The 104,888-nt window shown below is 38.2% G+C and overlaps 1 protein-coding gene across 3 annotated transcripts; it reads right to left on the bottom strand.

Annotated features, from left to right (window-relative positions):
- Positions 1-17,088: 17,088 nt before the first annotated feature.
- Positions 17,089-101,625, bottom strand: XRCC5 (X-ray repair cross complementing 5; the record flags this gene model as incomplete). Of its 3 annotated transcripts, XM_081261320.1 has the most annotated exons (22): positions 101,531-101,590; positions 100,364-100,651; positions 98,178-98,291; positions 95,113-95,296; positions 94,139-94,187; positions 93,428-93,550; positions 89,388-89,579; positions 86,478-86,592; positions 85,147-85,285; positions 81,768-81,880; positions 77,605-77,667; positions 75,584-75,721; positions 74,563-74,653; positions 71,399-71,532; positions 64,488-64,684; positions 56,513-56,606; positions 54,872-54,941; positions 30,867-30,976; positions 29,073-29,169; positions 26,783-26,850; positions 18,465-18,539; positions 17,089-17,331 (listed from the first exon to the last, which is right to left on the bottom strand). In XM_081261320.1, the coding sequence occupies exons 3-22, from the start codon at positions 98,271-98,273 to the stop codon at positions 17,317-17,319; spliced, it is 2,163 nt and encodes a 720-aa protein (XP_081117446.1). In that variant the 5' UTR covers positions 98,274-98,291; positions 100,364-100,651; positions 101,531-101,590. The 3 variants fall into 3 exon arrangements, with proteins under 3 accessions (XP_081117446.1, XP_081117445.1, XP_081117444.1); XM_081261319.1 differs by lacking the exon at positions 100,364-100,651 and having other exon boundaries at positions 101,531-101,625; XM_081261318.1 differs by lacking the exons at positions 17,089-17,331; positions 100,364-100,651 and having other exon boundaries at positions 18,432-18,539; positions 101,531-101,625.
- Positions 101,626-104,888: the final 3,263 nt, after the last annotated feature.

Genomic DNA, 104,888 nt, shown 5'->3' with positions numbered 1-104,888 from the left:
TGTCTGAACTCAATCTGGCTTTCATCTCTCACTATTTGCATAACTTGGAAAAGTTGCCTGGTCTCCCCATGTCTCATTTCCCCAAATGGGAATACTAAGATATATAAGGTTCTTGTTTGGGTTCCTTGCTATCAACTTGGAAAACAGGTAAACCAAATTTTCAACAGGTCACCCACTTAAGCTATTGGAGCTACAACATCTAGGAAAATTGGCACTCGATTTCTTTCTTGGTACCATTGCCACAGAGTGCTAACTCTGAGAAAGACTCCTTTCTGATTTCATGGTAGGGATTAAGTTAGTGTACTACTTTTCAGCAAAAGTAAATATTCATGATGATATAGCACCAGGAAATAAGCCCAACAAAATGGTCCCTGTCCATTGCTCAATAAACAGGGGGATGTGTCCCACAGAGAACAGCATCATCATCAAGCTTTTCACAATGAGGAGGCCCAGGGCTTCTCCTTGCATCGACACATGTCAAGTGGGCAGCCTGGCTCTATATCCATTACTCCCTTGTGACTCAGGCTGCAGCAAGAGATGGGGCACTGTGCAAAAGTGCCCTCCTCCCCATAAACTGTGAAAGAAGAAAAGTGGCATAATACTCTATAGAAGAAAACTCAAATGCCAACTAAAAAGCAGGATTGAATTGGCACGGTAGGGACAAGGCCAGGTGGACACGAGAGGATACTTGGAGTGATCCAGAGGGCAGGTTGTGGTTGTGGTTTCCAGCAGCCTGCAGACATGAAAGGGACAGGGGCTGAAAAGACTAACATCTGGGCCCCAGGCTGCTCTGTGCCATGGATCAGCTGAATTGCCTTAGGCAAGCTTTTCTCCCTGCTCGTCCTCAGACTCCTCCTCAGTCAAAGAGAGAACTGGACTGAATCTTCCCACAGTCCCTGCTAACCATGACCCTCTGTGGCTATTCTGTAGCCTGCCTCATATTTGAGTGACCATGCTCATTACATGTCCTGTCAGTCCCAGTGCTGTTAGAGGTACATGCAATCCCCAGTACAAGAACTTCAGCTATGAAAAGATCCAGGGTCCTGTTCCAGGCACAGTTTAGGCTATCAGACCCAAATTGGGCTCAATAAAAAGCTTTTGATTTATAGGTATAGCTTCCATGTTGTGTACTTCACAACGATGTATTTGTTCATCTGTTCTTTCACTAATTCAACATTTATAGCACAATGCTGGCATTGAGGAGAACAAACCAGACAACCCAAGAACATAAAATCCAGTAATTCATCCATAATGCATGAACCTTGACCTGAAAATTGGTAGGTCAAAGCATCCTAACAGGTTCCTGCTTTAGAATACACACCATGGCTTACCCTGTGTCACCTTAACTTCATTAGTCAGGTGGGTGCAAGGAGTACCAATAAGCCAGGGCATTTCCAGCATCCTATAAGGCACCATGTATCAAGACATCTTCCTCTAAGGGCTGTGGGTGTAGCTCAGTGGTAGATCACCTATCTAACCTGAGCAAGGCCCTGGGTTTAATATCCAGCACTGAAAAGGAGTGATGGTGGTGAGGAGGCTGCTTCCTCCAATCTGAGCCACAATCTGATTCCACACCACCCTTCCCTTTTCAAGACTAGAAGTTCAGAAATCAGATCTCCCCGAAACTGCACAGATCCTGGGCTCTGGCATCAGGAGAATCTCTTCTTTTCCCAAAAGCCTAAATGGCCTCCCCTGATGGAGCCTGATAATAAATGAGTTCATTACCTTGGCTGCTGGGGCTCATGACAGCCCATCTGCTGGCATGATTAATTAAAACCAAGACTGGCTATGGAGGTGCCATCTCAGAGCCTGAAAGCAATTAATCGGAGCATCTTCCAGATCATCATTTCTGCTGGATCCTAGAGAGATCCATGCCAGAGAGAGGAAGCTCTCCATAGTTGATCCCATTGCTTCTCCCTCTTTTATATTCCCTGCAGAGTCTCCTTCCCCAGGAAAGTTCACCTGTAAAGTAGAGGCAGGTGGTGAGGACTACATCCTTAAATTCTCTAAGGACAGGGAAACATTTACGTAAAGGAGGATTTTCTTTCTCCCATAAGCAGGGAGCGTTGGGATTTGAAAGAGGGTTTCACCCTCTTTTCTTGACCCTGGATTCAGGCAGTGAACTCCCCACTTTCCATCTCTGCATGTCAAGGTTCTCCAGAAAAACAGAACCAGTAGGACACGAGCACATACATGCAGGTGTGCTTGACAGATGCTCTTTGACTTAGAATGGGGTCATACTTTGATAAACCCATCATAAGTTGAAAATATCAAACTGAAAATGCACTTAATAGCCTATGCTATGGTTAGGATTAGTGTTCCCTAAAGATCCATGTGTTAAAGGCTTGGTCATCAGTCTGTGGTGCTATTGGAAGGTGGTAGAACCTTTAAGAGGTAAGTCCTAGTGGCAGGGATTAGGTCACTAAGGGTGTGACCTTAAAAGGGATACTGGAACTCCATCCCCTTCTTTCTTTGCTTCCGGGCCATCATGAGGTGAGCAGCTTTTCCCACCACACTCTGCTAAAATGTTCTGCATTACCATAGGCCCAAAAGCAACTGGCCAAACCACCATGAATTAAAACCTTCAAAACTGTAAGCCAAAATAAACATTTCTTCTTTTTAAGTTGGTGATTTCAGGTATCTTGTTATGTAATGTAAAGCTGACTAACACACCTGTCAAGCATCATAGCTTAGCAACACAGCACGCTGTAGATTATCAACTGTGTACCCACGATCATGTGGCTGACTTGGAGCTATGGCTCACGGCCACTGCCCAGCATTGAGTCAGTACTGTACTAAATATCACTAGAAGCACCATTTTGAGTGAACAAACACTGCTTTCACACCATTGTAAGGTTGAAAAGTTGCAAGTTGAACCATTTTGAGTTGGGGACCCACTTAATAAACTGAAGAGACTCATTGGAATTGGCTCATACAATCATGGAGGCTGAGAAATCCCATGTTCTGCTATTTGTAAGCTGGAGAATCAGGAAAGCCAGCAGTGCAATTCTCCTAAGTCCTGAGAGCCAGGAATGCTGATGTTCAAGGACCAGAGAGGATAGATGTTGTAGCTACAATAGGTGAGAGAACAAATTCACCACCCCCCAACTTGTTGTACTCTCCTGGCCCTTAATGGGTTGAATGATGCCCATCATACTAGAAGGCAGAATTTCTTTACTTAGTCTACCAATTCAAATGCTAATCTCTTCCAGAAACATCCTCACAGACATACCCGGAAATAATCTTAACCAGCAATCTGGACATCCCTCAGTCAAGTTGTTGCATAAAACTTATCATCAGTCTCGCTGTGGAGACATTCCTGTCTGTCCTGTCAGTAGCTTCAGAGTCAGGAGGTAAGACCTCAGGCCCATGCAGAGCCATTCAGCCCAAGATACCAGAAGCCCTGTGTTGGGGGATATTAAGTGCTTTCCTGGCCATAAAAAAAGGCTGCTACTTGGGTTCCCAACTGGCTATGGTCATGGCCAAGCTTCATGCTTACCTCTGTGGTCAGAATCTAGTGAAAGTCTCACATGGAGAACAAACCCTGACATCTCTTAGAAGGCAGAGAAGCACCACATTTCTTTTTTGTGCAGTCCACAAGGCCTGGGGGACATCAGAATATGACCCCAATATGAGCTTCTCACTTGAATGAAGTCTCAGTAAATGACTAGGTGCTTCTTCATACTCTTGCACCCTACAAAGGCTGCCAAGCTTGCCTTGGTTTATGGAAATTGTGTCTGTTTCTATATCACCTCTTGCCCCATGTCTTGAATGTGATCCCCAAAGTCCATGTGTTAGAAACTTAATCCACAAAGCAACAGTGATGAGGTGAGATGATAAGAGCTAAGTCATGGGGACACTGCCTTCATGAATAGGTTGTCATTCTCATGGGAGTGGGTGCATTACTGTAAGAGTCCAACATACACATAGAGGATAAGTGGCCCCTGTCCCCCTCGTGTGTTCTCACCATGTGATGACTTCAACCATGTCATAATGCAGCCAGAAGGTCCTCACCAGATATAACCACTAGACTTTGGATGTCCCAGCCCTCTGAACAGTGAGCAAAATAAACTTTTATTGTTTATAAATCACCCAGTCTGTGGTACTATAATAGCACAAAATGGACTAAGTACCTTTTTTAAAATGGTCAGAGGGGGATGGTTCTTTTTAGAAAAGGCTTTAAGTCTTCTACAAAAGACATTTATACTAACACATTAGACCACTCCTCTCTTCTGTATTCTCAACCTTACCCCTTATTGGAGTTAACATGATTTCACCATATCAACTCTAGGAAGAAAATAGGGTGCAGGGTGCTTCCTCTGACAGGGGTTGCCAGTGAGACTCACAACCCACTGGAATAAAGATGGAGATGTCAGATTGAGTAGGATCTTGAATTATATGCTCTAGCAGGCCTCTGTGCTCTTTGGCACAAGGAAGTGAACAAGAAATGGCTCAGAGATAAAGAGTGGGAGAAGTCAGGCTGAGGGAGTACTACTGCACAGTACAACTCAGAGAGGAGATGGCAAGCAGGAACTTGGGGTCATCCTGTGGGATACTTTGACTTACTAAGAGATGGCTTGAGAGTTCAACTTCAAGGGAAAGCACAGGAAGGATCCAGAGTCCAAATGCCTCCATGCTATACAGGAAGGAGCACCTAGACAGACTCTGCCATTCTCAGTCCACACACATTTAGATATACAAATTGCCAAGAAACAACAGGATGTGGTTCACAACTTGGATATGCATGGAGTCAGCTGGGGATCTTAAACACTGCTGCTACCTGTGTCCTGGGTGTCAGGAGTCATCAAAGCCTTCCAGGCGATTCCAAGGTGCAACAAAGTCTAGGTGACACAAGGGTCTGCAGCCCTGCCTGGAACTTCCCAATAGCCAGCCTCTGTGATTCTTACCTTACTTTTCCCAAAGTGTGGGGTTGGGGGATAGGAGCCCAGAGCTGGCCAGGATAAGGTGCAGGGTGCTCAGTAAATGCTCTTGGTGCACAAGGGTGGGGCCAGTGCACCTGCAGCCCTGGGAATATAATGCCTTGTTTGTTTCCTCTTCCTGAGGGACCTAGGCAAAGATGACAGAGGCAAGAACTTCACAGGAGGAGGATGCAGAAAACAGGCAGAGAAAAATCGTAAGCACTTTCCTTAAAAAAGGGAGGTCAGAGAGGGACATGGCTGAGGCAGGAGGGGGCCAGGTGTCAACAAAGTAGTGAGCAGGGCAAGAAAGTTGCTCTGAAAGAGAGGAGAGACTGGGGGACAAGCTAACCCAACCTGACAGGTACACTGTGGGGACTTATGGGCACATGCCCTTCACAATGAGCTACTTCCCCCACAAGGATCCCAGAACCCAAGAGTTGCAGGGAGAGATAGATTCCCATTCCTGAGTAGCTGTCAGGCCGTGTTGAGTCTCCATTCCTTGGAGACTGCCCTGGTTTGGACCCTCAGCCTCTACATGGCTCTCGTGTCCTGCCTCTTCAAAGCCTTCCTATCCTATGTGTGTCCTGCTGTCAGCATAACCTGGCTTATGCGCCCATCTGACTGCTTTATTTTTTTACAAACAGGGGTTCTCCCATGATAACCACCCCACCCTCTCTCTAATCCAACCTTTCTCATAGCACCTCACCTTCAGGTAAATCACACCACTTACCCTTTCCCGAGCCTGTCATGACATCTGCTGGGTCCTCTATTGAAATGGCCTCCCCCTCTCTCCTGAATCAAATTATTGTTTCATTCACAGTCGTCTTAACTGCTACCAGCTCAGAAAGCATCCCAGTTATTAAGACTGAAATTAATCTCTTCAGTGCTTCTGAAACTCTTCTCAAGTCTTCTTCACGACCTTCTCTCACTGTAGATTCTGGTTATTTGTGAACTTCCCCCAAACAATGTATGTTTTTCAAACTCAAATCCTCTGGAGTGCCCAGTAGGGTTTTGGATATAGCAGATACTCAATACATGATTATTAAGTTGAATTTAATAGAATGGGAATGGGTAGGCATAGAGACCTGCTTGTGGGGCAGATGAATTATTAAAAGAGGCATTCCTTTCTGCCACTCTGGTTAAGATCCCTGTAGCCCACATAATACCCATAAGGACAAACATAAAAGGTCAGGGTCATAACCACTAGAACCCAATAATACACTGGCCACTAGATCTCTTTCTTCATAACAGACTAGAATTCGTGAATAAAAGGACACAGAGGCACAGGCATATCAATATAACAGCTGACATTTACAGGACACTTGCAGTTTATTTCATAATCACATTCTCAATAAATGCAGACAGATTATTTCCTCACAAGTTAGCAGTCTGATCTCTTCCACCCACATAAGATGGGCAAATGTTCACCATTTCACACAGCAAGAACACCGAATACATAAACATACACACTTCTTATATTTATAGGAAGGGACTAAAACCATTTAGCCCCAAGTTTCAGGTACTATTGTTCCCCAAAGAAGGCCTGCTTGTTGTGTGTGTCCCCTTTTCCTCCCCCAACCCCCCATACACCACACCATGCAGATCTTTGCTCCACATAGTTATTCTCTGCAGTCATAATAACCAGTCTCCATTGCTATTATGGGTTGACTTGCCTTCCCCGCAAAAGCTATGTTGAAGTCCCAACCTCCTTAGAATGTGACCTTATTAAGAAATAGGGTCTTTGACGATAGATTTAGTTAAGATAAGATCACATTGGAGTAGGGTTGGTTCCTAATACAATATGACCGATGTCTTGTAAGAAGATGCCCTTCGAAACAAATACAGTGGTTGAGGAAGGGAATGTGTGCATGTGTGCTGGGCACAGGAATCATGTTTTTTGGTGGAATGACAGTGTAGACGTGTGCTAGAGGGTTTCAGTTCATGCATACACATGTATTTTCCTACTCGCACATTTACATGTCTGTGTGCACTCTCTCATTACACACTTCAGTATTAAAACTACAAATGTTCTCTCTGCTCCAGCTATTAATTAGAACCACATACCTCCCCTGCCTCCCTTTGCCAGTGCGTGGATGGCAGTGTGGTGATAAAGATTTCATCAGGATACTAATCAAAGTGGCTCATAAAAGGCATCTAACCCAACACCATTGGAGGATACAGGACCAGGGAGGGAGTTGGAAAGAGGGGAGGGAAATCTTTAAACAGAGGAGCCAGTTGAATGGACACATTGTGATTGACAGACCAAGATCCCAAGCCTTAAAACATAAAACTCCTCCCATCTAGAACTCAAGTTTTTAGTTCTTTTCTCTTAGAAAGCTTCCCATTCTTCTGCTTCCAACATCCAGAGAGGAAGCTGTCCACTTTGTAGAAGAAAATGAATTGCTTATTTGAGAAATGCACTGGATCCCAGAGCAAGTTGTAGAAAACGCTGGGCTTATCTGAGTGTTGCTTTTTAATGGCTGATCTATATGAGGCGAGGGTATCTATTCTTAGAAGGCAGAGTAAAGCATTTTAAAGTCAGACAGGTGCTTGTATACTAAAAGTCTAAATATAGCCTTGGGGAGGCCAATAACAATGGGAAATATTCACTGGGAACTCACTAAGCAATTTATGTTGCACTTACCAAGCATTCTGTGGTTCATCCTCATTTCATCCTGCAGTCCTAGAAGTTGACATAAACCCTATTTGACAGTTCTAGAAACTGAGGTCAAGAATGATTGAGTAACTTGGTCAAGGCCACACAGCCAAGATATGCTACAGGCAGTGTTATCAGTATGCTTTCCAATAGTATAATGAAACACCTGAGGCAGCCTACTTTATAAAGAGGTTTGCTTTGGTTTTGGATACACAAAGTCTAGGGGCTGCATCTGGTCACGGTCTTCTTGTCGGCAGAGTCCTGAGTTGACACAGAGCATCACGTAGTGAGAACGTAGTGAGACAGGGAATATGTGAGTGTGTATGTCTGGTCTCCCTTGTTATTACAAGGCTGCCAGGACTCAGCCATGGCAGCTCTACCGTTATGATATTATCTAATCCTAATCACTTCCTGAAGGTTCCACCTCCACATACCAGTAAGTTTCCATTTTCTTAACACCTTGCAGTGGGAATTAAGCTGCCAAATGACTGCAGGGGAACAACCATATCTGAGCTACAGCAGGTAGGATTTGATCAGGTTGGTCTCATAGTCATATGTGGTGGCACTATAAAAAGCAGACAAATAGGAAAAGAACAGAAATGGAAAAAGTATTGTGAAATCAACAAGTAACTCTGACGCTCTGGATTAAAGAACTAAAATTCCATGTCTATACTCCTCCCTTCCCCTCAGGTCCCACAGTTGCCACAGATAGGCCAGCTGGAGGCCCTTGGTGATGGGTGGAAGGAACAGCTCCACGTTCTCAAAGCATTCACCTAAATTCTGGTATAGGGACAGCTAAAAATGTGTAGAAGGGACCTGGTATGCCTTCTCTGGTTCCTTCAGGGAGGCTTGTGCCTTACAACAGATGGTGGGAATTATTCCAGCTCCATTTCTGCAGAATCTCTGGCAATGACACAAGATGTGAGGAAAAGACAGGTGGAGCAGGAGGGTTGGGAGAGACTGAAGTTTCTGATACTGGCACACTACATGGGAAGTGTTACTTCAATGAACAGACTATAAACCTCAAACAAACCTCACAATTACTATATATGCAGCAGAACTGGCATCTAGAAGGTTGACGTCACTTCTGAGTTTACAAAGTACTGTGGTTTGAATATGTCCCCCAACATTTGTGTGTTGGGAACTGAATCCTCAATGCAACAGTATGGAGAGGTGGGGCTTTGAGAGGTAATCAGTTCATGAGAACTCTGCCCTCAGAGTGCATTAATTCTGTTATCTCATGAGTAGGATAGTTATGAGAGATCTGGTTTCTGACAAGAGAAGAGTTAGCTCCTTTTTTCCTCTCTCTGATAAAAGCATGAGTTCAGTCTCCTTCCCTCCCTCTCTTCCTCTTCCACATTTTGCCATGGATGTCTCCAGAAAGCCCTAACCATAAGCAGGTTCCTCTGCTTTGGACTTCTGAGGCTCTAGAGCTGTAATAAACAAATCTCTTCCTTATAAATTACCCACTCTTGGGTGTTCTGTTCGAGCAGCACAAAACTGACCAAGACACATAATATATGAACAATTGGCTGTCAAGCCATCAGCTGGCTAATCCAGTATCCATCTTGCTTCACTTCTCCCTTAACTGGAATAAATATTGGTCTTTTCACTTTCCCAGCCTCCCTCGCAGCAAGATTGGGCATGACAAACTGCTGCCCAAAAAGTCTGTTAAATCAGGACCACTGGTAGGACTGCTATTCTTCCAGCCACAGCTGGTGCTGCCCTATCTACATTCTTTCCTTTTTCGAAAGAGAACAAGATGACGGAAGGGTCAAACAAACTGCCAAGTCTCCACCTTACCGGGCCATGGAATCATCAGCAGCTGCCTAGGCCAGACTTCTTACAATGTTTAAAAATAAGGCATTATTAAACAAGAAATACACCTTTCATTTAAGCCAACATTGGTTTGCATTTCTATTAGTCATAGCCAAAAAACTTTTGATAGATCTTATTGCAAAGTTCACATGTGCCCCACTGTGCCATGTTACCAGCAAGACCAGTAAGAGCTAGGAAACTTTACTTCATCCCTTCTAAGAACATATTTTGTGCTACTTTATCATTTAAAAAATCAGGATGCAAATTAAAATGGCTGTCAGCTTTTTTCCTTAGCATAATTAATGGTATTGTGGATTTGAAGAAATTACACTAAAAGGATTCTGTGAAATGGACTGCCAGAAGTATCCAGGTTCTGGATTTTCCAAAGATCATGCTGTCCTCACACTGCTTATTTGCCTGTGTCAAGTGATGGGGGGTGGTGGTGAGGAGAGATAATAAGATATGAGTCTTTATCTAGGGAGAAGAGTCCACAGATCTTTTTAAATAAACACAAGCCCTAGCAAACCTCCTGCTGCTAGAGAACAGGATTCCTTTGAAATGGAAACTTAAGGTCATTTGTACCAAAATGAGCAAAAGTTTCTTTCAAATTATCTTTGGAGTTTATGATAAGTCCTTTAGTTATATGTAGTAGTCTCTAACTTTTGAGAATGTATTTGATGTTTGAAAACAGCAAAAAGTCACCAACCTCTGTTCAAACCTTGTGAATAATGATCAAAACAAGGCATATGGTTTGCTTTAAAAGGAAGACTAAAACAAGGGCATTGCCTACCAAGACCTCTTTGAAGAACATCTAGAACTCTAGCTTTTGTGTCTTTTTAAAGTCCTTCGCCTCCCAGCAGCTTTTTAATTTTTCAAAAAAACCTCTTATTTGGCTGGGCACGGTGGTACACGTCTATAATCCCAGAGGCTCAGGAGGCTGAGGCAGGAGAATTGTGAGTTCAAAGCTAGCTTCAGCAAAAGCAAGTCACTAAGCAACTGAGCAAGACCCTGTCTCTAGATAAAAATACTTAATAGGGTAGGGATGTGCCTTAGTGATCAAGTGCCCTTGAGTTCAATCCCTGGTATGCAAAAACAAACAAACAAACAAAACCCCCCAACTTTTATTTGGTACTGGGGATTGAAGTCAGGAGTGCTACATGCCCAGCCATTTTTATTAGCCTTGACAAGTTGCTAAGGCTTGCCTTAAACTTGTGATCTTACTGCCTCAGCATCCTGAGTAGCTGGGATTACAGGATGTGCCACCATACTCAGTTCCTCATGAACTTTAGAAGACCTACAAATGGAGTGTTCCTAGCAGCAGCCAGAGGCCCCTTTGTCCTATGTCTTTTCCCTGCCTCCTTCAGACAAAAATGGGGGAAGACTCTGCCTGTCTCAGTTCTGTCCATTTGATGAAAATGTAAAAAAAAAGTCAGGAGTGGACTGGTATTTTTATGACTTTGCATAGATCTCATTCCTCAGCTTTTTATCAGGCCCAGAACAGACTCCAATTTTCTCTAATATGGGTCCATTCTCACCTAGAAGTGGCGGCAAACCACTTCATCTCATGGCAAACATTGGGACTCAGGTCACAGGAATTCAGTGTTGACAAAGATGGTTCTTAAGTGTTGCTAAGGCTGCAGAAAAGACAGAATACACTTAGGAAACTTTCTGCTGGCTTCCTCCAACCCTTCTCAGACATTCCGGGTGGGGCTAGGGTATTATACCATCTGGCTTCAGGAATCTCAGACTCTCATACCCACTCCATTGGCCAACATCTATCAATACAAACTGATAAGAAATAAAGCATGTTTTTTAACCTTTACCCTTACTAGAGCAGAGATAAAGTCATGCATACATTATATAAGATTGCCTAGATTTGCCAGGGATTTACTATGTCTGTCCCTCTGTCTCTGGGCAGGGCTATGTCTACCTGGAATGAAAGACTACCAGAGAAAGGAAAGAGAAAATACCTTTCCTGTTTTCAAAACCACCAGAGGTGATCCCTCAGTAGGCAAGTGTCTTAACACTACTACCAGACTAGGGGCTGGGATGTGAGGGTGGGATGGGGCAGTGCATTAATACTACGCACAGCAACCTTGAAATAAACAGCAAAGGTGATGTGGCCATGTGATATACATGCAGTCCTTAGATATTGTATTTCATCCTGCTCCAGTCTGAGTTCACTTAAATTCAAACTAAGAGCTTGGAATGCAAACTTAAAAGTTCTGAGCATAGACAAATGTCTCATATGCTACCTTTTGTGCTTTCCTGGATAAGTTGTTTACCTTCAGTTACTTTCAAGAACGGAGTACATTTTTGTTCGTAATTATAAATGGGGAGTCACACAGATGTTCGATTTTGGCTGTAGGTGAAAGTACAGGGATCTCGAATTTAAACCTCTATGCAGGAGAGTACACAGCCATTTACATTTGTCTGATTTCAGGTTTAGAAGCAAGGCATGCACACAATTCAGAGATGAATGGACTCCCCCTGGGCAGTCTGTTTTTACCCTTAGTCTCCTTGAAACAAGTCACAGTCCACAGTACTGATATGCATCCCCTACAATAACCAACTCCAAACACACTAGTAAGAAATGGGTGTTACACTGAACATTCAGTGGGGAGATGGACATTCACTTTCACCATACCCAGGACAAATGAAGAAAAGAATGCCCACAAACATCTGATCTTCCTTGTTCCCCAGTTACCCATGCAGCTGTCCCATCACTCTTCTCTTCTCACCCACCTCCTTGTCTACAATCCTGCCCTGATTTATAATATAACCTTCATCAATACTCTGGTTGGAAACCAGCCAGAACAGCAGGGCCACCACCTCCTCCTTCCAGCTCTGCAGGGTCCCATCTTCCTTCTACACTCCTTGTTGTATATACCACCATTCCATCTTCCAAATACCAAGTGTTTACCCAACAAAAATGCACCAGTTCTTAAGGAGAGAATTCTATGCAAAATAAGTTTTATTTCCCATTTATTTTCCATCCCTGTTAGCCAATAGACTATATGCTGTTAATCCTAACAATAACCTTGTGAGGGTGGTTACAATTCCCAGCATGCTAAGAAGGTAACAGGGAGAAACTTATAGAAATCTGGATACTCACACATGCCAATACCATAGTGTGTCTATCAGAGCCCTGTTAGTAGCCCCCTGCCCCACAATACTGCAGTGCAAATGTAGGTAGGTCTGGGCTCTGAGTTGCAGCTGAGGCATATCTGGGTGGCTCCCTTTACATCCAGGCAGCAGCTGTTCTCATTATCCATGCACCTTCTGCAAAGTCATCTTCAAATCCCCTTTGAGAAGATACTGTCTTCTCTGAGTCCACCGTGTCCACAGATGAAATGCAAGAAATTTCATTATTTGTTGTTTACACAGGTTAAGGAACTTGCTGGGGCCATGCAGCTGTTAAGTGTTACTGACAATGAGAGTTAACAAACAAAGGAGTATCTAACATCCAGGTGACACTTTGAAGCACTCTGCTATTATGCCTCTCTAAACAGGTCTCTGGTCCTGGGTTACATTTAGATGGAGAAAAGAGGCATTTCTTCCCCCATTCCAAAATGACTTCAGGAAGCCAACAATAACAGGGGTTAGCAACTCTACTTCTGATAGGTGGATGGGCCTATGTAGAGATGAGGTATGGGGTGGGGGTAGCCCCTTCTGCACACCCCCTGCTACTATTCCCCTGCCTGCTACAGAGAGGACTATACATATGAGTAGAGCCTGGGCCACATTAGGGTATACATGTGTCAAAGACCATACGTATTTCCACTTTCTGCTCCATGCTGCCACCCAGGCAAGAAAGCCAGGCCTACTCCATCTGAGTAGGCCCAGTGAGAATCCTTTGCTCTGTTGGTAGCCAGTTGGTGGTAAGGTCTGGATGAATGAGGCAGACAACAAATCTACACCATTAGCTGTAACCTGGCTGCTCCAAAGAACTTTAAGACAAGTGAATATGAAAGCAGTATGATAATTTCCATTTTGTTGTTTGTTCCTTGCATATTTAGTTCAAGAGTTACCAGCAGAGGGGCAAGGCAATAAAGGCAAGCATTGAGCCATTCCTTGGGCTCTGTTGTGATATTTACAATATGATCGACACACAGGGTTTTATAGACCATACAATCTATAATCCACACCAGGACACTTAGAGTGAAAGAGAGCATATCAACCATGCCAGGACAATTTCCTGGTAAGCAGGAATGTATGGTCACCCTGTCAAAACCATCAGAACCTGCCCTGAATCCTAACCTAGTACCTCTGATCACACCGATAGGTTCTCTTTTATTTAATAAGTAGATAAGAAAACCTAAGTCCAATAGCAATAGGTAATAAGGGAAATTAGCATTGGAATACTCAAGGTATTAAAAAATTCCACATATCCTGCCCATGCCTTCCGTTTGGAGTATTCATAAAACCACCTAATTTGTGGAAAGCACCTTAGAGTTTATAGAGCACTTTCATAGGCCTGCTTCAGCTTAATAATCCTCTGAGGCAGGAAATAGGTCCACCATCTTTTTCTTTTCTTTTTTTTTAGTTGTTGACAGAACTTTGTTTTTATTTATTTGTACATGGTGCTAAGAATGGAATCCAGTGCCTCTCTCATGCTAGGCAAGTGCTCTCTGCTGAGCCACAACCCCAGCCCCTCTGTCCAGCATCTTGACACAGGCCACGCAGCAAGCAAAAGAGGCATGACTCAAGCCTGAAATCTGGGCTGGCCTCATATTCTCTCCTCTAACCACATTATGTTCCCTAATGCCATCTACTCTGATAGGCCAGTAGCTTGTGTTCTGAACCTAGACTACCTGTTAGAGAACAATGTGAAATGAGGCCCAAGGGAGATAGTGGGCCAGACACAATCACAATTGCCTGAATCACAATTGCTGCAAAGGCAGTCATTAGCACACATTCAAGACAGAAGCACAGATCTATGTCCATTTATTTTTTAAACCATCCTAGATCTGGTAAAGAAAACTGCCAAACCCCAACATGGTTTTCTGAAGAATTTTCTAAGATCTAAATTTTAACTTTAATTAGTAAAGGATTAAAAATCCAGCATTTAAATAGTAGCTTTTTTTTTTTTTCATTTTTCTCTTTTTTAAATAGAGATGGGGTCTCACAGTGTTGTCTAGATCCTGAACTCGTAGGCTCAAGTGATTCTTTAGCCTCAGTCTTCTGAGTGGCTGGAACTATAGGTATGTGCCATGGAGCACAGCAAAACAGTGGTTCTTAATAGGAGGCAGCTCATATCCTTAGGGGCATTAGGAAATGCAGAGGGGAGGGGTATTTTTGCATTAAGATTGGGAGGTGAGTTGCCTTTTTCTAACTGTGCCTCCTAAATCAATAAATTTCAATGACATTTCTATGTGACAAAGACTAGAATCAGTGGATTCCAATTCACATACAAGCCTAGCATTTGCCAGACTATTGGGCTTCTGAGGACTAGCCTGTGGCTGATGGATGAGGACACAGTGCTTGCTGCTCTCCAAGGCTCTTTTTTTTTTTTTTTTTTTTTAAAGAGAGAGAGAGAGAGAGAGAGAGAGAGAGAGAGAGAGAGAGAGAGAGAGAGAGAGAGAATTTTTAATATTTTTTATTTTTTAGTTCTCGGCGGACACAACATCTTTGTTGGTATGTGGTGCTGAGAATCGAACCCAGGCCGCACGCATGCCAGGCGAGCGTGCTACCGCTTGAGCCACATCCCCAGCCCCTCTCCAAGGCTCTTAAGATGTCAGCAGAACATGTAGAAGTTCTGTAGGTCTGCAAGCTCCTGTCAGGGAAAAGGGACCTTGATGTGTTCATCTAAAACACAAGGTTCCTACTCCTATCGGTGTACTATGATGAAGTCTGCACAGCACATATATTGTAACTGTAGGAAAAGGATTTGGAAATTACATGGCTAATTTAGTCCTGTCTCTCCCTAGCCTATAAAAACTCCTTTCTTCCTATTGTATACAATCTCAACCAAAAAACATTCGAAGATCTAAAGGACTAACTTGATTCACACTTTTCCTGGTTTGACAGAAGAACTGATGTTTCCAAGAGGTAATTCCCCATACTGCCAAAGACAGAAGGTGCTTAGGGGCCATACTTACTGAGCAGATTCATACTGCCAGGAGAATCTGATGAGAATGTAAATTTAGAGATTAAGTTTTCACTCTCTGTGATTCAAGAATGCTTCAGTTTTGTCCAAATCACAAACATCCTTTAGGTTTTAGCTATCCATATGTCATCATCCCTCACTGGGATAGCTTCAGATGGACATCTATACATCAAGTTTGACTCAAGTGTGCAGAGTATCACAAGGGGATGGTCCTAGAGATACTCCTTCTCCTCAGTAGAATGAATGACGTTACATCTTGGAGATCCATTTTCAATCAGTGAACAAAGGGGCTTTAATTCTCAGCACAGCACTGAAGATGTTATGTATGTATGTATGTGTGTGTGTATTTATGGACAATTAGTTAATTAGTAGTGATCCACAGAGGAATGAGTCATTTATGCCTTTAACAATGCATTTTCAAAATGAAGTCTATCCATGACCATTTAATTGGGCTTCATGATATGAGGTGGGAGGGAAAGGGAGAGAAAAGGAAAATTGCATGGAAATGGAAGGAGACCCTCATTGTTACACAAAATTACATATAAGAGGTTGTGAGGGGAATGGGGAAAAAAACAAGGAGAGAAATGAATTGTAGTAGATGGGGTAGAGAGAGGAGATGGGAGGGGAGGGGAGGGGGGATAATAGAGGATAGTAAAGGTAGCAGAATACAGCAGTCACTAATATGGCATCATGTAAAAATGTGGATGTGTAACCGATGTGATTCTGCAATCTGTAACTGGGGTAAAAATGGGAGTTCATAACCCACTTGAATCTTATGTATGAAATATGATATGTCAAGAGCTTTGTAATATTTTGAACAACCAATAAAAAATTAAAAAAAAAAAGAAGTTCATGATACCAAAGAAGGAGGAGTAAGAATGTCAGGAAGGAATGACATTCCTTTTTCTTTCATATTTTCTTGTTTCAGGAAAGGAAATATTATCAAGAGAAAATGAAAGTTGACTTAAGTAGAAATGGGAGAGATTGAGAAAGTAAAGTGTTTTTATACAACAAAACCTTCTCTGTTTGACACCCATAAGTAGAGAACAATGAATGGGATGATAACCTAACTCCTGGCTGTGAATTTCTTAGCGGTTTTTTTTTTTTTTTCCTTCCCCCAAGGTTCACTGATATGATAGAGGTTGGGCCAAAAGTAGGCCTTTTCTTCAGGAGAACACCACGGTTTTCTAGTTTAAGATGCTAATTCAAGGAAACTATGTTCCCTTCCCACCTTGCTTATGGAAAACTGCCTATTCACAGAGCCAAAGTAATGTGGTGATTAAAAAGGCTCAACTAAAAAGAGAAATGGGTCAGTCCTTCCCTGTGATTTTCCTATCTCAGCACTTGCTGGTAGGGAGCAAACATCATTGCTCAATCTGCACATCATGACTGTTACTGGAGGGAGCAGACTGGAAAGAAGTGGGACTCACCAGTGATCATCCCTGGTTCCAGAGGAGATGCTAATCATTTCATGAGTAATCCTCACCAATACACCAGGTCTGGAAGAATCTATTTTCCTGAAACTTCAAAGTATGTGTGTAATAGACTAAGAAGAATAAATCACAAAAGAAATAATATGCCAAACAAAAAGTAAGAATGCCTCTTTATAAACTTTGCATAAGGTCTAAATTATCTCTTACAACATGTATGCATGTGTTCACGCTATAGAGATGGAGGGGAATTAACTTCCAAGTAACCTGTTGAAATGATCTCCACAGCTTCGGGTTCCCCTGAACGGCTTCCAGGTTGTTGTATTTAGAGTCTCCAGCACTATGAAGATGGCAGCTCTCTTAGAGTCCCCAAACATCCATGACCTACATCATGTCCAGCTGTAAACAAAAATGACATATTAAGAAGGGAACCAGGCTGGACGTGTGCTGCATGCCTGTCTGCCTGTCATCCCAGTGGCTTGGAAGACTAAGGCAGGAGGATCACAAGTTCAGAGCTAGCCTCAGCAACTTAGCGAGGCCCTAAGCAACTCAGTGAGACCCTGTCTCAAAATAAAAAATAAAAATGGGCTGGGGATGTGGCTCAGTGATGAAGCACCCCTGGATTCAATCCTTGCCCCCACCTCCATCCCCAAAAACCTGTCACTGATGCTCTGGCAAAACAGAGTTTAATGAAAACTATGTGATTCTGCAATCTGTATGCAGGGTAAAAATGGGAGTTCATAACCCACTTGAATCAAATGCATGAAATATGATATATCAAGAGCTATGTAATGTTTTGAACAACTAATAATAAAAATAAAAAAAAAAGAAAACTACATTGGTTAGACACGCATGGACTTGAACACTTATTCACTACTAACTACTTTAGGAGTTAAATACCAAATCATTCCTCATTTCAGTATTAAGAACTTCTCACAAAAAGGATGAAAGCAAAGTGTGCAGCTTTTGCTGGACAGTTATTGTGTGAGGTTTAAAGAGAAAAAGTTTCTAAACCTGAACGATGGATGTAAATTCCAATATTTATACAGTTTTCCAGGTATCCACAGCATGGTGTAATAAGGTGCAGTAATCCTCAAATGCCTATTAGTCTATTTTGTTTATGTTAAGTTAATTGAGAACATTTAAGAAGTAGGTTTCTTAAAGGCTGTTCTTATTTGTCAACCCACACAAATTGCATGTTGTATTACTTATTTTTGGTTAAGAGCAATTTCAGTAAATTATAACATTTTGCTACTAAGAAAATAGCCTCCCCAGCTCGTTCTAGCCCTTCAAATAAGAGAATTAATTTGAATGAACAATGTAGTTAAAATCACAGAACATAGGAATTTCCATTATGAAATCACCTATCTGATTAAATTTATAATGGCAATAAATAACAGTGTAGAGAACTTCTGATATATTAGAAATTAAAACACAAATAAGAAACAAGTCTATGATAAGCAGCTTTTGTGGCTGAATTTACAGCTTAATTTCATTCTTTAGAACACCTGGTATATATTGAAAGCACTTACCAAATCATCTACATCACCACCTTCTTCAAACATGGCTGCTTTGTCTTCATGTGGTTTTTCTTTGGGGGCCAGAAACTGTGAATAGAAAATCAGTCATGTTACTACAGTGACATTTTTGCCTCTTTTGATGAAGCGAACAGTTTGCTAACATTCCACAGGCAAACCTAAGGAAGGCTTGCTTAGTAAAGTCCCATTGCAAATGGTCTTTAAAAATCAAACAAACAAACAACAACAACCAAAACACACACACACACACACACACACACACACACACACACACACACACACACATATCTTGGCATATTCTTCCTTTGGCTCTGGACAAGAGCACCAATTTTGAGGTTTAATAGTCCATACTAACTAGTTAGTAGAGAAAGGTCTAATGAAGAGGGAGGATTTGTCAGGGCTTATCAGGATGGTGAATCTGGGGAGGCTCCCATATCAGCATGATGGACACGAATACCTCACTTGATATTTCACATCTGTTTCCACAAGTAAGCTGGCAAGATAAGATTAAGAAAATAAGCACCCCTAAACAGTGTGTCTTGACTTAAATAAAAAAAAAAAATGAGTGAACTTGAGAGGCTGCTTAATCCCTTTTATGGAAGTCCTTCCATTTGCTAGACATTGTCAGAAAACAGGCAGATAAAAAATGGATGAGAAAACTTCTGTTTGGCATCAGTGTTTTAGATCTGGAACTTCTCAAAGGCAGACACAGAAAAGCAAAGGCCCTAAAGCCAGGTCTGTAAGGATCAAAGGATGATACTGAGAATTTTAAAAAGTTGTGAGTGCCCTAAAAAATCATTTGAATATCTTTTTTCTATCATGTCCCTCCAAGACATAATGGTAGGGTGTCTTTTCAAACTTCATGCATGTGGCAACTGCCTCCAAGAGCCAAGTTCTACCAATGCCTATCTATCCTGAGAATGTGACCTTTACCTGGGAGCACAAACCAGCCTATAGGAATGAGCATTTTAAAGGGGGTAATGAAAGGTAGACTATGTCTCTCTGTCAGCATTCCCTAAGTCAGCCAGAGTGCAGTGGAGCACACTTGTGTTGGAGCCTTTTGGCTTAATGCTGCTTTCCTGCAGCTGCCTCCACTCAGGCAAATGTTGTTATACATGTTATCAACATGAAAAAATGGCAAGAACTGCTTTTCGTATACATTCCTGTTATTGTTATGGTACACTGGACATGATAAAGGTCTCTGAAACCTAAGACCTATAAATAAACTATATCTCTTTTAACAAATTATAAATCAAAGTCATTCACTAATTAGGTTGCATGCAGCAAATCTCAGGAAGCAAGCTCTGCCCATCTTTCCATTTCTGAAGCATAGAAACTCACACACAATTAACATAATGGTAACAGCAAAGGCTGTTTCTACATAGCTGGGCATTGCCTTGACACAGATGTGGCCAGGTTAACTTGACCTCTCCCCTGGACTTTTTTGCTTCACTATTCATGAACCTTCATTTTGACTGAGAGATTAATTCTTTTAAGGACACATATGGATTTTTTTCCATAGTCTTTTGTTGACCCTAAACTGAACTATGTGCAGGGCTGGGAATCAATGCTATGACACGCAGAAAATCCTTGCAATGGGGGCAGACACTCTGGAAGAGAAATGTAATGCAGCTGCTGTATCATTAATTCAATTTATTGTGGGTGATTATTAATAGAGATATCTGAGAACCAAGTATAGATCAATAAGAAATTCATACATTTATTGCACATGAGTTTCCAAATTAATCTTTATAGTTCTCCTGATTATTGTCACTATTAAAAATTGTATCCTGCTTTCCCTACTCATTGTAATCAACCATTGCATGGATTTCCCTATATTAGAAATATATGGCTAATGAATAAGTCTCATCCAGTTAGGGTGAGGGCTGGGGATGTGTAGCTCAATGGTAGAGCAGATGTCTAGCATGAATGAGGACCTGGGCTCAATACTCAGTACAAAAACAAAACAAAACAAAACAAAAAAAAAAAACATGTTGAACACATAGGGTGAACAGAGTAAAAGGCAGAGCTGTGTCCTGTCATAGCCTTCTGTGGGACCAAAGAACTAGCATATCCAAAACAAATGACAAACTCCATGCGCTCAGTTGCACAACAGTCCACTACATCTTTTACATTAGTAAACTGAAACATTATAGGTATTTACAGATGAATATAGAAAATTCTTGATGTTTTTTGGCATTCAGCCTCCAAAAGTTGCAATTCCCATTCCTTCCTCACCTGAAAATCCTCTTTTAGAGTGAAATTAAAGGATAAATTAAGATAGGCCTGTCCGCACAGTGTGACCATGGTATATATAATCGAACACAATGGCACATGTCTGAGGATAGGCCAACTTCCTAGGAAGAGAGGAGCAGCAGCATAAAAACCCTTTCATTTCCATCAAGTGATAAACATCTGCAGCTGATTTCCCTGACAGATCTGCCTCACATTTCTGCACAGCAAATTATGGCTAAAAGCTGAGCAGCCATCCATTATGTTCCCAAGGCCCTGGGCAAAGCTGATCTCTTATACACAGCGCTCTTCCTCATCAGAGTTTTTAATGGCAAGTAATTTCCAGGCTAAGCAGTGACAGGGAAGCTAGAGGAAGCTATAGACAGAGCAGAGAATTCAAGGACTGGTTTGCTTTCTCAATAAAAGGAACCATTCTCTGAATGCAGCAGAAAAGGGTAGGAGTCAAGTTTCTTCTTTTCTCCTGTCCTTTTCCTCTGCAGAATGCTGAGAAAGGAGAGAATAAGTAGAAAGGACACTTGTGTGACACATTCCCCATTCCTCAGCCATCATCCACGTGGTGTTGCCACAAAGAGCCTCTTACCTAGAGATCTTTATGAGATGAATAAACTACTACTTTTATTCATTGTGTACTGAAAATGTAATCCTGGCTACAAGCAGAGAAATGGAATCAATAATCTCTAACAATCAGCTTGTGCTCAGACCCCTACCAACGCCCAAATTTAAAACACCTGGCTTCCATCAGGCTGATTCCAACACTATCAGGTGACCCCAGATGTATAAAAAAGCATCAAAATGAACAAGTTTGCCTAAAATGCCATAAATTTAGGTTTCATTAATGTCATATGTAGCTTATTTTATGCAATAATAGCAATAGACTGAATCAGAAAAATCCTCTACCCTGGTGTGTAGAACACAACCACAATCTCGGCCCTTCAGGAGCACTTGAAAACTTTGGGACCACTTCATAACTAATTTTCTTCAAAAATAAAAAGGAAATACTACTGTTCACCCTATTTACCTTATGGTGTTGTGGTGAACCTCAGAAGAAATAAAGAGCAAAAATTCTTTGTGGAAGTTTAAGTTTTATGTTCTAATTATTTGGAATATACCTAATATACAACCACCAAGCAATATATAAGAATATCTAGCATATCTTTATTCATGATTTCTAAAGTTTGGAAATAATCAAATGCCCATCATCAAGGTAATCAATGAATAAATTGCAGTATAATCGTTAAAAGGGATACTACATAGTTATAATACAGAATGAGTAATTACAACATCAGTGAACCATTAGGCATGATTCCAATGATACGAAAGTCAAGAACAGGCAAAACTCTTCTCAAGTGACAGAAGTGAGTACTGGTTACTTGGGGGATACAAGGGCTCTGACTGAGGAAGCCCTGGGGAGCCTTTTGGGTGGTGGGCACACAGGTATATGAATGCGTAAGAGTTCATCAACTTGTATACCATATGATGTGTTCAATTACTATACATGTTTCATCTTCATAAAAAAAATTTAAAATGTTTATCTTAAAAGTCTCAAGCTTTAAACAAATATTAGGTAACACTCTGATATGCATTGCTGCTTTTCTTATACTAGCATACTGAAAAACCACACCAGAGATTTAGGAAATCAGAAAAGAGCAAAGGTAAATGTCACAGGGTCCAACAGGGGCCAGTAGTTAGAGATTCTTAAACCATCTTAGAATCCTTTGCAAGGCTTTGGTGATCTCTTATACATTCATCTGCACGAAACTGGGTGTACTCTTGAAAGAGGGAGCACTGAGTATCTCTTCTCTAAACAGATGTGACTGGTGGAGGCATGGAGAGGTGAAGCCATGGTGTGGAGGGAGGGTGGCTAGAGCAGGAGTCCAGGGGGTCTTGGTTCTGGTCAGTTCTGCTAGTCATTAGCTTGCTGTGAGACACTGAGTTATTCAACTTCACCTTTCTGGATGGTATTAGAGAAAAAACCAGATCACTAAACTAAGTATCTATGATATTAAGATAGAAAACTGATCAAATAAAGGATAGATGAGACTGTTAAAAGGAAAACAAGTGCTAAAAATGTCCCCCACCCCCAAAAGCTTGAATCTAATATTTAGATACAGCTCAGCCTCTTGGATTCCTCAAGGCTGTGGGGATAAATCCTCTTTCTCCTGTTCTTAACATGGAATAAGATGACAGGAGACCAGGGGTCAGTCCTAGAAAGAGATTCCCAGTCAGTCACTTACTTTGAGATCTTGGAAACCCTGCTTTACCTTTCTTGCCTATGAGAGCGCCAGGAAGTGAGACCAACATGATGGATCAAGGCACTCAGGACTACACAAAGACTTTAAATGCTAACATTTAAACATCAAATGCTAAGGGAATGTCTAACACTACCATCTAGAAACAGAAAAGGTTAAATGAAAGAATTGACAGGTTATAATGACAATAAAAATGGGCTCCAGAGATGGGTAATATGTAGGTTTCAAAGTGAAATGAAAGTTACTGAGAAACTTTTGACTACCTAAATTTATGGAAGAATATTCTATGTCTGCAGTAGGGCTAACTTACCTGTTTCTCAAAAGAATCACAAAATTCATATATTTTAAAAATACACTAGAAGAAAATGGCTCTCTTTAAGGTGTTGTACAAGTGCAAAGTTATAATTTAATTTCCACCTAAAAAGGACAACCTTAGATAATTATTTCCTTTCAAATAACACTTAATAGCAAGAATATAACAGCTTGCTAACTTTTAATAACTTATGGTAACTATATTAAAAGAATAAGGAAAACAGGGACTACTGCATTTTATAGATTATTTGTAAGACTTAAATCTATCTAGGAATGAAGGTCCAGTGCAGTGCACAGGGACCAGAATTTTAATCTTCTTGCTGCCTCTGAGTGCTCATAGTGTAACCCCATTTAAACTTTGTAGAATTTGGTTTCCCAGTGATAACAGGACGGTATTCTGCTCCTGCCAATTCGTAGCAGATCACTATATGAGGATCACAGAGACTGTACTGGACACTTGGTTCTGAAGATACATACAAAAAAAAATTTCTTCCCCCCAGTGCTAGGGATTAAACCCAGGGCTTTGCGCACACTAGGCAAGCACACTACCTCTGAGCTACATCCCAGACATATGCAAAATTTTATTACCATCTCTTTCCATCATTATCTAGATACAATGTGAATATGTTTTAAGTAAACATCACATAATGTGAATGCTTTTTTTTAGAAGTCAAATGTTATATAAACATTTGGTATAAATATTTAATTGACTGAAGCATCCATAAGTGTGAAAAAAAGAAAATGGCATTTTCTAGATGTGCATCTGTAAGGTTAACGTGCAAATTTAATTTCATTTTTTTTTTAAAGAGAGAGAGAGAGAGAGAGTGAGAGTAAGAGAGAGAGAGAGAGAGAGAGAGAGAGAGAGAGAGAGAGAGAGAGAGAGAGAGAATTTTTAATATTTATTTTTTAGTTCTCGGCGGACACAACATCTTTGTTGGTATGTGGTGCTGAGGATCGAACCCGGGCCACACGCATGTCAGGCGAGCGCGCTACCACTTGAGCCACATCCCCAGCCCCCCAAATTTAATTTCAGATGCTACAAAACAATGTACATCAAAGTGCCTAGCACAGAGGTGGTGCTCAATACATTTCAGTTGAATTTCCTACTTTCTTATCTGCCAAAACTGTGAAGTTTTGCTGGCAGTAACAAAAGTGTACTTAGTGTACCTTGACTAGAAATTGCTCCAAAAGGAAGAAGATGCAAGACAAAGCCAGGTATCCCATGCTGGGAGAAGAGATTCTCTTCACGTTTTTTATTAAGTTTTCTCTATTCAAAGATAGTGACATTACCAGAGTTGTCTTAAACTGCAACTGAAGTCAGTTCTGGTGATATTAGAATCAACTAAGGATACCACCTTATACCTAGCAATTAACTGAAATTTTTCTCTATAGCTCAATTATCAGACTCTGTGTCCTTAAATTCCAAAGAAGATATCACATTTGCAATATAGAACAAGCCTCACACAATTTAAAAATGCATTATCCCTTTCTAGATTTCTTTCCTCTCTAATATTCAGGATTCAATGAGCTGTGACACTTGGTTAAGATGCACGGCTAGGAGGGAGCATTACCTTTTCTAGATCAGTGCTCCCCACTTCCTCCAAAGATTGTAATGTGTTCAATTCTCACTTGGGATGACAGATTTTTGTAAAGCAATAATGACTAAAATTAAATTGTATGTCTTGACGTATTTTACTTGTTTAGCAAAAACCTTCACTATACATAAGGACTAACATTATGTGTCAACTTGGCTAAGTTACAGTGCCCTGCTGTTCCATGAAACACTACTTACTCTAGATATTTCTGTGAAGGTATTTTGTAAATGAGTTTACCACTTATAATCAACTAACATCATTTTCAATACATTCAATAACTGACGGGTCTCATCCTGTCAGCTGAAGGCTTTAAGAGAAAAAAACCAGGTTTCCCAAAAAAGAATTCTGTTAAGACTAACAAAGAAGCCTTGTCTGAGTTTCAAGCCTGTCAGCTTATCTTATACATTTTGGACTTGCTAGACCCCACAATCACATGAGCCAATTCCTTAAAGTCAATCAATCAATCAAGTGAGGGAGGTGTGTGTGTATGTGTGTGTGTTTTCTTTGGTTCTATTTCTCTGGAAAATTCTGACTGACAAATTCTACTACAGTCCAAGGGGAAAATAAAAGCGTAATATTGTATAAACTGACAAATAAAAATAAAGCCAAACTGTTACCTGACATACCCAAACTCTTGGTACTCCCTACTGACTGTGGAAGAGGGAATAGACACCGCGAACCCCTCTGAGACAACAGTCAGCTCCTAAGAGTATGTGTCTAAAATTCTAGAAATATACTCCCTGAAAGTAGAGACCATATCTGTTCTTTAAGAAAAACTTTTGCCAGGCTCAGTACTGATTAAAAACTCTTGTATATGCTGATTAACTTGTCTCCCAGACAATATGGTTTCTGTCAGATGCCTTTGTATAGTTGAAAGTTGGAGGCATTTTCCATTTAGCCTGAATTGAGACCTATGGTGAACTTGCTCCTGCCATTCCCTTGATACATTCCTATCTGCTGGCCCCAGGTCAAACTCTCTCTCAGAATATACAATTATTTTTTTGAGTCTCCACTGCCACCCTATGCTCCCTTGTACCCAATGTTTGAGCTTCTACAGAGGGCAGAGGGCTGTCAGCATGCAGCACAGGGCCTAGCGCATAGCAGAAGGTTTGTCAGGGCGGTTGCCAGGCACTGTGCTAGCAGGACTGGATCCATTAGTGACGGTAACTAAAACTAAATGCTATAAACTATGTTTTTGAGCTATTGAATCTAATTCCATTAAAATTTCATCACAACCTTGAGGTACAATGAAGGATCAGTGAACTAAATAGCCATGTGTATTGTGACTCACAGCTGACTCTTGACTCAAAGCTCATACATCAGACAGGGAGGCCTTGTCCTAACAATTGTGTTAATCTTCTACTGAAAGAGACCTTTACTGAAAATAGCTGGATGTCCCTTATGCTAGAATAGTTTTTTTTCTACCCATGCACATTCATCTGAGAGACTTTAAAAATTCAAACAAACCATGCCCAGCACCCATCTCAAATAAACAGAATAGAATCTCTGGGGTGATTCTGATTTTTAATCAGCATTAAAAAAAAAAAAAAAGTTCCCCAGGTGACTAAATGTGTGGCCAGCGTGGGAAATCACTGGGCTAGTGGACTTTATAGCCTTTTGCCAGGGTCTAGGCTAAACCTGGCATGTACTAGGAAGGTCAGAAGCTCTAGGACTACTTAAGCTGGGACTACAGGTGAGTTCCAGAAATACAACTGAGGTCTGTGGAAAACTGAGTGGATTATGTTTCCCACAAGTATGCTGCAGTTGAAGCAATTTGCTTGTTGGCTGAATAAAGAACGAGTGCCCTACTTCAGGCACCTTAAAATTTAACTTCTTAAGGACATCTAGGAAAATAATGTCCACCACAATGATTCATCTAATACAGGGAATTCTTTCTTAATACCTTTTTGGCTTCCTCAGCTGTGACAGAACTTCCAGAGGCTTCATCTTTGGTGATCAGAGTGATTCCATCTAAAAAGTAATTCACAGAGTAAACTTCAAATACAAACAGTTAATCCTAATCTCACTTTCCTTTCCATCACCTCCTCCCACCTTTGCTCTGGAGACTTAAAAATATAAAGATGCTCTGTCCTAAGAAAAAAACCCATAAAACTAAAATGGCAATGAATAAACATCTTTCATTTCATCTCACACTATCCTTTCTCTTATTTTTGCTAGTATAGTAAGAAACAAAGGCCACTTGTGCAGTTCTACCCATTCTATGAAGGCTTTCTTAGTCAACTTCAGAAAGAGACAGCACTCCCTTTTAGAATTCTTAGATCACTTTTTAACCCTTGGAAATCACTCTTCATATTTTGTGTAACTATTTGCATGTTTATCTGTCCTTCCTCAAGGGCAGGGAATAGGTACTATTCATCTTTTTATTCCCCTCCACATAGTACATACAAGAAGCTCAATAAATAAATGTTTGAATAAGTGTATTCTTTTGTCCAAATCCATCAGTACTCAATGGTAGACTGTGTAAATATTTTGAATTAAGCAGTGTGACTGGCTATTGATGAAATGACCAGAGCACTAGATCAGGAGGTAACACACTGTTACAACTGGTGTCTTTGTCATTTAACATAGCATAGTGCATCAATTTTAGCTCAGTGAAGGCAAACGACAGAAAATCTACCCTTTAATGTTCTCTTCTTCCTAAGATTCTTTCCTATCTCAAGTGGCTGATGCATGATACTCATAGAAAAACACATGCATTTTTAACATTCATTTGTACCTAGAAAAGGCACAGGTTGTATGTATTCTCTAAGCAGCATATAAGCTCCCAGAAAATAAGGATCTTGTGCATATACTGCAAGTTTGCTTTCAGCAAATAGTATGTTTTAGGCATTCATAAATACCCACACCAACTTCCTCTTTCATCTACTGGGATAGCTTTGGTGGCAAAAAAAAGTGATTTGAGTAAGTCCCATTCACCATGCATCCTAATTGCTTTTGCTCACCAGTGTAGAGGTTAAAGGGTTGAAAAATTAACTGTCAAGTAACACTGCCTAGGATGAAATGCCGCCTGTTACAAGGTGGATAGATAGGTGTGTAACCCCATCCAGAATTTACACCAAAAAACAGATGGAGACTAATTTTTGCCTCTTGATTTATAAGTGAAAGTTTCATACAATCTCTTAAATTTATTTTCATATGTATTTTTAATAAATAATATACTTGAGTTCTGAAAGAAAACTGGGTCATGTTTTCAAAAACAGGAAAAAGGCATGAAGAAAATCAAATATCAAGTGTAACATTGGAAGAACATGTGTTCATTTCTCTCTGGGTTTAGTTTGTAGTGGTTGCTATGAATAAGTGAGGAAATGAGTGGCTTTAGTACATGAAGATGTGGGGCTGCTGACTTGGGAAGCCCAAGAATGTGGTAATGAAAGGTAGCAGGGAGGCAAAATGTGGGTAAGTCAGTCCAAGTGCAGTGGACCAAAGAGAATGGAAATAGCCTAAGAATATGAGAAGGGGGCAATGTTTTTCCGCACAGTAGCTTCAGTGAACAAACAGAAAGGCACAATCTTAGAAATGGGTCATGCTGCACAGAGTGTAACATCCACTTGGTATTTATCAACTCTGTATTGATGCTTATTAAAGGGGACTTTGAGTTCAATGAATCCTGGGGCATTTCTCAAAGCCAAATGGGAAGTCTATCAGGTCCCACCGGGCATGAAGACACATATCTGTAAGCCCAGCAACTCTGGAGGCTGAGGCAGGAAGAGGCTCTCAAGTTTGAGACAGTCTGGGCAATTTTTCTAGACCCCGTCTTGAACTAAAATGAAAGGCTGGGGATGTAGCTCACTGGGAGGGAGAGTGTTTCCCTAGCATGTTTGAGGCTCTGGGCTTGATCCCCAGTACCACAAAAGAAGAAGGAAGAGAGAGAGTGGGAGGGGGGGCGGGCAGGCATTTTACTAGTTAAAAATGTGGGTGAGCACATTACTAAAGAAAACTACTTTCAAGATTCACTTGGGGGGAGGGGGAGAGAGAGAGAGAGAGAGAGAGAGAGAGAGAGAGAGAGAGAGAGTGTGTGTGTGTGTGTGTGTGTGTGTGTGTGTGTTTGTCAGTCACCAGGTTTCCCCACCTAGGAGATCATGCAATATAATTTATGTTTAGAAGTTGTATGGATATGCAGCAGCATCAATATCTAGAGGGGGAAATAACCCAAAAAACAAAGAACTCCTTACCCTGCACAACAATGTCCCAGAAATGATTTAACTGTTTAACTTCCACTTTCTCTCGAAGGGATTTCATGAAACTGTTGAAGTGCTGTTCTTCTGAAAACTGTGGGGGCAAAATCCATCATCTTCAGACCAAGGTACAACAGATTTTGAATCCACCATATTTATTTATTTATTTTAAAAGTTCTTGTAAGGTAGATGGAAGCTGGCAATTCAAGTTGAGCTTTATTCGTTGAAAACCAGAAATCCTTCCACCTACGCAAGGAACCAACCTTCCCAGAGCCACATAGCTTTTTTGGTACCTAAAACTTTGTTTTTAACTAAATACAAAAAATATCAAACAAAAGAGAATAATTCATTATTCAATGGATGCTCATATACTGATCACTCAGCTTCAGTAATTATTACTTAACCATCTGCTTCATCTAGACCCTACCTTCATCTCCCATAACACTTGGATTGTTTTGAAGCACATTTCAGTTTTATTACTTAATTTATACATATTTCAGCATGCAATATGAAAATTATTTATTTTTTCTAATAAAACATATTCATTTGCTACTCTGCATCTCATAACAATTATTAATTCCTTAAGAGAAGCAAAATTTAAAATTAATATATTTTCTTAATTTTACAGTTAAATATAGGTCTTCATTAATACTGACTGACCAGTCTCTAAAGTTTATTTTGCTCCTTTTCCATCTTTTTAAAATTAATTAACTAATTAATTTTTTTTTTTTTTTTTTTTTTTTTTTTTGTGGTGCCAAGGACCAAGCCCAGGGCCTTACTCATGCTAGGCAAATGCTCAACCACTGACCTACTCTTCTTTTTCCTGTTTTAAGAAACCCAGTGACCCAGTGCATGTGGTGACAACAGCATGCCGAAGTGCTATTAGAAGCTCCCTTTACCTGGGGTAATACTTATTAAAAAACAACACATTTTACTCTCTTTTCATCTAATGAAATCTTTCTCTACCCAAGTAAATTATCTTTACTTGGTCTTGTCTTGACTCTACTTCCCCAAATTTTGTATTCTGTAGGGTATTCGGGTCATTTGCTTCTGAATCTTTTACTTTAATCCAGTTTTAAGGATTTTCTCATTTTCTTGCCATTTTTTTGTAAACACCTAAAATAATTCCAGTGCTAATTTTTTCATTCATTCAGCAAATATTTAATAAGCACTCACACAAGAACATATATTACATCTGTACCTTCTCTAAAAACATACTTTCTAATTTAAACTTGCTCACCTCTTGCCTAGAGGTATAGAGGCCTATAAATAATTTGGAAGATTTTTAGAAGTGTTTTCTAAAAATTTCTAATAAAACAAACAAAAACCCTACACAAAGGTGGGTGTGTTGAGTTTATTATTATTATTATTTGGTGTTCTTTTTTCCCCTGGCATTTAGATTCCTACTTCTGTCTTTGTAAAATCTTCTTCAATAATCACACCAATACATGTTTTTCATCAATTTTCCTAAAGTAATTAGCCCATTCTTCACAATAATGACAGAACTATCAGATATTACAATGTAAATTTCCTGGTGCACCTGAGCAGAACACAAAGCTAGAGCTTAAGTAGCATAAAAAGCTCACTTCAAGGGATAAGCATCCACCCATCTACATTAATTCCTCCTCAGAAATGACAATGGTCACTCCCACTTCTCTTGGCCCACAACTGCTATTCGTAGTGAGAATGATTATTTCCAAAGGCCAGGCTTATTGATGGGATGCTGGTTTTCTCTTCCCCATGATGGCTGCCAATAGCTTGGGCAGAGAAGATAGGTGAGAAGAAAGATACCTGAATGGCTTCTTCCCGGAAGGCTTTGATGCAGTCCATGCTCTTCATAAAATATGGTGTTTCGTTAGTATCCAAAAACTGTTCAATGTGACTTATTAGCTGATGACATGCTAGAACATAAGAAAATAAATTTATTTTCATAGATGTGAGTGATGCTTGTTAGATTAAGCACCTTTGGGTGTGCCAAGAAGGATGAGGTTCACAGAGCTCCTGATCAGTATGCACAACAGCCAGATTTCTTTTGGGGAGACATGAGATGCAAAATTCTCATTTCAAAAATCTACATATGAGAAATGTGGTTTTGTCAAAAATAAACTAATTTCTATTCCTTTTGAAATGTCAAACATTAGGTTGGGGTAGTTATTTTAATCATACTGTTGTTGCTTTTTATCTTCCCCCCAAAATTTAGGGGCCATTTGGGCAATTCAAAACTACCTTTCCTAAATATTCATAGAAAACAGGTTGTCAAGTTCCTCCCCTAATGCCACTCAAGATAACTATCAAGCAGTGCCAGGCAGTGAAAAGTCATGAGACAGAAACACCCATCTTTTGTCAATCCCAGATTAAATTACAAGGAACAGTCCCAGTGTCACCATAACATCCTGTTAGAATGAGAACCTGTTACTATTATCTTATGCCTTAGCTGGGCCTGAATATCCTCCCTGTTGCTCAGCACTCCACAAGCTATGAATACTTAATAAACAATATCTATCAGTAAGCAATGTCATAAATGCTACAGAAAGAGGAAATACATCAATGTCATCATTTCTAAGGTGGATTGCAACTTGAGCCTGCCTCACAAAGAAACAAAAATTGTTAAGTGTGGGGGGGGAAAAGCAGTGGAAAATAGTAATGTGGAGGTCATCTCAGGGAACTAAATTTGCTAGTACATCAAAATTGGCCCTTAAGATTTATGTTGAATACCAAACCAAGGAGATAACAAACACTCATGGCCTAAAGGCTCACTCTCCCTTGTCTCCTGAAATCATTTACTTGCCAGCTACTTCACAATTTATGCTGAATGGTCAAGATATTCTAATACTGCCATATCTTTTTCAAATCACAGTCTCATTTGAGCATTTTAGTAGTTAAAAATGTGGGTGAGCACATTACTAAAGCAAACTACTTTCAAGATTCACCTGAAAAGGCGCAAGGCCTCTAACTCTGAATCAGTGACCTGAACACTGTTCAATGCCTTGTGACAGACAGGAAATCGGTGCCATCTACTTATTTCCTGAGGACCTTTTAACATTTGGAGAGGATTAAGAAACTGGACGAAACATTTTCGAATATAGCAATTTTGCTGCAAGGGAAAAATATCCCCAATAACCACTTCATTTCTTCTACCAACTAGGAGATTATGATCTCCATTATAATAAAGCCTCTAACAAATTTGAGAGATTAAAGAAACAGTGTACTGCAATTTCAGAAATCTTTACCAATGTCTCCTCCAGCAGTGAATTAATATCCAACTACAATTCAAAGGAGAGGAAAAAAATGTTCAAATAGTGTTTTTAAATAAGGTAAATAATACAACTCTGATTAGTCAGCAGAGCAGAATACCATCAATAAGGAGCTCAAAGCAAATAGAAGCTATTTACCCTTTTCCAGCTTAGAAAGTCAAAATACAGAAATGTTCAAGATTCTTACTTACCTTCTCAGATAGATTAATATAAAGTTAACTTCAAGTTATATCTAGGTACAAATAGGCACCTTTGTGGGCCAAGAGACTCCAAGTCTCCCATTTCTTTTTAAACGAGAATGAAGAATTTTAGGAAGATTTTTTTTTTTTGAGGAAAAAAGTCTTTAATATTTAACAAAATGCAAAATAAAGTACCTAAATTACAAAACATAAATTCCTTTGGTTCAGTGATCACACCACTATTTTTACCTTCCAAATGGCTATAGGCTTCATATCCTTAAACTGAACTCAGAGTGCCCTGTCACACTAGAAGAGGTCATGCCAAAACCATCATGTACCCCACTGTTTGGTGAAAATGCTGGCAACTTACATGGGGTAGGCAAAAGGAGGAGTGGGTTGATCTGAAGATAAAAAGGAGACTCTACACATGCAGAACAAGTCAGTGGGCAGGAACTTTTTGCTGGGTCACTATGATATGTATGAATTACATCCCTGTACATGCTACATGAGGCTAACTCCCTTGGTACAATCACACATAAATACAATCCAGTGACCCTGAGCATTCCCAGGGAAAACAAAAGAAAAATACAGAGAAGAGGAGAGAGAAAGGATGGTAGCAAGCAGCACATTACAGAAGACCAGGGAACATCTAGTCTAAACCCTGTTTTACAGATGGGGAAAATGAGACCTAGAAGTACAGTGTCTTGCCAAGATTCACAATTTATGGCAGTATCAGAACTCCATGCTTTCTTTTAACATGAACAAAAAGAGAACAAGATGGACAAGAAATTCATAGACCCACTAAAGCAAAGGAGAGACCCAGAGTTCTCCTTCCACTTCTGCCATCTTTAGGGAAAGTGTCTATGAGGTCTTAGGACCTTCCTCGGTGCCTCCTGAATGCTAAAAAAAAAGTAGGTGTCTTCAGTGAGTTTTCAAGATTCCTGTGGCTCTGGAACAGAAGGATCTAAAGAAAAAGAGCCAGGCCACCTAATCAGGACAGATGATAATGGCCTCCAACTTGTTCCCAAATTAAGACCTAAAACAGTCACAATAAGCTCAAAATAGAAATTTAGTCATCTCTGAAACACACACCATCACCTAATGGGTGGGCAGAAAGAAGAGTCACAGAGTTGAAATCTGTTCCCTTTATGGGCTGAGCACAGTGGTGTACATCTATAATCCTAGCAGTGTGAGAGGCTGAGGCAGGAGGGTCTCAAGTTCAAGGCCAGCCTGGGCAACTCAATGAGAACCTATCTCAAAATTTAAAAAATTAAAAGGGCTAGGGATGTAACTTGGTGATAAGAGTATCCCTGGGTTCAAACCTCAGTACTAAAAAACAAAACAAAAACCAAACAACAAAACATTTGCTTGACTTAGTGATCGTTTTCATTAGCTTATCCTAGTAAATATTTATTGTGTAACTGCTGGGTTGCTCGCAACTAAAACACTGAGGGGTCACTCCAGAGGAACTGGGCTAACTGGGCCACGTGAAATAACCACACAAGAGACACAAATACCTTTTTCTTTGGGGGTGCTGTGACAGCTCCTCTGACCTTAAGGGTCTGGGGAGAGGGAGAGGGAGAAGGAGAGGGGGAGGGGGGAGGGAGGGAGGGAGGGAGGGAGGGAGGGAGAGAGAGAGAGAGAGAGAGAGAGAGAGAGAGAGAGAGAGAGAGTGTGTGTGTGTGTGTGTGTGTGTGTGTGTGTGTGTGTACCTGCTAACCCCTTTTATTGAGGAGAAGCTATTCAAATGAGGTAAGGGGTCAGGTTTCAGGGGGCTGAATCTAACTTGACTGACATCTGGATAGGCCACACTCAAGGGAAGAGTAAGAGAAGGGGACACACAAAGGGCACTTCCATGGAACATTCTATCCCACACAGGGCAAGGGGTAGTATTATAAAGAAACAGGTAAGCATAGCTCCACCCATGGGGATGTAGGAAGGCACGCCCATGCCTATGCACGAAGACACAGTCGCTGGCACCCTAGAAGACCAGGGCTATCCAGATCACAGCCAGATGCCACACCAGTCAGCAGAGGAGTCAGACATAGTCATGTGCTAGTTGGGCCTCCCACATGTAACTACTATGTATCAGACCTTATGCTATGTTCTGTGGGAGGCACAATTAAGTCCTTTGAGGAGTTTAGTACTAGGGAATATAACGCATGTACCCAAAAATACTAACAATAAGGTAAATATAAAATGGAGTATGAGTATTACAAAACATTTGAATTGGACTGAAAATATTTTTTTTCATATTGGTTTAAATGTTTAAAATTCTTTATACAAAGTGTCACAAATCAACATGACTTTTAAGCTGGGTAATAAAAAACAGAATATGACTATCATCCAGCAAGGGGGTGGAAAAAAAAAGAGCCTAAGTATGAAGAATAGGATTAGGAAAGCAGAGGGTTTATGCTGAATGGTCAAGATATTCTAATACTGCCATATCTTTTTCAAATCACAAATCACAAATGCAAATGGCCCAGTATCTGAAGAAAAGGCAGAAGTGAGCATTAGACAGAAAAAGGTTGGAAGGAAGAAGTTCTAGGGGGAGAGAATAATATACGTAAGGGTCCTGAGGCAAGATATAGTTTGGCTCCTTTGAAAGTATGAAGAAAAGGGGATTCAAGACCAATCCTTTATGTACTACACAACCGAGAGGTTGGAGAGAGGAATGGGAGCTGAAAGAGGAGGCTAAGAAGGAACCGTCAGCAACACAGAAAACCAGAACATTTTATCAGCTCCTAAAAGAAAAGAGTTACCAGGTGTGTCCAAATTTTTACAAAAAGACTATGAGAAAAGAAATGAAAAGAGCACAAGAGATTAAGGGAAGGAAAATAGGGAGTCCTTTGGCCCAGGAGTCCATGAAGCAACTAGAGAAGTACTCAAGTGCTTTGCAAAAAGTTACAGCTTCCTGATCCATTTCATCCTAAAATATGACAGAACACACACACACACCAACTTACAAAAAAAATATTCAAAAGAGACTAAAATAAGCAAAGCCAAAAATCCATTTGCAAAAATATGATAAAGGAGGCATATAAAGAAAAATAAGTGGACATCTCAATGCCCAGGTTCTACTTAAGAACCAAAGTCCTCATGTATCTATGGGCCTGTTTGGATTTAGGTTTTCTTTTTACATGTCAGACTGTTCTGTTTTTTCCTCAGCAGGTCTGAAACAAAAGGCAGATAAATACATTCAAACTTACAATAAATCCAGTGAATACAAAGACCAGATTTTGCCCTTGTAGGCAAGTTAGATGGCCAGTGTATCTGGCTCATGATTCTAAATTCTGTCCCTCCACCTGAATTATTCTCTGGTTCACTGACTATAATGAATCATATAACACCAGGGAAAACCTGTGATGAATGATGCTTTATATACTGAATATTAGAATGATATGTGGACAAGAGACTTCCCTCCAAAGTTTGGAAGCACTTCCCATTTCCTTGTCATTTTTAATAAAAATAAAATGCAGAAATGGCTGACAAAAATAATATTTTACTTTGGCTGAATTACGCTTTTGACTCCTCTGTCATCCCCTGCCCCCCATAAAGGAAATGCTGATCACCAGGGTACATTTCTCTGCTTTGACTGCAATTGTAGGCTAAAGAATGGCCTGTCAGTCTTCATAGTCCCAATTATAATCATAAATCATAGCCCCAATTACAATTCACCAAAATGTTCTTCAGAATTAGTCAGTGACTCAATAATACTCATTAGTAGCTAATATAAAAAATGGCCACTGGAAGAACCATTCATCTTTGCATACTAAGTCAGGCAAAGGGCTGCCATTTATTTCAAAGAATACTTCACAAATGTCTGTTCCAGATTTTGAGGTTTTAGATATGAGCATTAACGAGTACAGCATATAACGAGTACAGATGTTGATACGCAAAATTATTCTCAACACACTAATACTTTAGGGTCATATTCCAGAGGTTATCTAGATTCAAAAGTATCATATAACAGAAAAATGGCAGAATTTTCTTGTTTAACTGAAATAACTGTTCTCTCTCTCTACAGAAAACATTCACTACCATTTCAAAGTCCTACAAAATGGACCACATTCCTTCTTGGTGCATGGTTAAGAGGGCCAAAACACCCAGGGCTATGGGCTTGTCTGTCTCTGATTTATATCTGCTCAATATCTCTGTTCTCTACAAAGATGTTTCCAATAAAAGTCAAAGGAAGTCATCTATTGTGGGTTTTTTCATTTATGTGATAAGAGACAAAAAAGTAATAGGTTTACTCATCTGCCACACATTATATGTGAAGGATGGTTAAAGGAATCTCAACTGATTTGCTGAACCCATCATTCAGGATGTTACCTCAATTTAATTCTTCTCACTATCTCAATGCCTCATATGAATTTTGCTTATTGAAAAGATGTACATTTTGCAGCTGTCAGCAATGAAATCATTTTTGAATGTTAAGAACAGATTCATATACTCAATTACAATGGTATCTTTACAAAACAAAATTAAAAGACAACAATAAAAATCAAGCATTTAAATCAAATAAGTATAAGGTCAGGCCACTCATTATTATTAAGAGAATAAAAAGGAGTAATATTCATCAGCAAATAAAACTCTAGGCAAGTAGTCCAGTCTGCTACCAATTAAATCCACATGTAAATTACAATTAGTTTTAAGCTAGAAACTTAAAAGGAACATTTGCCTGATAAGAAAAGGAGTCTAAGGTTTTAATACAGGCAACTAAAACAGAAAGAGATCACAAACAGGCTTCCCTATGTCCCTTTAGGGATATAAATTGGCCATTGTGGGTAGAGGCTATGGAGTTTATCAGTCAGGTCCAATGAGAAGAGCAGCAATTGCTCTACACATTTAACATGGGAAATTTGATGAAGGCAATTGTTATTCTGTGATGAAGAGCTGTAAAGCCAAACGAGGATGCTGTAACCCTGAGATCAACAACAGCAAGAGGACTGAGCACCCTATGAATGTGGGCAAAAGAGAAGAGGGTACATAACTACAGCCCAGGGACCTGTCTTACAGTAGGCAAAGTCATGGAAGACCAGAGATACTGCCCAACACAGAAAGAGTGCAGATACCCAGGCTTCTTTCTCCACCCCTCTCTCCCCCACAATCACCCACTAGGAATCTCCCATTGACTGAAATCAGCAGGGAGCCTTTAGACTTGAGAGCCTGAGAAAGAGAGCCTGCAGGGGCAGGGCCATCCCACCCATCCTTCCCCCAGATTGGGATACATAAAGGAAGGGTGAGGAGTAGATCTAAGGGACACCTGAAACAGGGTGTTATTAGGAACTCACAAAAGGAAACTCTTTTAATGAACTGGATATTTCTAAGAGACAGAATTAACTAGGCATAATTTAATTTAAATATTAAGGGAAGATAAAACTTATAGGGCTATTTTTCCAGTGAGGTGGGAAAAAATGAAATTCAATTCAGTTATTTAAAAGGTTCACAAGCATATTTTAAAACTTTTTCCAGTCATTTAAATTTTTCAAAGTTGTATTTCTGCAAAAACAGAATTATGTATAAAATATAATTGAGGGCTGGGGATGTGGCTCAAGCGGTAGCACGCTCGCCTGGCATGCATGCGGCCCAGGTTCGATCCTCAGCACCACATACCAACAAAGATGTTGTGTCCACCGAGAACTAAAAAATAAATATTAAAAATTCTCTCTCTCTCTCTCTCTCTCTCTCTCTCACTCTCTCTTTAAAAAAAAAAAAAATATATATATATATAATTGAAACATCTTTAGAGCTGCATACATTTCTCTTTCTTTCAAGTTTGACATGGTAAAACACAGCAAATGGTTGCCATATAACCATGTGGACCATGACAATAAATAAGAGGCACTGCAGATAACTGAGCATCTCCATGGTACTCACATCCTCTCACAGAGATCAAATGCATTTCTGAATATTTAAGTACAAAAAGAAGGCATCCTAAATATTTTTCCTCTAAATGACAAAAGATATACTAACTTAATTATCCTTCTGCTGTCTTCCAAGAGTTCAAATCTAAGTCTCCAGGAAGAGTATGCCTTGGATGGCACTGCTCCTTGCTCTGGTATTCCTGTTTTTAGTTCTTGCAATCTTTAATGAAATATTCTTATTGGAGAAAAAGGTATCACTGGATGGAAACAAAGGAAACTGAGAACTATGCAAAAAAGCATAAGCTTTACAAGCCTGACAATGACCTTCAAAAGCTGTCTTCTCCTAAAGCATATGGACTGTGAAGTAGACAGCTCTGCCCTGTTCTTTGCCTTTCTTGTCCTGCCCCCTCTCAGAAAATGTTCTGGTAGACATTTTGCCCCACAGTCCCTTGCCTAGCAGAAGTGCCCTGCCTTCCTCCTAAGAATAGGAAAGGTCAGTAGATATGACACAGAGAATACCAGAGTCATAATATTATGCATGATCAGTGGCATAGGAAATTGAACTAAGGTATATAAAGTGCTGACCACCTCAATTGTACAGACGCAGCCCTGGGTTTTTATTATTATTATTATTATTTTTCTTTCCAATAACTAAAAAACTCAATTAAAATCTCACCATTTAAGCTCCACAAGTTCTGTCACAGCCCATTTTTTCATGCTTAACGATTTTCTCATTAAATGCAGTAATTTCTTACAAATTGCACTAATAAAACTAAGTCCTGCTGGGTGTTTTCCCCCCCTTTTAAATGCTGCCTTTTCATTGATGTGTTAAATTAAAACCCCAGGCACAAAGAGCAGAGTAAATGCAAAGTCTTTATTGTCAGAAGCCACTCCTGCAGACTCTGAGGTCTCTCTTGTTTTATTTTTGTTTTCTGTTTTTGAACTGTGAGTCCTACTTTGTAGCCACAGGAAGAATAAAGTTCTCTTGGCCTTAGCTTACTTAACAGTTGTGAGAGCTAAGGAGAAACTAGAAAAAGGACATCCAGTTAGCCCACTGGCTACAGGTCACTTTATGTAAGAGAACATATGACATACCATTTTTATTCTGGGTGAAAACTATTTCTCATCTTAAATAGTTTGGGCAGAAGATTAGATCTGTTCTCAGGTCAGGTGGCAAATTTTAAGTTTCACTGCCAAACAGGTGGATTGCATGATATTCTAGAGTAATTTTTTATTAAAAACATGAAGTTTAAACAAAGACCCACTGAATATGTCTCACATCAATTAATATTTACAGGAAATATAGTGGTTAAATACAGGACAAAGAACATCCATTCTCTAGTGTAACAAATTTTCTCTAATTTCAGAAAGAATAAAGTACAAAATCAATACAAGCTAATTAATATAAGAAAGAAACTAAAGGAAGACATTAAATGGGGAAGTTGTTTCTTTGGCTCATTTATGGAATATATATGCCATGTTTATGCATACTCCTGAAAGATTGTGTTGGGGGTAGGGGAGGGGACAAGGGGTAAAGAGGGCAGGGAAAGGGTTCCCATAATTTTCCAAGGTCCTGGAATTGTAAAACTTGGGAAAGCTTACTAAAGTAAAAACTAATACGGAAGAGTGAAGAACTTTACCAATCTCAACTTGATTTGGCTTCACACCTGAATAGATGTCATCAAAGTAATGCAGAAAGTAAGCAGAAGGAACCAAGCAGCCATAGTAACAGCATAGGCAAGTGGAAATAGTCTGGAATAGGAGACCAATCTAGCAATGGGCTTCAATTAAAATTTGGTAATTGAATGGAACTGAAATTCTTGTATCAGTTGAAGAGATACAGTGAATGATGAGTCAGACTCCTCACAAAGGAGAGAAACAGGCAGCCACTGGCTGAATGTGTTTTTGTTGGATGCTAGAGGGGAAGGCAGTATTTAATAATGCATTAAGAAGTTGAGTCATTTAATTACCAGAAATTTTGGAACCACCATATTCTACATGGTTAATTCTTCTAAAAACTGATACCCTGTGTTTATATGCTACCTGTACTTAAAGAGTCCTTGTTTCCACATTTTAATAGTTTCTCTCTATTCTTTTATGGTTTTATTTTTTAAAAAGTTATAATACTAAAGTTCAAAACAGAAATGCTAGGTCTTTACTTCTTTAGTGGGGCTGACTCAAAAATGAATCCAGGGCTGGGGATGTGGCTCAAGCGGTAGCGCGCTCGCCTGACATGCGTGCGGCCCGGGTTTGATCCTCAGCACCACATACAAACAAAGATGTTGTGTCCGCCAAAAACTAAAAAAAAAAAAAATAAATATTAAAATTCTCTCTCTCTCTCTCTCTCTCTCTCTCTCTCTCTCTCTCCTGTCTCTCTCTCTCTCTCTTAAAAAAAAAATGAATCCAAAGAACCACAGAAGTAATTCTGCTGTAATTTAAAAATTCAAATTCTTGTTACTTCCAAGCACTGCTTTGTTAAAGTTAATAATGAAAACAAAGTATTACTAGTGTGCAACAGAGACCATAAAAACAGTTGGAGGTCATTTTGTCTCCCTGACAATGGACCAGCAACAGTATCTATGCCCAGTTATTGGTACCCAAAGATATACTGGTTTTCAAATCATAGGCATCTCTTCAGAGTGGAGTCTGCCAGTGAGTGAGAGATAAAAATGACATTTTTTAATGTGAAGAGAATACCATGAGCAACCATATAGAGGGAGGAAAGCCAGTACCATGGGGCATTAACAGGAATACAGTTTAGTTTGAACACAGGCTTCACAGAGGAGACTTATACAAGAATGAGCTAGGAGTGGCAAGATGGGACCAGACTGGGGAAAACCTTAAAGGGATTTCAAAGACAAGGGCAGTGATTAAGAAGGACTGACCCACAATCAAATGTATATGCTAAGAATCTAGCATATACAATGGTGAAATAAGGAAAGCTTAAATTAGCATAGTGATTATTAGGATGGGAGGGATGAGACAGATCCAAGATAACTGATTTAGAAATGATTAGCAAATATAAGAGATTTAAAATGGATACAAGATGGTCAGAAAAGTTCACCAAAAGTAATTTCAAGGGGCAAAACAGAAAAAGCAACAAAACAAAACCCCATTTTGGGGGAATGTCCCATTTAGCATACTGAGCAACAGGGTCATTACTTAGCATGTTGCCTCATTTGAATGTTTTCTGGGCCCTCTCTTGTCCAGCCCTTTATTGCCAAGGTTATGCCAACCTCCTATTGCATGAATATATCCTCAAACTTGTCACTCATCTTCATCTATACTCATATACTCTGCCTTCCTTCCTACACACTGTGCAGCTAAGTCACCCCTGACACCTGTGCCCTAGATCCCATACCTCTCGCATATTGAAGGATCTCGTCCAATCCCATGCCTTTAGAGACCATCAACATTATGACTTCTCCCAGAAGTACTTACGTCCAGATTTTTATAACCAACCTAATATGTCTTTCCCTTTTTGGTTAGTGGCCATTCCTTCCAGTTGCTCAGACTAAATACTAGGGAGTCATCCTTGATCCCTTTCTTTCTTCTACACCCTACATTTACATGATAGCAAAACTGTCAACTGTATTTTCAAAACATATCAAGAATTTGACCTCTCACCGTAGAAGAACCTCCCTCATTGGGGTATTATTAATACAGTAGTAGCCTTCTAACTCATCTGCCTATTTCCAACTTGCCCTTTCTCAATGCAGCATAATACACACACACAAAAACAAGTCAGTCAAATCATCCTCCACTCAGAACACTTCAATGGTTTCCCATTTCACTCACAGTACAAGCTGAAGGTCTAGGAGGCTCTGTGTGGTATGTGCACAGCACTTCTCTAATCTTACCTCCTACTTGTTTCCTGCAGACACTGACTGGCCTCTCTGATGGGGAGCCAAGCACATCCTGCTTAGGGGAACATGTTACTCTCCCTGTTCTCCCCACAGAGATTCACTGTGCTTACCCCCACCTTCCTCAACTCTCTGTTCAAATGATGCCTCAACAGTGAGGCCTTTCCTTATTCTCTTACATGAAATCACAAGCCCATCTCACTCCAGTATTCTCTGCCCCACCATCCTATTTGAGTTTTTCTCTATAGGGATGACAAGGGTTGAATAGTATTCTCCCCAAATTCTTGTCCTTTCTGGAAACTCAGAATATGATTTTATTTGAAGTAGGGTCCTTGTAGATGTAATCAAGTTAAGATAAAATCATTAGGGTGGGTCTTAACTTAATAAGACTGTCCTCTTTATAAAGAAGTAGGAAACTTGGGACACAGACATGTGGGGAGAACTCCACATTAAGATCCAGAGAGTTTGGAATACTGCTATCTACAGGCCAAGGAATGCCAAAGATTGCTCACTGTTGTCAAAGCCACAAGACAGTCACTGAACATCTCTTTCAGAGTCATCAGAAGGAACCGACGTGATGAACATTGTTTGGGGACTTCTGGTCTCAAGAACTGTGACAGAATAAACCTGTGTTGTTTTAAACCACTCAGCTTGTGTTACTGTTACATTTAACACATACCAGTATTTTCTTATTTATTTACTGTGTATGTCTTGCCATGACTGACTCATAGAAGGCTTTCAATAAATATTTGCTGAATGGATGAACAAACAGTCTAGGCCTCACAGGCTCGCTTCTCTAAAAGCCTATGGAAACATGTCTCTCGTTGTTCCTTCAATTTAAACATATTTACTGCTATCACTTAGGGTAGTGGACTGTCTAGAACTTTTTTCCTCCAATTCTCCCTTAATTTTAGAGATAGAAATGGTTACAATAAAGGTCTGTGGAAAGAGGAGAAACAAAAAGAGCAATAGGCTATGTAACAGACTATATGCAGATGTGTGGAAATGAACATGTCAACATGATTATGAGCCTGCACACATCTTAGTTTGTTGTCGCTGCTTAGTAAGTATGACAGCCTCATCTCATCTTCTTGTAAGTCCTTTTTCTTCTCTTAGATAAAGCTGCTAGATCCCACTGAGCTTGAGGGTTCCTCCTAAAAGTACTGCCTATGACTGTTACTTACTGCCCCATTTATTATACCCTAAAAAACCAAACCATCTTGATCACAATGTAGAGCATTAATAAGCATTAAGAGGGTTATTCCCATGAAGACAGTGAGAAAGCAATATAGAAAATGTGGGAATGAGTAATTTTAAAGGGAGGAGGACAATGCAGAAGGACATGTCCACTTTTTTACTTCATATATTTACTATACTACTCCTGCATTTTCCCCCCAATGAGTATGTATTTATTTTTTAACTAGGGAAAGCCTAAGGAGCAATTAAATCATCTTAAAACACATGCTGGGTATTGTGGTACATGCCTATAATCCCAGTGGCTTAGAAGTTATTACAAGTTCAAAGCCTTAGCAATTTAGTGAGGGCCTAAGTGTAAGGGTCCGGCGAACGTCGGAGGAAGAGACCACCAAGAGACCGACTCATGCAACAGCAAAAGGGGGTTTATTGAGGATCCAATCCAGCACGCTGGAGCTCCAGGCTCACTCAAGATGGGAGAGCAGCCAAGAGCCCCGAGCAGGGGTTGAGCAGTGCTTAAGTACACTTTTTTAGGGAGGGCAGGGACTTTACATACATCAGAGTCTCCTTTAACAAATCACCATACACCGCGGGAAAATCAAACAATTCTCAAACATGATTAGTACATTCATTGGTGGGAACAGGTCAGGTGGGGATAATAGGTCAGTCCTAAGGAGGGGGGTACATTCAAACTGATTGGTTTGGGCCCTGAGGTGCCTATGTGCCAAGCTGCACAGGGTCCAGGTTGTTAAACAACTAAGTGGGCAGTACCAGGCATTGTCTTAACTGCCTCAGGAATTTCAGGTTCTGTGTGCAGTTCAGAAACTTTACAATACCTAGTCCTTTACATTTTAACTCAGGCTTTGCAGCTTAGAAGAGCTTTACCCTTTCATAAGCAATGTAGCAAGACACTGTCTCAAAGAGACAAAATCTTCTTAAAACATGTAAAGATACTGTCATAGAAATAATTTTCTATTTCCATTTGAGTTATAAATGGAAAGACATTTTTCATGGGCTGGCATTTACTGATGGTGACACAGAATACTTCTATGTCATTGATTCTTTTATTTCTTTTTTGTCTTATTCTTTCTGTGCTATATACTTCATTCTTTGTTTATTACTCATATACTTAAAGAAAAGTGGTTAAAAGAACCTTAGAAAACACTATATTCCATCTATTGCCCTCTTTTGAACCAGATGTACTACAAGCAAATCTTATCTTTGGTCTGTGAATTCTACCCTCCTTATAATCTCATACTTTTAAAAGTTCAATGAATAAGTCTCATTGACTTTGACAGTCAATCTTAGAGTAATAAGAAATAGGACTATGTTACAATTACAGAGGAGCAAGAACTTCCAGAATGCTTTTGCATTATAGGTTGGCTACAGGTAGCATCACATATTTCAACAACCTAAAAGGATTTTGAAAATTTTCACATAAAGAAATAATATCTGAAAAGACAGATATATTTAACTTGATTTAAGCATTACACGTGTACCAAAATATCAGATGAGATCCCATTGTAATGGTTAATTTGAACTGTCAACTTGATTTTAAAATAAATTTAAAAGTTTATTAGAAGAAAAAAGAAATGGGGCAAATTATGGGATAATTCAATCTGAAGTTACTCCATAGGTATTTTTTTCTTGGCATAGGACACAAATAATGAATTGAACAAAATAAACAAGTTGTGAAAAATGGCACAAAGAACCAAATGAAAGGAAGGAATAAACAATCTATAAATTTTCTAAATCTGTAAACATTGGTCTAAGACTTGATATACTAAAATACTTACTGTCACTTAAATTGCCTTTAATTTCTCACAACTAATGAACTTTGGGCTTTAACAAATTGCTGAAATCTGTTATTTATTTATTTTTTTTTGTATCGAGTAAGCTTACCATTTACAAATATGAAAGAATTCTTCCCACAAAGCAGAAGATTCTAAAAAACAAACATGAACTTGTGATACCTGTAGCTAAGTTTATTTTTCTTAAAACTTCAATACCAGAAGACTTTTATTTAAAATACCTTCTAGTATCTGAACTGACAATGTTTATCTTTTTGGTACCCTGAAGAAATTCATTTGGGTCTCTTGACCCATGCTAGGTGGATAGCTTTCAATACTCAAAACTGGAATTTATGCCTGGAATACAGGGTTGATTTAAAAATTGCAAATCAATTAACATAACATACTATATTAACAGAATAAAAACCATGTGATCATCTCAACAGATGCAGAAAATGCATCTGACAAAACAACTAATTAGAATCAAACTGCCAACCAACTAGGAATGGATTGAAATTTCCTCAAACTGACAAAAGAAATCTAGGAAAGAACTAATATCATACTGATGGTAAAAGACAAAATATTCCCCATAAGATCAAGAGCAAGCCAAGAATGTTCACTCTTATTGTTTCTATTCGACACTGAATTGGACAAATAATAATCAAACAAGATATTCAAGGCATGCAAGGCATGCAAGTCAGAAATGAAGAAGTAAAACTATTTTTACTTGGAGACAATATGATCATGTATGTAAAAAACACATCTCTCAGTAGTGTGTAAAAAACTAATAAACTAATAAACAACTTTAATAAGGTTGCAGGACAGAAGATCAATCAACAACCCAAGCCAGGCACAGTGGTACACACCTACAATCCCAGTTACATGGGACTCTGAAACAAGAGGGTCACAAGTTCGAGGCTAGCCTGGGCCACTTAATGAGAGAACCTGTCTCAAAAAAAAAAAAAAAGGGCTGGGGATATACCTCAGTGGCATCCCTGGGTTCAATCCCCAATATATTAAAAAAAGGAATTATATTTCTATATTCTAATAACAAAAAATCCAAAACAAACAAAATACTTGGCAATAAATTTAACAGAAGTGTGTGGCTCATACAGTAAAAACTAGCACATACCCATTATTCCCTGTCTCAAAATAAAAACCAAAAAGGACTGGGAACATATTCAGTGTTAGAGCATCCCTGGCTTCAACCCCCAGTATTGCCAAACAAACAAACAAAACACATAAATAAATACCATTTAAATAAACGGAGAAACATTCCATGTTCATGAATCAGAAACTCAACATTGATGTCAATCCTCTCCCTTAATTATTCTATATATTTAATGCAATACCTAGCAAAATATCAGCAGGCTTTTTTCTGTAAATTAAATCTGACCCTAAAATTTACATGGAAATACAAAAGACCAAAACAGCCGAAACTAACTATAAAAGAGAACAAAGTTGGAAGATTTTAAAACTTGGGATAGTCAAAATAATCAAAATAGTGTACTAATGAAAGATATGTAAATCAATGTAACAGAACTGAAGAATACAGAAATAAAATGCTTAAATTTACAGTCAATTGATTCAAAAAAAATTGCCAAGGCAATTCAATGGAACATTCAATTAACCACAGGTAAAATAACGAACACAGACCCTTACCTTTTAACTGTTCACAAAAATTAACTAAAACTAGATCTAAATAAAGGAACTAAAACTTTTGGAAGTAAACCCAGGAGAAAAATCTTCATGATTTGGCTCAGGCAAAAATTTCTAACATAAGACACCAACACAACATTCCACGAAAGGGGAAAAAAAAGATAAACTGCACTTAATAAAAATTGAGACCATCACATTCAAAACACGCTATTTAAAAAGAGAGAGAGAAGAGAGAGAAGCTACAGACTGGCAGAAAATATTTGCAAACCATATATCTGAAAGGGACTTGTATCCAAAATAGATACAGAACTCTCTACATCTCTTCCTTTCAAAAAAATGATCAAAAGACTTGAATCCAGAGGCTTGGCTCAGAGGTAGAGTGCTTATCTCACAGGTGTGGGGCACTATGTTAGATCCTTAGCACCACAAAACAAAACAAACAAACAAAAAATAAACCGAAGGTATTGTGTCCAACTACAACTAAAAATACATATATAAAAAACAATTTGAATCTATATTTCACCTATAAGGATGTGACTGGCTAATAAGTACATAAAAATGACCAATATTTTTAGTTTTCAAAAAACTGTAAATTAAAATCACAATGATATACCAAAATATAGCCACTTTTAGTTAGTTTCAGCTAGTCATAACTGAAAAGACTTGATTTTACTAGCATTATCAAACTGATGAAGAAACATATTTGGGACCCTCATATGTTGCTGGTGGGGATGAAAATAAAAAACTTTTGAAGTTTGACTAGTTTAGAAAAGTTAAACATAAACTTCCCATATGGCCCAGCAATTCCACACCTACCCAGTGAAAACAGAAACACACAAAAACCCTTACATGTAAATGTTCACAGAACCACTATTTGTAAAATACTCCAAAATGTAAACAATTCAAATGGCCATCGACTGGTAAATGAATAAATAAAATATGCCACATTCATACAGCAAAATATAATTCTGACATAAAAAGAAAATGGTAGAAGCAAAAATTGACTATCAACAGACTGGGAATGTTTTGGGGGTAAAGAAAACATTCTTTAATTGGATTGTGGTGGTGTCTCTACAACAACTATAAATTTACAAAAGATCACCAACATTTCTTACAAGTACACTACATAATAGAAAATTTTACTTCAATAAAGTTGTAAAAAAACTGGTAATAAGTACAATTTATCTATGAGATTTGTGGAGATATGCCATAGATACTAGACGTTTCTATTACAGAATAATTATAAAAGCTTGGACAGCAAATTTTACTCTTAATGTGCAAGAAAATACTAGAGGATTCAAGGGTAAAGAAATTATAAAAAAGATTAAAAGACAGTTCTTATTCAAAAAATGCTTCTAAGACAGAGAGAGAGAGAGAGAGAGAGAGAGAGAGAGAGAGAGAGAGAGAACAATTTTTTCTTCTATTTCCAAAGACACCTAGGCTAACAATATTCTTAATCCCTGCTGAAACTGCATTCTTTATCCGAATGAAACTCTTTTCCTTCTCTTCTGGCCAGAGAAGCAAGCATGGCTGCTGCTGCTGCTGCTTCTTTTTTTAAAGTTTTATGCAGATATGCATGGACCTATAAGACGGGACTAACTGTACCAAATTACACTTGCCACTTCTTTCTGCATCAGCATATTTTTGGCCTTGGGCTTGCAATTTGAAAGGACAGGGCCCAAACACTTTTATTACATTTAAGTGAGACTCCAAGCTGTTTCCAGGATCCTCTTAACACATTTCAGCTGATTGGTGCCTATTTTAACAAAAGCCTAACATCCTTTCCAAAAATCTTAATTGGTTAAGAGCTTCTGCTGCTTGCCATAAGCAGTCACTTTAAGTCATTGATTAAAGCAGTTTGCACATCAGCACAATCTGAAATCAGTTTCCTTTTTCAACCAGCTGGGCTTAAGAAGCAATCTTGAAGACAGCCCAATTCAAGGAAAACCAAGTGCACTGCCCTGCATGATAATGATCTACCATGCAAGGAAGAATCACAGAATTTATAGGAGATAGAAAAAAAAAAAACCAAAGTAAGTACTTCAACTGCTTTCTGCCTTACAAATAATATTCACGCGCAGTGACTGCAAAGGTCAACTCCAACAGCAAGCTGTATGGAATATCCATTTCTTCTGAGCACCCGTGAACTCTGCATCTCAAGAGAGCTGCCTGTGAACAAGGGCTACACTGATGGCAGGGGTCAATACAAGCCAATGGCTCAGTAAGTAAAATGCCAGCTTGCATGGATCTGGGCTCTGATGCAGAAAATGTGTTCTTAAGAGCCATGTTTTCAGCCAGAGGGAAAGATAACTTTTCAATTTGTAACATAAAAGAAGAAAAATTAGTCAGCAAGTTTAAGGGAAGTTACTTTACTACATAGCTGGACTTCAGTCACCCACATGGAAGATGACTAAGACCCTAAGGACCACTGATGTGTCTTTACCATGTCAAATACTAACACACCCTCTCAGCAGATATCCTCTCGGATTCTAAACAGACTGATTTTTATTTTATTTATTTTTATCAAGACAGCTTGTCTTGATAAAAGGCATAAAATAATCCTGGATCATTAAGTTCTGGGATTTAACAATTTAAAATGAGTCAAAAAGGAAGCCAGTGAAGAACAAATGAAAATATATGAAGTACAGACTAAACCTCTTTCATGACTAGATGCATTGGTACTCTTTGGGGAAAGAACTAAGTATTCCAAACTGTTATTAAAAACAAAACAAAACAACAACAACAAAAACACTTTCATAAGTTAAAGATGTTTAAAATTTTAAAATTTTAGTCACCACTGTATTTAGTATCTTTCTTTTAAGATATTCAAGTTATTTGACAGAACTAATTTTTGCTTTTAACTGACTAGATCTGTGCATATAGACAGAGGCCACATTTTTAATCTTTGTGTAGACAGAGCTATGAAAAATTACATAATTCACACCCAAGATTACATAAATCAGGGTCAATTACAAAAATAAAACACACACACACACACACACACACACACAGAGGAAATTTTTCCTAGAGAACAATGATCAAGGATCCCATTTAGGGCTTGACTCAGCAGAAAATTGCATACTCCACGTGAATAAACTGTTGTGCAAATAGGATAGTGTCGCTACATCGTTTAAAACAAAGATCTATTTGGTTTTATTTACTTATTTATTTGTATATGACAGTGGAATGCATTACAATTCTTATTATATAGAGAAAGCACAAATTTTCCTATCTCTGGTTGTATACATAGTATATTCACACACATTCGTGCCTTCATACCTGTACTTTGGATAATAATGATCACATATTCCACCATCATTAATAACTCCATGTCCCCTCATTTCCCCTTCAAACCCTCTGCCCTATCTAGAGTTCGTCTATTCCTCCCATGCTCCCTCTCCCTATCCCACTATGAATCAGCCTCCTTATATCAAAGAAAACATTTAGCATTTGGTTTTTGGGGATTAGCTAACTTCACTTAACATCATCTTCTCTAACTCCATCCATTTACCTGCAAATGCCATGATTTTATTCTCTTTTATTGCTGAGTAATATTCCATTGTGTATATATGCTACATTTTTTAATCCATTCATCTATTGAAAGACATCTAGGTTGGTTCCACAGTTTAGCTATTGTGAATTGTGCTGCTATAAATACTGATGTGGCTGTGTCCCTGTAGTATGCTGTTTTTAAGTCCTTTGGGTATAGACCAAGGAGAGGGATAGCTGGGTCAAATGGTGGTTCCATTCCCCAATTTTCCAAGAAATCTCCATATTTGGTTTTAATATAATATCATCACAATTGTACCCCATTTTTACTTCTGCTGGAAAACTTTGGAAAAGTGAATTTTAAGAAATATCTTTTAAAGTTAAAATAATGTTTGTGATGATGAAAATAAGAAAAGGTGAAAAAGTAAGGCAAAAAGACTCAGGGATAAGATATGATCCAAAATGAATGGAAAGAAAAACTAGAGAAATTAGGTGCCTCAGCAGCCATAAAAGAAATGGATACAATCTTCTAATCAAAGGAACAGGTACACACTGTACACAGATCCAATGTTAAGTGGCAGCTGTTTGGGAATCTGTAGCATTTCTACTTAGAATGTATTCCCAGGTTTTTGATTTTTTGTTTTTAAACAAGTCATACTCTTGTGAATTCAATTTAGTGGAATGGAGTTCTACTACCCTGTCACTATGCAGAAGCCTAATATAGACCCTATAATCTAAATGGCAAAAACAAGGGACATGAAAGAGAATCATCTCATTATAAAATTAGTTACATCCCATCCTATTAGCTGTCTCCATATATCCATCTTTTCTGACAGGCTCTGAGAGCCTGTTTCTGTCACACAAGGAACATTCTAGCTATTTTCATAATTGTCCCACACTCAATGGAATTTATAAATTCAGACATATTTCAATCACGCAGGAACTGCATGAAAGATTGAAGCAATGTGGCTTTGCTTTCTCCAATTTGCTATCTTTTGACCATTTTAGCACTCTTCCTAAGTAGAGTAGGGAAGGGGCAAACAGTTGGAAATCCATAGTGTTCCTCCTCAACAGCTTTACTGATGAGCTGGGTGGGGGAGCATATTCAAACAAGTGGACAGACTACACCAGAGGAGGCTCTGAGAAGTCTATATAAACCATGACCATGGATAACAGACCATAGACGAAGGTATAATGCACTTATGAATAGCGTGCATAGGGAAACAACCCTACATTCACAACTGATAGATGACTGTACTTAGAGCCATGGTCTCTATTGAAACTATGGTGGCAGAATGACAGGGCACATAGGAGAAAAGAAGGAAAGGCACAAGCAGAAGAAGGGTACCTAACAGAGCTTTCAAGACAGCTCACAGAAACACCAGTGGCCAGGAAGAACACATCTCCTGGGATTTAGTGTGAATTATCTCCTCTCCACCAGTAAGGTTAGAACAAGAAACATTCACATTGAAAACCAGAAGATACGAAAATGTATAGCTTCCCACTGTAGACTGCTGATATTGGAAAACGGTATCACCATACTCTTGGTGTGACTATTCTATAATTAGGCCTGACAGAAGATATTTCCAATGAAATGGCCTAGTTCTACCACTGGGTAAAACAATCTTACCAACTACCTACTGTTGAGCATACTTTTGGCAACTAAATCAAAAGGCAGACTGGAGAAAAGGAAAGGGCTTCCCTTCCCCTTCCTAGACAGAGGCCTCTCACAGGGATAAAGGACATCACTACCTTAAAGGCTGCTTAACATTTCTAGGGAGTGCTCTTTGGTGGGAAAGGGAAGTGGGTCTTGGCTCATAAAGGGCCTTACTAAAGAGATGCCCAAGCAGAAGAACAAGCAATGAGGAGACAAAATTTCCGGAGCTGGAAGCAAGAGAGGGAAGGATAAAAGAGAAGCCTAGTGCGAACCACAGAGCAGAACTAGTGGCTAATAAGCAGGTAGTCCTATTTTCTGACAGCTCGGAGGGAAGTCTGGTTTTGTGATGTCATTGGAAAGCTCTGATTCACCAAGCCCTCGAATGAGGTACAGAGGGATATCCACTGTTACAACACTAGCAATGTGCTAGGACTCAAAAGTCAAATTCAACATGAAAGGGCAGTCTACTCATAAAAAGTTCTATCCATAGGCACAAGGTTTCAGATACATGACCTTATCATGATTTGTTTAAAAGCATAGAAAAAGAAGTTGTTAGGAAATGTTAGGAAATGTGGCTAAGCAGAGAAATCCAGTATGTTAAAGAGACATGTGTTTGAATCCCGGTGTGGTTTGGGAAAAGTCTATTTCTGTCATTCTTAGTGTTTCCATTGTTAAAATGGAGATAATACTACCTATGTAACCTATAGGCCGTCTAGTCCACTTACCCTTATTATATTTACAAGACTGCTACAAATCCCCAGTTCCCTGGCCTGGGAGAAACCATGTTTTCCTAAGATTGTGTAAAGTTCCAGGAATTTACTCTCTCATGGTATCTTCAAACTCTGATCTCCTGTGTTCTCAGGTGTATTTTCTGCTCTGCCTGAAGTAATTCCAGAAACCATGCTGCCACTTCACCAACAAAGTACACCAACTCAGCATCCCTAGAGTTTTCCTGACACTGGTTATTTGTGAGGACTTGGGGACATGCTGTGGAAGGCTGTGCCCATGTATTAAACTCTCACTTCCTTTGGCTCCTTCTTACCTCTTTGCCTCACTCCTCTTCTTCTGAACCAGCTCCAGGTTTTCTACTTCTGAGTCAGAGGCACTTATCTTTCCTCTAAAGCTCTAGAACTGCCTGGTCACCAAGCCTGGGAACAAAGACCCATTCTCTCCCCTAAGCACCATTCAAAGTATTTTCCCAGTACAAATCATACTCTCCTTTGGAAAATTCTGACACCAGCTATTAAAGCTCTAACATTTTCTCTGCTTCCTCACTTAACTGCAGGATTGCTCCCCAGAGTAAATGAAACAAAGAATATAATATAAAGCTAGCACAATGTCTTGCACATAGTAGACACAAAATAACCAGAGTGCACTATAACCACTTAATGGTGATCACAGCCAGATTTAATCCCTGAAAAGATCATGCATAAAACAACCCGGGAGACCAACTGCTTCCAAAGGGAGGACACCAGACTTGGCAAGGTCCTTGAAATTAAAAGCTAAGAAGCTCTCAATCTTTCTTCAGAAACACAATAATCATGATAGATAACAGGTCCACTGACTTGTCTGCCATATTCTAAATAGTCACAACATGCAAAAAAACAGACTATAACACAGGTTTCACACTATGAAAGTCTATCATGATCACCTCAAATTACATAAGAGGGAAATTCTACTTTCACCAGTCCTCCTGGAAAACTGTCACTTAGATTGTAAATTTCCCTTTTCTGTTTAGATTAAGTTTTATTTTATGTTAAACCCCAAAGCTTTTCTCCTGAATGGCAACTCGTGGCAGGACAAAAGGTCTTTCATCTAAAAACACCAAACATACATAGCCCAATTAAGACTGCAGATGATGATGAAGCTGGTCTTCCTGGGAAATTCTCATGGGCTTGGCCTTTGGTGTTCTTGCCATTAGGACTTGGCCTGGTAGACTGCTTGCTTTCTTTGAGGCCCAACTAGTTATGATTGCCTTTGAGCAACAGCATAGTAGGTCCAGTCATTTTGCCAGATTACTAAACTGCAAGTAGTAAGGTGCCTTAGACCTAAGTTAGGTAGTAGTGTTAACAGGCATTAAAAGATCAGTTTTACCTCTAAAATGTCACCATGCTGGAAGAGAAGTTCTGTGCACATGTGAACATACATATACACCCAAAAGGCAGCTCAAAAAGAGGCCTGACCCTGGGCATCCAAAATGAAGGTAATATACTGTATACAAACACAAACCTGCAGGATTACCGACTGCCAGATGCAACTCTTCAAATGGCATATGAATAGGAACCTGAACACAATCCAGTGAATAAACATTGGTCCCAGACCCTCCATCTGTCTCTGAAGGCTATACTGATATTAGCCCCAGTCTAAATGAAATTCTAGGTTATATCTGATAAGAAAAATGTGAGGATGTGGTCAGTTTGAGAAGAATCAAATCTAGGGGCAGCAGCAAGGTATTTCTAGGACTACAATAATGGGGACTAAACTCAAGACTGAAACAAGAACTGTATCTCTAAAAACAGGAAGAAAGGATCCAAGCTCACAAGACCTCAAAGAACTTCAATGAAGTGAAACTAAAATTCCATGGTCTGGTCCCAAGTTTCCTTAACAAGGAGACCTATAAATTAGTTCTCTTTGGAGACAGAATTGTGCTGTATTTTCCTCCACATGCTCATAATGCTGCCTTAGTGAGCCCCTAATAATGAACAATTGCAAAGACCTGCCAATAAAGACAAAAGCAGCATAAAACATTACAACAAAAAGCAACAGCTATTAATCTAGATCTTAAATCCATTATCTTAATTATGTAGCTTCTCTTGAATGCCAACCTGATGGCAAGGCACTCACCTTCCTCAAAGCTGGCATTCTTCTGTCTCACTAGAGCACGGAAGTTTTCAACAGGATTCACACTTCCAACCTGAAACAGACCCACAGACAATGAACCTACAAGTCTCTTCTCTTTTTGGCAGCATCTCAGGCAACACCAGATGGTTTCATGTAATAATTTTTTTTTTTTTTTGAGAGAGAGAGAGAGAGAATTTTTAATATTTATTTCTTTTTAGTTTTCGGTGGACACAACATCTTTATTTTATTTTTATGTGGTGCTGAGGATTGAACCCAGCGCCCTGCACATGCCAGACAAGCACGCTACTGCTTGAGCCACATCCCCAGCCCAATAAATGTGTTCTTAAAGACAAAGAGGAGGCTTTTTCTATCATTTTCATTCCTAGGGCATTGTTATAAGCTAGCAGATTCAAGTGGTCACACAGCTGCCCAAATCTTTTCACTCATGTTTCTTTATGCAAGTTGACTTGTTTCTAGAGGGTCATCAGAAACAAGCCAAGCTTGAGGGCTTTATGTGGTATAGGTACTGCCTGTACATACTAAAACTTAACCAATAAGGAAAGGGAGGATGCTCTAGTATAAGTTCACAGTATTTGCTCCACTACAATAATATAAGAAATATCAGCTTAATGCTTGATTCACTTAACTGCCCCTTCGGGAGGACTGTTGTTGGTCATTTAGCATTAAAGTTTTGGCAGAACACACAAATATGTCCAAGCTGAACATGTCCTCAAAAAAGTAAAAGCAGATCATGTATAAAGTCTACAGTGCTAGGAGAGAAAGTTTCAAAGATGCAACTCTCTGCCAAAATTAATGATACCTTCTAACTGTATCTTTAATTTGCTGGTCCCAACCTTAATGGTCCACATGGGAGAAAGCAATGGAGTTCCTATTTGCGCTGGGACACTTTAGTACAAAATGTACTACTATCTCCAGTTTGCTTTGGAATAGTACATAGAAAAGCTCTCAAAACAAATAAGTATACTATAAAAGTATACAAATTAAATCTAAATCACTTTTCAGACACCCGATTTTTCTGAGAGCATTTCTGTTTGAGGCAGACATAAAGGCAAGCCATGATGCTGAATATCCCTTTTAGTGTAATTTGCTAGTAAAGGGCAAGTTTTAACATCCATTGAATTAAAATAATGCAACTTTAAAAAAGGTGATATTTTCAAGTTTCAAAAATCTTCTCATTAAATAAAGCTCTCAAGTGTCAAAAAATACTTGGTTTGGGAAAATCCTAAACTTCTGAATCCTGTTTTGAAGTTGGGTATTAGATAAGAAATAGGAAAGTTATACTAACTTAAAATTTTATGTACTTGGAGAGTAAGACTGATAACTTTTACCCCACTTACCCCATTTTGACTAAATGGAAAGTTGCAAAATGAAGGCAACAAGAAAAAAATCTGCATAAAATGTGCTACCACTGAGGTGTTCTACGCCTACATATTATTTGGAGCTCTATATATTATACAATTGTATAGTTAACTCTTTACTTAAAGGAAGAAAGGAAGAAGTATGGAATAGGTCTCTACAGTACACAGAAAAAGAGTGGCATTAACTGACCAATGAAACTTGATGTCATCTGTTCAAGTCCCTACCTTCCTGAAAAGGGTAGAACACTAACAAGGCTCTGCTTACCTTTGTGATATTGACTTCAGCCAGGCCAGAAACACTGAAGTGGGCTTCCCCTTCCTCAGTCTTATATTTTTTAGCAGTGGGACCCTCTTCATGGCTAGAAAAGAAAAGAAAAAAAAATGGTTTACTTTCCCCCTTAAAACAAAACAAAATACAAAAAGCAGAAGCTTTGATATGAAAAGTGTAACTTATTTTCCAAGCATTAAAAACAGCCACAGCATGTAATTCTTCCTCATGAACAGCCCTCCTCCCACTCCCAGCCACAGGGCCCCTGGGAGCCCAACCCGGAGAAGTTCTGGCTTTGATTTACAGTAGTACAAGATCATAATAAGCAGTTGTATCACAAAGTCCTCGGAGAAGTTAAAACTGCAAGTACAGGGGATAGAAACTTACATTTAAAAAAGAAAACCATCTACCCTTCAGACATCATTTGCTAGCGTCTGTCTTGAAACCAAAAGCTAATAGCTTTCCATGTTCACAGAAGAAGATGGGTCCCATAACCCAACTTCTCATCATGTGTGATAACTTTATAAGTTTCTACTTACAACTACCAAAACTTACTAGACAATCTTTAAATACACAAGAGATTTGTAAAGAAGTCCTGAACTTAAAAAAAAAATTGCAAAAAACCCTTTTGATTTGTTCTTTTATAAACCTAATTCTGTTTTGTATGGTGTGATAACCAAGTCCAACAGCATCTGTGTACTAAGGGAAAGATGAGTCCAAGAAAGTACATACATTTTCCCTCAAGTAACATGCTGGTTTTAATAACCTGTTTTAAAATCAAGAGGAGGTCAGGTTAATTGCAAAGAAGAAAATGAAAGCCAAAGACTCTGCCCATTTGCTGCGGAATGTAAAGGTATAAAGAATTTCCTCACAGAGAAATAATCAGGGTAAGGCAGCCACTGAGAAATGGTTGAGCCGATGCAGTGGTGTATGCCTGTAATCCCAGCAGCTCAGGAAGCTAAATCAGGAGGATCACAAGTTCAAAGCTGGCCTCAGCAACTTAGCAAGGCCCTAAGCATCTTACTGAGACCCTGTTTCTAGTTAATATATGAATGGGCTGGGGATGAGGCACAGTGGTTAAGCGCCCATGAGTTTAATCCCTCTACCAAAAAAAAAAAAAAAAAAAAAAGCTTGAGTGACATCAGTTATTAAGAAATTAATAACTATGACCTAGTATTTCCTTTCTTAAAACTTATTTAAACTGACAAATGATTATTATACATGTATAACATGATGTTTTGAAATATGTATACACTGTAGAATGGCCACATCAAGCTAATTAACACACATTACCCACACAGTTATCCATGTTTTCTGTGGTAAGACCAGTTAAAATGTACTCTCAGTGATTTTTCAAGACTAGTATCTAAATGTATTGCTTTTTTTTCTTTTTTGGTGTGGTTCAAGGCCTCAGCCTTCAGACAATGATCTTTACAGAGGTGGCTATCTTAAAAATGAAGCCAAAAAAAAAAAAAAAAAAAAAGAAGTAATGGCAAAATCTGGCTTCCACGACAGTATTTCAGTAACAAATCTCCTTTTACATGTAGGCAACAACAACAAAATCATTACAGCCATATGTATGCGAATTAAAACTTGCATTACTTGACATCTTTTCCATTCACTACTGACCTTTTCCCTCTGAGAAGCAGAGAAGAGGTGACCAGAAAAGGAAACAAAGGCTGTCTTTCAGACCCCTTTTCTTGAAAGTAGAAGGAAAAAAACCAAATACACAAAACCTTTATGGCAAAAATGGAATAAAAATGCACAAACTAAGGAAGAATGAAATTCCATTGGGTGTTGAGTATTTTAGGGAAAAAAAGGTCATTGGACTGGAAAGAAATTCAGTAGCAGAGCACTTGCCTAGAATGTGCAAGGCCAGGTTCAGTCCCAGGCACAACAACAACAATAACAACAAAAAGTCAGAGCCAGTTATGCAACTATTTCAGTTAACCTTTGCCAGTTCTTCCCAGGAGACAGACAGGACTTTTGGAAATCTAAAGACAAAAGACTGGATTGCAGTCTCAGTTTTGTCCCTGACTAGCACTGGGGACTAGCACTTTCTTGAAGGTGTTCATGGTGGTTTATTTTTTGTTTACCTAGAGTTTAATAAGTTACTATATTATCTGAACTTCAGCTGGCTCTTCAAGAAAACACTGGTGAAAAGTACCATTACTATATCAACTAGCCCTTGCAACAATATTCATTAACTTATAAAGTAAAATTTAGAATCCTTGTATCTACAAAGCACTATGCTAAATTCTGTGGAAATATGAGGCTGAATTAAATGGAGGAGTTTTTTAATTCCTCCAAAATAAAACTATAAGGAAGGAAGGGTGAAGAGATATGTATACCAATTTCTCAGTCCCAGGTACATAAAAACAGCTGCAAAATAAGCAAAAAGTAGTGAAACATGGTTAACAGCAGTATTAGAAATTTTTCATACATTGCATTCATGTGAAGTGTGAAAGGAAAACAACTCTCATCCCCAAATTATCTGTGAGAACACTAAGCTCTGGAATGTAGAAATCACCCATACAAAACTACAACATACACACAAATGTCAACAACTGCTGCATTTGGATGATGTGACCAGCGTATTTGTTCTTTCTCCTTTTCTCACTTTCTTTCACAAATATGTATAAGTTTTGTAATTCATTTAGGTAGCCAAACATTTGCTGAATATTGACAATGTGTCAGTCACTAAGCTTATCTCTAAACCCTAGGTATAGAAAAATACCAAATTAAAAAAAATATAAAAACAACGAAAATATTATGAGCAGCGTATCCCCTATAATAGCAAGTAGTTGTACTGGGCTAGAGTGCCAATGTCTTGGCTGGGCACAGAATCACGAGCCACCACACAGCTTTGTAGATTCAAACAGCAATCTTTATTCCCGAACTCACACCGGCCTCCACACTCGCTCTGGGGCAATCCCAGTTCTCCTCCGCCCAATTCACCTATTCCACGAGGCTTTTTTCCAATCTCCTTTGAATCTCACGAGAACTCAACGGGAACAAGCAGCAGGAACACCCGAATCCCGGCAGCAATAATCTTCAACCTCCAACTTCCTTAAAACCCATATTGTCTTAAAACGGGAACGCCCTAAACTTGTCTTAAACCGGGAACCCTTAAACTCAAGGAGCGGGATACTTCCTCAAACCTGATCAGCTCTAAACCCGGATCCGCCCTGGTCCTTGAGCAAGGTCACCTTACATGCAATGTCAACAGCGAAATTCCAAGGCAAGTCCATTTAACATGGGGTATGCTGGCAAGGAAATTTCGTTGCGTCATTTCTACTTGGCAATGGCCCTCAGCACTAGAGCATAGAGCACAAGCTGGGAAGTAGTTAAAGATGAGGCTAGAAAATATATAAATTACAGGCATAAGAAATGTGAGTAGGGGCTAGGAATGTAGCTCAGCGGTAAAGCACCCCTGGATCCAATCCCCCATACAACAGGAGGCAAAAAAAAAAAAAAAAGAAGAAAAGTTCAAGAGTCGTGACATGAAAGAATTTTAAGCAGGAGTGATATGATTGTACATTTGTGTTTAAAACAAACAAACAAACAAAAAACCCTTGGCTTGCAGCCCTAGGTAGCTTCAGGATAGGAGCTTCAGCAAGACTTGTCCCACTCTCCACCTCTGGGAAGGAGAGAGGGGCTGAATTTAGGTTGATCACTACTGGCCACTGACTTAATCATTTATACCTAGTAATAAAAAATCTCCATAAGAACTCAAAAGAATTAAGTTCAGATACCTGAACACAGAAGGTTCCTACAGTGTGGCATGCCCAGAGGGCGTGGAAACTCTGCACTCCTTTACATGCCTTCTCCTGTGCATCCCTTCTTCTGTATCTTTTGTAATATCTTTTACAATAAACTGGTACATGTTGAGAAAAAAAACAAAACACTCAGATAGCAGGATGGCTTGGAAAGAGACTAGACTGGGAAAAGAAAAAGAGACTAGACTGGTTAAGAAGTTATCTTAGTAAAGCAAACTAAAACGAGAAGGCATACATAAAAGTGAAGTTAAGAGCTAACATCATATGCTAAGCACATTTAAATTATCTCAGTTAAACTTTGCAATAACCCCATGAGTTACCTATTATCATTGTCCTTTTATAGATGAGCAAATGAAGGCTCCTCAAAGGGAGGTATTTGTTACTGCCACTTGACAGAGAGCAACTTGCCACTTTCAATTGCTATTAAGCGGAAATGCTTGGGTTTAGATATGAATCTATCTGACTCCAAAATCAATGCCATTAGCCACTATACCAACCTGACGTGAAAGTGGTGGTTTGAGGCAAATTTAATATAGCTTGGTAAACCAATTAGATATGGAAAGGTAAAGAAAGGAATGCCTTGCAGGAAATTAGGTGTCATTCATTCAAATACAGAATAACAGTATGAAGGGAGGTTTGAAAGGGGGCTCTGAAGAAGAAAGATGATGACAATTTCTGGATATACTGAACTTCAGGTAACTACAGATGCTTAAGTTATACAGTGGATAGGATGAAAATCCAGGCTGCAGGGAGGTATTTAGTTTTCAAATTTCTGTAAGTGAAATTTTAAAAAGTCTTGGGACACGTACTGCTAAGGCAAAATGGAATTACAGCTAAGAGTGTAAGCTCTGGAATCAGACTGCCTGCATTTAAATCCTTACTCCAACACTTACCAACTGGAATCTTGAGCAAGTTTCTTATCTTCAATACTCAGTTGCCTCAATATTAAGATAGTGTCAATAAAATAACCTACTTCATAGTGGATCCAAACAGACAATGCAAGTAAAGCACTCAGCTTTTTACCTGTGCTCAATAAATGCTAGTTATTTTCTGAGGATAAAGCTTACTGACAAACACTGTTATTGTGTGCTAGGCATTGTATTGGGTTCCAGATGAACAGCAAACATTATTCAACTAACCCCCATGAAAACTCCATGAGAAAGGTATTCCTTTCTATTTAAATTTAATCTTAAAAATATTTACATATATACATTTTTGTTTTTGTTTGCACTGGGGAAACAAAAGGGGCATTTTATCACTACATTTACTACATTTTCTAGTCTTTCTTATTTTTTATTTTGAGACAGGGTCTTCATAAGTTGCTGAGGTTGACCTTGAACTTGCAATCCTCCTGTCTCAGTCTCCTAAATAGCTGGGACTACAGGAATGAGCCACTATGCTGGCCAGACAGATATTCCTGTTATCCCTATTTTGCCCATGAGGAAAGTGAGGCTTACGGAGGATAAGAAACCTATACATACTATCGCATTGCAGAGCAAGGGGAACTACTCACATTGGCTGACTCTGGAGTCTAACCCTAAACCATTAATCAGGTAAGGATTACTGAGTGCCAGTATAGTGGGAGAAGTCTTTGGGAACTTGAAAAGAACAAAAAACTTTTTAGACTATCTGCACAGGGACAAAAAGAAATTGAGATTACATATGTATTAGTTGCACAAGGAGGATTATACCTTTAGAAGTCCTAATTTTGATATTTTCATTTTGATGAGGTACACCAACATTAAGGGAAGAAATGCTTCTATGCCTTGGGTATATTTAATACACCATATGAGTGGAGTATCAAATGATGCTCTTTCCCCTTTAAAATGAAAAAACTACATCTAACAGTAAGTATTCAATAGATCCGAGATGAACAGTGGACCTTCTCCCATAATGAAAACATTTTCATTGTTTTTTCATTGATAATGATATTATTATTGTTTGGGCTCTGACTATTGCTTTCCCTCCAAATAACCTGAAGTATTTTTTTTTTAAAGAGAGAGAGAGAGAGAAAGAGAGAGAGAGAGAATTTTTAATATTTATTTTTCAGTTTTCGGCGGACACAACATCTTTGTGGTGCTGAGGTTCGAACCCGGGCTGCACGGATGCCAGGCGAGCGCGCTACCGCTTGAGCCACATCCCCAGCCCAACCTGAAGTATTTTAACATCATTTCATAGTTATAAGATCTCTTGAGATAAGGCCATTTTTAGATGGAGAAAATCTCATAAAGGTAAAATTATTTAACCAAAATCAGATCAAGAATGACAAAGACAGGGAAAAAAACTAGTGATTCTCAGCTCAGGACTACAATACTTCCTGATTCAACATTTGCCACTCCCCAATCTGAAGCCCACACTCCTCCTCTGGAAAAGTATACCCTAGATTCAGGGATGGTGATTATATACAAAAATATAGCTCAGTGTTAGCAATATTTCCCCCCTCAAGAAAACTACTCTAAAGCTGACTACAGCCTAATCATAAAAATGAAAAGTGTTAAGAATTTTGCAGAAGGGACTGAATCATTCTCTTGAATACAGGAAGGATGTGATAAATATTTGCCAAATGCATTATTTCTGAATTTCTTAAAAACTAAGACTTCTGAGGAAAAAGAGCAGAGAACAGGTGTGTAAATAGGCCTGTAAGAGTGAGATAATTCCCGGGCCCCAGGCAGGTGACTTGGCTGCATCCCAAACCACTATGGGAGCAAAAAACAAAAAGCTCAGCCTAGCGCACAGCCTCCAGAAGAGTGAGCAAGAGGACTAGGGCTGAAGGTACAATCACAGCAGGGACCAAATCACAGAACAACAGCCTTCTGGGTCTCTGTGGGGCATTTTTTAACCAGCTAATTTACATTCTAATCAGAGGAGGAGGAGAAAATGGCCCATTTCTTTCCCACAACACCAGAACGTAATCAAGATCATGAACTGGAGCTTTAATGCACAGAGAGAGAATAGCCTGTGATTGCAGTGAGACAGAGCACGGTGTCATGGGAAGAAAAGGCCACAGACTTTTATTGAACTGTTCTCATCTACTAACCCAGAGGCATACAGGGAAATGAGGAGAGCAGAGGGAAAGTGGATTTTTAGACACTCTTCCTGTGTAGAAGGCACATAAACTAAGAAGAGCTGTTAAGTCTCCCCAGGATGTGTTAGTAATGCTCATGATAGAATCTATTGACTATATAATTTTTTCCCCTCCCAATTCTAACAAAGCTTGGGGTATTAACCTCTGGAAAGTCACACAAAAATTCAAAGTTCTCTATTTGACTTAGACAGTAATTCACTAAATCAATGATTTATAGAAACCAGCGAAGGTTTCTGGAAATTACTCCATATTCTTCAACTGGGGTATTTATAATAATAAGCTTTGCTTTTTCAATGAAGATACAGCTGTGGGAAGCAAATCAAAAGAAAAATGAAAAGAGTGTCGTGATGTAAAGCCAAATCCCAAAATGCAGCATAAAGAAATGAATAGATAATACTGGTTTGAGAAAAAAGTCACCAATAACTAGTTGATTGAAACCTGGTGAAATCAAGATTTATATATCCAAATGATTCTGGATAATAAAGAATAAAGTTTTTGTTTGAATGGAAATTAATATAAAGATTCTGAATAGAATCTAATAAGGAAAAAAACTTAATAGCCACTTGTAAGCTTGATTGAAGGATCGTATGAAAAGCATTGTGTAATTGTTAACCTACAAGTAACTCCCTAAAAGAATAACCAGGTTTGTATATACTCCCACATTCACAAAATAGTTAAAGGCAAGCTAGATTTTTCATTCCTCTTCCCACTTTTCCTCCAAAAGCTACACTAACACCTAACCTCCCCACCAAAGAACCTCATCTTTCAATATACTCCTCTCATCACTAGTTCCACACTTCAAAAAGGGTAAAATTTAGCCTTAGATACTAAAAGACTTTGCTTATCCTCCCTTTGTATAATTCACCAAGAATCTGATGCTGATCAAAATGTCAACAACCCAGAAGGTAGTTCTAAATCCCAAGTGAGAAGCAAGGATGAAATATGACTACAATGAATCAATGAGAAACCAATATTCCAACACAACGGTCAAGCATCAGAAGGCTTCTTCCTCCCACTTTCTCAAATCCACAATCCCCAAGGCAGTGCCTTAATTCCAGAGCCCCCAGGACTATCACTAACCTTAAGGGCAACTACATCAGATACTTACTTGTCTTGGAAAATGTCCTGAGCAGTTACTTGATCCTTTTTCTTGATGGCTTCAGTCAGAGGGAAAAGGTTCTTTATTTTAGAGAGAGGAATCTGACATTTTGCTGTCACTTCAGTGGGGGGCTCTAGCATATTCAAAATATGTTGCTGAATTGGGGGCAGAGGCTCTTGAGGACGTAAAGCTCTGTGTAGCAGACACTGTTGGGGAAAGAGAACACAAGTGGAAAGTTTGTAAATGTGTTCTTTCTATTTTACAGTCAGGGATACTCCATCTTTGGTTTGGGAGGGATACTTGACTCATACCAGACATAAGAAATAATAAAGTTTGGCCCTTAACCACTTTTGTTAGCAGGACATTGGACATGTCTTAAACCAACTGAGGAAACAGGCCCACGCTGAGTAGTAATTCCTTCTACTAGAAAGTAGTAGACCTCCTAGAAAGTAGTTTCATCTTATAAAAAGACACAGTTGCTTTTAACTACTTGGGGAAAATGAGGTTCTAACAATCTGGGATTATAACCTTCTCATCACAAATCTTTTAATACCCCCTTACTCATTCTGTGCTTGCTCCTTCACTCACTCTTAGAACTCAATGTGTGGTGGATCAAACAGGTGGCTAAAGGAGAGCTGCCCAAGATCAAAGAGTCCCAGGAGGAAGGCTGTGAAGGAAACGAGAACCCCGAGTTGCCCCAAACCTCCCAGGAGAGTGGAATGTGAATGCATCTCCACCAGTCTGTCCACCTCTCTTCTCTGTCCTCACAGTCACCACTCTGGCCAGACACCAACATCCCTCCTCTGGCCTACTACCATCACCTTCTAACTGGTCACCAGGCTTCTGCTTGAAAATGAATTCCTTACCATATCCCAGAAGTCTTACAATGACTGCAGCACCAACCCACCTCCCCAGTCTTGGTACCTGCCACTTCTCACTCACAACACAGCAAAGCTGGGTTCTTCAAGTTTCACTCAATCCAAGCTTGTTCCTGCTTTTGGGTCCTGGGCTTAATATTCCTGCCTCTTCTGTCTCCCCCAAGAGAGGTGGCCTTTTTTTTTTTTTTTTTTTTTTAAGGTACTGGGTATTGAACCCAGGGGTATTCTACCACTGAGCTACATGCCCATCCCAGTTTTAACTTATTTTGAGACAGGGTCTTGCTAAGTTGCCCAAGCAGCCCTCCTGCCTCAGCCTTCTGAATTGCTAGATTATGAGCACATTCCACTACCTACAATTAGGATTGGCCCTTGTTTTAAATCATCCTAATCTTTACTGAAGTATTATCTCCTCAGAAGGGTTTTCCCTGATGCTGTATATAAAGTAGCCCCTGCACTCCCTTCCTACCACCTCATCACATTCTATCATTTTCCCTATTTTATATTTTTGATAATATTTACAATCTAAAATCACCACATCATTTTTTTTTAGTTTAGTTGCTTATTACCTAGAACTCTGCCTTGAATGTAGGGATTGTGTCTAGTTTACAGCTGAATTCCAAGAAAAAACATCATGCCTGGCATATAATCAGCACCTGACAGAAGATGAATGAAGCAGTACTCTTTCCCAGAGCTCTTGCTGTTAATGGAGTGGGGCAAGGCTCAAGGAACAAGGGACAAGGCAGGGTTTCACATGCATGGAATTGGATGGCAAGCCACTTCCATCCAATAGCCCCATGCTGCCTACAGGCAACTATACCAGGCTTTGGAGGCACCCATGTCTTCAGGAAGGCAAGCAATGAGATAGTATTAAGATAAAAGAAAAGAAAGCGTTCATCTGATATTTCCTTGGTGTGGCAAATAAATTCAAAATTATGCTAGAGAATAAGCTTCTTTTTTTTTTTTTTGCCATGCAAGGGATCAAATCTAGGGTTTCGCACATGCTAGGGAAGTGCTCTACCACTGAGCTACATCCCCTCTTTTATTTATGTGTGCGTGTGTGTGTGTGTGTGTGTGTATATATATAGTAATTTTGAAGGAAAAAAAGGGAGTTGAACAGCTTCTGCAATTTCAAGCTATAATCTTATATAATATATAATAATCTTATAGCATACTATTTATACTATCCCATGAATTATTTTCCTACAATAAAGAAAGCATAAGCTAAAAGTTTCCATTCTAAAAAGTAAAAGGTAACTCAGGTTTAACAGTAAATATCATCCAAGAATCAATGTCCTACAAATTCAGAAAACCCTCAGGTAGAAATTAAGTACCAATTTCCTCTAGAAATTCCATGTTTGATCCTGCCCCCTTTCAAAACACAAACCATAACTCTTCCTTCTCTATAGTATATTCATTCATTTCTGAGTTTGACTTTGGCTTTCTTCTTTCTTAACTGACTTTCCCTTAAGCATCATTAAGGCTTTTTTAGTGTAAAGCAAAAGGCAAAACCAAAATGGCCCCAAGCCCTCTGTATCTACTATAACCTTGTGCATAAACCTTAATTCACAGTTCTCACCCAAGTCATTTAAAATATCTCAGCTTAGAAAGTCCTAAAGATATAAGCAGTAGCTGGGCCCAGTGGTGCATACCTGTAATCCCAGCAGCTTGGGAGGCTGAGGCAGGAGGATCAAAAGTTCAAAGCCAGCCTCAGCAAATGAGCAAGGTCCCAAACAACTCAGCAAGACCCTGTCTCTAAATAAAATACAAAAAAAGGACTGGGGATATGTCTCAGTGGTTGAGTGCCCCTGGATTTAATCCCCAGTATCAAAACAAACAAACAAACAAAAAAAAACTTATAAGCAGTAATCAAGCATTCAACCTGGCCGACTTCCTGAAGATTCTACCTGTGATATCCAATTAGCATGTTTTGCAAAGTAGTTAGAACAGCCAGTGGAAAATACAACAAAATTTCAGTATAACTTTCAGGCAATCCTATTAAACAGTATTTTTATTAACAAGTCAATAAGAAGGAATCTATAAGACATGTTCTGAAGCAACAACCTCTTACTCATATTTTCTTAAGTTCACATTTTAGATAAATAAAGCTAAGTAGGATATCTATAAAATTCATTAAGCAAGAAATTCCAACTTGTTAAAAAAAAAAATGAGGTTAAAAGAAAGTGACATGCTTTAGTAACTAGGAAGCTGAGATCCCAATCCTTTATATATACAATGAACAACCAATAATAAAAACTTAAAAAAAAAATAAGTAAATGTTACTCCTTGATGTGATTTTTTATAATTAGAAAAAGATTAGAGGGAAAAATACAGACTGTATGGCTAATTCAAAGGGCACTAACATATTGATTATAGCAGTACTAACATCAATTATTTAAAAGGTAATTTTAACTGTACTTTTGACAAGATACATTTTCAGCATTTTGTTCCAAAATTAGAATTACCCTCTTGCCAACAGATTGATTATTAATCTCTCCCTTCTTCTGTCAGCTCATTCACTCTCAACTCTAAATACTTAAAGAGGAAAACAGGCCCCGTGTTCTCCTGCAGCTTAATGTGTCCTCTCCCTTTGCCAGAAAAGCCGTATCTTCGAGGTAACCTAGGTTCCACCTCATTACTCAACTGACACTGGGCCCTGAAGTCATCAAAAACTTAACTACCAGCCCCTGAAGGCCCTCTGCTAAGCTCACCTTTGCTCATCATTGTGCAACATCTTTTCCTGTCCTTCCTTCTGGACACTCATTCTCTTTCATGCCTTCCAAGATGACCTTTGTTGAGGGTGGAGGTAGGAGCACTTGGTTTTGTTTAGTAACAGCTCTTCTTTTTACATCTACTCCTAATTGCTCACTCACATAGTGGAGTACCTGGCTCTCTTTTCTGCTCACCATGCTCTCTGAAAGAGGTGGTCTTTTTCCACCATTGTTTTAACTACTGGCTTTATTTAAGACTATTAAATCTATATATTAAAACTGACTTTCGGGGCTTTGCACACCTATTTCCTATTTCCAACTTTCCTTTGAATATATATACTGGGACAGTCAAAAAATAACTCAAATTTAACATATGCCAAAAAAAGAAATATACACACACACACACACACACACACACACACACATCTTTTCATCTGCTCCTTCTATTCTTTACCACAATTAATAGTGACATCATCCTTTTAGTCACCCCCACTAGGACTGTTAATTTCAATTTTTTTTCTGGCCAACCACCATCTGGTCCCTCAAATCCTATCTCTTCTACCTTCTAAGTACCTTCAAACTCCATTCCCCCCTCCAGTCTCTACATCACTGCTTTAACTCAGGCCTCAAGCAGGCCACTGTGGGTTTCTCAGCTGGCCTCTAGTCCATCTCCTATGCCACCACCAGAACTATTTTTAAAAATCCATGTTCCCTACCTGCTGACAAAATCCTTTAATGGTCACCCACTGCCACAAAATCCAAATTGCTGAGCGAGGTGCACATGGCTCTTAATAACCTCCCTATTTACCTTCACCACCACCTTCCCCTTAGAGAAACAGAACTATCTGTGGATCCTTAAACACATGACGTCTTCATATAGTCATGCTTTTGTGTATGCTACCTGTTTTGCACAACATGCCCTCATTACATTATGCACCCCTCTTTTCCTTCAGAACTCTGTGCAAATGTTAATTCCTCAGAGAAGCCTCTTTTCCTCTTATTTCTTGTGGTCTTTTCCCATCATTGTTTAAACAACTGGCTTTATTATTTCTCTACTCCTCTCAAAGAGTCCTTGAAGTAGTGGGCCTATGTTATCTTTAGCTCATGCTTCATAGTTAGTACTCAGTAAACATTTGTTTCTTGGTGGGGGGAGTAAATTCAACTTATACATCCTTAGTGAAGACAAAGAATCTGTACATATTCTTTATGTAGACGGGCCATGTTAAACTCTCCCCCACAAAAGAAAGCAAAGTTGATTATGCTGTAAAAAACTAAGTTATCAGTGCTCACAGCTTTGAAAGATAAATCTTTCTGCATTTATGACTTGTATCCATTTTTAAGTCCAAAAAAATTTACTGAACATAAATAGAGCCTATCCTAGATAAATCTGGCAAGTAGTAGAAGTTTCTCTTGTTTTGGAAAGCTTTCTCACTGCTCAGCTCCTTCCTTTCTTAGAAATGGCATAGGCTTCAGGTCTTCAATTCCATACATCAAAACACCAATGCAGTTTTCATCAGTTATAACATAGAATACTAAAGGATTCACTGAGGCAGGCCTTTACATGTTAAACTTCATATTTCTAATTTCAGAACAAAATATTCTTTTTTCGCTATTTAAAGGAATTCCAAACACCAAAACAAAACAAAACCAAAAACAGGCAGTTTCTATCATGCAGAGGATCTCTTGATTCGAAAGAGGCCCCAATTATCAAGAATACAAGTAACAATAAATGTTGGCAAGGATGTGGGGGAAAAGATACACTCATACATTGCTAGCGTGGAAAGCAGTATGGATATTCCTCAGAAAACATGGAATGGAATAAGAATTTGATGGAGTAATCCTACTCCCTGGCATATACCCAAAGGACTTAAAATCAGCCTAGTATCGTCACATGGCCACATCAACGTTTATAGCAGCTCAATTCACAATATCTAAGCTATGGAACTAACCTAGGTACCTTCAGATGAATGAATAAAGAAAATATGATACACACACACACACACACAATGAAATATTATTCAGCCATAAAAACTTTTGTTTTTATGAACTTATGGCATTTGCCTGTGAAAGGATGGAAATGGAGACTATCATGTGAAGTGAAATAAGCCAATCCCAAAAAACCAAAGGCCTGATATGCAAATGCTAACACACAGTGGTGGGGGGATAGAAGTTCAGTGAGTTAAACAAATGAGAATGAAGGGAAGGGAGTGGGGTTGGGAATAGGAAAGACAGTAGAATGAATTGTATGTAAGTTTCCTATAGGCTCATATATGAATATATGACCAGTGTAACTCCACATCATGTATAACCACAAGAATGAGAAGTTATACTACAGGTATGTATGATATGTTAAAATATCATACATACATGAAGTTATACTACATGTATGTATGATAAGGTATACTACATGTATGTATGATGTTAAAAATGCATTTTATGTATTTTAACTACTGTCACATATAACTAAAAAGAATAATTTAAAAAAACTCAAAACAAAACAGGCCCCAATATGGATTGGGTTAGTTAAGGATGTTTTGTGAAGTGAATCAAAATGGACAGTCCATAGTCTACCACGCGGCCTGCGCAGTGGTTTCATTAATGAGGTTCTAGGCATAAAGTTAGTTAGAAGAGATCGAAATAAAACACACAGACCAGTTACCTTATTTATATTGCTAGGTCCGAGATGGCTCACCTCTCTGGTTCCCACCTCTAGCCGCCCAGCAGGGCAGCGAGGATTACTCAGGGCTAGCAGGAGAGAGAGAGAGCGAACACGCCTGGGAGTAGCCCTTTATTGGGGAACAAGAGATTCAGGGGAGAATTCCATCCAATGAAGGTTGAGGGGGGGCTGCACTCCTAGGTCAGGGTCAGTGATTGGGTCCCCGGGGTCAGTGGTCAGGCACACCCCCACACGGATGGGCTCTCTCATCAGGAAAGGGCCGGGAAAGCTTCGACAGAGCCAAAGCGCCTCAGGCCCTTAACGGGAGTCACCCAATCACGTGTCAGAATGGCTTCCCACACCATAGGTTCACACATTCACCTCACCTAGGAGTGAGCCTTCCATACCTCTCCGGGGAAGACTTTGCTTCAATAGCTGCCTGTTGCATTCTTCAGTTCTGAGGGAGACAGAGAAACTTGTGTCCAACTGTCATCAACTTCATCCAAAACTAGATGTCCTCTCCTTCCTCAGCACAAATCAGGAAAATGTTATTCTTTTATTAAATACAGCAAATGAAGCCCTCTGTGGTTAGATTTATTTGGGACTGGCCAATTACCTTTTCACTTAGCTTTCTTTTTATTTGCTACAAATATGACTGGTTCATCTTTCTTCTCTCACCTGAAATAATCTCTGAAATGCAGGATTTGGGATCTTGGTGGTTGGAAACAAGTCTTCAATGGTGTCTTCCTCCTTGTCTTCCTTTACCAAGCTCATAGAGTCGATTAAAGCATCAACAGCACTCAATTGTGCCTCTTAAGACAAGGATAAACAGAGAAGCAGAAAGGAAAAAAAAGATTATTCACATTATTCTCCACTAAAACAAAAGCTTTCTATTTTATAAGTACTGCAATACCAGCAGGTTATATAGTCCTGGTTCTGCCAAAAATATTCTGTATGTATGCAATATTCTGAGTCTTGTTTTTTTAATCTGTGAAAGAGCTTTTTAGAGTAGTTGACCTCTTAGGTTCTTTTCAGCTTCTCCATTTGATGAACCTTTGACAATGGAGTATCATATCAAAAGCAAAAGAGTCTACTCCAGAAAAAACGAACAACAGCCACAGGAAAACCCGACTTCTCCATGGAAATTTGAACAAAATATTCATCATTCAATGAGCTACTTGAAAAGAGAAAAGTATTCTGAGCGTTTAGAAGGAAAAGTTAGAATCCGGCCCCCCTCTTTTTTTCTTTTTTTCCTTGAATAAGGTTAGTTTTAAAAAAATAAGGAAAGGCTTAATAAAAAGCAGATTCTTCTTTTATGCTTTTCCAGGCCTTTCTCTTGTATTTCATGTGAATGAGACTTTTTTAAAATATAAAAATAGCAGGAGAGCTTAGACAAACTATATAATAATGTAATCAGTACTAGGGAAAAAGTGTTCCAGGACCACATTTGTCATAAAGGTAGCATTGAGGTAAGATGAAGAAGTTACACTACAAATTTATTCAAGAGGAACAAAAGTACAGAAAAATATAAAATGTGTATTTCTGAATCTTAAGCCAGAGGAAATGGAAGGTAAAGACTGGATTAAATTGTAGATTTATGCTGAGGAAGGGGAGTGAAAAAGAGAGGCAGGAATATGCTAGTCCTGGATGAAGTTGATGACAGTAGGACATAGGTTTCTCTGACTCCCTCAAAACTGAAGAACATCATAGGCAGCTTTTGAAGCAACTCTTTCCAACGGAGAGATGGAAGGCCCAACTCCTGGGTGGGGTGAGTGTATGATGGAGAAACGTGTACTATTTATTTTGACTATTTTTTAAAAATTAGTAGTTAACTAAAGAGAAAGACATTAAAAAGAAAAAGAAAACCCCTATGGCAATGAAGCATAAACTTTCTAATACTTAATGTAATTTTTATCAGAGTCTAGAACCTTAATAGGAAGACACCATTGGACCACAGTGAGCTGATTCTCCTCTTAGAATCAGTTCCTCCTGCATAGACATACATCCATGTACATATCTTACCCCACTCTATTCAAAATATTCTAAAGTTCCATGACAACCTTTTTATGTCTTTTCTAATACCCAACAGAAAGCAAGTAAGTGGTCCTCAAAAAAAAAATCTCCCAAGGGCTGGGTTTGTAGCTCAGTGGTAGAGCGCTTGCCTTGCATGTGTGAGGCACTGGGCGTGATTCTCAGCACCACATAAAAATAAATAAATAAAATAAAGGCATGTGTCTATCTACAACTAAAAAAAAAAAAAAAAAAAATTACCAAGTAAAACAAAACTGGGATAGTCCAAAGCGATGTGGATGAAAAACAACTCTTTCCTAAATGCTTCTGTTGTGCTGATTCACAGCAGTTCAGCTGTAGAACTAAAGTACTGTTTTTGGATTCACAGTCACTAGGCAAAAGGTAAAATGTACCTTATGCCTGCAGTCTCTCAAAAGTACCTTGCTTCTATTCTTCACCATTTCAGATATCCCTTTGTACAGCCACTATAAATGAAAGAGCACAGAGGTAGGTATTGTGGCACATTTCTTTCCTGTTTTTGAACTTTCCAGAGAAGGTTTCAGACAAAGGCATAGCTATCACCAACTTAAGCTAACGAGTGCAGCGTCCACACAGAATTAGCTAGGAAATGATACTTACACATGTGAACATTCAGTGATTGTCACCTGCTACTACCAGTTAGTATCAGGCCAGATTATTCTGGCCTTTCAAACTCCTACAATGACTACATCGACTCCTACAGCAACTAGGGAAATACATTAAACAGCTTTAAGAATCCATTTTTCCACAGGAAAGAATATAAACAGAAATACGTAAACACACAGAAAATAGATCAACAGATCTAAAGATATCTGATTTTTGAGATTTTGATGATTTATGTCTATAAAATAATTATTAAACAAAGTTCTTTTTAAAAAATATTCTACTCATTTAAAGTTTGAAATGATCAAGAGGTAGAGACAAGACTGTGACACAGTGACAACTTTATACATTTGGGTCCATTCCTGCCTCCACCATGACGTAGAGGGCCTCAACTCTAGAAGGACAACAAAGATCCCAGCCGTAGGAACCCATTTAATTCTTAGCCTTTTCTCAGCACACTGCTCCGAAAAGGTCGAACCAAAACAACACACAGGAAGAACACACCTACAACCCCTTAATCCTACACTGACACGGATAATAAATTAAACTTGAAGAATAAATTATATACCATCATTTGTTGTTCTTTTAGGTATATTTTCTCATTCTGTCCCCTGCTACATTTTATTACAGTTGTCTTAAATGGTGCGCTCTCAGGAAGACTGGACCTGTGACTCTGAGACTCATTCTGTGTAATATCCTACATGTGCAGCCAGAGGCCAAATAACAGGGTTTCTCATTAAGTTCCAAGTAACTCCTAGATGCTAGAAGTACATAACAATGAGACTTAACCTTACTGCAAACTATAAAAGGAGGGCAAAGAGAAAAGCCCATTTCCAGTATCGTCATGTGAATTTCCAAGTTTTTTCATGTATGTAGGACATGGTGTGATACTGCACACCAATTCATTTCAGCAGGGGCAAAGTTGATCACAATCAGAGAACAGACATCCAGCACCAACAAGCTATTCCCTAGACACATGCTCAAAGTCAGAAGGGAGAACTAGACAGTATTTAGAAAGTTCAAGGCAAAACTATTCCTAGTACTGAAAAAATAGTTCAGGAGTATAAGAACAGAACCAACCAATTCCATCCTGTGAAATCTTATCAACAACCAATGACTGGAGCCAGGTGATTGCCCAAGAACAAATCTGCATGCAGAGCCATTAGTGAACTAAATGGAAATAAACTCACCTGTGGGAGTAAATTTCTTATTATTTTTCAGGGATGAAAACATATATTGCCGCAAGTCTTCCATGAAAGGCAGCTGCACATACACTAAGCACTAATGAGAAAGGAAGGGACAAAAGCAGAAACAATAAAGTTAATGGAAAAAATATAAAAATGGTCCCAAATGTTGTAAAAATGGCACAACAGAAATATTTCAGAAATCAGAAAACTCAAATCTGGCACATGAAAAACTAAAGTGTTTTGACTTGCGCTACTGACTATTCACAACTGGAAACAATTTGAAAAATATTAAACATTAATGAAATGCTTAAAAACAAAACTACTAAGGGGCTGGGGTTGTGCCTCAGTGGGTGCTTGCTTAGCATGTGTGAGGCATTGGGCTCGATTCTCAGCACCGCATATAAATAAATAAAATAAAGGTTCATTGACAACTAAAAAAAATGCAAACTGTAGAATGCATGCATGATCAAGTAGAAAAAATGAGAAAAGGCAGGGTGCCTGGAAGGCTGACCTGCAAGTCAAGATATTTGCTTTCACTTTATATTTCTGGTAAGGAATCTAGACTTATTTTTTAAATACAGATATTTTAAAACAGAAAAGCCCCAAATAGACTTTACATGGATCACAACAAAAATCATATCCTCAACCTTTATTCATAATCCCTGTTTATTAAAGTGGAGGTATTTCTCTTCCCATTTGATTCTGAAGTCAAGAAGGTCAAGAACTGAGAGAAAAGATCACAGTTAACCCTTACTGATTTAATAAAAACCTCCTTAAATATTTTTATAAGTCATGTTGTTTCCTTACAATTGAAAACTTGGTTCATAGACCAGCAATATCAACATTACCTGAAAGTTTTCAAGAAATGTAGGATTTGGGCCCCACTCCAGATCTAGAGAATAAGTATCTGAATTTCAACAAGATCCCCAAGTAATTCCCATACATATTAACAGTTGAAAAGCACTGCTTAGCATAAAGGATGGGTTGCGGGGAGAATACAAAAAAATAAACCTGTGGGTTTTACCTCATAGGCATCCTTAATATAAGGAAAAGCCACACCAACTTGAGGATTAGCTCTTCTGTCATAAACGTATCGAACTACAGCCACCATGTCTAATTCATCCAAGGCATGAATCAAGGAGGAAAGTGCAACTGCTGCCGCCTTTTAAGAAAGATGCATGTATTAACACAGATTACAACATTACCTCATAAACCCCAATAAGACAATACCATTTTTTGACCACCACATTAAAAACTGACACCAAAAAGTTGTTCATCCTTTGCCAATAGATCTGAAAATATCTCTTCTTGAGTGATACTGAAGTGACCTTACAATGTACAGTATTGAAAATTCATTATACAAAATGAAGTCATTCCTGTCACAAACCACAAAAATGGAGTGGAGAAGCCATGGAAAGGAAGAGGGAACACAGAGACTGCTTGGAAACTTATAGGGATGGAGTTCTGACCAACAAAAAAAAAAAAAAAAAAAAAAAAATCCATTTGGAGACAGTAATACTCACTGACAAAATAAGCATAAGACAACTGATGCTTGCTTCAGGAACTGCCTCACAGAATCATCTCAATCCCATGAGAGCGCAACTTTATGACTATCAGTACTTAGCAACTGACGAAACACTAATACAATCTCAAAAGCAGCTTTACATAGTAACTGCCACAGCTCAATGAGCAGAGCTCACCAGCTCCCTCAAGCACCAAAGTGGCAATGACTTTCTTTCCTAGTAATTTGCACAGAGGACTGACTCTCTGTGCAAATGCTAAAGTTTACAATAAGATCCCCAAACTTTCTTTGTTCTTTAAACACAAAAGAGGCCACCAGGCCTGTGTATGTGTGCCCTGAGTCATAATCCTATTCTTCATTCCCAAATAGAAGTTCCTTCTTTGAAGCTTTGTCTCTACATTTTTATTTGACAGTAGGAAGTAGTTATCTGTATATAGCCAGATTCTAATTACACAATTCACAAGGCTGCCCTTGGCTATCAAATCCAGATAATCACCCAACACATGATTCTCAACACAGCTTAGTGACATGACATTCCTCACTGCACATGCAGCATTTCTCCCAAAATGACTAGAATTTTCTTGCGTAAAGAGACAAATGGGATTTAAAACCTCAGCAGCAGAAGTTAAAAACAAGTTGTAGTTTGACAGTACACACCAGACCTAAATGATTTCTGAGAATTGATTCAGGAAAAACCTATGAACTAGAATTCTCAAATATGAAGATTCCCCATTTCAACTGTGTTCTAATTTATCCCATTCAGTAGTGAGTGGAATCCACACATTTTCTTCTAATTTTAATTTTTTCATAGAATAACAAACGGCATACCCATCTATCTAGATCAACAGCCAGCTACCTTTCAGAAGTGAGGATAATAAGAGGGCTATACCTGTTATACCAACACCCTACCTCTTCCCAGACAAACCAACTATATTCAGTTTACTAATTTCAATTTTAAATACTTCATGGATTTGGAAACCTGATTCAACAGTCGTAAATAAGTTCTGACTTGGTGGTCAGAAAAAAACTATTTATAAAGGAAGCAGGTATGAGTATAGGATGCAAAAATTCTGGGGAGGTGAGAAAAGAGGAGGAAGAGGGAGGGGGAAAAGATCAAATTCCTCAATAATAGAAGTAGTTCAGTGAGCCACTGAAGTGTCTCTCCAGGATGCTTATGCCAGCTCTATATGTTCAGTTTTTATGAAAAATCAAAATGTCAACCTGACCCTGACCCCCTCAACATTTGACCATGAAATTCCCACACCTAAATGAAGTCACTCAAAATGTTTTCTTTTTAATATATACTTGGTCTCCAATTGTAGGATTATGTCCTCAAGTGTTTTACTCATGCTAAGACAAACTCATTTATTATTTCTCCATTTTCACAGTTAAAGGTCAGTGAATTTTTCCAATGCTGTTGCAAGAATTCATGTCATTTTAAACTTCAAAAGCCCCAACCAATCCACTTTCATCAAATGACAGTTCAATTCTGAAGCACTAACTGAATGATCCAGTTAACTCACCTTATCACCTTTTGCTGCAAAGACCTTTAGAACTTGACTTCCCATAAAGAATTTTCTCTGGACCTACAAGAGTAAGAGAGGAAAATAATTGGTTTTGATCCAATAAAAAAAAAAACAAAAAACATATATAGCCGTAATGCCACACATTGCTAAGAAATTCTATTCAAAATGTTTTTATAAGAAAACATTCATAGCAACCAGAGACAACTTATTACTTGAAGATGACCATTCATCAACACAACAAACATCTGAGCACCTAGTGTGTGTACTGTATTGTCCTGAATACAATAAACATGACAGTGTACGGGACATAATCTTGCTTTTGAGGATATTAGAGAGACAAACGTGAAATTAACTGCAATGCAGCATTAGCGTCAAAGGTTATATGTTATAAGAGCACATATGAAGGGCACCAAGTCTGGTCACTGAAGGTTAAGGGAAGGTCAGCAAATGCTGACACCTAAGTTAAGACTTAATAGATAAAAAGGAAACAACTCAGAGGCACATCTGGGCACAAGGTCCCAGGAAGAGATTCACGCTATTGTGAATCAAAGTCTGGAGTGATATAAACTAAAGTACATTTGGAGTAGTTTTGGAGTAGTGCAGCACCACAGTGTGAGGAGAAATGTGAGAAATCATATTAAAGATTAACAATGATTAGATCATGAAGTCTCTTAGAAACAAATTATGTGGCTTGGACTTTATTCTAAGTTCAATGACAAAGCACTGATGAACTGCAGAGAATGAAGTGAAGAACAAATTAGCAAGGGATACAATTGAAGAAAGGGAAACTTGTGAAACCAGAAATAAGTATGCGTGTCCTTTCTTTCCCCTTTTAAAATTCAATTAACTTACCAGCAAAGTTATCAGAGGGGTCAAAGCAATCCACCAATATTCAATTAGAAAATAAATAATGAGGAGTTCCTGAAATCATAACCACCTGCATGTACCTACCAAGAACAACTTCTTTCTGATCTATGTAATCTGGAGCTTGGAGCTTCTTTATAACAACATGACACATGCTATTCAGGGCAATGTTCCTTATGTTTTTTTCCTGCCCTCTCACCTGAGAAATTATTGGAGTACTTGCATGGTAACAGCAGCTCAAGAAGATGAGTCTCAAAGGTATGGGTAAGGCCCTTGTAATTCAAATGCTCCTCATCTCCACTTCCATACCCCCATAAGAAAACCATTACTCTAAACATATGGGAATAAACCTATATTTTAGTTTGCTATATTCATATAGCTCGACTTGCCCTAACAGAATCTATAATAGTTCCTGATTTATTAAAGAACAGCTAATGATAACTTTTCCAAATGTACCCAAATGATTTTTCAAAGAACAGCCAGACATTTGGGAAAATTCCGGCTAAATTTTTATCTATCATATAGAAACCCAGAACACTTGACAACATTAAGACACGCAAATTGAAAAACCTATTAAATTTTTAAAAGTAATTCACAATTAAAAGAACAAAAACAAAAAGCAGGCTAGGAATGTAGTTCTATGGCATGCAGCCTAGCATGTGAAAGGCCCTGAGTTTCATCCACAGCACTACAAAAACAAAAAAAACACACACATACACACCCCAAAACAAAATGAAAACTTATCATCAATTCAATTTAAAAATGTTAGTTTTTCAACATTCTGGTTTAAGGAAATATGGAACAATATGTGATTTTATTAATTCAAAGATAATCACTAGTCTGTAAAAAGATGCATGCTTATATTTTATCAGTTACCATGTTCTTAACACTTGCGCCCTTTTGTTAAGATAATGTATGAAATCATATATGTACATTAGACTAGTGAAAAGCTGAATTTATTCATTTGTTGAGCAGATTACCATTAAACAATAGCATAGGCTTTGGAGGCAGTCCTGTTCAAAACCCATCTCTACCATCTCTGAGCTTTGTGACCGTGGGCCAGATACTTAACAGCTCTGAGCCTCAACTTCCTAATCTATAAAATGCAGATCATGGCATCTGAGAATTAAATGAAAATTTACATAAAATGCTTATTTATATATTGACTAGAATATTATAATTATTCAATAAATGGTAGCTATAATAATTATCTTCATTGTACTTATCTGGGATTTTACTTAGGATTAAATTGACTTAGAGCCTAAAAACAAAAAGTCAACTTAGAAAACACTTCATGATTTTAGAAGTTAATTTTAGGTTAATAAAAGTCTTCTAGGGCAGGGGCTGGGGCTCAGTGGTAGAGCGCCCACCTCACATGTGTGAGGCACTGGGTTCGATCCTCAGCGTCACATAAAAATAAATAAAGATACTGTGTCCAACTACAGCTAAAAAATTTTTTTAAAAAGTCTTCTAAAATGGAAAGTATATTTTTTGTTCTGTTCATTATTTTGCTTTGTTATTTAACTGAAATAGGCTCTCCCTCTCAACCTGGCAAAGGTGATTTCAATATTCTGAGTCCTGAATTATACTTGAAGGGTTTCACAGGTCTTTTCTGCCTACCTAGATCTACAGTCACTTCTTTCTTTCTTTTTTTTATTAAGATGATTCCACTTTTTTTTTATGTCTTTATTTATTTATTTTAATGTGGTGTTAGGGATCAAACCCAGGGCCTCGCCCTTGTTAGGCAAGCGCTCTACTGCTGAGCCACAACCCCAGCCCTACATTCACTTCTTTTTTTTTTTTTTTTTTAGAGAGAGAGAGAATTTTTTAATGTTTATTTTTTAGTTTTCAGCGGACACAACATCTTTGTATGTGGTGCTGAGGGCTGAGGATCGAACCCGGGCCGCACGCATGCCAGGCTAGCGCGCTACCGCTTGAGCCACATCCCCAGCCCAACATTCACTTCTTAATAGACCAGTTTCTACAAAACAGTGAAAATGAAGTTTCTGTTATGCTGAAGACTCGTAAGCACTGCTACCAATATTCATCAGTTTTAAGTTTATATGCTTTCTAAAGTGAATAATTTCATTTTTAAGAAAGCCATATTTAGTGTCTTGTTAGAAACTCTCAACTTCCTAAAAGTAATTATTCTGATCAATAAAATCTTACAGATTTTAAGTAAATACTCTCGATTTTTGGCTTATGAGTTTTTAATACATACGTATAAGTTTGGAGAATCATGAAAAAAATTCTCCTCAACCTCACTAAACTCTTCTAACACTGAAGTACAAGGTATATGCCAGAGCAACATGAGGAAGTTCAAATTCAGAATACTGGATTCAGAATACTTCATTAGAATTTTCACATGAGTTCTCCAATAAAAATCTCTTCATCCCTATATGCCTTGGGTAAAACATATATAAAGCTACATTTTATATTTCCTAATTATAATTTATCTCTTTGGCTGCCTACCTCAAGAACATTTAATCTAAGATCTCCGGGAATCTTTTAACAATCTCTTCTACGATAGCATGTGGTATCCCAAGGTGAATTACATGATTTCCCACATTGTCTATTTAGTACTTCTTTGCTTTGGGGCCTAAAACACATGTTACTTATATAGATATAGATAAGTTTCACATCCTAGAACTCTACATTGGAACTGAGAAGGAAAGTGACCACTATTAATCAATGATATTTTAAGAGTTAATGTCATTCAAAACCCACGTAGCAATCATCTAAAACACTCCATTATGCATCATAGTTTAGAGAAAGCAATACCACAGCAAAGAAATGGATACTATTTCTTTACCTTTAAGGTTACTATGAGCTTTGATGGTCAGCAAAGGGAGGAAATGACTTAACTGAACCTATTCTTCAGATTTATTTACATCTTGGTTTTTCTCTTCAAAAATCAAAAATAAGCTGGGTGCAGTGGCACACGCCTGTAATCCCAGTAACTCAGGAGGCTTAGGCAGGAGAATCACAAGTTCAAGGCCAGTCTCAGCAATTTAGCAAGACCCTCACAAACTTAGCAAGACCCTGTTTCAAAACATAAAAAGAGTCAGGGATGTAGCTCAGTGGTAGAGCATCCCTGGGTCCAATCATCAGTACCCCCAAAAAAGGGGAGAGTATCAAAAATCAAATATAGCTACACTAACCCCCCAACTACATTAAAGAAAACAAAGTAAAATAAATATTGTAAACAAAATGACCAAACAAAAGCATACCACCTCAAGTAACAACTGGGGAAAAGCTCGAAGATTTTATTCATAATTGCAAAGTAATTACTGTACCTGAGAAGATCTACAAAATCCCAAAACAGAGAAGCACTTCCCCTCCGATTTGTATTTCATTTGTTCCTCATCCACTTTAGAGAAAGGAACTATATCGCTTCCATAGCGGAACCCTAGAGAACGAGAGAAGAGCATCTGTTAAGCATATGGGGCCTCGTTTTCTCTGAGATGAAATGAGCTCTACACATACATTAACAATGCAGGCACACTCTAGAGTGAGCCTCCATCTTCTATTCCCTGGAATCAAATTGCTGCCCCTTGTGATAAACAGGGAAAGAGAAGCAGCAGAATCACAAATCACATATACAATATAGAGAAAATTAAAATCTAATTATATTTTTTAAGTAGCATCTTTTGCAATCTAGTTACCTTAATGATTATCCAGGCTAAAAGAAATGATGTCACAAATGCAATGCACTAGTTATCCTCCAAAGATAAACCATGGTAAACTAAACTACAAGCATGATTCATAAACATAATAACAAGAACACATTTATTCAGAAGCCTGGAGACCACAGAGAAAACCATCCATAAGAAATTTTCAGAATAAAATGTTCTCAAAAACCCATGCTGGATACCTACGAAACCAAAACTCTTCTGTTTAGAAACATTCAACTGCTAAGTTGTACATTTTTCTGCATTTAAATTTTTTCTATTTCTTGGATTTGACTGCATTTTCTCTTTTTAATTACTGAGAAATCTACATAATGCAGCACACCCACCACCCACAAAAGACAAAAACTCTAAGTCTATTCCAAGGCTTCTGCTCTGTAGAAAGATTATGTCCTTTCAATACACAGTATTTTATATATTTGGTGGGGGCATAGATCATCAAAATTCAAGGTAAATGCAAGGTCAAGCACATTCCTCTTTACTCCGAGAAACAACCAATAACAATTAAAAAAAAAAAAAAAAACCTGAGTGTCCAGGGGCAGAGTCTATGATCTAGTGTTTACTTGTTCTTATTAGTCTGTTGATACCATATATCAAAAAAAATAACAATAGGGGCTAAAGCTGTAGCTCAGTGGTAGAGCGCTTGCCTAGCATGCATGAGGCACTGGGTTCGATCCTCAGCACCACATAAATATAAACAAATAAAATAAAGGCATTCTGTCCATCTACAACTACAAAAAAACTTTTTTTAAAAATTAAAAACAACAACCACAAAAATCCATGTTGCTATTTTTACATGTATGTTAAAAAAAAAAAAAACTGGCAACAATAACAAAAAAACTCCAACAACATTTTAACGGGAAAATACATGGTACTTGATAAACAGTGGTATCTAAACCAAAAGCTTTTTTAACTTTTTCTGTCATCAGTCAATTTTTCATTTGATTCATTTAACAGTAACTTGAAAGTTCTAATTAAAAATGTCTTGGGTTTTCTGGTTCTTCTACTTAAAGGGCAAATAATTTTAATTTTGTACCTAGCAGAAAGTACAAAAAAACCCCTACAAATATAACCAATTCCTTTGCCCACATGTGTATACTAGTCTCTCTGCTTAAGAAAGAGAATTCTGCATGTTAGGAGGTAGGGAATGGAGGACAAGGAAAGAAAGTCTGTAAATAAAATGGTAAAGGTGAAAAAGATGTTTTAACTCTTCTCCTTCCATTGCCTCACTATAAATTATCTCTTTGTGTAACATACCAGAATATTCTTTGCTAACAACAAAAAGAACCTACACCCTTATCTCTAGACCCTCTCCTTCCAATCCATTCTGTACCCAATTGTCATATTTAATTTCCTAAATAATGCAGTCCCAATGATTCCCTGCTCCTCAAAACCGTAAGACTCCACACTGCTTTCAATGTATGAATGTATTCTATCATTGAAAGCTCTTAATTAGTCAGTCCTGATTCAGAATAATATGTAGGAACACAGACTGTAAAGGAACACAGCCTTAGATTCAAGTTCTGCTAGTTGTTAACTGTGTGACTTTGAATATGTTAATGAATGCCTTTCAGCCTTGGTTCCTTTATCTGTAAAGTGGAAATAACAAGTACCTGCTTCTTTAGGTTGTTGTGACAGCTAAAAGAGAAAATGCAGGCTGTCAATTTTGTACCACAGTAGGCCCTCTACTTTCCTGGTCTTGGGCCTTATGCTACTCTTCCTACTATGTGCCAGATATACCAGGATCAAACCATGAGGAATGATTCTACCCCAAGTCTAATTCCAAAATTCATGTTCTATACTACTGAACTGAATTAAAGAGCTATTAAAAATTGGAGGGCTGGGGATTTGGCTCAAGCGGTAGTGCGCTCGCCTGGCATGCGTGCAGCCCTGGTTCGATCCTCAGCACCACATACCAACAAAGATGTTGTGTCCGCCGAGAACTAAAAAATAAATATTAAAAATTCTCTCTCTCTCTCTCTCTCTCTCTCTCTCTCCCCCCTCTCTCACTCTCTCTTTAAAAAAAAAAAAAAAGAAATTGGAGGGTGTTAATTATATTTCATACATAATCCTCCAGGGAGTCAAAATCATTCCCACTTTTATTTAATATTTAGGTGGACACAATATCTTTATTTTTTATTTTTATGTGGTGTTGAGGATCAAACCCAGTGCCCTGCGCATGCCAGGCGAGAGCGCTACCACTTGAGCCACATCCCCAGCCCCCATTCCCACTTTTAAATGTCTCTACTCCTAACACACATAACTATACGCTATGAGATACAGTGCTATAGATGAAATTTTTGTCAAAACTTGCAAATCAAAACTATACTGAGCAGTGCATAGCCTGGCAATAAATTTCTTTTAAGAATCCTGGTTTCTATCTTAAACCATCATTTGGTATCTTATAATTTTAGCTCTTGAATATTCAGATATTCTTAGCTAGCTTCTAAGTCCTCTGGATAGAGAGGCCATCTAGACATACTATCCAAGGCAAATGGGAATAATATATGAGTACAACTTTAAAGATCTTAGTGAGTCCAAAGCAATATAACAAACAAAAATAATTTTCCTTATCCTCTGAATTAACATAAGAAAACATATCTGGATATAATAACTGAAATTGGAACTTGGAAGAATAATCATCATGGAAGTAAAAAATAAACAAAAACACTTGCTTTAGCCACTTTATTGTTAACACTCTCTTAGCAAATGAGTTTCAACTTTAAATAAAGTCAAGTATTAAGCCCTGTCACCTGAAATTAAAATTGACAGGGATGAAATATGTGCTCTCTTAGAAGCCATTCAGCCTAAGTCCCAACAGATGAGCTAAAGAAAAAAATGTCTCCATCATACCATCAGACAGCTGCATCTTATCTATACCTCAAAGTAAAATCCTTAAATGAACAATAATACAAATAGTAGCCTGTCTCATACTGCCTTAAGAAAAATCTCTTTTAGGCTAAAATGCAAACTCTTACTAACATACCTTGAATAGTATCTTCTTTGGGAACTTCAGTTTCATCATCATCATTTAAGCAATAAACTGTTTCTTTTTGTATATCTTCTTTCTTTAGGGTTCTTGCATCCACAACCATCCAAGTCTTTTTAATTTGCTCCAAAGTAATCTTAATTTCAAAATTTAAAAAAAAATAAGGAATGCTAGGATTCTGATTGACAGAAGATAAAAACCTAACATGTTCTCTGGTTCACAAACAAAAATCTAGAACAATTACTCTAGCTACATTGTTTTACTCTTACCTATTGTGGAAATCTTGGCTTATTTTATAATAGGAAATACCTATAACTTTCTCTACATTTCATTATCTCCTAGGATGATCTACAAATATTAATATCTCAATATACATAAATAATTTCTATGCAAAACCCTAAAAAAAGGAAGACCATACACTTTATCAATATTCTAATAAAAAAGAAAGAGAAAGCAACATATCAATAGTCAGAAATCAACAAACTTTGAAAAGGAAAGCCAAATAAAGAAGGGAGGAGACTATTCTCATTCCTAGGAACACTATTCTAGGCCTTATGGAACCCAAAATAAAGAACTACCTCCAAGCTTCTTATGACATACCATGGGTTTAGGAACTCAGTCCTCAAATATACAAAAACATGTCTGTATATCTACTTTTTATATTTAAAATGTTTTTATTTTATTCTGTACATTTAGAAAAAAAGGCAAATCCTTGCTCATGTGGAAACATGGGTCAGAGATTCCAATTCAGACTGGAATTTCATTAAATAATTACCAAAAGAAACTCACTTTTTAAAGTGTGCATAATATTATGGTCAAATGTGCGTATATTATGAAACATAATTTCACAATAACAACTCACTATCTTTTAATGTTTCATAGATCTTGTCACTATCAGTTCATTAATAAATTAATTGTGAGTCTCCAAAACTCTGAACTTTTGCACACCATTGACATTTCTGCTATATTACAATGTCAACATAATGAATTACATTTTCTTTTTTTAAAAGACACACACACACACACACACACACACACACACACACAAACAGAGCCAGAGACACACCAAGAGAGCTGAATTCCATAACAATCAATTATCAATGCAGAGAAAAGGGAGGGAATCAAACTCTATCATAAATAATTCTGAAAACTTCTCCTGGCATGCCTTTTACATAAGAAGCTAAACAGAAGACTAAATGAAAAGGAAGAGCAGCTAGAGAAGCATTAATTATACTCTGAATAACCCACACATGAATTGTCAGCTGCTTACATAAGCATATTTATCTCTCTGGCAACTTCTCTTTAAAAAATGTGTACCTACCACTTACCGATTTATAGGCCACGATCTTTATAGACAAATTGGAGCCAATGGTCAGCTGGCAGGACCAGGGCATGGAATGCCTCTCAATTTTCTTAAAGACACATAGTTGTCTCAGACTCTCACTTAATAAGGAAAAATACACAATAAAAGTAACAATTTAAGAACGCTACCTTATGCTAGATGATGCACTCAATTTTCTAGAATGAGAAATGAGATGTTGATGATTATAGACAGAGGAACAGCAGGGGATGGCAGGAAAATGACAATCATTTGGGAGAAAGCCAGAACACAAATAAGATGGCTTAGAAGGAAGAAGGACTTGAACTGTTTTACTGGCAGGTGAAAATGAATAGCTCTATCTTCCCCTATTCAATCATTCTTTCAACTCTGCCAAAGATTCTTTACATTTTTCTCAGGACCAAGGACACCTTTGAGGATATAATAAAAGCACATTCACAAATGAGTTTGCACACAATATAAATGGTTTACCAACTCCCTGAAAACAACAGACCCAAGGATAAGAACCTGCTCTGGAATATGACACCACTGCTTACAACACCACAATTCACATACTTAATTAGTTAATTCCAAATCTCTTAAAAGACATGATCTATTTTTATGCAAACAGTAGAAAGAGTTAAGTAAAGACTACTGGGTATAAAGCAAATTATTTGTCTACATTTAGTCTTAAGATAGATAACTCTAGGTTTTTACTGGTGTGAAGGGCTGGAGGAGGAGCTTCTTCACTTAAAAGTAAAGATCAACTCTTACTTGCTCTAATGAAATACAACATAGAAGATTATAGGATAGGTGGAATTTATGGTTTCACTAAGATAAAAAACAAAGGAATTAGCAATTAAATACACTCAAAGCCTTTGGCTCCATCTCCTTGGTTATAGATGAAAAACCGATCTACAAAGAGGTCAAGAGAATTAATTATCTTACATCTTCCACAGTTATAGACAGAGAGACCTCAATAGACTCCAATTCTCAGAAATGATTTAAAATAAATAACTGATATTCAACTGACACCCTATTTCCTGAGTTTACAGTATATATTTGCTTTGGGTTTGTTGGGGAATGAGCGGATCTAAGCCAGATATAAACTGTCTCATAAGACATTATTAATCCAAGTATAAGTCAAATCTAAAACCATCATAAGGATATAGATTCTGTTCCACGGGAAATCTAAAGACCAGTATCATATAAGATTTGAGAACAACTGTTATCAGTTATGCAGTAGAGTTAAATCTCCCCAAGAACTCAAGTTGTCTTCCAAAGATCTGCATGGCATAAGTCTAGTCTAGTGATATGGAGTATAATTTCTATAATGATTGGAAATACTCCATTTCGAACCATGACGCCCCAATAGGCAACTGAACTAAAATGTGGCTAGTGTGACTAAAGACCAAATTTTTAAATTTATTTAAACTTAAATAGCCACATGTGGCTAAGGGATTCTGTACTGGATGGCAAGGTTCTAGTCCACACTTTCATGGCAGATCTAAAAGTAGCTTCAAATTGCTAGGACAATGCATAGTCAATAATGTATCTGCTTGCTATGCTACAAGGAGGAAAAAACTTTAAAAATAATTTTTAAAATTTATATTGGCCTGTAATTTTTCTTTATGTTATCATGGCTAATATGTAGTTTAAGGCATGTATTCCCAAAATTTTTGAGAGAACTTAAGAATATATATCTGCACATATTGTGACAATACACATTATGCCAAGAAACTTCACTTTACAGTATTCCTCATTGATTTCTTTAGCAACCCTCTGGAAAATTATTATTCTATTTCCAAAACTTTAACTTACCTATAATTTTTCAAGGGTGTTCACATTTACAAAGTAAGGATGTAATATTCGTAAATTGTAGCTTACCAGAAATACTTAAACATTGTGGCTGAGAAAAATATTAGAACAGATATTTACTATTGCTACTGAAAAATATTCTAGTTGTTGAATCTTTACTTCTTTTAAGAATTCTGCTTACACTGCCTGCCTGTATTTTGTGTACTGGTTGATAAACTGGAATTAATTCATGAACATCAAGCAGTATTTCCCTAAGGATCTGAATCCACAAGAGCCAACTGTTTAGTAAAATATTCTATGGTCACTTTTGCCAAATCAGACCCCTTATACACATGATATTCTAGATGCCATTAATTCCTATATTTTTTTTTTTTTTTTTTGCTCAAAATAAAATTCTGTCCAATTCTAACTGAGAATAAGATGGATAAAGAAAATGGTTTCTTCCACAGTCTTTATGGATATATGAAAAAAGTAGTTTGCTTCATTGTTATATGGCACTTCAGGGATTTTACTTTTTAAAAATTATGTTGTTTTCATAATACTCATGTGAAATACACTGTCTATGAATTCTTCATGTTTTGGGTTTAAATTTCTTTTTTCTTTGGCCTAGTCAAACTATTTTGTGACCAAAAGTTAAAAATAAACAAAAAACAGTGACACACACACTCTAAAGCCTAAATCAGAAGATAAAGAGATTGATTATTCCAGATCTGATATCACTTTTTATAACTGAAAATGGTTTTTGCAGGGGTATGAAAAGAAGAGATCCCCCCCAAAAAAGTGCCTCAAGCTTGACATAAAGAAGAAATCTACTACTTTATCTTTTACAAACTGACTTGTTAAATGTCTTGTTTTTTTCTCTACATTCGCAAACTCCATTTATATAAGTCTGGAAATAAATGAGAAACCTGTGATAACCACACAAACCCAGAAAAGGGAGATGAAGGTAAGTATACCATTTCTTTAATAAAACTCAGAATACATTTAAAGACTGGCTGCTAATTTGAGAGCAGCTCAAAAAAGCAAAGCATTAAGGAAATACATGATCAAAAGAAATTTATTTGGGTACAACTAAAAGTTGTCACATACTTTCACTTCTTACCGGAAGGAATAAATTTCATCCAGCCCATCTTCACCTTCTAAAGACATCATCACATTTTTCACCATCTGAATGCCTTCTTTTTGCTGCTCAGTAATACCTTTTTGAGGAAAGGAGGGTCCACGATCATCTAAGTACAAGCTGCCATCTCCTCTGTCCCCAGTACCATTTATCTTGGCAATTGAGAAGGGCAAACTATTAAGAAAAGATTAGCAATCGTTAAGAGAACAAGCTCTGAAGCCAAATAAACTGGGTTCCAATCCTTTGACCGATACTCACAAGCTACAAGAAAATATTGACATCAATCAATCTCACAAAACTTCATATTTCTCATCTGCCAATACTCTTCTCATTTCAAGTGACTAAAACCTCTTTGATCTGGTATATAACCAAACAACTAAAGAAACAGCTGTACATGGCCTTAGGAAGACTAGACCCAGGATCTCTCATTCGACAATATCTGACCCTCTCATTGTCTCTCTCCATAATGTGCCTTTGTTTGCCTTTATACTGGCTTCACTTGCTCAATTATGGCTTCCTCCACATTGCCTCCACACACGTTCAAGCTCTGCTATGGTCTAAATGTATCCACCCAAATTCCTATGTTGAAACTTAATCGTTAATGTGATAGTATTAAGAAGTGATGGGCTGGGGATGTGGTTCAAGCAGTAGCACGCTCGCCTGGCATGCATGGGGCCCAGGTTCGATTCTCAGCACCACATACAAACAAAGATGTTGTGTCCACCGAAAACTAAAATAAATAAATAAATGAATAAATGAATAAATAAATAAATAAATAAGAAGTGATATCTTTGGAGGGATGATTAAATCATGATAGTGGAATCTGCAGAAATGGCATCAGAGACCCTATATAAGAGATTAAAGGGGCCAGGCACAGTGGTGCATGCCTTATAATTCCAGCAACTCAGGAAGCTGAGGCAGGAGGATGCCAAGTCTGAGGCCAGCCTGGGCAACTTAATGTGACTCTCAGCAACTTAGTAAGACTCTGTATCAAAATAAAAAATAAAAAAGAGCAGGGCATGGTGGTGCACACTTGTAATCCCACTGACTCAGGGGTCTGAGACAGAAGGATCACAAGTTCAATCTAGCCTCAGCAACTTACCAAGGCCCTAAGGCCCTTAGCAAGACCCTGCCTCAAAAATAACAGATAAAAAGGATGGGGGATGTGGCTCAGTTAAGCACCCCTGAATTTAATCCACAATACCAAAAAATAATAAAAAATAAAGTAAAAGCCTGGGGAGGTAGCTCAGTGGTAAAGTGCTTCTGGGTCAAATCCTAGTACCAAAAAGAAAAGAAAAGAAAGAAAGAAAAGAAAATGAAAAAAGAGACTGAAGGGCGTGCCTTTTTTCTATCTTTTTTGGCCTTTGAGCTATGTGAAGACACAGCAACAGGCACCATCTTGGAAGCAGAAGTCCCTTACCAAACACTGAATCTGCTTAGGTTGTGATCTTCAACTTCCCAAACCTGCAGAATTCTAAGAAATATATTTATTTTGTTTATAAACTTCTCAGTCTAAGGTATTTTGTCACACAACAGGGTGAACTAACACAAAATCATAATGCCTGACTCCACTACCTAAAAGGGCCTTAGGGTTCAATCTAGTGGTCTCAAATTCAAAAAAAAAAAAAAAAAAAAAAATCAGAAACAATGATAGCCTGAGGGTCAAAACTAGAAGATGTTAGTCTAACCTCCAGCTAGAATGTTAGAGTTCAGGAAGGAATACTTTTTTAGAAAAAGGCTATATGATATTCTAGGCAGGCAAAAGAAAAACCAAAGCCTACTAATAATCCCTCATAATTATTATGGGGTTTAAATAAAACAATGTATGTAAAATACTTAAAACTCAAATATTATTGCAGACATAGAATTTCTATACAGAAATCATAAAATTGCTAGATATAAGTAAAACCCAATTTTGTTCTTGAGTTTCATGCCAGGTGTTTATTGAAATGAGCCAAAATTAAGTTGGGATTACCAGTTATGAAAATATTCAATAATCAATATGCAAATTAAAAAATGAACCATCCAAATAAATTTTGGTAATATTCTATACAATACTTTACAAATACTTTTGCATAAACAATCTCATTTAATCCTTACATTAGAGATTTTACCTCCATTTTCTAAAAGCAACTAAAGCTACTGAGATGAAATAATCTGGCCAAAGCTACATAGCTAATAAATAATGGAGCAAAGATTCAGTCGACTGACTGAAAGGGCGAGATACTTTCCATAGCAACACCCCTTACTCTCTTACCCCTGCAAACCTAACTGGCTAAATTTGGCAATCTTTTCAGTTCACTCAACATTCTCTGCTGGCCACCTCTATGTGGATGGTTATTTTTAAGAGAATTTTTCAATCATTTTATTTGCTATACTTAAAATAGGGTTTTGTTTGAAATGTTTCTACACATATTTCACATGACAGATTTGTAGGCCCTACATTATTTGTCAAATAAAAAGCTTCCAGGAAGCAAGGTTGCATCCAGAGTTTGTTACTGCTATTTCCACATATTGGCCAGGAAGAAGGAATGACAGGTGATAAAATGAAGAATTAGAAGTTTACCCTTAATTAAAAAGTTAAATAGCAGTTCTTTCTGCCCTACATTTAATCAGAAGTAAGCATTCTCAATAGTCAGCAGAAGAAACTCAAAGCTGTGTCTGAGGAACAAGCCTGATAAAAACATAGTGCTTTTTTATGCTGCTGGTATTTTTTAAATCCACCTAGAACAATCGACCAAACATGGAATACACAAAACAATAAAACCATAAGCTTTGTATGCTGGCAGTTTGTAGCACAAGAAGAAAACATATCACCCAAGAAAAAAATTAATCAGTCAAATAATAAGCATCCCTCTTTTTGGGTTTCTCATACCAAAAAAAAGAAACACAGCTTTTTCTCAATGACATTGGCAGAAGTGCAATACAGTACACTTCAACTGTGTGGTGGTAACCTGAGATCATGAATGGGAAACAGAAGCTGAACTGGGATTCCGTAGTACTGAGAAACCCTCAACTCAATAAGAAGTGTCATTTAAAAAGCACTTAATTTTTTCTGAAGTACTGTCTTAACAAGTATCAATTTGATGAGTTATTCAGAATCTCTTTCTACAGTCCTACAGGAAGATGTCCCTCAGCACTATTATGAGATATATGCATGCAAGAGAGGTCAATTCCCTATGGCAGGCATTTTAAAGAGCCAAAGGCTTACCACTCACAGCTAGAGGCTTCTTAGTACAGCTCTCAATTTGAAAAATGAGCACCCCTAGATTAATAATTCAACATCCTATTCCATCACTTGCTTTCACCAAAAATAGAACAAGAAAAAAAATAGACTTCAAATGCAGCCCCAGGATTAGTGTAGTGAAGAGTTTTTTTGTTAGGGAGGTATGATGAAGAAAGTAAATGCTGGAGGGGAAATTTAAGCTACTGTGAGAGGAGAAACTCTGCCTAATAAACTGTGAAGTATATGTTTTCCCATAAATCTGTTTCCTCATCTCTAAGTACAAACAAGAAAATTATTTTACATATCCCTGCATCCTTCAGATCTGCGAAAGTGTAAATATAAACACTATGTTATAAAATGATTCCCAAGCAGAAATTTTTGTCCCACCAAAGAAATTATGATCAGTAGGGCAGTTCTTGTGAGCTTTTTCAATAAAGAAATCATCAATCTGATAACTGTTTGAATAAAATCTTATATGCAGACAAGAGAGAAACTGAATATCCTCAAAAGATTATTCTAATCCCTCAATTCTATGAGTCCAAAAACAGTACACAAATGATGTTACTGTTCAATTCCTCTGTTTCACTATATATCACTGGGATTTCCACTCCTTATCACCAAAACTCAAGAGTTCCTAGAAAACAAAGAACAATCAGTGTTTGCTGAGCAATCAGTCATGTGACAGATTCCAAGTTTTGCCAAAAGAGAAGACTCCCATGGAGTCTTCATAAAGGGTCCCATTCACTGCATTAGGGATGACAGGACTTGTCTACATACATTATTCTTAGGACCTTACAAGAACTGGAGGGAGATGCCAGATTTCTTCAAGTTATGAATTATAATATCTAGCTGATCTTTGCTGAATGGGCTGCTGAGGTCAGTGAACACTTCAATATGCTTCTTCTCAAACTTCTTTCCTCTGAGAGAGAGAGAGAGAGAGAGAGAGATCACATTAAGAAATCATTCTTAGTTATATTCTACAAACTCAAATATATTTGGTCACTGAGCAGAGTTTATGTGTTCAAAGACATACAACTTCACTGCACAATAATTAAATAAATAATGAATCAGGAAGTTGGTCAGAGTTACTACTTAATATCAGTTACTTAGGGATTATACACCACTTGGTATTTTTATCTTTTTATTTTATTTGTTTCATTTTGTTCTTATGGTGCTGGGGAATCAAACCCAGTACCTTGCATATGCTAGATAAGTATTCTATCACTAAACTATATTGCTAGCCCCCACTTAGTATTTTTTTAAATTCCTGGTAATTAAGTAAAAAGGAAATTGAAATACATCAAGTGTTTGTTTCCCCCAAATATAGCCCTTCATCTTCTTAAACTTTTAAAAAGCTGAGATTGAACCACTTTCTATCAAAAAAAGTTCCTTTTGCAACAAAAAACATGCTACCTGATGAATAACAAATCACATGATGCACTGAATATTTATCAACCCGTACAATTTTTTGCAAAGGCTCATATCCAGCTTTGAGTGAGGTACTTACACAGTTTCATTCTGAATCACATCCATGCACACAATCAGGGCATCCAGGACTCAGCTGGTTAAGGGTAGAAAGAGCACCAGTCACTTCTTTCTATGAACATGTAACTTTTTTCTAGCAAAGTCCACAGTGCTAGAAATTATACAGTGGACTATGTGAGAACTTACAAGTGCTTGCTCAAAAGTCCTTCCTCCAAAATTTATTTTATGAACATATATTCACAAATGCTATACATCAAAATATACATCCTGCATACAGTGTGAATAAAAGAGATAATCTATTCATTTTTAACTGAAAATTTTGATGCCCTTTATCAATATCTAGAAGTCATTTTTTGTGATCACAGTATATTCTTAAATTAGAAGTAAGCCATAATGTAGTATTTGCAAGTCACTCAACACAGAGCATCTCCCAGTGATCAGGAATGGTACTACTAATTGTTGAGGGGAAAAAAACAAAACAAAACAAAACAAAACAAAAAAAAACACAAACAAACAAAAACCAAGAGTAAGTCCTTAAAATTAGGAAATCTATGGAAGAAACTGAAAATCTGAGTTTGGATATCAACTTGATTTTTAGCACAAAAGCACCCTCCATCTAGAAAAGCAAGTAGAATGCTAATGCTAACTATTCTAAAACTATCTTTTCTCTACTGAAACATTTATAACCAGCATTCCCACCAAAGATAATCATATAATCAATACACACATATACTTCCTAATATCATCCTTTTCAATGCCTCCTAACTTCTCAGTATCAGTAATGCAGAGAAAGGGCATGTGACTGGAGGACCTACAGCCTGGGTAACCAATTTGATTAATTTCACATTAAATCATAACCCACATCACCTCCTTCTCCTCAGAACAAAATATGCCTAGATGCACAGAGCCAGGACTCTAAGAGAGCCCCACCAAACTAGATTATGAATCCCCAGATCAACGAAAATTTCTTCAGTCTTCTCTGGTTGAAAAGGATACAGTCAGCTTGTTGAGAACCTGGTTGGATTCGGCTTTCAATGTCCTCTAGCAAATCAAAATCTGGTAGCATCAGGTGTCTGTGCACTGTGATGTTCTGATACTGGTCCCCAGCAGCAAGGGCATTCTCAGTGCCATCTGTACCAAACAGGACCAAAGCAATCTCATTCTTGCTCTCAGCAAACACCTAGAGAAGAACATCAGAAGGCTGAAAATCATATTAAAACAACCTGGAAGCAATAAGAATCCTAACCTTCAAGATCAGACAGTTATACTTCTCTATGGCAGGTCCATGGGGTCACAAACATTAGGCTTGATCAAATATGGGACTTACTGATAATGACAATTACTAGGTTTTAAGTAGATTTTTTAAAATTATTGCTTATAAGTCTCATTTCAGCACAAGTTAGAGTGAAGAAATAGGAAGGTGATAACTGCTTTTAATGTCTTCCAGTCAAATCAGAATCTAATTCTTTAATGTTAACGAATCATGGATAATTTGAAAAGATTGTAGTCTGTCTTCCTAAAATATTTATTCAAGGTAGGGATTTTCCAGAGATTGGAAAAAAATTTTGCAAGTTCATATTCTATATTCTAGCCATTTCACAGATAGGCATATATACCCTAGAGAAATTCTTGCACATGTACATAAGAAGACAATGAACAAGAAAGTTTGCACTTCAGGACAGTTCATAATAAGGAAAAAACTGCAAACATCCAATCTACCAACAGAACACAAGAATACATTGCAGAATACTTATACAAAGAAGTATTATATCAGTAAAAATTAATGAGTTCGTGCAACATTTTATTGATGTGAATAAATTTCAAAACCATAAGGCTGAAAAAAATTAACTGCAAAATTACATGTGCCAAAAAAAATCATTTCCATATACTTCTGATGGCTTGATACAACATTATTATTTAGGAATCCACGCTTATGTCCAATGCATACAAAATATGCATGGTCACAACTACCAAAATTCTAAGGAAAGGAACAGAAAAAAAAGAAAAAGCACTAGTAAAGGGCTTCAACTTTATCTGTAATATAAGGTACATTACTTTATACGAAAAGAAAAAAATATATAGTAAAGCGTTAGGACTGCATAGCGTAAGACAATGGGAAAGTGGGTTTGATTATGGTACTTTTCTCATTTTCCTCTTTTATGAAACACTTCATAATAAAATGAAAAACAGTATCTGATACAAAAGGCAATCCCATCCCCACCAAAGTGTTAATATAAGCCTTTTACATTAATGCAGAGAACTGCTCTATGGGAAGAGAAATTAATTCTATCATTTTTTATTATTGTTTTGCCTGCTAAATTTCCCAAAACAATTCCAACTACAATTCCCAGTTGTACATGAAGCAAAAGTCCCTGCCACTTGGGTTCAAAAATGTCTAGCACATGGCCTGGGCAAGTATCTGCCTCCTAGACAAGAATTCACCTGAAGCTAAGATAATCTTGCTCCAATGACAAAAACTTCAGTTATGGTAGGGGAGAAAATTTTGAGGGAGGTATGAAACTGGTATAGTACCTATATGGCTTTGTCTCTCAACCCTTTAGATTCACTTAGATGGCTTCTCTTAAAACAAAAACAACAGCAATAAAAAACTCTAGGAGCTGAGGGGTGTAGCTCTGTGGTAAAGGACATACTTATTAGCATGCATGCAGGTTTACGTTCAATCCACAGAAGGCAAAAGTAAACATCTTTTACTATATTGGGACACAGCAGTACTACTTGAATACTACCAACACACCTATAACCAAATAGGGTTACAGTGATCTCTTCTTTGACACACCAAGGACTTCAAGCCATCAGAATTTATGAAAATCTAGAATGACAGGTGGGAAGTAGCAGTGCCTCATGCAAATGGCAATACCCAGAAAAATAGCAGAGGTGTCCAGGAGGAGTTGCAGTACCCAGTGAATGATGCAAGTTCTCATGGACTTAAAAAACATGGCAGTCATACCAAGTAGAAAGGGCAGAAATAGTAAGAACTAATAATTTCATATTGTTAACAATAAGCACTTTACCTATATTAATTCTTTCATTCCTCAAAACAACTCTATGTGGGAAGTTTTGTTATTTTTCTCACTTTTCTCCCCAGACACTGCGGTAGATAGTCCCCATGATGGTCACCATCCATCCATTCCTTTGCTCCCTATATTTGCAGGCTATTCCTTATTAAAATAAATGTAATTCTCCACCCTTAAATTTGAGCTGGCCTTGGTGACTTGTTTGACCAATAGAAAACAATGAAACTGGTTTTCTGGGATTTCTAAAGCTAGGTCATAAGAAGCCATATAGGCAGGGTCTCTTAAAATGAATACTTGCTCTTGGATACTACTTCTTAAAACCAGCTGCTATACTGTTTGCATCCCAAGCTACATAGCGAAGCGGAGGTACTGATGGAGCGCACCAACTGAGTTCACAGTTGCCATAAGATTATTTTTCAGACATGTGAGTATGCCACTTTGGACATTCAACCTAGTCAAGCCTTCAGATGATACCCACCCCAGCCTCCAACAAAAGCAGCTGTATAAGCCTTAAGAGGGAATAACCTAGCAGAGATCATATAATCATCCCATATAACCAGGAAAAGACTGGGAATGTAGCTCTATGGTAGAGCACCCCTGAATTCAATTCCCAGTATCAAAAAAAAAAAAAAAAAAAAAAGGACATAAAGGTTTGGGGTAGTTCGCTACACAGCAAAAGGTAAATGGACTAGGTACAAAGAAGTTGAAGAACTTGCTTAGGATGATGTGGTTAGTAAATGATATGGCAAAGCAGGGATTCTAAGCCAAGTCACCTGGCCCAGAGGGTGTGTTTTTAAACATTACTGCCCTTTGTTTCTGATAAAAACTGTTAATATCCAGTGAAGGGGCCAACAGAAGGGAAAGAAAAAATAGCAGGTTCTAGTGATAAATGAACCTTTATGAGTATAGGTAGGAAATCCACCCAGATTCCCCTAAACACAGAGGGTAGATATTATAAGGTTGGTATCTTGCATTAATAGGTGGAGGCAATGTAGGTTACAAGCTCAAGGTCAATTTGAAACTCACCTGTCGTTGGACAAACATGGTCATCACTTTCTTTGCTTGTTCAAAAGGAGATTCTTCACCAGGACAGGAGTTACTCATAGCAAAGCCCACATCCATACATAGCACAACAGCTGCCTAGAAACAAAGTCCCAAAGAATGTGATAAAATAACATTTATAAAAAAAGGATTCTGAGGTTCCTTTCTTATTGCACCCACAGAACCTATACTGGTATTTAGGGGAAGCACAATAAAGGGAAGGGTATGTTCTATACAGAGAATGCATGTAAGACATAAAGCTTCACTTTGGAGAATCCTTAAATAGTTCTAATATTCTCTAAAAGTTAGAAAGTAACTTCCAGGAGAGAGGCATGCTTCAGGCAGCTGACACTCCTTTGGCCTGATCCCAGAAAAAAAACAAGATGGGAAGATCTAAATCAATGTGCAGGCTACAGTTAAGTCCAGCCCAGCTGATCCTAACATATATCATACAAACTGCAGTTGATCTGCAGTACTACAAGCATTAGTATAGATGCTTTTATTGTTAGTTCCTGAATGGGCAATTTGTCATGAAGCATTTGTGACAATAAGTGACTGCTTCATTCTATGCGTTAGGATGATACACCCCAACAATCTGAATCAGTTTATAAATTGGGGATCAGAAATGAAGACTAAGACACCAAATCTATTCTACTAGAAGGCACAGATACAAACAAATACATGTTAATGAATTAATAAATTTGTAGGTTTGTAGTGGTCATCAAGAGAGAACAGAAGATATATCTACACAAGACTGGTGGATGGAACAGAGGAGGAATAGAGGTGGAAAAAAACTTCTTCAATCTGACCCTCAGGTGAGTCTTAAAAGAATGAGGAGTCAGTCATGAGAACAAGGAAGTTACAGACAGAGGGAACCACTTACATGAAGGCAAAACTCATTAGATAGCAATCACATACATAGGGGATTAAACAAATATAAACTAAAAATTAAAGGGATACATATGGGCTGGGGATATAAGGCCAATGGTACAGAGTTTGCCTAGCTAGCAGGGAAGGCCCTGGATTCATGTCCCAGAACTGTAAAAAAAAAAAAAATAATAATAATAAAATAAAATAAATAATAATAATAATAATAAAATCAAAATAAAGGGATACATATGATGTTTTACACTCTAGATTTGGCATCCAAAATTTAACTGAATACAGGCTGCCGGAAAACTGAACAATAACTCATAATTTCAGAGTAAATTATAGAGTCAGGTATGAAACAGTTTTAGCACTATATCCCCACACCCATTTCACTCCATCCCCAAGATATTTTAGGTTATATCAATAACATAGTGAAATCTAGAAAGGAAGAGTATTATGATGAAAAAAGCAATACAAGTAGTCCATCTCTACTGCTAATGAGCTATAAATCCTTAGGAATGTCACTTAACTTTGCTGTTAATTGAAGGAGAGAGGACAACTATTGGACTAGATGAACTTGGTTTCCAGAGATTACATTCTTTCTAGTCTCACCTGTGCTTTTTTCACTGATCAAAGTGTGAACAATTCTGGGTATCACATCTTAAGAGGACGACTAATTACAACTGAACATGAAATGAGGTTAGGGAAGGATCTGGAGAATATGTGACATAAAGAACATTTGGGGAAAAGCTAGATATTTGAGTCAGATGAGAAGATTAAGGGGAACATGAGAATTTCCTCCTAAATATTTGGCAGCTGTGTTATAAAATGATTGGTCTGTGGGACAGATAGTAGACTCAACAGATGGAAGTTAGAGAGATTGATTGACTTCTTATAAAGGGAAAAAAATAACAATTTATAAGTGATCAATAAAGGAAACTCTGTTTCCTAAAGCAGTGATTTCCTGACCCTAGAAGTGTTTTAAAAATCTGGATAAGCTCCTATCAGAAGTTACAGATGATTTCTAAATTTGGTTAACCTTTGGCAACAATTTAAAATTAAAATTAAAAACTATTTTCCCCTAGTTTGTATAGAATTGAACATAATGCACTAATATTAAGAAACTTCTGGAGTAAAGATAATTTATTTGTGGGGTAGGTAGTAATGAACTACAGAATTTCTCTGAGAGCAGTAAAATTTACAACCCATAGTTTTAATGCCCTAAGCCTAAAAATCTAAAGACACTTAAGAGTCACAAAATATGCTGCTGCATTTATTTAACACATGTTCACAAAAGCTACCTTTAAACTATAAAACACTTAAAGGACTAAAGGTCTTTTGCCAGGAATCAGATATCCAGAAAATAGTATCACAGTTTCATATTATGGAATTTATCTGGAAAAATGGTCTACATGGTATTTTGAGTTCCCTTCTGGAAGCAGTTTAAAAAAAAAAAAAAGAGGAAAGAGAAATGGAGCAACATAGCAACTCTTCATTTCTACACTGCAGCAATACAGGCTGTTATGATTTTACTCCAAGTTCATCTGCCACAAACAGCTCCTCCACTGGAGGTAAGAAGTTTTCAGCAGCTGAAAGAAGAATAAGAGAGGTGAACACCTTCATAATTGTTTGATCAACATTTCCCAGCAGGAAGTTGAGGGGTCTAGAGAGTTATTTAAACTCCTATCTTATTTATCTGTATTAAATGTATGCATGAATGGATGGATGGATGAATCCCTGGAATCACACCTCCCTCTAGTGACTCAAAAATCACTTTAGAATCAATTGTAATTTCTGTTCTTAATCCAGGACACCAAGGATCATAGATTACTAGAAACACAAGATTCTCCAGGTCTCTGAAAAAAGCCTGGTTTCAAAACTGAATTCCACCACTTATGGACAGGATGATAATGGAATAATTACTTTATTTCTTTGCCATTTTCCCACTTGCAAACGGGGGAATAACAGTTTTCACATCGCAAGGTTGTTGTGAAAATTAAATGAGACAAGAATAAAAGGTACATCACAATAAGTAAGCTTTCAATAAACTCTAGATATTACACTATTATGGAGGTAATTATACAACACTACATTTCAAGTTATTTTATTCACAAAAACCCTCTGCAGTTTTACAGGTCTGTGGGACAGGTGCTTATCCTGGCTAACTTCCATTTTTATAAAGACTTTGACAACTCAGGCTCAGCAGCAACAAAGAGGACGTAGGGTAGGAGCTGGAGTGGGATTCAGGGAAGGGTGGGAAGAAAGCAGGATGAGAAGTGGGTGGGAGAGAAGGGAAAGGGGAGCGGGCGACGAGCGAGCGAGACTCAAATTCAGGACTCCAAATTCTCAGCTCTTCTCCTCGGGCTTCCCTCGGTCCGGCTGTCCTGCTCCAGCCCATCACCATGGTCTTCCCTCACCCCCGCCAGCTGCCTAGAAAGACGAGGGCCTCAGCCCAAGGTTCCCGCTACCTTATTTCCGGACCACGCCATGTTGCCGGTCTGCGAGAGCGTCGGACAACTCTCCGGGTGGGAACCTGCAGCGCGGCGACTCAGTTCCGGCGGGATGGGAAGCCTCCAACCTGCGAGCCGCTTCCGGCTGTGACCGCAAGGGGCGGGGAAACCGTGTTCCTGACTCTGAGCAGGCGCAGATTCCTTCCATTTCTCCCTGTGAGGAGTGTGTGGTCCTTGAGTTCTTAAAAATGCTAGTTCTGGGGCTGGGGATGTGGCTCAAGCGGTAGCGCGCTCGCCTGGCATGCGTGCGGCCCGGGTTCGATCCTCAGCACCACATACAAAAAAACAAAGATGTTGTGTCTGCCATAAAACTAAATAATAAATATTGAAAAAAATTAAAAAAAATGCTAGTTCTGGGTTAGTACTTACAGAATTTGCAGAATTTGCTCTCATTAACAACTTACACCCTGCAGCGTTTTATGTCCACCCTTTGGAGTTTCTTCTAAAACGGGTGCTAATGAAAAACTTTACAGGTGCGATGACGTTAGGACCAACTCCTAAAAGAAAAATAGGAGTTTTCCAGGCAAACAAAAATAAAAAGGAGCCCGATGCAGTGGGGTACGCCTGTAATCCCAGCGGCTCGGGAAGCTGAGGCAGGAGGATCAGGAGTTCAAAGCCAGCCTCAGCAAAGGAGAGGCCCTCTCCCTAAATAAAATAAAATAAAATGCAAAATAGGGCTGGGGATGTGGCTCAGTGATAGAGTACCCTGAGTTCAATCCCCTGTACCCCTCCTCCCCCAAAAGTAGAAAGGACATTGTACTTTGCAGCCTGCGCGAGGCACTGGGTTCCATCCCCGGCACCACATAAAAATAAAAACAAATAAAGGTATTGTGTCCATCTAAAACTAAAAAAAACTTCTAAAACAGATACTAGAGAGCTTGTTCTCCGCTCCCCCTCCCCATTGGATGCGTTCACTCAAAGAAAAGGTCATATGAGCACTTAGTGAAAAGGCAGTCCCCTGCAACCCCAAGACACCCCTCACCAGAAACTAACCATGCTGGCACATGATCTTGGACTTCTGGCCTCTAGAACTGTGAGAAAACACATTTGTGTACACCTTGTCTATGTTAATTTATGGCAGCCAAAGCAGACTAACTCAAGCACCAAGCACCAATAGCCTCAGGGTTACATTTTGATGGCACCCAGCATCTACCTGGCATGTCAATGTGGCTATCTGGGGTGTAAAACTTGAGCCTCTAGGGAACAATCCCAGAATTAGAAATGTTGAGCAGAGACTAGTCATCTCCACTGAACTCTGTCCAAATTGCAGAATTTTGAGCAAATGGTTGTTATTTTAATCTACTATATTTTAATGTTAACAATAGTAATAAATAACTGAAAAAATAGAAATCTTTTTAAAAAATATTGCTGGATTGTAGACTATGTGTGCCCTTCAGGGTACTTAAATGTTTTATTTATTTTGAAATTTCTATTAAATTGCTGGAATATTTTTGAATTTGACATCACTCTGCAAGTGCACTATGTGAATGATGACTTCATGAGCATTATAAAAAGCAAATATAGGGCTAGGGTTGTGGCTTAGTGGTAGAGCATTCACCTAGCATGGGTGACACACTGGGTTTGATCCTCAGCACCATATAAAGATAAATAAATAAAGGTATTGTGTCCATCTACAACTAATACATATTTAAAAAAAAGAAAAAAGTAAATATGTGCAGCCTTTGTGCTTTGACAGAGAGCTGTGATTATGATTATATAGACAATTGGGAAAATTAGTTAAAATCTTAACAGGATATAGATATGAAATAAAATTTTATATCCAAAATAAATGTGAATAGTAATGATTCCATGTTGTACCACTTCCATCAGAGTCCATTCAAAATTCACATAAAAAGGTTCATGTTAGTAATTAAATTAATCAAGGCAAGAAAAAGAAATATTTTGATATTGGCCACTAATCTTGCTTTGTTTTGTTTTTTTGGTATCTGAGGATTGAATACAGGGGTACTTAACCACTAAGCCACACCCCCAGACATTCTCATCTTTTATTTTGAGACAGGGTGTTATAGTTTAGATATGATGTCCCCCAAAACTCATGTGTGAGAGACAATGAAAGAAGGTTTGGAGGAGAAATGATTGGTTGTAAGAGCCTTAACCCAATCAGTAATTTAATTCCCTGATAGGGATTAACTGAGTAGTAACTGAAGAGGTAGGGTATGGCTGGAGGAGGTGGAATTGGGGTGTGGCTTTGGGGTATTTATTTGTATCTGGTAAGTAGAGTCTCTCTCTGCTTCCTGGTAAGGATGGTATGAGCTTCTTCCCTCTGCCTCACTTTGAACCTGAGGAATGGAGCCAAACTTCTATGGTCTAAGATCTCTGAAACCATGAGTCCTCACCCTCTAAAACTGTTCCAGTCAGGTCTTTTAGTCACAGTGGGGGAAAACTTACTAAAACACAGGGTCTCAATGAGTTGCTTAGGGCCTTGCTAAATTGCTGAGGCTGACTTTGAACTTATGATCTGCCTGCCTCAGCCTCCCAAATCGTTGGGATTATAGGTGTGATCACCAAACCCTGAAGCTACTAATTTTTTTCAACACTGTAACCATTCCAAAATAACAGAATCAAACTTTCAATGCAACTGAAATTAATTCTTTTTAAGATATAGAATCTCATTTCATAGGAACAAGGGTTTAGTTCCCTCAGACATAAACTGAAATGAAAGGGTGCCACCTAATCGTAACAGACAAGATGACTTGGAAGCATCAGGATCACCATACTGGGTCTGACATGGTTAATCCAGCTCTGCATATTATGGCTGCTAAGCAACTTAAAATGTGTTCCTCATCTTCAATATTGACCATGAAGATTAGGAAACTATAAGCTAAGAAATTATTCAAATATAATATCTAACTGCAATTTCTTATGTAATGTTCTCTAGGTGTTTACTGAGAGCAAGGTTTTCTTCTGTTGCTTTAGTTCTGTTTGGTTCAGTTTTCTTTCCTCTAGTCTAAGCATTTACATACCACTTTAGAGCCCTTTTGAAATAATTTTAGTGTACAAGCCTGAGCATATCTCTTCCAATAGGTGATAAGCCCAACCAGAGTGAAGGCCCTGTCAGCTTCATCTAGGTATCCTTTGGGTATAGTCTCACTCTCACCCCATACTTCCATTCTACTATGTCCACTTACCTTTGTCCTAATCATGACTTTTTGTGTCCTTGATATTGATTTTTCCCAACTAACATGACAGAAAAATGCAACAAAATATAGTTGCAATATTTTAATGTGGGCTTAGATTAAAAAGCATGACTTATGTTAACAGTTCACTTAAGTAGAACCCCCATGAATTAATGGTT

Source organism: Spermophilus citellus (genome assembly GCF_964194105.1).
Source record: "Spermophilus citellus genome assembly, chromosome: 11".
Classification (NCBI taxonomy): domain Eukaryota; kingdom Metazoa; phylum Chordata; class Mammalia; order Rodentia; family Sciuridae; genus Spermophilus; species Spermophilus citellus.
The sequence above is the reverse complement of the archived record's forward strand: the minus strand, read 5'-3'. Positions and strand labels throughout refer to the sequence as shown.